The sequence below is a fragment of the Corvus cornix genome, chromosome Z, assembly GCF_000738735.6.
Source record: "Corvus cornix cornix isolate S_Up_H32 chromosome Z, ASM73873v5, whole genome shotgun sequence".
Classification (NCBI taxonomy): domain Eukaryota; kingdom Metazoa; phylum Chordata; class Aves; order Passeriformes; family Corvidae; genus Corvus; species Corvus cornix.
This window is the reverse complement of record NC_046357.1, coordinates 75411670-75519565: the sequence shown is the minus strand read 5'-3', so window position 1 is coordinate 75519565 and position 107896 is coordinate 75411670. Positions and strand designations below refer to the sequence as shown.

The 107896-nt window shown below is 54.8% G+C and overlaps 9 protein-coding genes and 2 long non-coding RNA genes across 30 annotated transcripts in view; 7 read left to right on the top strand and 4 right to left on the bottom strand.

Moving 5' to 3' along the window:
* ZCCHC7 (zinc finger CCHC-type containing 7) overlaps positions 1-5441 on the top strand; it is an 86839-nt gene extending 81398 nt beyond the window's left edge. For all 5 annotated transcript variants that reach the window (XM_039567377.1, XM_039567374.1, XM_039567375.1 and 2 more), the window contains 3 exons: positions 766-861; positions 3560-3677; positions 4115-5441. In XM_039567377.1, coding sequence (XP_039423311.1) covers positions 766-861; positions 3560-3677; positions 4115-4566 — 666 coding nt within the window. In that variant the 3' untranslated portion in view covers positions 4567-5441. The remainder of the gene's footprint in view (positions 1-765; positions 862-3559; positions 3678-4114) is intronic.
* A 12590-nt stretch (positions 5442-18031) lies between these two features.
* GRHPR (glyoxylate and hydroxypyruvate reductase) lies at positions 18032-23308 on the top strand. Of its 2 annotated transcripts, XM_039567388.1 has the most exons (9): positions 18032-18239; positions 18978-19108; positions 19191-19263; positions 19698-19814; positions 19968-20056; positions 20710-20814; positions 21381-21516; positions 21868-21998; positions 23078-23308. In XM_039567388.1, exons 1-9 carry the CDS (start codon positions 18175-18177, stop codon positions 23197-23199), a joined length of 969 nt encoding a protein of 322 aa, XP_039423322.1. In that variant the 5' UTR covers positions 18032-18174; the 3' UTR covers positions 23200-23308. The 2 variants fall into 2 exon arrangements, with proteins under 2 accessions (XP_039423322.1, XP_039423321.1); XM_039567387.1 differs by lacking the exon at positions 21868-21998 and having other exon boundaries at positions 18079-18239.
* Positions 23309-25756: 2448 nt separating this feature from the next.
* ZBTB5 (zinc finger and BTB domain containing 5) lies at positions 25757-32657 on the bottom strand. The gene is given in 3 exon segments (XM_039567378.1): positions 25757-30400; positions 30402-30638; positions 32555-32657. Coding segments are annotated over 2 exon segments (2022 nt in total). The 5' UTR covers positions 30635-30638; positions 32555-32657; the 3' UTR covers positions 25757-28611.
* On the top strand, positions 32607-40597 carry POLR1E (RNA polymerase I subunit E). The gene is given in 13 exon segments (XM_039567381.1): positions 32607-32724; positions 32727-32759; positions 32854-32957; positions 34256-34332; positions 35342-35427; positions 36028-36083; positions 36445-36589; positions 37506-37613; positions 38012-38108; positions 38310-38443; positions 39164-39245; positions 39372-39503; positions 40248-40597. Coding segments are annotated over 13 exon segments (1242 nt in total). The 5' UTR covers positions 32607-32696; the 3' UTR covers positions 40408-40597.
* LOC120411522 lies at positions 34601-36495 on the bottom strand. 2 transcript variants are annotated; one of them, XR_005603877.1, is made up of 3 exons: positions 35613-36495; positions 34957-35076; positions 34601-34867 (listed from the first exon to the last, which is right to left on the bottom strand). It is a non-coding gene; the product is annotated as an uncharacterized LOC120411522 (long non-coding RNA). The 2 variants fall into 2 exon arrangements; XR_005603878.1 differs by having other exon boundaries at positions 34601-34835.
* Positions 40598-47009: 6412 nt separating the features above from the next.
* SLC25A51 (solute carrier family 25 member 51) lies at positions 47010-51191 on the top strand. Of its 5 annotated transcripts, none has more exons than XM_039567386.1 (3): positions 47010-47125; positions 47922-47931; positions 48625-51191. In XM_039567386.1, exon 3 carries the CDS (start codon positions 48642-48644, stop codon positions 49536-49538), a length of 897 nt encoding a protein of 298 aa, XP_039423320.1. In that variant the 5' UTR covers positions 47010-47125; positions 47922-47931; positions 48625-48641; the 3' UTR covers positions 49539-51191. The 5 variants fall into 5 exon arrangements, with proteins under 5 accessions (XP_039423320.1, XP_039423317.1, XP_039423319.1 ...); XM_039567383.1 differs by having other exon boundaries at positions 47922-48122; XM_039567385.1 differs by having other exon boundaries at positions 47922-48122; positions 48547-51191.
* A 3981-nt stretch (positions 51192-55172) lies between these two features.
* Positions 55173-61877, bottom strand: DCAF10 (DDB1 and CUL4 associated factor 10). 2 transcript variants are annotated; one of them, XM_039567379.1, is made up of 7 exons: positions 61552-61877; positions 60848-60961; positions 59208-59405; positions 58572-58774; positions 58339-58449; positions 57288-57433; positions 55173-56049 (listed from the first exon to the last, which is right to left on the bottom strand). In XM_039567379.1, exons 1-7 carry the CDS (start codon positions 61839-61841, stop codon positions 55681-55683), a joined length of 1431 nt encoding a protein of 476 aa, XP_039423313.1. In that variant the 5' UTR covers positions 61842-61877; the 3' UTR covers positions 55173-55680. The 2 variants fall into 2 exon arrangements, with proteins under 2 accessions (XP_039423313.1, XP_039423314.1); XM_039567380.1 differs by having other exon boundaries at positions 55173-56025.
* Positions 61878-61884: 7 nt separating this feature from the next.
* LOC120411521 lies at positions 61885-64810 on the top strand. The gene is made up of 3 exons (XR_005603876.1): positions 61885-62538; positions 63030-63202; positions 63395-64810. It is a non-coding gene; the product is annotated as an uncharacterized LOC120411521 (long non-coding RNA).
* Positions 64811-64902: 92 nt separating this feature from the next.
* On the top strand, positions 64903-68498 carry TRMT10B (tRNA methyltransferase 10B). 2 transcript variants are annotated; one of them, XM_039567491.1, is made up of 7 exons: positions 64903-65041; positions 65312-65554; positions 65740-65892; positions 66252-66330; positions 66645-66712; positions 66937-67057; positions 67837-68498. In XM_039567491.1, exons 1-7 carry the CDS (start codon positions 64907-64909, stop codon positions 68028-68030), a joined length of 993 nt encoding a protein of 330 aa, XP_039423425.1. In that variant the 5' UTR covers positions 64903-64906; the 3' UTR covers positions 68031-68498. The 2 variants fall into 2 exon arrangements, with proteins under 2 accessions (XP_039423425.1, XP_039423424.1); XM_039567490.1 differs by having other exon boundaries at positions 66934-67057.
* FRMPD1 (FERM and PDZ domain containing 1) lies at positions 67967-95173 on the bottom strand. Of its 8 annotated transcripts, XM_039567484.1 has the most exons (20): positions 95108-95173; positions 94288-94344; positions 91637-91776; positions 88625-88774; positions 87887-87991; positions 86964-87121; positions 85650-85752; positions 85519-85564; positions 84338-84445; positions 80701-80784; positions 80409-80504; positions 78505-78630; positions 77226-77345; positions 76823-76959; positions 75584-75710; positions 75157-75252; positions 74881-75063; positions 74325-74472; positions 73269-73937; positions 67967-72278 (listed from the first exon to the last, which is right to left on the bottom strand). In XM_039567484.1, exons 5-20 carry the CDS (start codon positions 87985-87987, stop codon positions 69964-69966), a joined length of 4617 nt encoding a protein of 1538 aa, XP_039423418.1. In that variant the 5' UTR covers positions 87988-87991; positions 88625-88774; positions 91637-91776; positions 94288-94344; positions 95108-95173; the 3' UTR covers positions 67967-69963. The 8 variants fall into 8 exon arrangements, with proteins under 8 accessions (XP_039423418.1, XP_039423417.1, XP_039423421.1 ...); XM_039567483.1 differs by lacking the exon at positions 91637-91776; XM_039567487.1 differs by lacking the exons at positions 80701-80784; positions 91637-91776.
* Positions 95174-105384: 10211 nt separating this feature from the next.
* TOMM5 (translocase of outer mitochondrial membrane 5) lies at positions 105385-106151 on the top strand. The gene is made up of 2 exons (XM_039567153.1): positions 105385-105565; positions 105739-106151. The coding sequence occupies exons 1-2, from the start codon at positions 105445-105447 to the stop codon at positions 105771-105773; spliced, it is 156 nt and encodes a 51-aa protein (XP_039423087.1). The 5' UTR covers positions 105385-105444; the 3' UTR covers positions 105774-106151.
* The last annotated feature ends 1745 nt before the right edge of the window (positions 106152-107896 follow it).

Genomic DNA, 107896 nt, shown 5'->3' with positions numbered 1-107896 from the left:
GATCAGATTCATAAAGAACAGCATTGGAAGGTTCCTCTTGTTCCTTCCTATTTTACAAACACTGCTGTCATTCTTCTGGAGGCTCCGACGGAGAGCACAGCGGCTCCCACAGCAGAAGAGCATGGCAATACGCGTTTAAAGAAAAACGGCATTCCTGCAATGAGCTTTGCCAAGAATTACTATTTCCTTTGAAATCTGGGCCACTCTTCCATGCTCCTTTAGCCCCAGAGAGAAGGAAACACGCCAAATGCAGTAAGGTCGCTCTTTAGCCCCACTGCTTTTGGGCCAGGATTCCTTCATCACTTGTTAGTCCTGCCCATTGGTGGCTGCCCATGCCAGTGGACTGTGGCATCACATCTGTGCCGTGGAGTATGGGACTGGTCTCCCATTCTCTCTGTGGGCCATGGCATTGTGCCTCTCCAGCTGTATGTGACGGCCCCTGTCAGAGAGGAGGGGCTGGGACACAAGGAGGAGGGGGAGAGATAAATCAGCAGCTTGCATTCAGAGCTGAAAGAACATGGCCTGGTGGAAAAGATGCCAAAAATGCCTCTTCCCACCTCATTTGTGATGCTCAGCCTGAGCCTCTCTCTACAAAATTACAGTAACGTGAGCCAGTTGCTGCTTTTTCAAACTCAATATTCCAACAGCAAGCAGGAGTGTATTGATCTAAGCTTAATAAAATTATATTTATGTAATTTTAACTTATTTTTAATTCAGCATTCAGAATACTGCCAGACCTAATTCTTGCCCGTTTCCATCTTCCAGACAAAGCCAGGACCCATCAAGGCAGCTGGTTCCCAGTCGGAGCGCTCTGTGGCCGTGTACTGCTACAACTGTTCCCGCAAAGGACACTTCGGATACGTAAGTCTTGGCACTCTGCCGTGGGGTGGAACTCCATCCCTGCCACGCTGTGTGCGTGTGGCTGGAGGAAAGAGCTGTAAGAGCCAAGCTGGCATGTGACACAAGAGGAGTGTGACCACCACCAGTGCTGCCGTGGTCGGTGGAGGCCGATGTATAAAGGGATCTCACCCATCTAATTTAAAGATAGGAAGGAAAGTAAAAGTTGCTATCTCTCCTTGGCAGGTTCATTGGTTTGAGACTGCCTGGGAGAGAGAATATTCATTGGAAAACAGTTACTGAATACAGCTTTTTTTCCTTTCTTTTTTTTCCATTTGTGCCTCACTGCCATGTTCAACATCACATCAGGTTTTTCACCACAATCAGCCCAACTATTTGAGTGCTGTTTCAGGAATTTTCCATTTCTGCCTGCTTGTGATGATCCTTATTTGTAGTTTCCTAGTTTAGTTCAACATCTGAACTGAGTTTGGCATCGTCCTTCTGTAAGGTGCAGCCTGGTAAAGGAGACATCATGAGCCTTAAGTGGCTTCAGTAAAAACAGGAGATGTGCTTTGGTGCTATTTATCGCCTTTTTTGGTGCCTATCATTATAAGTTCAGCTCTGTACCTGCAAATACCAACAGAAAACAAATAATGGGTTTTTCCTGTCATGGAATAAATGCAGGAGCCACAAATATTCTAGTAAATGAATGTTAATCATGCACTGGATGGGTTTAGCTTATTTTTTCCTGTGGCTTAGAAACAGCAAATTGCCAGCAAATTCCTCCCTTCCCTTCTGCCTGCTCTTGTGTGTCAGCCCCTTCAACTATCCAGTAGGTTTTGTTAAAAGCTCAGGCCTTTAGATTAGTTTACTTTTATTAAACTGTCCGAAAAATGGCACTGGAGGAAGACAGTCGTATGTGGATACAAGTAAAGCTGCTGTGAAAATAATGAGTAATTATTAGGGATGCTGTAGATTGATTATTTAGGTCATTATTAAGGCTCCTGTAAAAATAATTAGAAATTATGTGTGAGGAGCTGATAGTAAATACTTAGATAGAAAATGGTAGAAACTACAAAATCAGAAAGGGAGGAAAGCAAGTGGTGGGCATTTTATGGCTCTCAAAGTTAAGGTAAGAAAGTGTTTGTAATAGTGTGCAAGGAGCAGAAACAGCCTGAGCAATGACAGAATGAAAGGGGATAAGCCGATAGTGACACAAGAGGGAAGAGATACCAGATCTTCCCATGTGCCTGCCATTCCCAAAAACAGGCAAAAAACTTCAGAAAAACTGATTCTTCACTAAATTTCAGCCAAGCAAATGCCAAAAAGAAAATGCAAAATATATCCAAAATGCATCTCTGATCTGCTGTGCCTCTGGGAGAGAGGAGCAGGCAAGGAGAGGGATTGCTGGGGTGGCACTGAGTGGTAGCAGTAGCACATACAGGAAAGCTGCTGGTCCCATGGTGCAGACATCAGGTGAGTGAAAGCTCCTGACAGCTCCTGGAGATTGGTAAGGCCAAGACATCAGTAGAATGGCTTCAAACTGAAAGAGAGTAGAAAGAGAGTAGCTAATCTAGAATTAGCTTAGCTGTCAGGAAGAAATTCCTCCCTGTGAGGGAGGTTAGGCCCTGGCACAGGTTACTCAGAGAAGCTGTGGCTGCCCCTAGATCCCTGGCAGTGTCCGAGGCCAGGCTGGACAGTACTTGGAGCAACCTGGGATAGTGGAAGGTGTCCCTGCCATGGCAGGGGTGGCATTGGATGATCTTTAACGTCCCTTCCAAGCCAAGCCATTGTGGCATTCTGTGTTTCTATGATTTCAGCGGTATCCAAGAAGAGAAAGATGATGAAGCAAAGCATAGCAGATAACAAGCAATTTACAAGGAAGGTAAAGGAGAATAAAGCACCTCTCAATACCACATGGTACCCAGAAAAAAGGCAGAATCACAGAAAGTGTTCCTGTTAGCCTAGCTCTCAAGACATGGATAAAACTGTGCGTACAGCAGTGAAAAAACACACATTCCTGTTCCAAGTGTTTGGGAAATAGGCTGGCATGCACATGATGCCAGTCAGCCTCTTCCTCACCTCAGCTGTCTGTTCAGGGCTCTGCTCCTCTTCTTTTTCCTCTTCCCTGCACTCTACGTGTGCAGCAGCAGCTGCTGCAGGATTTGCCTTTGGTTTGTCGCTGTGAGGGAATGGCACACAGTGACACCATCCATCCTGGCTATTGGCAGGCTCTAGCTCCCATTGCTGCTCCCCTCTTTTCCTAGCCCACCCACCCCTTTGGCCTGCCACACCTCTGCAGGGACCCTCACCCAAAACAGGCCAGGTGCCAGGGCTGCCCTGCCATGGCACTGTTTGTCTCTGGGGTGCTGAGAATGTGCAGAGCAAGTGTTGGGGTCCTGCCTGGCAGCAGGACAGCCCTGTCCCTGTGTCCAATAGCTCCATCAGCAACTTGCCTGGTGTTTACCTGTCATCACCTGGTCTTCATGATCTGTTCTGTGGGTGCTACAGATGTGTGGCAACTGCAGGAAGATGGGGGATTCCTTCTGGGTGCTCAAACAGTGTTCCAGTGTGTGAGGAGGGATTATGAGCTGGTAATGAAAATGTCAGTGCTGACCACATCCCCCCACAGGTACAGACCAGGACCTGGAGAACCTGGCCCATTTCACTTCCAGGAAATCACCACTCAGCCACCTCTAGTGACCTGAAATGTGTTTTGCAGGAGTGCTCAGAGAAGCGGATGCAGGGAAACATGTTCCCCAGCTCTCCCTTCGTCTACTACTACGATGATGAATGCGATATCAAGAGGAGAGCAAACAGGTTAAAAAGGAAGGTGGCAGGTACAGTGTGTTTTGGGAGATCCCTCCCACCTTTCAGTTCTGTGTTTGTGCTTTTTAGAAACATTGTGGAATTATTTTCATGTGTTGGGAAAAGCTGCATGGATTTGAACAGGTAGCCTGGTGGTAGTAAGAGATTTGTGATTTTACTCACCCATGTCTATCATGGAAATTGACTGTGTCAAAGTAATTCAGTGGGCATTGTCAGATGTTTTAATTCTGAAAAATCTGCTGACATTAAAAATGCCTTGAAATAGCAGGAAGTGGATTAAATCATGATTTGTTAAGATTCTAGTGTGATGACAGGAAAAACCCACAGTGAAAAAATCTGCCAGAGATTAATTTTTGTCTAACTTCATATGTACCTAAGGAGAGCTGTGATGGCTCAGGTGCCAGGTTTTAAGGTTTTTAGGTATTGAAATAATGCCCTCTGCTTCCAGACCTGCAGGAAGCTGGCCTTCTGCCGGAACAGTCTGAAACACCGTTGCAGGAAGAACAGCCTGAGGTGCACAGCCACAAGAAAAAGAGCAAACTTTGGAAAGAACAACGTGGGAAGAACAGCAAGAACAGTGAACAGCAAAAGAAGATGAAGGTGTCCCGGGCAAAGAAACCCCAAGAGGAGAAGCACAGGAGGGGTGTTGAAATCCTCTGCGAACCGAAGGAGGACTTCCCTCGGGGGTACAAGCAGCAGGTGTGCAAGGGCAGCAGGGTCCGCCACAAGTCCCTTTTCCAGGCATTCTCAGGCAGCAAAGCCATGTGTGTGCAGCAGCCTCTGGAAGGTGCCAAAAGGAAGAAGAAATGGAAAAAGCAGAAAAATGCTAGTCCTGACAGCAGGGACAATCTATTCCTTATAAAACAGCGGAAGAAGAAGTCCAAACAGAAGTCCTGGTGACGGGAAGGTAGGCAGGTACTGGCACTTGCTGGCTCTGGCTCTGCCTTCTCTTTATTCCTGTCGCTCTCTTAGCACATGAATTTGAGTCTGTCCCTGACCCAGCATGCTGGGCACCATCACCCACCCCATCCATCTCCACAGCCGCAGGGGACCACTCCATCTCTGTGAGCTGTCCCCAAGGCAAGCAGGACCCAGTGCTCCTGCCTGGGCTGGTCCTGGAATAGGCTGTATGTTTATTTTCTTTGCTTAGGTGTGTGGGGGGCAAGCTGGGTTTGGCAGGGGTTGTTTCTTCGCCTGTGAGGTGGGACTGTGCTGTTGGAGCACAGTGCCTTTGGGGCCAATGCCAGGGAGACTTGGGTCAGGAGGGGTTGGGGTGGAAAGCGGGAACACGGGTATAAAGCACATCCCCTCAGCCACTGGTCCTCTCCAGAGCACAGAAGGGCATTTGGCAGTTCCCTCCCCGCTGGAAGGGGCAGCCACGTCTCTGCTTTATGCTCTGGGAAGAAGCAGTCGCCCACCTCGCTCTCCAGTGCGGCACCATCGACCCACTGCCCTCGGGGCTCAGCTTTCAGGGCTCCATCCTCCTGGTCCTTACCAGCTGTCAGCAGAGCAGGACTGAGCAGTTGGGCATGGAACAGAGTTTACATCTCACACTAAATCTGTCCTTGTTCCTTTTGATGTGGAAGCTGTTTCTGGAGAAAAAAGAGCAGAGTATGAAGAACATACTTGGTTCCAGTCACACTGTGCTAAAATTTAATTTTTTTTAATACAGTTATTTTTGTACACTGGAATTCAGCATGTTGTTTTAAGGTTTGTAAGAATAAAATGCTTTATCAAAGGACTAACACAAATAAAACTTCACATGAAAAATATGAAAAAAATGGGTTTGTTCCTCATTTCCTTGCATTCCAAACATAATTGAAAACAGCGTCATGTTCTCTTTCCTGAGCTGCAAGTACATCACCTCTGGCAAGAGTAAAGGAAAAAAAGTAAGGTATTTATACTTTACTGTTTTGAAAAGGAAATTATCTATACCCTGCTGCTCTCTACTGTACCACTTCTTAGAGAGCAGGTGATGGTAACAGGACAGGGTCACTGAGGTGCAAGTCCTCTCCTCATGCAGCAGTCCTGTGTTAAAATTAGAGACTATTTGTACCCTGCAAGGGTATCTGGAAAGGGAAATGGGCACCCAAGAAAAAATGGAGGACTCTCATTTTGCCACTGTTATCCCATGCCAGTAGTCCCTAAATTCATTGGGTTTCTGTTTGGCAAACTCAACAGTGAGAACACAGGTGTTCTGGTGACCATGTCATCCTGTTTCAAAGGTATTTGAGGTAGAGATACTCTTGCATAGCATTTGGGAACCTAATGCCCAGCTTTGCTTCAGTATGTCCAACAAAAAATAAGTTTTGCTTAACTTCATTTCTTGCTTTATTGAAAAATTCCTGATGATACTGAAAAGAAAATCAGTTCTAGACCTACTGAAAAATGTTAATTCCTTCTGTGAAAAGACTTGCTTTTAACATGGAGACCGCTCTTTTCCTAGATGCTGTGTTGTACATCCCTTTTTGGTTTTGAATTCCATGTTTCATTTGAGCAAAAGCCACCACTGGCCTTTAGCCAAACCAGCACAAACCTGGCAGACAGGGAGGAGGGTGGTTTTCAGTGATTGTTTTGGTCATCTGGCCAGCTAAGTTGTCTGGAGGTGAGTGCATTTCCTGCACCTAAGAGAGGTGCCTTTACATCATCCATGTGCAGTGCCAGAGGGTGGAGCAAGTCAGAGTTCTTCCTAACTCTTCCCCTGAGGACCAGGTCCAGGGCCAGCATGGCAAGTCAGAAAGCCAGGAAACCCAACCTCTTTCTCTGATGTTCAGTGGCTTCAGACAAGACTATTTCACCCTGGACACTGCAGAGGAGTTGTTCAAACCCTGTTGTGCGCAGGTGGGCAGACCCTGCCTGGCCTTGGGAAGGTCATGGCAGGGAGTTTAGGCAAAGTGGCTTACACAGGTGCTTGGGTAAGACCCACAGAAGCCTGGCTGCCGATTGTGGCTCCTGCCTTTTACTGGCAGCAGCTGCTGACAGCACCAGACAATGTGTTTGTGGTGGACCTGCCTCTGGATGTCACTCCGAATCCTGCAGGTACCCAGCCCTGCGGAGCCTTTGCTCTGCTAGATGTCTGCTGCTTGTGATTACAGGACAGCGAGTAAAAGATGGAGGAAGCATGTTTTTCAGGACCATGGGAAGGGAAAACATTGAGGCAGTGACCCTTGGAAGCAGACAGGAGCTGGGTGAGGGAATATCCTCCAGCCACAGGCCAGGACCTGGCAGGCGGGTGGCAGCATTGCCACTGTGGGAAAAGAAACAAGATCCTGCAGGAGCACATCCAACCTGGGGCATGAACCACGGGCATGTTTGGGTCCTGGCAGGTAACAACATCAGCTCCAGCACTGACCAGTGCCAGGCTTTGCAGAAATCTGCACCCACCAGGGCTTTCAGGGGAGAACTGGCAAGTCTGGATAATGCCACCAGTGAGGAAGGAGGGACATAGACAAGGCTGGCTTGTTGCTGGAAAGCACCTGGGTAAATCAGGTGCAACAGAAACTGGTGCCTGCGGCTCTGTCTGGCACCACTTGGAACAAAGCGGGTTGTGTCTGGCACCAGCTGTCACCAGTAACCAGTGCCACCCAGCACTCCCTGTAAGGCTTCTGTCAGGCAGCTGATGGATCTTAGGGAGTTCAGCATGAGAATAAAGCAGCAGGAGATTGTTTACGTTCAGTGAGGAGAGGACAAGGAAAATGGCAAAAAGGGGTGGATTTTCCAGCACCATCAATATCAGCACGTCAGGTGCTGTGAAAGGGCAGTGCTGTGTTAGAATCCTGCACCAGGCCTGGCAACTGGGGGACTGAGCTGCTTCCATCGAGCTCTGCTTTATCCTATTAAACCACAATGTACTTCAGCCTGTCACTCCTCCCGCCTGCTTTCCCCCCTCCTTTAAAGAACTGTCAGTCCTTACTCCAGAGATGCCTGGGACTGAAAAACATGCTCATCCCAGGAGAGGATGGTGTCTCGAGGTCACAGTTGATGTGCACTGGTGAGGCAGCATGAGGAAACCTACATTGCGTGAATAAATAAAGGACCGCAGCTCAGACCCAGCACTGCAGAGGAGACAAGATGGATGGATCAGCAGGTCAGAGTCTTGTTGGGTAATGGGGGCAGGTGTCCCAGGAGTGAAGAGGGGAGAAGGGAGTATTGGGTCCATCATTTGTTGCAGCCACTACACAGAGAGGTTGAGGAAGGAAGGAGTGCTGTGATTTGAGGTGTCTGTGTCCATGGCACACCTGTGGGAGGGAACTGGATGTGTCTTTGTGACATTGCACAGGTCTCTCTCCTCCTTGAAGTGTTCCTTTCCCTGAAGTCCGTCTCAAAATATCAATCTCTCCAACTGTTGTACAATCTGCAGGGACCATCACTTAACTATGTGTGTACAGGGCCATGCCATACCCAACACCAGCAGTCCACAGTGACCACACAGACCCATGTGCCTCAGGGTGGCCCCAGTCTCACTGGCAGACCTTGTTTCACCCCACATGTCACTGAGCAGCTACTCAAGGGCACCAAGCAAACCTGAGGTTCAGTTCACCCGAGTAGGTGGACACTGACAAATGAGCACCCAGCAAGGATGGGCACTCCCATGCTGCACCTTCTAGATGGGACTGTGGGTGACAGTGGCAGACCAGGGTCAGTGACAACCAACCGTGGCACCACGTGGCACAGCAGCCAGTAATTGCACTTTTTTTGCATTGCAAAATGATTATTAGCACCTCAGTTCATTATTAGAGCAAATTTAATTTTTCAATGTAAAGGAGCCAGTTCTATTTATAAAGGAAACAGTGTTGATACAGCTGGAAAAAATTAATTCATGACAAATGTAAGGAAAATTAATAGTCTTTAACCAGGGCAATATTTGACTGTGTCTAATTGTGCTTTGCAGGGTTTGAAAAGTCCTGGCAGAAATTCTTGCAGAAGCATCTTGCACTTCTGATGAAACTGCATTTAAACATTGGGGGTTTTTTTAATTAACCTTGTGCCAGTCTGGTCAAATCATAGAAAAACTGTTGTGGAAACCTGGTGTATTTGTGCACTGGCAGGGCCATTGTGTGCATTTGGGAAGGTCTTGTCTAATCCAAATCCATTCAGGCAGAAAACAAGGAAGAGGGAGCAGAGACAACGCCATGGGCAGAGCGGCCGCCGGGAGCCGCCAGGCAGGAGATGCTCACGCTGACCACGGCCCATGGGGCCTGCAGGCAGGAGTGGCCACACCCAGAAGAGGAAGGTTTAGCAGGCACCAAGGGATTTGGGATGGGGGAAATTTCACAGAGACACATTCTCCTTTATTGACTGGCAAGAACACACAGTTGCAGGTAACGTTTGGAATGATGGGCTGATTGCACGTGGCCAGAGCAGGTCCAGCAGAAGAGGAACAAGCCCAGCCGAGGCTTCAGTGCCTGGTCAGGTTCGGGTCAGAGCTCCAGGGGGCTGTGCCTGCTGGGCTCTCCAGAGGGTTCCACATCCCAGTTGTGCCCCAACCCCGCTACGGCACCAGCCGTCTCCTTTATGTGGGCAGACTGCAGCTCTTCCAGTGGACAGCAGCGGGAGAGATGCATCCTTCATGTGATGAAATCCGAGGTGCAAACAGCCCCAGGTGGGGCAGAGCCTTGTGAGCACTCTCACGTCTGAGCAGAGGTCTCCTAAGCAGCTGGTTCCAGCACCTACACTCTGCTGTCGCGGTGGCTGCTTTGGGAAGGCAAACCAGAAGGTCCCGGTTTATGAAAGCACTGGGGGTAGGACGGCCCCCGCTGTTCTTCTTGAGGGGTGCAGGTGTTGCAAAGGGGACATCTGACCCTGCAATGTCCTCCCCCTTCAGCCCTGCGGACAGTCCCAGCCTCTCGCCCTCCCACCGCACTCGGCTCTCCTCAGGACAGCTTGGAAACGCACCATCCCCTCAACTCAGCTGCCAACTTGAAGCCAATTTGCATTGGATAATTATTTTCAATTAAGTGATAACAATCGTGTTCTGAACAGAAATAATCTTGTCCAAAGGCCAAACAGTTTAGCCCGTCTCGGAGATGAGGCTGCCGCTTTGTTCGCGCCCATCGGCGCCAGCGCCGTTATCGGCCCCGCGGTGCCGGGGCTTCGGCTGGCCGCCAGGGACGGCTGCGTGCGGCCGCTCCTGCTGGGACCCCGCTGGCTGCACCCCCGGGCCCCCGCAGCCTTCTGCCTCCCCGCCAGCGGACGCGTCTCTGCACATGCTCCCCTGAGGAGCCAGGAGGTTTTGCCACGCCTGTGGCGTTATCCCGGTGTCTGGATGGAAACGAGCCGCTTTCACACGCAGACCTCACCCCAACACCTCTCTCCTCCTCCGGCAGTCCCACACAGAGTGGGCACGCACTCTGCACAGCAAGGGGCAGCCACCACAGCTGGAATTGGCCTTGGCTCCTGCCAGCCACCCCAAGAGGAGACTCGAGGGTACTGCCCAGCAGGCTGACACCTCTGCTCAGCATCCTCCCTGGCAAGGAACCCGGTCTCCGGAGGAGCTGCCCCGGTGTCCGCAGACATCCCTCGGCTCTGGCTGTTCTGTGACAGTGTCCGTCAGTGCTGGCTGTTCTGTGCGGGCCAGTGTTCCTTGCTCTCCAAAGTAGTACCAGCCTCATGTACAGCCAGGGCTGGTGACAGTCCCTGCAGAGTTGTGCCTGTCAGCTGTCAATCTCTAACTCTGCTGTCACTGGAAAGAACAAGTGGGGCTGCTACTGCCAAAGCACAGCATCAGCCAGACCCTTTCCTGCCCTAGAGGGAGAAAAGGACCACCTCAACCAAGGCACCTGCCAATCTGACGGGAACCACATTGGCTTGGCACTGGAATTGGGAGGCTCTGGCCAGCTCCAACACAAGAAGGAGGAACAATGGTGGAGGCAGCTGCCGTCCTTAGAGGCTCCAGCCCAGCTGCACCAGGATCTGTGCAGGGCCTGGAGCAGAACCCAGGACTCTACCATGGCCCATCCCGGGTGGCTGCCCCATGGCCTCGCACCCCTCATCCCTCCACAGCCGGTGCAAGGCAGAGCTGGTGCTGGTGGCTGCGGCTCAGAGCCTGCTGGGGGCCAGCGCAGGCCGGCAGTGGGGGTGGCTGGACTCATGCGGATCTCTGTACTGCACTTTCCTGGAAGGAAGTTGGGGTGGGGGATTGTAGGGCCTTTTCAATCTGCCAAAGCCCAGTCAGTTGGGAAGATTGGACTCTGGAGCTCCAGCAAGTGAAAAATAGCAAATCCAATATCTTTTTAGTGGTGTTTTTATATTCAAATTAGACATAATCTCCATGAATAAAATTACTGTTCCCAAAGGGATCATGCCCAATTTAAATGTATAAAATGTCATTAAAAGGGCGCTGGCTTGCTATTAAAATTTAACTCCAGCAAACCCCCAATGTCATTTGTATTATAGTTTTACAATTAAGCCAGAGATGTTGGAAATAATAGTTTTGATGTACAATCTGGTACCATACAGTAGGAGCACATTGTTCCTCAGAAGCTGCAGCCGGACCTATCGCTGGCAACACGGCCACCAGCCGTGGCTCCTGGGGACAGGGCGCAGCCGTGGCGCTGCTGAGTGGCAGCCGGCTGGGAACAGGTCCGTGCCCTCCTTCCCACTCACAGAGCCACCTGAGAGAGACAGCTGCAGAGGAGATGTGGGCCTGCTGGAAGGACCCACACATCAGTCTGTAACCTCCTCTGTTTTGGGACCATGCCAGGCAAGGGATGTGGATCCCTTTCCCCTTTCCCGGCTCTGCTCTGGGTTTTCTCCAGCTCGGCCACACCAGTGCTGTGTGCCGTGGCCTGCTTCTGTGGGGAGCTCAGCACTGTTCACAAGGGCATGTCATCCCCACAGGGACCATCCTGAGGGCTGGTGGAGCTCCAGAAGTAGCTGGGAGCAGCAGCAGGACGAAGGAATGCAGCAGAAAAATGTCTCCTTGGGGCCATGATTCCCTGTGCCAGGTAGTTACTTCATCTTTAACCCAGCACCAGTGTAGCTGGTGGGAGCTGCTGGCTGTTTTCCACACGGCAGGGGAGGGAGATGAGGGAGATCAGGGAGATCAGATTTACTGGGTGTTCTGATCACAGCTTGTGAGCTTTCAGACATGCTGGATGTCCCTCAGTCATCAAGAGACCTGACAAAGTCTGTCCCCACTCTCCCTGAGGGCTGGAGACTCTGCTGATCCCTCACTGTCATGTGCCACAGTCCCAGGGCAGAACCGGGTGATCCTAGGAGGTGACAGCCACCAGAGGAATGGCTTGGCCTGTCTGCTCCAAACCCTCATGGTTCTGCCCCAAACACTGGTGGTCCTGCTCCCCTCCTCTAGACATGCTTCAGCTTTTACGGTTGAGACGATGCGAGCAAAATTTCCTAAAAAGTTTGAGAACACAGAGCCCCAGTGAAGGCTGGCAGGAGCTGACTCTTTGGCCACAGAGTCTGGAGCCTGCACTGACTATGGACACCTGAAACTGGGCCTCTTCGGCTGGGATCTGCAGGGGAAAAAGAAATCTGAGTGACCTCCCTGGACTTTGCCCAGCTGGTACTGGCAGTCACCCTGCATGCACATGGTCCCCCTGGAGAAGAGCTGCTGCCTGGTCCCATGACCCCCACACCTGGCACCAAGCACCCCCTGGAGCCAAAACAAAAACCTACTCCCTGGGAAGGGGTGGCTCAGGAAGAATCTATAATAATGTACCAAATAATTACTGCGCATTAAAGGGTATAATGCATATTCAAACATGCATTTAGCTTTCAGAGCAAGCAGGTGGGTGAATACGCATGTTATAAAATACACTTATTTAACTAATGTGCAATTAATGGGGCAAAACAGTCAAAACTATTTATTACTTCTGGGAACAGAACACCTTTCCAAGCATTTTAATTACTGCAGCATTATTTTGAAAACAAAGATCCCATTCAGTCTTTCACATTCTCTCTCTTTTTCCCTAAAGAACAGAAAAGCTGTGTTAAAACCTATCACTCCTGTGTGTAGAAGGGAAATGCTGAGCAAAAAAGCATGCAGAACTCTGGGAAGGTTGTGATGGAACAAACTACTGCAGCAGGGGAGAAGTAAATAACCCTAGAAAATAGATCTTACATATGCAATATCTATTGTATTATATTATATATATATATTATACAGAATTTGCAAAAACCAATCCAGCTTCTAGACCCACTCTGGCAAGCTGGAGGTGCACCCTGAGGGATGTGCAGTGGAGAGCAGCACCATGGGGAGCAGTGCCACAAGGACTCTGCCCAGCACTGGCACAGGGACACAGTGAGTGTGGCACTGACAAAACTTGCCCTCCTGGCCAGGCTGTTGGCCACCCCCCGGCAGTAAGAGGTCCCAGGCACATGCCTTTGGTGGCTTCTGTGGTGGCACCACAGCATCATCCCCTGCCAGCCTCTTCTCCTGTCGCCCATGTGTCCTTGTCCCAGGTCCTTCCTGGAGCTGCAGGAGCACACCCATCAGCCTGCAGAATGGGGAGCACTCATCCAGGACGTGCAGGCCAGCCACCCCACGGCTGCAGATGGGCAGTCTTCCCCGTGTCCCCATGTCTGTGAGGGTGAAGGAGTTCCCCAGCACCACAGTGTTCTTCCATTACTTGTTACATGGAGAGGCTGCTGGAGCAAACAAGGAAAAAGCTTCTCCTCTGCATGACTGAGCTGCACAGGCCAAACCAAAGGGTGTGCCCTGGGCAATTCTTACCTGGATTTCCATGTTGAAGCACAATTAGCCATGTAATAAACTTCATGTTGTCACTCCTGGACCCTTTCTGGACACAACCCCACAGCCATGAGCACCCTGGGGACCCATATCCCACTGGAGACAGTGGGGAGCATCCCATGCCGTGCTGTTCTGCCCCTCACTGCTCTTCCCCTTCTGCAGAGGGACACAAGGCCCAACCAGCTCGCTGACACCCGCAGCAGGGCCAGCAGCATCTGAAGCCCAGGTAGGGCAGCCACAGGGCACAGCCTGTATTTCCCCAGGGTTCTCCTTGTGTGCAGAGCTGCTCCAAACTGCCTCTGCCTGCACCCAGAGACCCAAATCCACCCGGGCACCCCAGAGGTCCCTGCTCGCACTGCGCCGCCCCGAGCACCTTCTGCACATCCCACCCACAAAGAGAGCTTGGCTTCCACCAACAGGGAAAAGCAGCCACTTAATTAAATACATTTCTTTTCATTTTCAAGGAGCTTTCTAAATTTATGCTAATAGCTGAGTGCTTCTGAGTCATAGGCTGACAACACACTGGGTCATATTTTGCATTAAAATACATGAATCCAAAATGGAAATATTGGCAGATTTGGCATCCAGCAGTCTGATGGGGAAATGCCCTACCCGGGTACTTCCAACAGTATATTGCATCTAGAGCAGGTCAGAGTGTGGGCCTGGCTGCTCACACAGCACATGACCACATGGAGAAGGTCCCTTTTAATTTTTAAAAGAAAAGCAGTTTAATCATTGTGAGGAACTATACCTTCAGGGTATCATTTCAAAAATACAGGCAGAGATTAGGAGGGATTTGTGAGATTGTGTTTATTCCCAATTTAAGTGCTTTCCATAAATTAATTATAAAAGCAAGCCCAAACCAGTCAGAAGTACACTGGGAAATTCTCAGAGTGCTAGTCATTTTCATGCACTAATATTCATGCCATCTGCCTGCCTTTTTTCTGCATTTTGTCTAAATACTCTGTGGTTATCCTCGTCCTGCTTTCCTCTGGTGCGCCTTGTCCCTCTCCCCCTTGCCCTGCCGCAGGTACTGCCCCAAGCACACTGCTAGGCTTTCACTGAGAGCATTAAAAAGAGGAAGTTGTGTTTTGGCAATTGGGTTTATTCCCATTTATAGGATTCACCAGTTGTCCCGGACAAGCTCTCATCCCACAGGCTGCATGGGGCAATAAGTTTGATATATGGCCACTGTGAATTCACTCCAGGCAGAGCTTTGAGCCTTCTTTTAAAGGCCTCTTTTAGGAGAGCATTAAAATATCACTCCTTAAAATAGCATCATTTCAGTTGCTCCCAGATACAAAATCCCAGCTATCCCTTATGGAGCATTAAAGAAACCAGTGTGGTTGAAATCCCTAATGGGAACAATATGTTTTTCCTGCCTACAGGAAACCTCTGCAACTGCTTTAAATGTAACCTTGTGGCAACAGTCTGACAGCCCAAGCACTCTCCTGCCCTGTAGTGAAGGTGGGATTTCACCTGGCTGGTGGAATGCTGAGCATGTCAGGGCCTGAGGTGGCAGCAAGACACACGGGGACGTGGGCACAGAGGGGCACGGGCGGAGCAGGGACACAGGGTCCAGCAGGGGCAGGGGAGCACAGGCACACTGGGGATGTGGGCACAGTAAGGGCGACAGGGGACACAGGTGCAGCAAGGACACAGGGATGTGGGCACAGCAAGGCAAGTGGGAGCAGCACCAAGAAGGATGCTCCAAGGAGGACAGGGTGGGAAAAGCCTCTGTGGTTTCGGGCCCCAGCCGGGTGGGCAGCGTCACTCACGTACTGCTCTGGTCCCTCTGCCCGAGGAACTGGTGGGGGTGGCAGGATTACACCAGCCCTGCCAATGCAGGCCCTGTGGCACAGCAGTGGGGCCAGCCGGGCACTGGGGGCTCTCCCAGCCTCATGGGGAAGAACGATAGTCCGCCAGCGATTCATCTCACGCCAGGACAGTGGGTGATGGTGAGGCAGTGATAAGGCTGATGAGTGAGGTCCCACACTGCTGGGGATGCACTGTGGTGCTGCCAGGCTGGCTGGTTCCAGCTCAGAGTGGCCCCTTCCTGCCAAAGATTGCTGGTTTTGTCAGGAATAAACCCAGGCAGCGGCCATACACCCTTCCCCAGCCAGCACTCCTGGCATCCCTCTCACAGTGCCAGGAACCCCATCTGGGAGCAGGTAGGGAGGAGGGACACAGACACCCCTGCTTGGGTGGTGAAGAGGAGAAAGGTGCTGGAGGGAGCAGCAGCACATCCCGCCCCTGCCCTGTGGCATGAGAGGATGGCTGAAGGGCGCTGGGGGGGAACACCAGCATGGACCCACTCGCTGGGGTGAGGGGCACATGGAGCCACTGGCATGGCCCTGCTGGTCCCCAGCTCCCCCTCCCCAGCACCACTGCTCGCACACAGCTTTGTCCCTGGGAACCCACAGCACATTCTGGAATGGGAGTGCAGTCCTGCCCCCGAGCAGATTACCGATTAACCGGGTGGATCCCAGCAAACAGGCTCTGGGAAGGGGACGACAGACTGTGGGCATGAGTCCGGCCGGATTTGGTCCCATCACCAGTCCTGAGGGCTTCTCCCATCCAGTCTGCATAGATCCCCAGGAAATCAGCCTCCATCACTGCACACCCTAGAGAGCCACAGCTCCTCCTCAAAACCCAGGGTGGGTGGGACAGGGTGCGATTGCATGGGTTAAAGTGGGATGGAATGGGATGGGATGGGATGGGATGGGATGGGATGGGATGGGATGGGATGGGATGGATGGGATGGGATGGCTGGGCAGAGACCAAACCATTCTCTGGCTTTTTGCAAGGGGCTGTCACACCTCCACACTCCCATATCCTCTGGAGAGCTGCCATCTCTGCCTGGGGTGGCTGGTGTTGCCCTTCATAGAGGGAAAGCTGGTGGTTTTTTCTGTCCCACCCTGACATCAGTCAAACTCCAGCTGTACCAGAGAGGGTGGCATTTCCAACTCTGCCGGTGTCCTTCCCACTTGGCAGCAAGAGGGGGAAAGGGAGTGTAGGGGTGTGGCAGCCACACCTGGGTGGTGGAGAGGTGTGGGAGGGTAATGGGTGTCCCATTACCCATTCCTCTCCCTCCCTTCCAGCTCTCTTTGAAAGAATTTCAGTTTCTCGGAGCTGGAACGGTCAGGTCTGCCTGGAACAAATCACAAGGTGCAAATGGAATTAGGCATTTACATATGTGTGTGGGTTTTATCCAGAAAACACCAAAAAGGGAAACAAGGGGTGGTTGTCCAGAGCCAGGGGGACCCTGTGGCTCTGCTGCCAAGGGCCCCTGAGAGATGCAGTGCAGGAGCACAGAACCATGACCTCACCTTCAGAGGGACTGAAGGGCTGGGGGCTGAAGCCACGGTGAAGGAGATGGTTTACAGGTGCTTTTAAGTGATAAAATCATGCTGTGGCCAGAACTGCACACTTTGTTTTGTAAATAAACCCTCTCTGGGGGTCTCCATCTCCCTTGTGCCACTGGGGGCACTGGCCCACAGCTTGGAGGTTGCTGAAGTGTCTGAGGGAGTGACTCCACCACATCCACTGGGACTGGGAAGCAGGAATTGGAAAACCCCAGCAGGATGAGCCTGGAGGTGTCACACTGGAGAGCAGGTACTCCCGACACTAATCCCTACCTGATCAGGGAGGGAGATAAGGTGTCGGCTCGGATGATACCCAGCTCAGCAGCATAAAATAAACTTTCAAGCAATTATTAAAAAATAAAACCAATTCTGCTGGCATAATCTGACAGCCTGCTGATGGTACATCATGATAAAGGGAAATCCCATCCAGAGCAGCAGAACAAATCCCACATGGAGCAATATTCTGGTATATATACTTCCAACTCCATGTTCCCTCTGCCCACAAATGTGTTGTCTTTACCTGTCTGTCTCTGTGCTCATTCCAAGAGGCAACATGGGTGTGTTAACTATGGAGTTCCCTTGGGTTCCCTGCCCTGTACCTGCAGTCACAGAACGTGTACGAATCAGGTCTCCAGACAATTTAAATCTGGGTTAATTAATGAGCAGATTCTGTTCAGCATAGTGAGAGGCAGCAGTTGACCCATCTGTAGCCTCTGGGACACCCCAAAGCTGCCACCAGAGGCTGTGTGGGGGAATTCATGCCAAAACAGCACCTGACGTGTGTACACACTCATATATGCAGGTGTGTACTTACGCACACAGGTGTGTGTGTGTGTGTAAGAGTGCGTGCACGGGTGTGTGTGCATGCATGCGGACAGCACAGCACTGAATCCATTAGGCTGGAAAAGAACTCTGACATCACTGATCCTCACCCTGTCCTCAGCCCGGAGCACCGAGTGCCACCTCCAGCCCTTCCTTGGACACCTCCAGGGATGGGCACTCCAAACCTCCCTGGGCAGCCCCTGCCAAGGCCTGAGCACCCTTTCCATGGGGAAATTCCTGCTGCTGTCCACCCTGAGCCTCCCCTGGCCCAGCCTGAGGCCGTTCCCTCTCCTCCTGTCCCTGTTCCCTGCGAGCAGAGCCCGACCCCCCCGGCTGCCCCCTCCTGTCAGGGACTTGTGCAGAGACACAAGGTCCCCCCGAGCCTCATTTTCCGGTGCAGGGACGACCACAGCTCCGTGCGCGACCCCGCGGGGCCGGGGCGGGGCGGGGCTCCGCGGTGCGGTGGGCGGACTGCTCCGGGCTGTTCCGGGCTCTGCTGGTCTGTCGCGGTCTGTCCCAGGTGTCCCGCTCTGTCCCGGCTGTCCCGGTCTGTCCCGGCTGTCCCGGGCGGTGGCGGGGGCGCGGTGGGGCCCGGCGGTCGGAGCGGCCATGTCGGTGTTCGTGACGCGGCGGATCCCGGCCGAAGGGCTGCGGGTGCTGACGCAGGCGAGCGGGTGAGCGCGGGGCCGCCGCAAGTCCCGGTGCGGGTCCCGGTGCCGGTCGGTAGCAGTGCTGGTTCGGGTTCCGGTGCCGGTGGTGGTGCGGGTCCCGGTGCGGGTTCCGGTGCCGGCCCCGGTGCGGGTCCCGCTGCCGTTTAGTAGCAGCGCCAGTTCGGGTCCCGGTCCCGGTGCGGGTCCCGGTGCTGGTCCCGGTGCTGGTCCCGGTGTGGGTCCCGGTGCCGGTCCCGGTGCCGGTCCCGGTGCTGGTCCCGGTGCGGGTCCCGGTGCCGGTGCGGGTCCCTGTGCCGGTCCCGGTGGGGGTCCCGGTGCCGGTGGGGGTCCCGGTGCCGGTCCCGGTGCGGGTCCCTGTGCCGTTCGGTAGCAGCACCAGTGCGGGTCCCGGTGCCGGTCCCGGTGCCGGTGCGGGTCCCGGTGCGGGTCCCGGTGCTGGTGCCGGTGCCGGTGCCGGTGCCGGTGCTGGTCCCGGTGCGGGTCCCGCTGCCGTTCGGTAGCAGCGCCAGTTCGGGTCCCGGTGCCGGTGCGGGTCCCTGTGCCGGTCCCGGTGCCGGTGCCGGTGCCGGTCCCGGTGCGGGTCCCGGTGCCGGTGCGGGTTCCGGTGCTGGTCCCGGTGCCGGTGCCGGTGCCGGTGCGGGTCCCGGTGCCGGTCCCGGTGCGGGTCCCTGTGCCGGTCCCGGTGCCGGTGCTGGTCCCGGTCCCGGTGCCGGTCCTGGTGACGGCGCGGTGCCGCCGCAGGTGCCGCGTGCAGCAGTGGGACTCGGAGGAGCCGGTGCCGCGGGCCGAGCTGCTGGCGGGCGTGGCGGGGACCCGCGGGCTGCTCTGCCTCCTCTCCGACCGCATCGACCGCGAGGTGCTGGACGCGGCCGGTGCGTGCGGGACCCCCTTCTTCCCCACCCCCCTCCCCTGGGCCCCCGGGACAGGCACGGCAGCGCCGATCGTGTCTTACAGGGCCCGACCTGAAGGTCATCAGCACTTTGTCTGTGGGCTTCGACCACCTTGCCCTGGACGAGATCAAGAAGCGGTAATGCTGCCCCTCTCCTCCCCTGCTCTGTCCCCCGCCACCTCTGACACCTCCTGCTCCAACCTTCCGCCTGCTCTGACCCCCCCCATATTTCATACCCTCTCCCTACTTCTGCACCCCTTCCCCAACACACCCCACATCCCGCTAGTCCCTTTTGGCAGGTGGGCTTTCACAGAGCGTGGGGCTGGACAGGGTCAGCTACCTGCACCCCCCTACGGCTGGATCATGGCTGGGGTCACCCCAACCCTGCCAGGGCTGGAGGAGCATTTGTGTACTGGGGTGAGGCAAGGACAACCTGGGGAAAGGGTGTTGCAGGAGGGCTGAAAGCCGAAAGGATGTCCCTGGATACCTGGGACAGGCATAGTGCTGGCAGCCAGCCTGCAGATGCTGGGGAGCACCCCGAGGCTGCCCCAGAGCCCCGTCTGGCCTGGCAGGGGGATCCGCGTGGGGTACACCCCCGACGTGCTGACCGACGCCACCGCAGAGCTGTCTGTGGCCTTGCTGCTGTCCGTGTGCCGCCGTCTGCCAGAGGCAGCAGAGCAGGTGAAGAGGTGAGTGCCCACTGTGGGTGGCCCCAGAGCTGTGCCACATGGGCTGGTGACAAGGGGCCGAGGCCAGGGCTTCATGCAGCTCACACCGAGCACCTGGGCTGGGCTCTGAACAGCTTTCCATGACACCTGTTCCTGTCCCACTCTCTCTGCCAGTGGTGGCTGGACAACGTGGAAGCCCCTATGGATGTGTGGATATGGCCTGTCCGACAGCACAGTGGGCATCATCGGGCTGGGCAGGATAGGTAAGTGCAGTTCAGAGAGCAGGTTTCTGTGTCTCCAGCAGTGGCAGGATGGGTTTGGAGCCTCACCTTCAACCAGGGCTACTGGAAGGTGTTCCTGCTGGAGGTGGGAGGGTTGGAATGAGATGGTGTTTGCAGTCTTTTCCAACCCAGACTGCTCTGGGACTCCGTGACTCAGCCAAGGTGGTGTCTTGGTGCTCACCTGGTTAAACTCCATGAGCACAGCGAGGGGAGCTGTGCAGAGCCTTTCCCAGCTGCTGTACTGGTGCCTCAGCCTTAAAGCCTCAAGTGCTTATGTGCTTCCACCACCTCCAATCCCTGCAGCAACCTGTACCTCCTGCAGGCCTGCAGTTAAACAAATGCAGTGGCAAAGTCCACGCGACACTCAGCACCATCCAGCTATGGACTTTGCCAGCAGGCAGCCATTCCTGTCCTTGCTCCCCAGTTTGCTCCCAAGGGCAGTCAAGGGTTCAGTGTCCATGGGCCCCTTTCCAAAGCACAACATCTCCGCCCCCCCCCCCCCCCCCCCCAGTCTGGGCTGGGAGCAGCCAGGAAGGAATGATCCCACTGCAGCAGCCCTTCAGTGGCTTTGGGTGCTGGTCCTCCGACATGTCGTGGAGTCACAGCAGCCCAACACCCTTCTCCCTCACTCCTAGGACAGGCAGTTGCCCGGCGCCTGAAGCCATTTGGGGTCAGGAAGTTTCTGTACACTGGCAGTGGCCCGAAACCAGAGAGTGCTGCGGAGTTTGGGGCTGAGTTCGGTAAGGACAGCACCAGGGCGGGGCAGTGTCGGTCGTCAGTCACAGGACACCATGGCTGGGACGGCTCCAGGGACGTGTTGCTCTCAGGGTTGTCACCTGCAGGGTGGGCCAGTGGAGGGACAGCACAAGCTGGGGGATCTGGGGGGCTCCTGGGCGTACCCAGTGTGAGGGGGCAGCAGGAGAGGAAATGCCGTGTCCCAGACATGCCCCACAAGGCAGTGGGGGGTGACAGGGAGGACCCTGCCTCCTCCGAGCCAAGCAAAGGCTGGACATGCAGGGGTTCATCAGACCACTGTGAGACCTGTAGGCTGCAATTGATCCTGCCATGGTTCCCCTTCCCTGTGTCCACGCGTTGGTGATTTTCTGTCAGTTTCATTTCCACAAGAAAGTGAACAAGGGCAAAATGTAACAGCTGCTCCTAGGAGGAGGGGAGGGTCTTGTGGACTGTCCCCACGGGATGAGTACCAAGGTGTCCTGCTGGCAGGACAGGAGGACTGCAGCTGCCCCTGGAGTTTTGCTGAGGGAAGGTGTTGGCTGCAGTGGGATGTTTCTGTTTCTTCTCTCAGTCCCGCTCACCAGGCTGGCCGAGGAGTCAGACTTTGTGGTGGTGACTTGTGCCCTGACACCAGCCACCCAGGGGATGTGCAACAAGGACTTCTTCAGCAGGATGAAGAAGACTTCTGTGTTCATCAACACAAGCAGGTACTGGCAGCCCAGTCCCGTGCCTGGGAGAGCGGCTGTCGCCCTTCAAGGCTGTGAGTGTCGGGGGATCTGCTGGGCTGTGAGTCCAGACAGCGCATACAGCCTTCATGGCTGCAGCTGCAGGGAACATTTGTCCAAGGCCCCTTGGGACTGAGCCAAAGGCAAGATAAATATTCAGGGAGCACCCAGCTCTTCCCCCCACCGTGGGCAGCTGGAGCAGGAGCAGCTCACTGTGCTGGGAGGTTCCGGCACATCCAGAGAGGGTCTGACCTCTGCTTAGGCAGCCCTGGGGACCCTGTACCCCTGGGAGACTGCGGGACCCCCAGCAGTGACACCAGTCACGTTTGCCAGGGGGGCTGTGGTGAACCAGGAGGACCTGTACGATGCGTTGGCCAATGGCCAGATTGCAGCCGCTGGCCTGGACGTCACGACACCAGAGCCGCTGCCTACTGACCACCCCCTGCTCTCCCTCAAGAACTGCGGTAAGCGTCCGGGGGGTGGTCAGACCCCTCCCCCAGCAGGTACTGCCTTGGGGGCCCAGTGAGAGGTGTGACAGGGACCTCTGGTCCCCATTTGTGCGCTGGTGCCAGTGCACAGAAGGACAGGCAGGTCAGGTTTGTGTAGGTGGGCTACTTTACAATGCAGGGAGCTGCTGTGGGCTAAACACTCCTCAACATGATGTCAAACAAGTGTTTTAATTTTCCAGAAAGCCATTGAGATAAGCTCAGTTTTAGTACCTTTGTGATAGCTCTTCATTGGATATGTGAAATTCACGGAGGATCCGATATCAGCAGGTGCATGAATGAGAAACCAATTCCCAGCTCAGGCCCTGCCCAGCTCTGGTATTCTGTGGGCTTCTGGGCACATACTGTGCTAGAAAAGTTTCCCCCTGGCTAAAAGTGGGCTGCTGAGTTTGCCTGGAGGAGTCTTGGTCTTGAGAGCACTGCTAGGCTGGCAGCCTGTTACCTGGACAGTTCCAGGCTTTGGGAAGGTGGGACATTGGGCAGGTGGGGAGGTGCAGATCCAGGATTGAGACTTGTCTTCTCTGGAGGAGGGTGATGCAGGTGAGGAAGGATGGCTAGGAAGGAGTTTGCTTGGCTGGTATCTCGCAGGATGTGCTCCCTCCAGGGAGTGGGTGTTTTCCAGAGCAGGAAAAGTATGTTCCACAAAGAAACCATAGGGACAGCCATGAAAATTTGGAATTGCCCGTGACTGAGTGTCTCTTTCTGAAATGCAAACCTGTAGCTGTTCTTTTATCTTTTTGCTAAAACTCACTTCTTAATGGTTTGCATTGGCTCTCAAAGTGGACAGTGTGAGGAGTGATAAAAGTAGAGACTTTCTGGAAATATTTGCAGGACTTGGAGATTTGGGAGCTCTGAAACAAGACCTGGCAGGACATAATTCATGCACGTGTATTTATTGAATACATTACTTTTAACAGTCGTATTACATATTTATTGATACACAAATAACATCTACACAGATCCTGTACCTCTGACAGCCCTGGAAGAGGCTGCTGGGGGTGCGAGAGGTGAGCAGTGTCTCTCCCTTGCCCCTGCAGTGATCCTGCCGCACATCGGGAGCGCTACCTACGCCACAAGGAGCACCATGGCAGTGCTGGCAGCCAACAACCTGCTGGCCGGGCTGCAAGGGGAGCCCATGCCCCATGAGCTGAAGCTGTGATGGCCTGACCCTGCTCCAGCAGCGCGGTGGGACAGATGCCGTGTCGAGGGCCAGCCTGTGCCCCCTCCCCTCAGCCTGAGGAGGAGCCATTAAAGAGCAGCAGAGAATGTGTCTGCTCATGTTATTTGAGAACAGGGCATGTGGTGAGCACACTGCAGGTGCCAGCAGGCCGGGGAGAGGGGTTGGCCCTGGTTTGGGGAATGCTTGCCATGCTGGAACCACTGTAAAGGAGCTGCTGCAGCAGCATCTGTCCTCAAAACCTGGCTCCTGGGCAGAGTGAGAGGCCAGGAGTGCCTTACCTGGGCTTGTAGCCAGGAAGGGAGGAGAGGTGACAGCTTTGTCCATGCAGGCTGCTGCTGCCACAGGAGCTGCTGCCAGCCCACACATTAAATGGTCCTATGGAATCAGTGCCACTGCATGATCCTCTGCTTGAGGTGTCTAAAGAAAAGCACAAAACAGGCTTGTGCAGCTCCCCAGGAACCTCCACCTCTGCCTTTTGTATCCATAACCTATTCCAGGCATGGCTCCGAAGTGGATGGCAAGCTGGAATTCACTGGAAGGTTCTGCTACCCCTTCGTAGGTTCTGGCTGCAGCTGCCCTCGTTTTTCTCAGATGGCAGTGAGCTGTGTTGATGCAGAGGAGACCCTGAGCGGGACCCAAGCCTCCAGGTGCCAGGAGAGGCCTGATGGGCACATCTCAAGGGCTTTGGGGACTTATGGATCCTGCAGCCACTGTTCCACTTCCATAAATGGGGGCTGGAGCCTGGAGCCCATCTCTCTGTGCCGTTGATCACAGAATCATGGAATGGGTTGGGTTGGAAGGCACCTTAAGGATCATCTCATTCCACCCCACGTGCCAGGGGCAGGGACACCTTCCATTCTCCCAGGTTGCTCCAAGTCCCATCCAGCCTGGCCTTGGGCACTTCCAGGGCTTGGGCAGCCACAGCTTTGACGAGCCTGGGGTCCAGCTGGCCCATCCTGCGGGACGGGGGTGGATCTGCCCCCAGCGGTGCGCACTGGCCTTGCCTGGCCCCTCCCCATGTGCCCTCCCACCATCTGTGACTGTGTGGCAGACAGACAGCCCTGTCACAGACCGGTCACAGCCATGCAGTGCCACCCACCCCAGCCACCCCACAGGTGTCCCCACAGTGTGATGTGGAGGTCACTCTCACCAGTCTTAAACCAGCCTCCTTCCAGCTCCGAGTGCTCCCAGGCCTCACGCCAGGGAACATGCTGAAGAGCATGCCTGGACTCAGGTTCCTTTTGAGCAGTGGCTCTCTATCGGCTATCCTCCTCCTCCCTCCTCTTCCTCCCAGTCCCAGCGCACTGCTCCATGGTGTCTGGGCCCACACAGGAGTCCCTTTGGCATGTCCAGGTTGAACAGTGATGCCAGTGGCTGATCCACCCCGCCGAGGTGGGTTTGTACAGGTTTTCCCATCCTTTCACCCCAGGACAAGCCCCATTGCCTCACAGCCACTCGTGCCTTCTCCCCAGTGCCTTCACCCTGGCAGGGGACAGACAGGGAACCGGTGCTTTTTGGGGACAGCAGCAGAAGGGAAGGAGCAAGGAGGTTGCAATGGGCAGGAGGGAAGTGTCCCAGAGTGAGCAGCTGGCAGCACAATCCCGGTGTGGGGAGGGAGCCAGAACGCAGCACAAAGCCTGTGACCGGAGTTACAGTTCACCCAGCACACTCTGTGTGCCTCTTCCTGTCCCACAGCAAGTGTCCCTTGTGCTGGGCTCTGCTGGAATTTCTTGGATGCTAAATTAAGCACTCTCTGATAGCAGCAATGGCTGTTGGACGTTGCCCTGCATCACACCTGGGTGGGATTCTGATGCATTTATCAGTAAGTTCTGATTCAGGAGCACGGTTGATTGCCTTGTGCTGACCTGTCAGAAATAGTTCTGGAGGTTTGTAATCTGGACTGAGCAGGAAAGACTTGTGGCTGTGGTGGTGGGGAGGAAGGGAGTGTGCTCTGGGCATCCCAACTGGCTGGGGAGTTTCTGAACGACCCAGTGGAAATCAGGATTGACTTTGCTATGAACACCCAGGGCATGAGTCCAGTGGGGGATCTCACTAGTCTCCAAGACTTCTTAGTGTTGACACTGAAGATTCTGCTGTTGGTGAAGCTACTGTGATGCTGAGGGATGCTGACTGAGCATCCAAGAGGTTACTGTGATCCCTGATGGTGACAGTGACTGAGAACGACCCGGTGTCTGAGCAGCTGTGTCAGATTCCCTGGGTACATCAAGAAATAGACATGAGCTGGTGAACCAGCTGCTGCAGGGACTGGAGCACTGGACTCAGGTGTCCATCTCAGAACTCCTTCAAGACAAGCACCTCCTGCACCTGCGACATCTTCCCACAAGGAATTCAGAGAGCAGCAGTGACCATGGATCATGAATGTTACAGGTGCTGTGTAGGTATTATTTCATTAACAAAAGTAAGTTCTAACAAAGGACATAATTATTACCAAGGTCAGGTTTTTACGATCACTTTTGCAATCACAAGTATTTCTGTACAGGCTGGTGTGAAGAGCACCAAACAGTGAAGCCAGGCAGACACAGCAACACAAAAACGTAGGGTTTATTTCCAGGTGTTTTGGAACAGACACCCCAACACCTCCATGCAAGATCCCACCTGCAAAGTTCAATTCTAAGCGGAATTCAGTGGCATAAGCTCTCCAGGCTGTGGGGTGAGACACCCTTCATGCAGAGCGGGCAGCTCAGGTCCCAGATATGTATTTAGGCTATTCCCAGGAATTTATTGCTTCATTCAGGAAGACTCGGAAAGCCGCGAGGCAGCTGCAGGCTCCGGGCCTGCAACTGCCCCTCTGCACATCAATTGCTAATGGAATTTAAAGCTGCTGCTTCCAAAAACGCTCCAGACAAACTTTTTCTCACTGAAAGAATACAGAAGTCCTCCTGCACTGATATTCCAGATTAAAATTTTTATAAAAACAGTTGAAAAGTCCAGTTTAGTGTTTTCTGCTCATATTAGTTGCTAATTAGTCTCCTTGCTCAAAGAGATGCTTTATTCCCAAACATTGTAACAATTCAACAAATTTGGATTTAGGAATGCTACAGGAAACAGAAAATGAAACACCAAGCTTTGTTTTTAAAAAGCAAAACACTATAAATGCAATGAAGATGAAACAGTGTTACCTAATAGAGCAACACAAGGAAATATTAAAGTACAAAATACTGCATTTTATTGATGTCTGGGAGAGTGTTTATGCAGCTCAATGCTTTTAGTCCCCAATACTGAAATTATTTCAAACACAACACAGCATATCGCACTGCTTTAAAAAAAAATGTTATTTTAATGCTTAAAAAAAAAAGAGCCAGAAATATGATCACTAAGTAAACCCTATAACAAAATATTAACATTTTAAAGGAATTAATCCAACCATCTCCTGTGTTTCTGCATTCCTCAGATGGTCAAGGTGCAAACAACACGTTGACAGGGCAGGTGCAAGGAATCCTCTGCCTCACCTGAGCAGGACACTCTGCAGCCCTGACCCAGCCCCTGCTTGGCTGAACAGCATTTATCATCAGCAGAAGTGCTGGGAAATTTTACTTTAAAACCTAAGAATGCTGAGCACCAGGTCATGTGCACCTCTGACAAGGAAGAAAGGAGACTGCAGGCAGTGTTAACTTAGAGTGGCATTAAAGAAGAGGAAATGAGATTTACATGACTCACATGGAGAACGTCAGATTTCTGCTATGCGTGTACAGTGCCATTTTTTAAAATTAAATTTACATTACCTTTTTTTAAAATGTATGGGGAAAAGTACTTTCATGACACTACTTTAAGTGGAAGGCCTGGATTTGACAACGACATTTTACAGAGTATGAGCCAGCAGTGACCTGGCAGCCAGGAAGGCCCATCACGTCACCAGCCAGGTGAGGGAGGGGATTGTCCCGCTCTGCTCTGCACTGGGGCGGCCTCACCTCAAGAGCTGGAAGCAATCATGTCAAAGACATTAAGCTGTTAGAGAATGTCCAAAGGAGGCCATGAGGATGGTGAGGGGTCTGGAGAGGAAGTCTTACAAGAAGTAGCTGAGGGCACTTGGTTTGCTCAGCCTGGAGGAGACTGAGGTCAGACCTCACTGGGGCCTTCAACATCCTCCTGAGGGGCAGCAGAAGGGCAGCTACACATCTCTTCACTCTCATGACCAGTGACAGAACTTGAGAAAACCGCTGGAGCTGAGTCAGGGGAAGTTTAGGTTGGATATCAGGAAAAGGTTTTTCACCCAGAGGGTGGTCTGGCACTGAACAAGCTCCCGAGGGATGGGGTCACAACCCCCAGCCTGCCTGAAGTAAAGAAGTGTTTGCACATCGCTCTCAGGCACAGGATGGGATTGTTGGGGTATCCTCTGCAAGGCCAGGAGCTGGACACAATGATCCTCATGGCTCCTTTCCAACTCAGCATACTCTGATCCTGTGAAATATGGCAAACAAGGATTGCTCCTGACTGAGGAGCAATTTGATCTCAGGACAGATCCACAGCTGCGAAGGGAATTCACTAAGTGCGCAGGGCAGGAAAGTAAAGCCTGCAGATAAAAGACATCGTGCTCACACTGTAACAGGGACCAGATGGACTGTGGGCAACTGGGAACAGCAAGATACTGTCTTACATGGCAAAAAAAGCCATCACAAATTACCTCTCCTTCAAAACAACAAAGACAAGCTCTGTTCAAACTTCTGCATATATAGAATTGTAACATAGGAGATACAAACTGGTTAAAATACTGCTAGGAATAGCACAAACAAGAGACAGTACTTCACTTACCACTTAATACTTGTTTCTACAGAAAAAAAAAACCAGCCAAACATCCAGATCTTGCTGTATTAAAGTTATATGTACACCTGGCAGTCCAAAAGTTACTTGTCTGGGATTTAATTTAAGCACCTTGATTACACAGTGTCCTTTACTACAAAACAGCCAAACATACATTCATAATCCTAGAACTATTGTTATAAGTAGCGTATTTTAAAGCATTATGTCAGACGGGTGCAGCCAAAGCTGTTTTTTTCTCTTTTAAAGGTAAGTGGTCTGCACTACTGTCCTAACATAATGCAGCAACTCATGTTACAGTAATTATTTAAATGCTTTCACTGTTACAAAATGCTTTAGAGAAAAAGAAAAAGAAATTTGCACGTCAGTTTCTTGTTCTCAAAACGTGCTATTTCAGGAGACCCCCATGCTGTCACCCCTCTGCCCTGCAAAGGGGCTGCTTTGCTGTGGGGGTCACATCCCCATCCCCGCCGCACGGCTCCCGGCGGCGACACCCTGCGAGGTAGGTACCGGATATCCCCAATGGCAGAGCCAAGACTTTGTGTGTGGCACCGTGGCACGCCGATGTCCGCCAGCCCGCCGGCAGCGAGGCTCCTCCAGGCCCGGGGCAGCAGGTTACAGCAAACTGCTGGGCAGGTTGCTGCTCTGCCACCTAAGGCAGGTGGTCTTAGAGTGTTTGTAGAGGTGGCTGGACTGGCTGAAGCGCTTGCCACACTTGAGGCAGGCGTAGGGCTTCTCCCCCGTGTGCACACGGATGTGCTTCTTGCAGTCCGTGAGCGTCAGGAAGGTCTTGCAGCAGATCTTGCAGGCGTACTTGCGTGCACCCTCCACCACCAGCACGTTGTGCTCTGACAGAGCCTTCTTGCACTTGGACAGGACATCCGCAGACGCCCTGGTCAGCTGCGGCGGGCCAGGCTGCGACAGGTGCCCGCTCTCAAAGGAAGTGCTCCCGTTCATCATCAGCTGGGACCCGGATGAGCTCTCCTGCAGCTGCGAGCCCCGCACAGAGGTCACCACGGGCATTTTGGGGGCAATGCGGCGGTAGCCAGGAAAGCCACCAGCTCCACCTCTCACTGAGCCCATCATGGCCCGAGACAGCGAGTGCAAGCCCAGGCCTGAGCGTGGGAAATCCATGCCGAACTGCTCCGCTGCTCGGTACCCGGAGGTCTGCACGCACGGCAGACCCATCACATCCTGCATGGGCCTCACGAAGTGCGAGTCCGTGGGCTCACTGAATGGGTTCTCGACGTGGGAAACGGCAGCAGATGAGTGGCCACCGGCGGGCCCCGACTCCGGGCTCATCAGGTAAGAGGCGTCACTGTCCATCCTGCAGTCGCTGGTGGTGTTGGGAATGTTGTCATCGTTGTTTTGGCTGGCACCAAAGCCACCTCCTCTACTTTTATTCAAAAAATTTGAAATGCTGAAAGAAGACTTGTGTTCCAGGTTGTTGGACACCTCCATAATGTGGATGTCTCCCACCCTGTCGGTACTGGACTGAGGGTCAGAGAAGCTGCGGTCGCTGCTCTCGGGACTCAACTCTATCTTCTCTGCGCTCACCACTCCTCCTTCCACCTCCACAGACTCACTGCCCTCCGCCTGGGAGGTGACATCGCTCACCTCATCCTGAGGCTCTGGGGAGCTCAGGGGCTCAGACTTCACCACCACCCTCATGTGCTCCTTCTCATTCAGGCTGACCTCTGGATTTTCACATGGGAAATTGCTCTTCTCAGCAGCAGCCTCCTGGTCAAAGCTGGTTTCCACTTGTGTGGTCTGTGACGCCATGGACATCTGGGAAATGTTTCCCCCGCCGTTGTCTGACTGGCTGGGCACTTGAGCATCCTCCTGAGCACCAAAGGACTGGTCAAACATGATCGTGTTGTCCTCCTGGTTATCAGCAACCGTGTCAGCCTTGGAGTTGTCCACAATCTTCAGCGAGTCCGGAGAGAAGAAATCTTCACGCGAGTGGACGACGGGCTGCCCGCTCTCTGCGGCCACGTCCGACACGGGCTCGTCCATGGCAGGCCGGATGCGCTGGCGGGTACGGTCCTCGGAGGACTGCTTCCGCTTGTGGAGGCGGCGGATGGGGAAGGCGGCGCGCTGCTCCAGGCTGCTCCGCATGGAGGAGCCCATGGCGCCGGGCGGCTCTTCAGCGCCCTGCGAGGAGCCCAGCGCCGAGCTGACGATGCTGAGCCCCAGCTGCTGCAGCATGAAGGAGCGCTGCAGGCGCGCGCTCTGCTCCTGTGCGCGCTCGCTCGGCGGGGACAGCGGCAGCGTCCGGGTTGTCAGGTAGTGCTTGCAGGCCTTCACCACAGAGTTGAGGTGCAGGTGGGACGCGGCCAGCAGCACGTCCATCACATTGCTCTCCCCCAGCATGAGCGTGGATGTGTACATCATGTCTATGAGCGGCAAAGGCCTCCGCCGTCACCACCTCGCTGTCCAGCTGGATCATGTTCATGGTCTGGTCCCCCTCGGCCACGGTGAAGAGCGCTCGGAAGTGCGTGCTGCAGGCGGCCAGCACGGAGCGGTGCGCTTTGAAGTGCCTGTTTCCCACCACGATGACGCAGTCGCACAGCTGCCCATGGAGCCTCTGGTAGTTGAGCTGCTGGAAGACTTGTTCAAAGTGTCCTGGAAAATCCATGATCCTGCAAAACAGAAGAAACCACGATATGGGCCACCAAGTTGATCAGAGGGATGGAGCAGCTCTGCTGTGAGGAAGAGGTGAGTGAACTGGGATTATTCAGCCTGGAGAAAAGGCAGCTTTAGGGTGACCTAACTGTGGCCTTCCAGCTCTGAAGGGGTCTACACTAAAGGTGGGGCAAGACTATTTCTGAGAGTCTGCAGTGAAGGAGAAGGGAGAGTGGGCTCAAATTGAAAGAGGCTAGCAGAAGATGGGATACAAGGAAAAAATTCTTCCCTGTGAGGGTGGTGAGGCCCTGGCACAGGTTGCTCAGAGAAGCTGTGGATGCCCTGGAAGCATTCAAGGCCAGGCTGGACAGGGCTTGGAGCAGCCTGGGATAGTGGAAAGTGTCCCAGCCCATGGCAGGGAGTGGAAGAAGACAAGGTGCCCTTCAGACCCAAATCACTGTGTGATTCTATGGCTGAAGTCCTAGTAGGGCTGCAGTGACGCTGGCTGTGAAGAGGAAAGGTGACAGCTGAAAGACAGACAAACAATAACACATGGGCACAGGATCAAAGGCAACAGTCTGGAGGACAAGGAAAAGGAGTAAAAATCCAGGTTCTGTCACAGAGCTGACCTCCGCACCAGCCACCTCGCAGGCAGCTGTGCTGGAAACTGGATAACGCAAATCACTCACACCTGCTGGTAAAACATTTTGTCCTGGTTTCTGAAAAAATCTGATTGTAATAGCCTGGTGCCCCCTTTGATACACTGCTCACACAACTGGGAAACCTTCCACAGAAACACCGGCGCTGTTGACAAAACGATGCACTGCTCAACAAGACAAGCAGACAAGAGCCAGTGGTGGTTTCCTCTTAAATTTTCATTAACTGAGCATGACTCATATCTTGGTTGATTCATTTCAAGGCTACACAGGCGACCTTCAGCGATATCTCGACTGTTCTTCATGAAAAAAACAACAGAGTGTAAGATTTGGTGAGCGGAAAGGCTGCATGTGCAAGGCACACACACACATAAGTTCCTGTGCTCACGTTTATGTTCCAACAGCAGCACGACAGCATCAGTGGACACAAGACCAAAAAGCAGCTGAAATAAAAGGTCACATGGATAGAATTGTACTTTTGAGAAGGCATCAAATGTAAGTCTGCTGACTCAGAAAGTTCCTCCTCAAACATGGACGTGTTTGCTGCTTTTTCTTTCCTAATCATGACTGTCTTTGCTGGCAAGCTCGTCACCCTGCACAGGATATCCCAAGACATCCTGTTAGAGACCACCGTGTGTCCTTGGACGGAGTCAGGACAGGGAGATCATTCAATGGTTATCACCTGAAATACTCAGCACGGAGAAAATTAAGTAATTTAAAGCCTTTGAAAACTCCAGCACATTAACCGACTGTTGGATAACTAGGGGTCTCCTGCTGGAAGGTGCTCTTCTCAAGACAGTGCCTTTTTTCCCCTGTTTTTTCTTCCTTTACGCATCAGCTGGAACACCCAAGATTTGTGCCCCTCCCAGAGAAGCACCTGCACCCCAGCGCTGCATCAGCACCGGTAAAGACACACCCAGAGGCTCCGTTTTGTGCCACACAAGGGACATAAAGGGGAGTCCGGAGAGCCCTGGTCCCGCCCCGACGCTGGGGTCACTGGCCTCTGCCTGGCCGCCGCCCCCCCGCCCCGCTCACCTGCGGTGTCCGTGCGGGAAGGGCCGTGCGAGGATCAGGATGGGGACGGGGACAGGGACAGGGACTGGGACTGGGATTGGGATTGGGATTGGGATCAGCCCCGGCCCCGCTCCCGCCGCTCCGGCCCCGCCGCGCCCGCCCGCCGCGCTGCGCGTATACGTCACTTCCGGCCGCTGCAGGCGCGGGCCAGGCTACCAGCCAATCGGCGCCCTCGTTAGTTAGACGCGGTGGCAGAGTCTCACCTCGCCCAATCGGGGCTGAGCTTATTGACACGACCGGAGGCGGTGGCGGAAGAGGCGGAGGAACGGGAGCGGGATCCGCATTGGAACGCGCATCCCAACCGCAACCCCAACCTCAACCACCCCTCTCATACAGCCCCTCGCCATGGCCGCCGCCGCCACCTGGCGCTACCGCGGGACCCCGAGGCGGAGCAACCGGCAGCGCTCGGTGAGCGGGACTGGGCCGGGGGCGCGGGGCGGGTCACGGTTCCCCCTCAGGGATCGCGGCCGGTGTCGGATCTCACGGGCTTCCTCTCCCGCAGTGCGGTTCGCGAACGGGAAGCTGCGGCACCCCGACTCCCTGCGCTTCACCGTGTACCGGAACCGGGACACGGCGCATCCCCGGAAAAGGCACCGCAGGATCCTGGTAAGGGCCCGCCCTGAGGCGGGCGGGGGCGGATGCGGATCGTCAGGTCGCAGTAATATTAAGATATTATGATAATAATGTACAGTGAGGTAACAGGCGGATAAAAGCCACAGATGTTGTTAATTAACCCCACGGGCTGCGGGGCCCCATGGAGACCACGGCGGGAGCGGCAGCTGGGCCCCAGCCCAGGGAATTCCCACGTGTAATTCCCACCGCGAGCAATTCCTGCTGCGGGCTGTGCAGGGGTTTGACCCTGTGTTGCCCTCTGGGCTGTGGCCTCAGCAGCTCCCGCCGGTTCGAGTGGGAAACTCTTCCCTGTGAGGGTGGGCAGGCCCTGGCACAGGGTGCCCGGAGCAGCTGTGGCTGCCCCTGGATCCCTGGCAGTGCCCAAGGCCAGGCTGGACACTGGGGCTGGGAGCAGCCTGGGACAGTGGGAGGTGTCCCTGCCCATGGCAGGGGGTGGGATGGGATGGGATGGGATTTAAGGTCTCCTATCACCCAAACCACTCTGGGATTCTGTGAAAATCTGTGCTGAGCTTTGTAGCAGATTTTTAAAAAAAACAATCAAAAGTTTAGCCCAGTGTGTTCCACAGAGATGTGTTCCAAGGGCCGGGATGTCTCTGGGTTTCAGAGGAGGTTCTGGCACTGACGTGGCTGACGGAGCCTGCTGGGTGGAGGTGGCAGAACAGGGACAAGCTGAACCATCAGGGAGTTGCTTCCCAGCTAGTCGGGTGCATTTGATCATGAGATCCATTGTGTTCTGTTCACACTGGGAAATCTTCACCAAAGGTGAATGGTTCAGCTAAATTACATCAAAGGAGATGAACTTCCCTCAATGAAGAGGGAACTGAGGGTACCATCAGAATGTGCTTCCTGCTGCTGTTATTAATCTTTACAGCTGCTCCGCTCAAGGAATAAATGACTTTTCAGCTCAAATTCTTGAAGGAAATTCTCTGCAGCAGAGCAGAAAAACCAACACATCCTCATAATGCATTGAAAATATGTTGGGGTGGCTGAGACACTCCTGGTGGTGCTGGCTGTGGCCAGCTGAAAAGTTGGTGAATTGGAGGCACTGGACAATACTGGAGCTTAAATGAATCATTGGAAACCACATTTTTAACTGAAGTATTGAGGGGCGATCGCTGTGAGGCGTTGTGCAAGTTTGCTTTGGTGATACACTCTGCCTTTAAATTACAATGCCTGGGAATGCAGCAGTTGGTGGCACCAGGAGAAGCAGAGCAGGGGCAATGCAGGTCACTCACAGCCCTCTGTTGCAGTAACTCTCTGTGGTTTCCCAGGTCTCAGAGACAGAGCGGCTCTGCTACGTGGGACACAACTTTGGCAGCGAGGTCTTGAAGTGCAACTCCCTGTGCAGGTATGGAAAAAGGAGCTAGGAGCAGAGGGGCTGGTCAGACACAGAGCTCCTGGTCCCTTCCATGGACTTGTCTTAGAGGTTTCCACGGGGCCCGTGGTGGGGCTCAGAGGATTTGGACAGGAAGCTCCAGCTGTTTGTGCACATCTTGTGGAAGCTGTGACGTGTAAATCACAGAGCAGTTTGAAAATGTCTTGTGAGGTCTGGGGGGACGATATGGGTTAGTGTAGCAGCAGGACAGAGTAACAGCTTTGTTACTAAGAAATCAGGATGAAGAAATTGCCTTTATCAGCAGTTGGTCAGCGCTGAAGGGGTTGGGCAGCTGGTCCGGGTGATCGCTGTGAGGCCCTTCCAGCTGAGATGCTCTCTAATTCTGTACAAGGAACTGGCTTCACTTCTGCAGAGTCTGTCCAAACATGCCAATACCAACCTCCGTTCTGTCTGAGCAGTGAAACTGGGAGGGCTGGATCCTCAGACAGAGCGGTGTCCAGTTTGAGATGCTGCAGCTGAAAAAAGAGCGCCAAGGGGTTGTTTGTTCCTGAGTTTGGAGAAATAAATGCAGTTTAACAAACGTGTATGGTATAGCTGTTAATTCAGTATTGTTTGTGGGCAGATTTAAGTGCTCACCTCTGAACACTGGTGGAGAGGTGGTTCCAGGGGCTAAAGTGGTGCTTGCCACTCTGGAGGTCCTGAGCTGTGGGAGCCACAAGGAGATTTGGCTCTTGTTCAAGCTATGGCCATCAAGTCCTGGCACAGCAAAAAAAAGGCAAAGGACAATAGCAGAACTCTGGCACCTACACTTCACCTAATTCTGTTGTTTTAAGACTTCTGCATTTACGTAGAGCAGCAAGTCTTTCTGTTTTTATTCGTACACATGCCTTGGAGGTAACTTGGTTTATCATAGCACTGTATGTGCAAAGCAGGAGAGCTGCCAGGATGTGAGAAGACCACATAATTTAAATCATTTCCACTGCTCTGCCTCTGACTAATCAACTGCCCCTGTTCTCCCCAGGTACTTTGTTGGTGTGTTAGACAAGAACTCTGGGCAGATGGAGGTCTACGATGCCGAAATATTCAACATGCAGCCCCTGCTCTCAGGTGGGAGGTGCTGGGGGTCAGAGCTGCTCAGTTGCTTTGTGCTTCTCATTCCTGCCTTGTTCCCCTGGCATGGAGTAAGAACGATTCCTTCACTCCTGCATGCTGAGAGGGACAGCGGGAGAGGGAAGCACAGTGAGTCTGGGGTGGAGGTTAAGCAGGGACTGTGGAGGATGGGAGTCACTCACAGAGAGTCACGGCACAAGCGCATCGTTGTCCGGGTGTGTTCTGCTGAGGGAGGCCTGAGACTCATCAGGTCAAGGAACTAGATCCCTGAAAAACAAAAAAAACCAGGTTTTATCCAGCTGGACTGTTTTTTGTCACTGAATCCTGGATAAGAACCCAAAAGATCACATCTTTTGGTAGCTGATTTTTACCCTGTGCAGGAGGGCCTGGGTTTGGCCATAGTCCGTGTATTGCACCCATAGGCTTTGTAGCAAAAGCTTTTTTCTTGTAGGTTCCCATATTTGGTGTGTCCTTTAATTAGCCAAGTCACGTGGAGGGGATCCTGATGTGCTGTGCCAAGTCTGTTAGTCACAGAGCTAAAGGAATTCCTGTCCTGGCTGCTTCTGTCCAAGCACACTAACTGTTGTTGTTTTATAGATAACTTGATACCTGACGACACAAGGGATTACCAGAACAAATCCTACAGGGAGAAGGTAAAGTTGAAAGCCGTGTCATGTTCTGCTGTGATTATCCAGCTGACAGGGGCAGATGCTTGTCTTGAGGCTGGGAGGTTTGGTGTCCTAGAGGGTTAACCTGTGCAGGACCAGGATTCTCACTGTGTCCAGGAGTCAGCACAGTTATTGCCTAGCTTGGGAGTATTTTCCTGGTTATTTTAGGCTGGATCACCATCCCAGTGACCTCCTGCCCCTCGCAGACCAGCACATCCTGCACCTGCGGGTTTTGCCACGTGAAGAGCTAAAGGTTTCTTAGAGGCTGTGGCTGTGGAACGAGCAGTGGGTTTTGTGTTCTGTTGGGTGCACAGGGTGTTTGAATGTGTGCTTCTCTCTTGTGCAGATGGATTTGTGCATTGAGGCCTTTGGAACCAGCAAGCAGAAGCGAGCACTGAGCTCTCGCCGCATGAATGCCGTGGGCAGCGACATCGTGAGCACAGCTGTGACAAAAGCAGCAGCAAATGTTATCGATGCAAAGGGAGTGACAAGTGAGAGGATTCTGTCTTGGGGTGTAATCAAGACAACCTGAAGTGCCTTTTTCTGTCTGTCCTTGCCAAGTGTGGCAGGAACAAGAGGGGTTTTCTTTAAGTGATGGGGAGGCAGCTGGTCTAAGAGCTGAGATGGGTAGATGTAGAGGAACTGCTTCTTTCTGGTCCTGCAGGGCTTGGTGTGGGAGTTGCCTGAATAAGGGAAGGTCCCGGTGACATCAGTGTCCATTCTGGCTGCTTTGGAAGCTCCCGGGGTAGTCCATGGAGATGACTTCACTGGGATAAAAGCAGTGCCTTTACCTGGTCTGATCTCTGTGGCATGGCTGTGGAAAAGGCACCTTCTTACCTCAGAGAGTGGTGCAGCCTTGGGACAGGTCACAGCACAGTGTGGTGTCACCAACCCTGGGGGTTTCCAAGCTGTGGCAGGAGAGAGCTGGGGCTGCCCTGACTCTGGACATCCAAGCAGGAGGGCAGACAAGAGCCCTCCAGAGCACTTCTGGTATCCTGAGAGTGTCATTGGCATGAACAGAAGAGATGTCTGTTGACTGTAGACCCCACCAACTTTCATCCCTTATGTTCCAGGGTGGATATTGACTGTGCTCTCAGAGCTGCTTTGTGCCAAGTCGGTATCCACTGGAGCTCAGGTGCCAAAACTGTGCTCTGCCCACCTGCAGCAGAGGCATCTTGGTGCCCTTCTTTCCTAGATATTTCTCTAGTCTGGACTGGCCTTTCTAAATTTTTATGGCCAGAAGGTTCTTGATAGAAGTTGTAAATGTTTAAAACTCCAGCTGTGACTAAAATGGTGTTTACCCATTGATCAAACTTGCATCTAAAGGAAGGGTTTAGGTTGTGTTCCTGTTCTCTGCATTTTGGTTTGCATGATCCAAATACTCTCCTGTCCTGCTTCCCTCCCAAGCTCTGATGCAGGACATGGCCCAGGACGACGTGCAGAACATCTCTGCCTTCCTCCCACCATGCCATGAGGATGCTGACAGGCCGGAGCACATTTACAAGTTTGAGGACAGTATCTTTTCTGTGTCACAGTGGTTTCTCATGCCTTTAAGTCTTGATGAAGCCATCTGGCATGTGGGAGCAAGTTGAGCCTTTTCCCCTCACAAGGCAAGAGCTGGGAGCAAGGTAATGCTGCCTTGAGGTTTTGGGGCCTGCAAGTCCCATACCCTGCCTCTTTCCTTTGGAGAGCAGGATGCTCTGCCTCCCGGTGAGCAGCATTCCACAGGGAATATTGGTGAGGTCGGCCTTGCAGAAGTGAGCTGTGGCTGTGCTACAGTCTCTTAGAGGCCTTAGTTCCTGGCCAGGTTCCATCCCCCTGCCCTGCCCGCTTCTCCTCAAGTGAGTGTGGACAGAACTGCCCTACCTGGAAGGGAGAGCGCAGGCTTGTTCTGTTCCTTAACATCCTGCCAGTCCTGTCTCCTGCCGAGTATGAGGCGCTGCGGGTGCCAGCAGCCACCCTCGCCAGCACCAGCGCAGAGGAGATGGCCAAGAGGACGGAAGAGAGGAGGTAACGCTGCTGCCCATGGCTGCGGCCTGGCCGAGGGGCAGTGGAGCTGCTGCTGCTGCCGTCCCCCGGCTCGGGGGCAGAGGGAGGACATTCGGTCCTGGGGTGGCAGAGCAACACCTGCCTTGGGGAATGTGGGGGCAGGTGCGTACACAACAGCAAGGGGCCCTTTGGGGAGCTGAACTCCCCCTCTCTTTCTTGCAGCCATTGCTCCTTCATTTTGGAGGAGCTGAAGTTCCTGCCCACCGATGAGAGGAGTAGAGACCACAAAGCCCGATGCCTCTGGTTCCTGGACACCCTCATCAGGTTCAGTCACCTGAAAGTGATCAAGAAGAAGCGTAAGAGACTTTTCAGCTCATAAACACATGCTTTTGGGAATGTCTTCATCATCCTTTACTCATCAGCTGAGTGTGTGGAACATATCTCAGCCACACTCAGGGTCCTGCTTTTGAAACAGCACCACACAAAACATTTTGGTTGAGATTTTCCAGACTTGCCATCTTCCTTAGAACTTGTATATCCGAGTGTCCTTGTCAGTCCTTGGCAGAGCTGAGGGAGGAGGAAGGGGCAAGCCTGGCTTTAAATATCCTCCTGTGTTGCTGGAGACACAGGAGTCACCACAGGACTTGTCTAAGGAGGATGTGGGAATGTCTAGACTTGGTGATAGTAGGGACTTGTTAGTGTGGTCTCAGCTTTAACAGTATTTTGTGGTAGAAGAAAAACATGCATAGGGGTGTGTGTGTTTTAGATTGTGTAGTATGGAAGTGGGAGATGCTTTTTGAAAAGAAAATAAGAGCTGCTTGGATTCTCTCAGAGCTGAGAAGTTGAGAGACCTAGAAATCAAGCACTAAGGTTCCTTTCAGGTTTGTGTTCCTGGGAAGAGGCAATAAATGGTGGGATTCTTGGGGTTGGACTCAGTAATCCTGGTGGGTCCTTTTCCACATGGAAAAATATTCCATGATGGGTTTCAGGATGATCTATGTGCTGCTGTGCTGGGTGGGCAGTGCAAGACAGAGTGTGTGTTCCTCACTCCACTGCAAAGCCCCTTTCTGCCCTAGATCCAATGGGTCCTGAATGCCCACACATCATCAGCAGGAAACTCATGAAAAATTTCACCTCGCTGACCTACAACAATGGCAGGTAAGGGATGTTGTGTGAGGCTCTGGAGGCACAGATATGGCAGAGCTCAGGTTGAGGGGCCACAGACACACCATTAGGAACCCCTCTACACTCCACATCTCACAAGTTCTCCCTCTTGCCACGCAGCATCCAGAATTTCATCTCTGCATCCATGAAGGCTAAACTCACCGCGTATGTCATTGTCTTGGCTTTGCACATCAACAACTTCCAGACTGACCTCACCGTCCTGCAGAACGACATGAAGCTCCCAGAGAGCAGGTGAGTCATCCTGTTTGTTCACACCTGCCCAGATCCTCCTACAGAAAGACCCTGAGAAGAGCTCTGAAGCATCTCTGGACCTGGGTAGGGCTTTAACTTTCATGGGAAAGATGGGCAGTTTCTGGGTTCATGACCTGCGTTTCCCAGGAGCCACCTGGCAGCTGCACCTGTGCTCCAGCTGGGCTCCTGTCCTTGGCCCCACAGCATTCACTGGATCAGGCTTCCAGGCAGAACTGCAGTTATTACTGGATCTTACCAAAGCTCTTGGTCACAACTTGGTTTTCAAGTTCCCTCATTGGTTTTGATGCCGTCACTTATTTTCCCCACAGTTATGCTCTTTATTCTTTGATCAGTAGTAATGGGGTTAGTGGGTTTAAGAGCAGTGTTTGCTCTTGGTTTCCATCCATTTTTCCTTTTTGTTTTTCTTTCTGGAACTAAACTTTTCAGGAATCCATGTTGGTTTTGGCAGTTGATGCCTGGGTTTAGTTTGTGCTGCCCTGCAGCTGTGAACAGGGTGCCTAGGATGCTGTGGGGAGAAGCGTGGAGGAGGCTTGGACCTGCTGGAAAAGTCAGTAGTGTTCTGTCCCCAGGAGGGCTCTGCCTTTCAGCCCTGCTGCTCCCAGCTGCTGCCTCATGGCATCCCTGTGCTGCAGACACCTCCGGGCCTCTCCCAGACAGGTCATGCAAGGTCATGACACGGGGGCTCAACAGCCCCACTGACGGTATTAATCCCGTGTTTTCCAGGATACTGGACATCGCCAAGGCCCTGCGGCTGAGGGTGTCCAAGGCCAAGGGGGGGCCGGGGCTAGAGAGTGACCAGAACCACAAGCTGGGCACTCTGTCTCTGCCCTTGCCCATGCAGAAGGCACCAGAGGGACAGCGGAAGCGCAGGAAAAGGAACTGAGAAGCCCAGGAGGTCTGAGGGGAGACGCAGCCCCTCCCTCAGAATGTCACGGGGATGCCTTCATCTGCTGGGTTTGGGTCCAGCATCAGCCCTGACCCTCCTGAAACCCGGGCTGAAGGTTTCACCTCATTAAAATGCTGCTTTTTTTCTATGTATATAGAAAAAGCTATAAAAAAACCTCTTCTTTTTTTCCAGTTTGTCTGGGGCAGGGGGTGAAATGGAGGTTGTACTGGAGCAAATGGGACCTGTTTGAACTGGCAGGTTCTGGCCGGACACCTTTGTGGCGGATGCTGATTCATGGCCCCTCTCAGGTTCCCTATCCTGGCTCCTTGCCTGGGGAGGGAGAGTTTTGTGATTCAGAGCTGGTATCACCTTCAGGGAGAGCAGTGAGTATGAGGCCACAGCTGTGGATTCCCAGTCCTTTGGAGAGATACTTCAGTCTGGTTTCTCTGAATTTTCACTCTCCTGGGTGATCAGCCTCATGGGAGGTGTTTACTTAGTAAGGCTGTAGGAGTCAGGAGGGCTTGTGAGAAGCAGGATCACCTCCAAACCAGTGTGTGAAACAAGAGCGTGGAACGTCAGAAGAAATCATCTCTGAGATGTCTCTGCTTTGGATAGTAATTTGGGTTTGGAACATCCTTTGGGATTTATGGTTATCTCCTCACACAGCTTAGAGCCCCACTGTTCACACCTGTCATTAGCAGTGACACAAACATCCTATGTTCTGGGGAGAGAATAATTACTGCTGTAGGAATTCCAGGCTCCAAGTAATCAATAGGAGAGGTTGAGGTTGGAAGGGACTTCTGGAGGTCTCTTTGTCCAGACCCCTCCCTGCTCAAGCAGGGCCACCAGAGCCAGGTGCCCAGGACTGTGTCCAGCTGACTTTGAAGTGTCTTTGGTTACAGGAACTCCACAAATTCGAAGTGAAGCAGTGTTTCACAATGCTCAGAGGGAGCCTCCTGTGATCCCTGTGTGCTCGTGGCCTCTGGCCTGTCCCTGGGCACCTTCCCTGCAGGTCTTTACAGACACAGACAAGGTCCCCCTGAGTCTTCCCTGCTCCAGGTGGTTGCCCTGGTTCCCTCCACTGTTCCTTGTAGGAGTGATGCTCCAGTCCCTTCAGCATCTTCACTGGACTCCCCAGTGTGTCCATGTCTCTGGAACTGAGGAGCCTGGAGCTGAACATGGCACCCCAGGCTGAGCAGAGGAGGAGGATTACTTCAGTTCTAATTCTGCCCAGACACTGGTGGCTGCTGCCATAGGGGCGTTTCTGGCTTGCTGCTGGAGAGGCACACATGGGACAGTGTCTGTCCCTGACCCTTCCAGCACGAACATGGACAGTCACTGACAGAGCAGCTCCAAAGTGAGCAATTCCCAGGTAAATGGTGCTGCAGGCCTCCAGGATGAGGGGTTTGCCCAGAGCTCAGGCTGGGGCCCAGCCAGGTGTGCTGTGGGTCCTGCCAGGAGCACGTTTCGTCTGTGGACCTGCTTGCTTGTAAATTACCCCAGCAGCTGCCTCAGTGGGAAAGAGGGAGACATAAACAGCTATTTCACAGAATTTTTTTTAGTGAGGTGCCACTGACGTTGGTCTGATGACGGTCCCCATCCCTGAGTTGTCAGCTTCCCTGCATGGCTCTGGAGAAACGCCGTCAGAGCAGCCGGTAAGAACCGCCCCACTCCGGGCCAGAGAGTGGCACAGAAGATGCTCCCATGTCTGCGGCAGGCCCTACCCACCCTGCTGGTGGAGCTGGAGCCCACTGGGCACTGGCCACCACTTGGGGCCCCAGGGTCCCCTCTTAGTGTGAGGCCGTGCTGGAGTTGGTCAGAACCCACACTGGGTCACACCTGGACCCCCACGCACTGGGGCACTGCGGTGGTGCCAGAGCAGCCACGGAAATGCTCCCAGCGTTCACCCTCCAGGGAGGAATGGGGCAGAGCAGGGCAGGCACACAACACCATGCCAGGCTGTTCCAAAACCCAGGTGGGACAGAACCCATTGGAGAATTGAGACTGAACATCCCGCTTTTCGAAGAAACTAATTCCTCTGATTTCACAGCCAACACCTCTAAGGGACTGCAAGTTCTGGGCAATGCAGCGTGAGGAGAGTGAATAGTGGGAGTGCCCAAAAACTGCTTTTAAAGGGAGCTGGGTTTGGAATCCTGATTGCGGAGCTGTGAGACTGAGGTGCTCAGAGTGCTCTCTATTTAGCACACCTGACTTTCCTGCTCTGGGGGTCTGGAAGACCAGATGGGAGCATCATTACCAATCTGGGGACCCACATGTCCTGACCTCATTTCAGCTGTGTGAGTCTTAGAGTGTCACTGTGTTCTCTCCCACACCCTGCACCAAGACTTACTTGATTACTCCACTCTGGAGAGAAGAGTTGAGGTCAAGGTTCTAACCAAAAAGAAAAATCCACCGTACACCCAGCCCCTGTTTCAGAGCACAACCCTGGAGGAGAAACGTGGCCCCTGAAGCCACTGGAAAAACCGGATGGCTTGGTGAAATAGAAACATGCCTGTGGCTGTCATGACTGAGACTGCCAGCTCTGGTGGTCTGGCAGCTGCAGGGCTGCATGTGCAGAGCAGCGAGGCGCTGGATGTGATGGCTTAAGGACAAAAACATGGCCCACTCAGGTCACACCATCTCTCAGCACCCTCATGGTCCAGGGACAGCTGAGGAAGACCAGATGAGCTGGCTCAGGTCAACATAGTGATCCACACGCCACCACCTCACCTGGAGCCCTGGAGGAGCGCCATGGGGCCCTTGAGCTCAGCTCTGTTGTGGGTGATTCTGTTCAGCTCTGGGGGGCTCAGTCCTCCTCTTTGCTGTCGGGGTTGTTCTCCCCACCAGCGTCATCCAGCTCCTCCTGGCAGCTTGTTGCTACCCCCCTGGCCAGAAGAGGGGTCGGCTGTGCCATCCTTGTGGCAGAACACTGTCAGCCCACGGGTGCTGTTGTGGCTGCTCTGGTTGTTGAGGTGCAGAAGGCTGGAGGGCATCATTACCACACTGCAGCCCCTGCCCCTGCTGCCTGCAGCGAGGGCTGGTTTACACGAGTTCACTCACTGCACACAGGAGTTTCTTTGATGGGGGAACATCCCCTCCCCTCTGTGTGCACTGATTTTAAGGCAGGCACCATCAAACAGAGCAGGACACTGCCAGCACCGCCAGGCAGCACCGTGCTGTACCCGGCACTCAGGGTTAGCTGTAGTCTGATTCGTCTGCAGCAGCCTAAGGAACAGGCTGAGGAACAAAGCGCACAGACAGGAGGGCGTTACCTGTCCTGGGAGGCGGATCCCTTGGGGTTGGTGTGAGAGCGGGAGGGGTATACGCCAGGACAAGGGGCTTGGCTCCCTTGCGGTGTCCAGCCTGGCCTCGCAGCTGGAGTGGACGTTGCTGTCCGTGATCAGGCTGCCCGAGGACAGGCACAAGAGCACCCCGAACCTTGCAGTGGGGGATGTTGTTCCTCAGCACGAGGACCTGCAGGCAGCAGGGGAAGCACCTGTGGCTGCAGGATGTGACCAAAGCTCTCCCTTCTGTAGCCCCCGTGCACCTGCAACCTCCCCGGCCGGCAAACTGGAGTCACTGGCACTGCTCCTCACAACCTGCTCTCCTCAAAGAAAGCAGTTAAATATTTACACAGCAGAGGTGTTCAATATTTTCCAGACAAACAAAACCACCTCTTAAATCCACATCTTTCAAGTGTTAAGAAATAATTACAGATTGCCTTTGCATAGCCCACTTCGACAAACAACACAGATCAGAAGGTAATTAAATTATACCTCCTTTTATTTGCCCATTCCCGACCGGTTCCTCATTTGGTCTCTCAGCTAACATGGAGCCCAGCGGGATGTGACCATGGCCCATCTCCTCCGGGCCCACTCAGCTGCCTGGAGGTGGCTGTGGGCAGCGAGGCTGAGCCATGTCCCACACAGCTGACCCTGGCCCAGGCCTGGGCTGTGCCAGGACCCCCAGCTCTGACCAGCTCTGCCACACTCCTGCCTCAGACAGCTCCAAGCCCATGCCTCACAGCCAGTAATTCCTGCTGATACATATTCCTGCTTCCTACTCCAGATGACATCTCCTACCTGAGCAAATTCCCACTGAGAGCTGGCCTGGGAATGCTCCCCTTCCTCCCCACCTCCAAAACGTCTATGTACAGTCTTTTAGAGCCATAGACTGAAAAACGGGCCCAAACCCTGGGCTGCCCCAATCCTTGAGGATAGTCCTGCTCTGGCCAGGTGGCTGCAGAGGAACCCCCAAGCCCCCTGACTGTGGATTTTGGCAGTGATGGTACCCCATTCCTCACCACCACCATTCTGTCTGGCACAGGCACAGAGTTGAGAGCTGTGGGCAACTGCAAGGTGAGATGATGCTGAGGGAAAACCTCAGTTCAGCATCCAGTGTGTGTCCCCAGCCAAAATCCCCTCCTCTTGGCTGATCTCTGACTGAAGCAGGCACCAGCCAGGACTGGCCGCAGTGAGGGGCATGGCCAGGGGTCGATACTGCAGTCCCCCATCTCTGCAGCTGTGCTTCTACAGGGTCCAGTGGGCCTGACTAGGTGACCCCAACCTGCCCCCACATTAATACTTCCACTTGTGGTTGTACCACCGTGTGCAGCTGCCAGCAACCTGCCTTTCATGTGAGCTGGTTAACCACAGGAAAGCAGCTGGTGGAGCAGCAGGGAGAGGGAAGGGGGCTCACAGCAGCCTCACAGCACCTTGCTGTTCTGTATGCAGTGCCTGGCGTAGGTCAGGTCCCTAAAGGTGCTTTCTTCCCATCTCACCTGCCCTCATGAGTAAATGAATGCTCTCCCTTCACATCCTTGAAAGGCATTGCCGGACGATGCAGCCCTGTGGAGAGCTGGCCAAAGGCTGGGCTCCCTTGTCCTGCTGCAGCTCCTGCTGCAGAGACCTGAGCTCCAGGTCGGTGTGCGGGGTGTGCAGCTGGCTGCTCTGTGGCCGGCAGTCCCCAGCGTCCCCACGCAGGACCCAGGCTCGGGGTTCCCCAGGACACCCTGCACGCAGCATCAGAGCAGCAGGGTGGGGTGGGCAGGCAGGGCCACCAGGCGGCTGCGGGGCAGTGCTGGCCAGTCCTGACCCCAGCGCCGCGTCCCCCGGCCCACCCTGCCCCACTACCTCCACCAGCACCTGCGGAGGGAAGGACAGGGACACAGAACCACAGAACCACTGAGATGGGAAAACACCTCCGAGATCATCAAGACCAACCTTTGCCCCATCATCACCTTGTCAACCAGAACACAGCACAAAGTGCCACATCCAGTCCTCCCTCACGCACCTCCAGGGACACTAACTCCACCACCTCTCTGGGCAGCCCATTCCAGTGTCTCATCACCCTGTGATGAAATTCTTCCTGATATCCAACCTGAACCTCCCCTAACACAGCTTGAGAGTATGGCCTCTCATCAGTGGTTGTCCTGCCAGCACAGGAAGGGCAAACCTTGACCAGGGAAGAACCCCATGGTGATAGGGACATGCAAATCCAGGCTGGACATCCCTGTCCAGGGCAGAGCTAACCAGTGCTGCTCAGACACATGGGGTCTGGCCACGGTCACCCCTACCTAGCCCCCCTCACACTCACAGGCCCGCAAGGCCACAGGAGCTGCTCCGGGCTTTCGGCTCTCTCAGGGCAATCAGAATTACACCACTTAACCTGGGGCTTTTGGGCCATGCACAAAAAAGCACATGTATGCCGCAGCCTGAGCGTCCTGCCAAGGACACGGGGCTCACTGGGAAAGGTGTGACCCATGCTGTACCCCAGCGACCAGCAGGACCCCCAAGCAGGAGAGGGATCAATCAGAAAGCATTCACGAGCAACCCGGCATCCACCGAGCTGAACGCAGACCTGCTGGCCCGGCCCTGCCAGGGACAGGGTTTGGCGGCAGCAGTGCCACGTTCCTCACCATCGCAGCGCCGCTGCCCCGGCACGGCCCCGCCGCTCGGGCCCGGCCGTGGGGAGGGACAGAGCTCGGGGCACACGGAGCCCTGCGCCCTCGGCGGGTCTCGGCCGCTCGCAGGGCCCTGCGTTAAAGCGTGACGGGGCGCTGAACGGGCAGGCCTCGGGCAGCGACGAAGCACCGCAACGAACACGAGCCCGTACGATCTGCTCCCGAACGAACAGAACTAACTGAACTCCGCAGCCGGACACAGACACCGCCGGCGCTCTCCATCCTCTGCGAGAGGCAGTGCGGGCACGGCGGATCCGCCTCTCCCGGGGAGCCGCAGGGATCGAGCTCCCTGGGGCCGCGGGACCGGGGGGCAGCACGGGGCCGGGCGGGGGGTCCCACCAGGAAGCACCTGCGGCCGCAGGAGGGACAACGAGCCCCAGCCGGCCCAGCCCGGCCCGGCCCCCTGCGAAGCCGAGCGGAGCTTAGCTGAACTCGCCGCCTCCCGGTCCCGCCCGCGCTCCCGCCGCCGCCCCGCCCCCGGCGGCGTGGCCATGCGGACGGCGTGTTTGATTGGCTGACACGCGCGGAGGCGCGGCGGCTTTTGTCACGTGGATGCGTGACGCCACCAGGTCCCGGCACCCTCCGCCGGCCCCGCCCCGTGCGGCGGCGCGGTGACGCCAGACGGCGGCGCGGTGACGTCAGAGAGCGGCGCGAGGCCGCGCCGGGCCGGGTGCTTGGGGCGCCGCGATCGCGCTCCGGCTCCGCTCCGGCTCCGCTCCCGCCCCGCTCCCGCCATGGCAGCACCGCCCGCAGGTGCGTCCCGCCCTCCCGCCGCCGGCTCGGTGGCTGCCGCGGCCGCGGGGGCTGCGGGGAAGCAGGAAGTCGCGGTTCCCTGGGCCCGGCCGGGCCGCAGCCGCTGCCGCCGGACTGACCTTGGGCCCCGGTGCAGGGGCTGAAATCGCACCGGGAAGCGCGGTGTGCCGGTGTGGGCGCAGCGGGGCACGGCACAGTGTCGGGAGGGATCGGGCGTGCGCGGGGAGCGGCCCGGCCCCGGCCTGTGCGCGGGCAGCGCCGGGCTCTGGCTCCCGCGGCCGAGAGCGGGGAGGGCCCGCCGGGAGCCGCTCGGAGCGCTCCTCCTGGAGCCAGGAGCAGGAGCGCGGGGGTTCCCCGGGCACAAAGGCAGTGCTCACATCAAACGCAGCGGGAGCTTTGGAAAACAAACGGCCTTCCCGTTCTTTCCCCCATCCTTTCTCTTTCTTCTCCGCCTTTCTCTCTACCCCGCCCTTTTCTTCCCTCCCTTTTCTCCTCCCTGTTTTCCCCCGCTCCTTTCTCTCTCGCCCCTCCTTTTCCCGCCTCCTTTCTTTCTTCCTTCCTCGTTGCAGTAGCTCCTCAGGCAGGCAGGGCTGTTGTCCCCAAGCACCCTTTCAAGTCCTGGCAATGTCGTGTGTGTTGCTGGTGCTGGGGAGGATTTCAGGCTCACAAACCACCTGCAGCCTCACGTGGCTGTCACTGACCTTTCTCAGGCTGAGCTGTGGGGTGCGATGCGGGCACCTGCAGAAACATCTTTTTGTAACTGTTAAATAAATAATCCCATTCTTCTGTCAAACAGGGTTTGCCAGGTAAAGGTCCCTGCTGTCCTCCCCAGACTGTCGGGTCAAGCTGTCTCTGTCCACATGTCCTTCAGGACCCTGGGCCTAGCCAAATTTGACTTCTGAAGCTTCTCAGCAGAACGTGGATGCCGAGCGTGGGGGCTGATGCAGAGGAGGCTGCATGGCAGTGACCTGGGACTCGTAAAGAATTTCTCCACCGTGTCAGTGAGATCACACCTGCGTGACACCTGTGCAGCCGGGGGGGGTGGTGGTGCTCAGCTGCTGGCTGAGGTGAACCACGACGAAGTGTTATCTGGTGTTTTCTGCCCCAGGAAGAGGCAGAGTGTAAGGATCAGGTTTTGTAATGCTGCTGCGCGTATTTGATTTAATTTGGGGGTTTTTCAGGTTTTCTGGCAGATTCTCTGTTGTTCACACAGTTTTATTGGTGTGAGGATCAACCTTTCACTGTTGGAATTTGTAATTCCAGGGGAGTTCCTCCTGATTTATTTCTGTTTTAGTTTGAAAGAGCACAGAAGGGAAGAACTGCTGCTCTTTACTGTTTCCTAGACCTGAGCAGAGATGGCAAAGCATCCATCAGATCTGCCATTTGTTGCTTTTCCCCTTATATGGGCTTTTCTTTAACAGGATGTTTGAGTGATGCCCTGAGCCGGAAGAGCTGCAGGGTCAGCCGCAGCTCTCTCACGCTGGTTTTTTCTGGCGCAGGGAGGAGGCGCTGAGCCATGCTGCACGGGAAGCCCGGAGACGCGGGTCCAGGAGGCTCTGCTGTGGCAGCCCCCGAGGAGTCTGCGAGCCGGGACACGGCGGCTGCCTCGGGCAAGCACTACCTGTGCGGCTACTGCGCGGCCTTCACCAACATCGCAGTGACGTTCCCCATCCAGAAGGTGCTGTTCCGGCAGCAGCTGTACGGGCTGCGCACGCAGGACGCCGTGCGCCAGCTGCGCCGCGACGGGCTGCGCACGCTGTACCGCGGCATCCTGCCCCCGCTCATGCAGAAAACCACCACACTGGCGCTCATGTTCGGCCTCTACGAGGATTTCTCGGCGCTGCTGCTCAGCCACGCGCGTGCGCCCGAGCTCCTCACGCGCAGCGCGGCGGCCGCCCTGGCCGGCACCACCGAGGCCGTGCTCACGCCCTTCGAGCGCGTCCAGACGCTGCTCCAGGACTACAAACACCACGATAAGTTCACAAACACTTACCAGGCTTTCAAGGTGCTGAAAGCATACGGGATGCGGGAGTATTACCGGGGATTGGTACCTATTCTGCTCCGAAATGGGCCCAGTAACGTGCTCTTCTTTGGCCTGCGGGGGCCCATCAAGCAGTGTCTGCCTGAAGCCACCTCGTACAGTGCTCACATGGTCAACGACTTCATCTGCGGGGGGCTGCTGGGCGCTGTGCTGGGCTTCTTGTTCTTCCCTGTGAATGTCGTAAAAACTCGCATGCAAGCTCAGATTGGTGGCGAATTTCAGTCCTTCTCCAAAGTGTTAGTGAAGATCTGGCTGGAACGCGACAGGAAGCTGATGCACCTCTTTAGAGGAGCCCACCTGAACTACCACCGCTCTGTGCTGTCCTGGGGGATCATCAACGCCACCTACGAGTTCCTGCTGAAGCTGCTGTGACCCCCGTCCTGCTCGTGGTGTGTTGGCACTCAATGTCCTCAGTCCCAGGGAACAGTGCCTGTGCATGTGACAGGTAATTCCTTCCAGCCTTCAGTATTTATGGGGTGAATGGTGATACATTTAAACCTTGGTGCAATTATGATGAACTTTTTAAAGTATTCCTTTGCTGGCAGGTGAGTTTACCCCTTACAGAGCTACTTGACAAGGTCTAAAAGAGAAAACAAAAATACTTGTATTACTGTGTATCACTCCCAAAATTCCTTAACGCTCTGTGATGGGATGTGCTCCACTGCCCATGTTTAGAACATGAGAATCAAGGAGGGGCTGAAGAAAAACAATTCCATTGCCTGATCATCTTCCAAGTCTCGATTTTGGAACTGCATTTTCAGATGTTTTGGGGTCCTCATTGTGTAAAGCTCAAAGGACTGATCCAGAAGGGGATGACTGAAGTGCAGACCTCCCAGCTGCACCTCATCTTGCTGCAGCCACTGCAAAGTGTGGCCTGTGGTGACCTTGTCCTCCAGCCATGGCACTGAACATGTGACCTCAGCCCAGGCTGGATTTCTGTGTGTGTGTGTGTACGTGTGTACGTGTGCCTTCCTGTGAAAAGGGAAAAGTGGAAGGAATGGAACAGCAAACTCACTAAAGCTTTAAAGTGTCCTTCCTCATTAAAAAACACGGAGTCTGTTCTGCTTTTTGAGAGGATTTTTTTTTTTTCTGCATTGCTGCTTTTTCTGTTGCCTCCAGCTACAGGATCAGGGAGATGTCCCTGTCTGTAACGCTCATGGGACACTCCAGCTCTTGCAGCTGCTCAAGCACTTCACACATGGCTTTTTGCACTGCAGCGTCTTTTCTCAGTTCCCTCTGTGGAATTACAGATCACGAGATGGTTTTACCCAAAACTCGGGGTTCTGCCTGCTTGGTGTGTACTGTTAACAGTTCTGCAAGACAGAGTGGCACAGACAAGGTGAGATTCCTGGGTTACCTGCTTCAGTGGAGGTCTGTAGGTATAGCAGAGACAAAAAGCCAAAGATGACCTTGGAAGCAGGGAGGCAGGAAAGGTGGAGTGTTTGGAGACATGTTTCAGGACTTCTGTAGGCAAATATTGAAAAGGACTGACAGAAATAGAACTGTGTCTTACAGACGTGGGAGTTGAGAGAGAGGAGACTTCAGGCTTTAGATACAGGGACAGAAGAGCAAGCACAACTCTGAGCTAGATGAGGGTCCCAACAAAAAGCGTTTGAATCTCCCTGAGGGCTTCCTCTTTTAGTTAAATTATACACTCATGTATAAACCAAAACACTTTGGATGATGGGGAGCAGCAGAGCTTCCAGAAACTGGTTTGAATTTAGTCTTTTTTTAAGTCTTGGAGGGGATATTGCTTTTCTGAATTTGAGTTTTCCATTTGCTGAAACTGTCTTCCGAAATTGATGCTAATCAGTGTGTTGTAATCATAAACACAGTCCTGAGCTTCACAGCCGGCAGTGGGTGGGCACAAGCACGAGTTCCTGTATCCCAGTGGTGATTATCTGCTTCTAAATAAAATGTTTACTGGATGTTTGTTACTGGCAGAATCTGATTTTTACCAGTGTACCATTTTTTTTCTTTTTGTAATCACTCCTTGATGGAATAAAAACAAATCTGCATCCTGTTTCTCTGTGGAAGGTGTTGTGTGCTCCTGTAATGTCAGGGAAGCCGAAGTGTTGAGGGTGAGAGTTTGGCACAAGCCCAGAGATGGTCAGTGCCCAACTACCCCAGCAAAAATGAAATAGTGGAGCCCTGGGTCTGAGGTTCAGAGTCAGTTTGGACTCTTCTATGAGGTCACTTTCAGAAAAACTTTATGGAAAAGCTCTACTGTGACACACACACTTGAGAATGGCAACATCGAAGCACTAGAAGGTGATTTTCCTCTTAACTTTGGGGGGCAGGCAAGAGCCAGTGAGCATGGCTCCTTTTAACATAAATAAAATACATTTCAATTCAGTGAATTATTAAATGTTTATTATGCAAGCAAGAGAAACTGTCCACAAATAGTAAGTTACTGTACGGCTGTAAGTACAATACTTCCAAAGCAGTTCTGATACTTCATATACGGTATTAAAAGGCTACAGTTTTTACTATGAAATCTCAGGTATTTCAAAATACTCTACATGCACAATTTGTTTCTGTATTAAAAACCTTATACTTAACTGAGGATATTTAGTGCTTTAGAAAATGCACCTTTGACTAAGATCAGCCAGTGAGAAGTTTCTGTTTCCTGCAGGTCAAAAACATGATGGGTCGTTGACTTCTTCCTTTCTCTGCAACTTTTTACAATCTGTAAAGTAGATTTTTTTAAAAAGTTTTCATTTGGCAAGCGTAGTTCTTTTTTTCTAGGAGTTTGTATGTCCTAGAGCAACAGACCCATGTTTACGATGTCAGAACCTTCTCCACATCAGTGCTACCAAAATCAAAATCACAACACAAACAAAACAAACCCCACTAAATTAACCACACACCCCCCCGAAAAAACTGATGTTTACATTCTAATTCTGGTAGTAGGCATCGAACTGTCCTTACCCCAAGACTCCAAGAGTGCAAACAAACGTGTGAGTGTCTGTCTATCGCTGTGCTTTTCTTCCTATCCCCATGGTGTGGCGATGACATTGCTCCCCGGACTGTCCCTGTCTGACGCGTGGACGGCGGCACCCCCGGGCTCACCGGAACGGCCTCTGCCCTCCCGGGAGCGAGCACTGGGAACGCACGTGCTCCCAGCACACGGACACGGACTGGGACACACGGAAAACCAGCTCCGACACGGGCTTTTGGCTCCTGCGGGCCGCCGCCGCTGTGACCGCCCCGCCGGATCCGTGGCTACCGCACGCCGGGCGCTCCCCCAGGAGCAGGAAACCACCAGCAGCGACGGCGTGCTGTGCGCTCCGACAGAGCTCCGGCCCCCGAGAAACGCTGTGGAATTATCGAGTGCTGCAACACCAGTCTGCAGACACCCCTGGTGCGAGCCACGCCCTCCCCGTCTGTCAGCGCCGTCCTTCACCTCCCGTGGAAATGTTTCCTTGCAGTTGTTTCACAGTTTTACACACTTCTCGAGGCTGAGCATTCAACTTTTGAAACACAACTAGAAGATAAACTTTTTTTTTTTTTGACTACCTAGAAATAACCCAAAGCTCACCAACACATAAATTCATTGTTTCAGTAATGTTACTGAGAGAGAACTGAAAACCCTTACACCACCACATGACTGTGAGGCATGTCAGCTGTAAGCCACTGAGCAGTGAACTTCACAGGTAAAACGTGGTAAAGCCTTCATGGAAAACTTCCAAGTGTTGTTGGAAAGGAGTAATCAATCAAATGACCAAAATCTAAGATTACCTACTTACTCTAATTCAAACTTATTACAAATGTCATCAGAACTAAGTAACAATTCTACAGCATACATGTACAGATTCTGTCATTTTATGCATCTGCTGGACACGCTACGAAAGCATCAGGGTGACCAAACCCCTTCACCGGGTAAGCTGTCGGTCCCGGAGCTGGGCAGGGCCTGTCAGCCAACCACAGGTGGTATCAAGGAGTGGTGACACATCTGTCACTTTGGGGTAACGGTCCTTTATACAGAAAGGTGAGTGTCCAAAGCTCAGCACAATACTGGTGTAAAACACAGCGTATCATGAGGTAGAATTAAAAAGGTAACACTCAGTGCATATTCACAGGCATAGGGTTACAGTCACTAGGGATCCACCAGTCTGAGGAAGTTCTGACAGGAAAACCAAAAACAGCCTTGAAAACAGACAGACAGACCCACCCAAGAACCTCTTTGATCCTGTGGGTGCTCCTTCACCTCCAAAACAAACACTGTGCAAGCCCATGAGAACTGTAAGATTCCCTCAAACATCCCTGCAGTCCCTTCCATGATGTGTAATAAAACATTAAATAAGGTGAGAAAACAGCAGCCTGGCAGTGGGACAGCAAATGCTTGGGGAAAAGCTGCTGTAGTCCAGGGCAGGACATGTTTTTTTCCCCAAACAGCTTGGCCCATTACAAACTCCTTGTAGCTCTTCCTTTGCATAAAAATCTCATATCCCACACTTGTCCCCAAGCTTCCTGCACACTTCACTTCCAGGGCGTTGAACCACAGCTGAGGGAAGTGCCCTGAGCTGCTTTAACAACCCAGCAGACCCGCCTGCCCCACATGCAGGCTCAGGCCAGCAAAAGGAATGTTTGCCCTCAGATTACCAAACACACAAAATTGGAGGCTTCATATTACCAAAGAAATTCTCCAGAAGAGGAAACTTGGGATTTTTTTTCTCATAATGCAGAGGAGCATTAAGTTTCAATGATTTCTGCACCAGGGTATACTACCCACATAAATACAAAGCTACAGGAGGATCCCCAGGCTTCTCTTTCCAGCTCTCTCACGTCCATAAATGTTGTCTTTATCCCCAAATACGTTTTGCAAAAGGCTTTGTAAGAGTCAGCTTTGAACAAGTGTGCTCCATCGAGCCAGAGAGAGTGAACCTGAACACCAGCAGGTGACAGTCCTTTCAGGTCAAGTTCCCTGCTGAACTGTGTGACTGGTCTGCAAAACTACAGTGAAATACTAAAAAAAACCCTATATTGGAACATGTAAGCGGATGAGAATGTTATAAACTGATACGGATGTACAAGACTGAAATACCTGTGCATTTACAAGGTTAGCTCTACTAACTCAAGGGCTGAAATCTGGCATTCATACTTTGGGTGTGACCATTGAATCATAGAATACACTGAGCTGGAAGGGACCCCCAGGATCATCAAGTCCAAGCCCTGGCCCTGCACAGGTGTCCAAATGCTCCTGGAGCTCTGGCAGCCTCAGGGCCATGCCCATTCCCTGGGGAGCCTGGGCAGTGCCCAGCACCCTCTGGGGGAAGAACCTTTCCCTGATCTCCAGCCTGAGCCTGCCTTGGTACAGCTCCAGCCATTCCCTGGCTCCTGTCCCTGTCACAGAAGTGATCGGTACCTGCCTCTCCACTGCCGCACAGGAGAATGTTCGAGAGCACAACGAGGTCTCATCTCAGATTCCTCCAAGCTGAACAAACCAAGTGATCTCAGCTGCTCCTCCTATGGCTTCCCCTCCAGACCCTTCACCAGGGTGAACATTACAGTGTTTCACTGTACTGTTTGCACTGATGATAAGCCTGATTAGATCCAGGCAGATCTCATAGTGACAGGTTTGCTTTTAATCCCCTCCCCGACAGCACAGGTGAAGAAAGGCTCATCTGGCAATACTAGGGACACATCCAAATTAATTTCTCCCACAGCAAGAGTGCAGGCAAGGTGTGTGTGGAAAAACAGCCAGGTGGGAAATACCCAAACATCAGCAGAAAGCCACCGTGTTTCAGATGTGGGATGATGTGGAAAGCTCCCTGCAACAGAAACCTGGCAGAGGAGAGGCCAGAGCTGCCCCGCTGCACCAACATACAGAGATCCTCTGGGGCAGGGTCTTCCCTAGTGCTCAGTGGTGGGCTCAAGGGAGCCTGCCCGTGCAGGGGCTGGGCCTGGGTGATCTCCAGTGGTCCCTGCCAGCCTATGCCACACTGTGATTCATCTTCCTAGCCAATGACAACCACATTAACATAGAAATGAAAGCAAAATTCCTTTTTTTTTTTTTTTTTTTTTTTTTTTTTTTTTTTTTTTTGTAAGAGTAACTAACCGTGTTGCTTACGTAGACAAGCACTCATCTACTAATCACCACAGAGTTGCTTCAGCGACAGAAGAGGAAGCAGAGGTGAGGCAGTCCAGCTCCTCTGGGACACGAGGTACCTGGGCACCCTGCCCCTCTGCGTGGTTCCAAACAGCCCATTCAAGTTGCGCTGAAGGAAACAATCAAGTATCAAGGTACAAACACAGCAGGACAGCAGCCTGATGGCACAGGAGCAGCAGGAGCAGAGGTCTGCTGGTGGGGCCGGAACACGGCGTGTGGCCGCGGGCTCAGGGACGCAGGACCAAGATCCATATGGTGCTGGCCTGAAAAAGCCTTCCACTGTCACGTCTCAGATCACGGTAACTGTGACCTCCTCTGGATTCACAGATTTTGGAGACAGCACACTTCCACTCAGCTGAACTAAAACCCACAAACATCCATCCACAGGTCCCACTGGTGTGCCTAGAACTTTGGCTGGTAGAGGGAGACACGTCCGCTAAGGCACCCCGAGGCGATCTGACAGTGCGTGGGTGAGAACTTGGTGGTCAGCACCACGTCGTTGTGGGAGTAGAGAGAGCGGATCTCGCGCAGGGGGCTGGCCTCCCGCGGCAGGCAGTCCACCAGCTCGCTGCAGTGCGCGTCGAAGCCCAGCAGGCGGATGCCGAAGCCGTGCGGGGACGAGATCATGCGGCCGTCGGGGCTGAAGCAGAGCTCCTTGATGTAGCCCCGGCCCACGTTGGCCTCCTCGATGCAGTGCGTCAGGCGCAGGGAGCAGCGCGGAGAGACGGGGCGCACCGGGGCTCCTTCCTGGAATTCATAGACACAAGTCCACTAAAGGGAGAGGCAGAGAAAGGGACACTGAAAGAGAAGTAAAACACTGCAAACACACATTCCCTCCCCCTGCACCTGAACAGGTAATGAGCAGTTCACATGAACAGGTAGTGGCATAGGAGAGTGATGCTCCTGCTGACCTGCTCTTCAGTGAGCACCCAGAGCAGGCCACTGCCTCAGCACCTCCCTCCCTATGAACTATCCAAGCAAAGCAGCTGCCCAGCATTAAAAGCTGCTATTTTAATTAAATGGATGCTAGATATAATCTTTCCAATCTAGGTTTCATCTGCAGAGAGCAAAGCCTAATCCTTTGGCCAGGCACCTGCTCTAATTTAGTAAATATTTAAATTAAATCTATAAAGTCAAATTCATCTGACTGTAACTTAGAGCAGATCACTGGCATTTTATGCCTTTGACTTCAAAAGGAATGGAATCTTGACATGAGGGGGTGACAGAGTTTTGAAGGAAGGTTATGAACAGCTCTACAGCCAGTTTGTTATTTGTGAGACACATTAAGATCCCTGTCTGTCATCTCATTATTTACTCTCAAAACAAATGCAAAAAACCAAATCAATGACAAAGTTTATATCATGTTGATTCCACCTCTGCCCCACGACAAGCATCCCTAGCTCTGTTTCATGCATCCTACTAAAATAACCACAAAACAAACAATGCCAATGAATATTAATAAAAGAGAGTAAGGCTAAGAGAACTAGGACTAAGAGAAGTTATAACTCAGTCATCAGTACCAACTGACCCAATGTAACATTCTGCATTTTACAGAAATTCTGTGTTGTACAGTGGTTTGATTATTACAGAACCAGCATTAGAATTTGTAGCCAATCTGTTAAGCTTCCACTCAGTCCCCTACACTTCTGTGAAGGGTTACCATTACAAAGAGTGGCTTTCTTCAACCAAAAAAAAAAAAAAATCCCAAACGAATACACAGAGAGACAAAAAAAAATCCCACCCCAAACAAAACCAAAGCAACCTAAATTTACATCAGCAATCAAAGTAACTGAACTGTTTATTATTGGTCCAGTATTATTGTCTATTGTTGGTCAAGACAGAGGAGCAGAATCCACAGCTTGCAGCTGAACTGTAGCTGGTCTTATGACTTCCTACATCAAGTAAAAGGCTTGAAGCAGGTTCTACCAGGAAGATCACTTAAAGAGAACAACAAAAGAGATACATCTGACTGTACGTATTTTAAAGAAGAACACAAGGTAATGTGTTACCTCCTGGTCATCTGTGTTGCTGGAGCACCGGAGCAACGTGGCCCACCCCTTGGGGTGCAGCTGCAGCGATGTGATGCAGTTTCCGCGATCTCTTTCTCCAGGAACCTCTGGTGTTAGCACCTCAAGGCTATTTCTAGGTGATCCCCCTGGAAGAGGAATTAACTGTGAGTCCCAGAGAAATGCATACATTGACCTTCACCTCTCTCACCCATCCTGCTGCTGAAGTGGGGTCACACCTGTGGCAGCTGCACATGGCTGCCAGGACAGACCACACACTGTCAGGACACAGAAACTCCTGCAGCCAACACCAGACTGGGCTCAGTCCTCTCTTCAAACAGCTCCTTTTGTGGAAATCTGAATGCCAAGACCTGTATTGAACCAGCCCACGCTGACAACTACATTAACCTTCCACACTTACGCTCTACATTAGCACTACAGCAAAATCTAAAGAGTGCAGTTTTTATAAGAACTGTTGATTCTCAAACTTATATGATGTCCTCTCCAAATTCCTTCCAAAACTTGTGCAGCTTGCAGCTTTTCTCCCTTCTTCCCCTCACCCCCAGGTAAATCACTCCCTGGCATCCAGGTAAGCCTCCTCTCATCAGAATACTTCAGCATCTCACAACCACGAGTAGCTAAAAATTAACATTACATTTATTTGAAATTGCAAGGGATGCACCAAGTATTCACCCATTTGCCAAGTTCACGCTGATTCTCTGGAAGTGTATCCTCTTTTTTTCCCTTACAGATCATTCACACAAACTTTTGTCAAGGAAAACAGAGCACCTCTACATAACAACAACATATTGAAGTAAAATAAAGATCTTGTTACTTTTACCAGATTTCTCAGAAATAAAACCAGATTAGATCCCCAGGCTTTGGTGTGCAATGAGATTTTATTGGTTAAGTAGAAGTCTCAGCAACACCATTCTTTAAAAACCACAGGACAAAAATGCAATTTTTCACTATCGTACTCTGGCCTCTTTTGAATACAGTAAATCAAAGTCCAGGATTTCTCTTCATTTATCTTTCTTGTAGTGATCTTTCCTACCTTCTCGCTGGGAAGGCCGTGACAAGGTTTTCTCCGAGAGCGGCCCCGAGTTGTTCTGGTGACAGGGTGAGCCCACAGCTCGAGGGCCAGAGGAGCCTGATGACGTTATGTCTGCAAACAGCACCAGACAGATGAGCCCACAGGTACCCCAGCACACGTGGGCTGCTGGCCAAGAGCAGCCCACAAAATACCCCTAGCACAGAACTGCCACAGACCGCCTCACCAGCATTCACCTGAGCTCGATGTGGTCCTCCTGGCTCTTAAAATCGGGTAGCTGCCAACCTCTAAAGACTTGTTTAGGTCAAGGTCGTGCAAAATCAGAAGGTAACCAGAGGAGGTGGAGATCAGCATTTTGGAACAGTCTGGTGTCAGCCTCATTCGCATCAGAAAACGGGTGTGAAAAAACTTCTTGTGGGGACATCCATCCTCTGTGCACCTGGATAGCAAGGAAAGCACAGGAGGGGCCTGTGGTCAGCTCCAGCTCAAGCTCCTGATCGTGTCCACAAGAGTCCAGGATGTGCCCAGCATCACTCATTTTGCTCACCCCACAACCTTTTTCTCGAGCACTTTATTTATGTCTTTCTCCTACTTTTTAATGAAATGGGAGAAGTCACACATTCATACAACTACAACGATGAGGACAGAACCTTCTTGGGAAGAAAGAAACCACGTGTTGGCACGTCATCAAGAGAAGCTCCTTTCTAGCCATTTACTATTACCAGAGAGGTGATGCATGCTCTTGGTAAGGGCTATGAACTACTCCCAGTGTTTCAGAACACATGGCAGCCCCACTCAAGGAGGCAGGCCTTGCATCTTGTACCTGTCCTGGTGTGCTGCAGAAAGGCCAAGGGGTGAGCACAGCCACATACCTGTTGGTGTCCCAGATGATGACGTTTCCATCAAAGCCCGACGTCACCAGTAACCTCGTGTTGGTGTCGTACTCAATATTCTTGACCCAGCTGGTGTGGCCATGCAGAGTACATACTTTGGTGTTCAGCTTCCTCAGGTCCCAGAGCGCTATCGTCGTGTCATCAGAGCACGTTGCGAACAGCCGGTTATCCAGGAACCTGGGAGCAGGAGGGAGACATGGCAGCTGCTCAAGGCCATCTCCAAGGCAAATGTTCTTAGGCAGGAATGTAAGCTAATGCAGAGATAAGCAGAGCAGCCACAAACAAAACCCCTCCAACTTACAGCAGAGTGTGTGCCAGTGGAAGTTCCACTGAACTGCTGGGATATGAACCAGCAGTGCCCCTGTAGCAGCAAACAAGCAAACACACAGAGGGACAGCAGAGGTTTGATTTGGTTTGGGGGTTTTTAGGGGGTTTGTGCGTTAATGAATTGTGTTCAAATCACACAAGAGCCAAACCACCACTGGAACACGTGCTCAGACAGACCCCCCACAGTAACTCAGTCTGTTCCCCCTCTGGACAACGTTCAGCTCAGTGGGGTTGAAAGCAGCACAGCTAGGAAATAAACTGAATAAACGGAGTCCAGAGTTTACTGAAGCAAATTCAAGGCTTTTCAAAACCACCGAGTGAAGACGAGACCTTGTTTGAGAACATACCAATATAAGTTACTTGGTTCACTGAGAAAATCAACAGATTAAATCACTGAGTTTGCACTATGCAGATCAAAGGCAAGCACCACTGGAATTCAGGCAAGCCTTGACTTTCAGAAGGACAAAGCATGCTGGTTTATGTTTGGAAGTCATTCGATGAAGGCACTCAATTAAGAAAAGCCCTAACTGAGGTAAAAGGAACAAGACACCCATCCAAAAAACACCCACTAAAAATCCTTCAAGCCTAGAGCTACACCAAGCAAAAGCACCAACAACTTTGAAAAATGAATACCCAACTACCATCGGAAAAATCCCAAACTTTGGTAAATAGTAGGCATCTTTGGTGCTTACTACAAGGGACTTCTGCAGTGCTGCAGAATCCTGCTCATCAACCTGAGCAAGGCTCCAGGTTACGCTGTAGTAACTGTGTGCAGAACAGAGTTCAGTTCCTTTGTGTCAGACAGACACACATTTTAATCCAGCTTTCCTGACAGACATCCAGCTAACGTAAAACTTCAGTCTTTTGTAACAAGGACAACCATGACGAACATGGCACCCCACATCATATTGGGCTCTTTTGAGTGAAAACACTCAGAATATTCTAAAGTTTTCCTGGGTTGTTTTGTTTCGGTTTAGTTCTTGGTTGAGGTTTTTTGTTGGTGTGCAGTTGGTTGGTGTGCGGTTGGTTTTGGAGTGGTTTTTTTTCCTTTGAGAATCTGAATGAAGAGCAGCTGCAATACTGTTAGAATTAAATTCACACCTCAAAATCTATTCCCAGAACAGCTTAAAACCCCTGAATTAAAAAGCAAAAATATTACATGGTAAAAATAGTGATGGATTTAGACTCCTGCTCTTGCTATTTGCAGCTCTATCCCAAGAAAGTGGCAGAGGATTTAAACTATAAAGCCTAAGTACAGGCTGAGTTGTGTTAAAATGTCCCTCCTGACCTACCTGATGTTATTTACACAGTCTTCATGAGCTTCGGAGAGAGTCTTGATGTGCTTTGAAGATATTGGGTCAAAGAGCAGGACTTCAGTCTGTTCACAGGCAACGGTCAGCACCGACCTGCAGGGAGCGGAACAGAAAACTCTGTGTTTGTGCTGGGTTTTGCCCTCCAGCAGGTGCCTGTCATGCCACAGACTCCCTGTGTCATCGGGTCCATCTGCCCACACCTTCCAGGGGTTCTGAGACAGAAGAAGTAACACTGATTCAAAGGTTTATATGGAATATCTATTTGCCCTTCTGCAAACCAGTCGGATTTTTTGCACTAAAACCTTGCAAAATACAAATTTGGCAGTAGCGGGGGGACCCCCAGCACCAGCCTGAGCTGGACACTCGTTAGCAGGATTGTCACCCCTGGCCCCTCTCCTCCTGGAGAGAGTCCCTGCTCCACCCAGGTGAGGTGGGAGGAGCACAGGATGACACCGCACGCCAGGAACTTGCCCCAGTTGTTTAAACCACAGCCCAGGGGTGCTGCTGATGTAAGCAGCGCTGACACCTGGCCACCAGAACGGACCCTGCGCCTCGGGATGCACGGGCACAGCTGGACGGGGATGTGGGGCACACCTGAAGCGCCGGGCATACCTACGCGGAGCCCCCGCACACCGTGATGGGGAGCGCGGGGCACACCTGGGAGGGATCCCGAGCACACCTACCCGTCGGGCGAGTACTCGAGGTTGAAGACGGCGCCGTGGGTGCGGGTGCTGAGGGACACGGAGTCCGCGGGCTGGATGGCGCCGTACAGCCCGGTCATGGCGCCGAACGTGTCCCGCGCCGGGTCCACGGCGGCCCCGCGGCCCAGGCAGCGCCCGCGCAGCCACGCGAAGAGCCCGCCCGGGGCGCTGGGCCCCGGGTCCGCGGGGTCGCTGTGGCGGGGGGGCTCCGGGTCCGGCCCCGGGTCCAGCCCCGGCCCCGGCCCCGGCTCCGGCCCCGGGCCCTTGCTCATGGCGGCGGCAGCGCCGGCCCGCGTCCGCCCCCTGCCGGCCGCCCCGCGCCACTGCGCCTGCGCGGACCCGCCCCCGAGACCCCGCCCACACCGATCACGTGTTCGCCACTGCACGTGACCGTGGGGCCGGCGGGCGCGGGGCCCTCAGAGCCGGCGCCCCTCAGAGCCCGGGCGCCTCAGAGCCCGGGCCCCTCAGAGCCCGGCGCCTCAGAGCCCGGGCCCCTCAGAGCGCGGGCCCCTCAGAGCCGGGGCCCCTCAGAGCCCGGGCGCCTCAGAGCCCGGGCCCCTCAGAACTCGGGGCCCCTCAGAGCTCGGGCCCCTCAGAGCCGGGGCCCCTCAGAGCTCGGGCCCTCAGAGCCGGGGCCCTTCGGGGCGCGGGCCCCTCAGAGCGCCGGCCCTCAGAGCTCGGGCTCTGGCGCCGGGCGCTCAGGGGCGGCTGCAGCCGGGCCGTTGTCATCCAGTGGCTGCACTGGGGCCGTCCTGTGCTCACCTCCTCTTCTCTTCTGACGAACAGGGAAGACCATCCTAAGAGGAATTTGCTGTCTGGGCGAGGGCCACGGGCGTGAGGCGGGCGGGGCCGTGCCGGCCCTGGGGATCGCCAGCACCGACCCAAAACGGACCGCAGGCGCAAACGGAGGGATGAACTGTGCCTCGGACTGCTCAGCGCGAGAAGGGAGATATAACCAGCAAACGGAGGGTTGAGTACTAATTAACAGAAAAGAGATGTAATTTGTAACCAATTACTGCTGATGTCTTTGTACTATGTATAAACAGTGTAAAGTTTTGATGGTCGGCGAGCAGCTTTTGTGTGCACCCAGCTCCTGCCTTGTGCAAACTAGGATGAAAATCCAGGGTGAACCAGCAGTGCCTGAGCTCAGTGTGTGACCTGGGGCTGCGCCCCTGGGAACGAGCCCACGTTTGGGACAGCACCTCCCTCCCCGGGCCTGCGCCTCCCTGAGCCTGGTGCCCCCCACCCAGTCCTGGTCCAGCACTCTTTGCCCTCTTTAAGACAATTAGCAGCAGGTTTTTTCCAAAACTACCCAGGGTGATGCTTTACGGTCAGGGTCCCTCCTCCCCACAAAAGCCACTGCTCTAGTGGACTGTGAATATTTTTCCTTGCGTTTTTACAAACATACTGACATAATATTTTTATAAATATATTAAATGTCAATACGTTTTTTCAAACAGCGTGTTCTGAGAGCACGAAAGACGCTACTAAAACCTTGTTGGCGAAGTGGAGTCTGGAGAGGCCTCATTCGTCTGGTCTGGTGCTGGAAGGTGCAGGACAGGTGTCAGTGAGGATGGGATCCATAACAGTCCCAGGCTTCGAGTCCAGCGGCCGGACCACCCCCTCCTTTGGGGTCTGTTTCATGCTGGGAGTGTCACTGTGACCTCTATCTTATCTCCAAATGTTCATTCTGTCCCCTACAGAGGAACTCAGCTTTCCTCCAAAACATTCCTTGTCCCTTGCACGTTATCTCAAGTCTTACCCCCAAAGTTTTCTCTACCCATCTACTGCTGACTCTACTTCACTTTGGCCTCAAAATTCACAGCTCAGTCTTGGATCTCCCTCATTCCTGGGGACCTGCTAGAACGTTTGGAGTCCTGCCCCTGGTCACCACAGAGAGACCTGCCCCAGTCACAGAGCATCAAGAGATGGCACAGTGAGGCCACGCCGGGGTCTGGGACCAGGAGGAGACAGAGTGTGTTCGGTGGGCTGGGGAGACATGCTTGGAACACCTTGGGCAGAACCCCAGTCTGTTCATGGAGAAACAGGTCAAGAGCTGTAGCAACACCCAGCGCAGAGGGTGATATTAACGCACCAGGCCTCGAGAAGAGTTTCTTGGCAGAGCAGTGCTGGGAAATGTAAAATGTACTCCTGATAGTGCCTCAGGGAAACACAGATGCTCTCCCAGGAAACAAAATACAAGTCAGTGTTGTTGCAGCTGACCCTGTGTGTGAGACACAGCCCCCTGGCCTCATGGAACCAGTCCCTCCCCCATCCCTGCGCACACACCACAGGATTTCAGTAAAGCCCTATCCTGTGGGCTGGAAGGGGTTTCCAAGAAGTGTTGCTTGCCTCCCTCACTGCCCAGTCAGGTTTGTGCTGGACCTGACTGGACATCCTGCTTTGCGCTGGGGTTGAGTTCATTTCTTCCCGAGAGCAGGCGTAGTGCCCTGCTCTGCATTCAGGGTGAGGAGAATGCTGATCATACGCGGATGTTATGGCTTTGCCGGGCAGTGCTGGCCCTGCCAGGGGTGTTCCAGCTGCTTCTGCCCTGACAGCAGGCTGGCAGGGGGGCTACAAGCAAGACAGTTGATGCCAGCTGGGTCAGCTGTTATTTGTATCCCCTCCCTTTACGTTCCCCCAGTTTACATACTGAGCATGCCATATGGTGTGGGATGCAGATTTCCAGGTGGTCAGAGCTTTTGGGGGAGCCTCCTGCGCATGACCTGGCCAGGCATCAGTCAGCTGGCTTCCTGCAATTCCAGCCAGAAGGATGTGCTGGTCATGCAATTCTTCCACCTTTTCCAAATCATAAGTAATTTTTGGGGATTCATTGGCTATCCAAATTCTATCTCTGAATTCCATCTGCTTATGCTTATCTCCATAGAGACAGTATAATGGGACAGAAAAGGAAGAATAATGATAAAATAATTAGAATATACAAGACAGGTGGTGCACGATGGAGGAGGATCCCTGGGAAGTTGCCCCAGGCTGACCAGGCCTGTGGCATCTGTGGTGCGAACCGTTGGTTCAACACGGCGACAAACAGGGAAACCACCTCAGGACGAAACTTTTGGGGGAGCGCGTGAAACACTTTGTACCGCTGATAGCCGAGACCCCCGTCACGGACCGGCACCGGAGCCGACCTGCTCGGCGGGAGAACGGGCACCAGGAGTACGGGGCTCCGCGGGGGAACTCTCGGTTCGGCCGGACGGTGCCGCACCACGGAGGAACGGCCGGACCCGCCCCGGACCCGCCCCGGACCCGCCCCGGACCCGCCCCGGACCCGCCCCTTCCGTCCCAGCGGCGCGATGGAGGCAGCAGGGCCGGCGGCGGGATGGAGGCGGCGGCGAGCGAGGCGGAGGCGGAGGCCGCGGTGGCGGCCGAGGCGCTGCGGCTGCTGCGGATCGAGCCTTCGGCCGCGTGCGGTCCCAGCGCGGGGCGGGCGGACGGCGCGGAGGAGCCGTGCTCGGTGCGGGCGGCGGGGCCGCTGTCGGTGCTCGGTGCGGGCGGAGGGGCCGCGCTCGGTGCTCGGTGCGTGCGGCGGGGCGGTGCTCGGTGCGGGCGGCGGGGCCGCGCTCGGTGCTCGGTGCGTGCGGAGGGGCCGCTATCGGTGCTCGGTGCGGGCGGCGGGGCCGCGCTCGGTGCTCGGTGCGTGCGGAGGGGCCGTGCTCGGTGCGGGCGGCGGGGCCGCTATCGGCGCCGGGCCCCGCTGAGCGCCGTGCCCGCTTCCCTCCCGCAGAGGAACGCGCTGCGGAAGCGGCGGCGCTGGCAGCGGGTTCTCGCCGCCCGGCGCGGGAAGCGGCGGCAGGAGCGGCAGCGCCGCCGGGCACGGCGGGCACCAGCGGACGGAATCGGCCCGGGACCGGCGCTCGGCAGCGGAAGGGTCCCGGCCGCCCTCGCCACGGAGCGGCTGCTGGAGGCGCGGGCGGTGGGGCCGCGGATCTGCGTGGACCTCGGCGTGGGCGGCAGCATGACCGAGAAGGTGCGGGGGTCCCGGGGGCTGCTCGGGGTCCTGGACATGCTGCCCTCCGCGTGTGCCCGTCCCTGCCGCGGGCGGGGCACCGGGGGCTCGGCAGGACCCGCCCTGGGCTCCCAGCCGGCGTGTGACCGAGCTCGGCGGGACCGCCAGCCCCGGGCTCGGGGTCACCGTCCCGCTCTGTCCCCAAGGAGAGTGGCCGCCTCGCCTCCCAGATCCGCAGGCTTTACGGGGCGAACCGCCGCGCCGCTCGGCCCTTCTGGCTGTGCCTGACGGGGTTCGCGGCGGGGACGCCGATTTACGAGCAGTGCTTCCGCATGAACGACGGCTTCGCCGGATACCTGGTGAGGGTCTGGCTACGGGATCAGGGAGAGCTCAGCCCTGTGCTCTGCATCTTATTTAAAATTAGACAGTTGTTGCTGCTCTCCCTTCCTCAGAGCGCACTGAGAACTTCTGATGAGGAGAGAATTTAATGGAGTTTTTAGAAGTGTGTCTGTCAGTGCCTAGAACAGAAAACGTTTTCCAATTGAGAAAGAAAAACCCTGGGTCACTGGAGATCTGTAGGATCTACAAGATCTTTAGGAGTTTGTGTGTCCAAAGCAGTAGTGTCAGTCCCAGGATATCTCTGTGTCTGGGAGGGGGCTTTGTTCTGTCAGATGCACCTTGGGCTAACTGGCTGCTTCACTCTGTCTGGTGTTTTCAGATGGATACAACTCCACAGAGTTACCTGGACCTGTTTCCTTTGGATGCCATTGTTTATCTCACTCCTGACTCTGAGAACGGTAAATATTTCACATGCTTTAGGCAAAGGAGAAACAGAGCCAAAGGCTGGCTTTTAGAAATTTCTTTTTGAGGCTATTCCATGCTTCAGGCAAGTCGTTCCTACATAGGCTGTCTCACATTCGCCAGGGTGTGCTGTGTGCTCACATCTGGTGCTAAATTTGTGCTGGTGGGACCCATCTGCCCCCAGGCCTCAGCCCCTGGGGCGAGGGCGCTCTGCCCACTGCTGTCCTTGGACGTGGGGTCTGCTGGCAGAGCAGTGTCCTGCAGGATTTACTGCTGTGTGGTGGTGAGCCAGTGCATGTCCTATTTCTAGTCCTTGAAGACATCGATCCGGACAAGGTGTACGTGCTGGGAGGGCTGGTGGATGAGAGCATTCACAAGGTGGGTGATGCCTGCCCCATTCCTTCACAAGACCAGAGACATCCCAGTGCTGCGGCTGCCTCCCCATCCCTTTTTCTTCAAATTCTGCCTGGGCCCAGCAGCAAGCTGGGAGAGGCTGCAGCAGTGCGGGTGCCACGAGCCCCAGGGCGGGTTTTGGCTCTGTGGCTGCTCATGCCACACATGGGACGCTGTGTGTCAGCGTGTCCGTGTGTCCCCTGCAGCAGCTGACCCTGCGGCGGGCACGGGAGCAGTCCCTGCAGACAGCCCGACTCCCCATCCGCGAGTACATGGTGAAAGCCCCCAATGCCAGGAACTACCACTCCGAGACGCTGGCCATCAACCAGGGTGAGGGGCTGCAGCGGGGCTGCAGGGTCCCGGGGGACACCCTGGGGTCTGGTGTGATCCAAAGGCCGGGCGCAATCCCATGCTCCCCGGGAAGCTGTGCACAAGGCAGGGGACAGTGGGCTGGAGGGCTGCTGGAGGGACAGGCTGCAGAGGGATGGGAGTTTTGAGGTCTGTGCCATGCTCAGCCAAGTCTGACAATGGTGGGGAGGGGTGTTGGTGTCCTGTACCCCGATGGGCTGGCACACCTGCTCACAGCAGAGGATGAGCTCGTGCTCCTTCACCTCTGCAAGGCGAATGTCTCTCTGCTGGTGACTGCGGAGGGGCTCATGACCCAGGCCAGTTCCTCAAAGCTTTTACCCCTAATGTGAGGACTGTGTTGCCCCTCCATCCATCGACACAAGGCAGTGGAAGTGGCTGGGGGCTCTGTGCCCATGGGGTGGGGTGTAAGTGCCTGGGAGTGATGGTGGGAGCACAGCAGGTGTGGCTCTCTACAGGGGGGACACCAACAGGTGGTACATGTCAGCCGAAACAGTGACGGGTGGCACCTTGCTCTAGTTGACACAGTCACTTTTGCTTTGCCCAGAGCTCCCTAAAGTCCTCTCCAAAATAGCTGTCTGCCCCTAGGTAAGCTGCCTCAAGCACCAGCTCATCAGGTGGTACATGGGGACCCTCTTTGGGTCAGCTGTTATCACCTCCCTCGTGTTCAGTGGGTGTCTGTAGAGCTGCTGCCACCATCCTCACAGCACGTGTGTGACTCAATATCTCTCTGCTCCTGACAGTCTTTGATGTCCTGTCCACCTACTACAACACACGGAGCTGGCCGGCAGCCCTGAGGGCTGGAGTTTCCTCTGGAAAAGGCTATGTGCTGCCGGATACAGTGGAACAGGTGGAGACAGCCCAGTGCACCACTGCTGCCCAAGAAAATGCTTTATTTTGTGGTGAGGAGCTGCAGAGGCAGGAAGCACCAGCGTGACTGTGCACAGCAGACAGCTTGGTTTCCAGCAGTGTGAGGACCTTCTTGGAGTGACACCTTCTACCTCAGGAGTGTGGTGCTGGACATCCCCATCCCCTTGAGCAGGAAACAAAAGCTGGTGGAGCCTGCGATCAAGTGAAAACTGACAGGAATTCAGTTTTGCTTCTTTGCAGCTGTTTGTGACTCCTGTACCTACACTTGCTCTGGGATGGGGAGGAGAGCCTTAAGGTGTTTTCTTCATTTTATTGAAACAGAGAAAGGTGAAGTTAGGATTGCAAAGCTTATGGGCAAGGAAAACCCCCTACCATGGGACAGGACAGTGCTGCTCCTGCAGGAGAGTGTGGGACAGGGAGCAGCTCCCAAGGGCACTATGTCCCAACAACTTAAACACAGTGAAGACTAGGTGAGTTGTTGAAGCCTTTGGCTAGTAGTATGCATCTAATACAAAATAAAATGTTTAGATCCCCATTGTGTTTCTACAGTTACTGATGAGCAATACCTCGTCACACCTGACACACACAGGTCCCTGACCCCCACATCCCTGCTGGGAGGTACCTGGGCTCGGCCGTGCCCTGCACAAGCAGTGACACGTGCCACAGCCACAGAAGGAAGTGTGTTGGGTGCAGCTGAGTTGATACATTACCTCAGCCATTGCTGCCGAAAGCCCTAAAACCTCGTGGCCAGTGGCAGCAGGACCTGAAGGTCATCTGAGGTAAGTTTGGTTATGTGTTTTCATTCCTCTCTCACAGCAAGACCCTTTCACAGCCTTGGGGCTTGTGCCCAAGTGCATGTGACAGCGGGGTCCGCAGGAGTTGTTGGGGGGCTGTCGTGGTTTAACCCAAGCCAGGGTTAGCCCAAGGTAAGGTTAAGCCACAACAGGGACTCAGGGTGTTGTGGTGTCAGTGTTGGCAAATGCCTGTCGCTGTGCCCTGGGGGCTCTTGGCAAGCTGGATATGGAGATGGTCCCCTTTGGTGTCCCAGAGCCAGGGGACACTCCTGTCCCTACGGTGCCTGGGGAGAGGTGGTGCCATCACTCCAGCCCACCCCTGCCCCTCAGCTGCTGGTGCAGACCCCTGTCACCCTAAGCACGCTCAGCTGCAGCAACAGCGCCCTGGGGAAAGGCAGCCGCCCCTCAACACCCCCAGGCTTGACCTCAGCAGTGAGGGACCGGCCTCTGCCCCCTCCCCCAAGGGCACTGCAGTGCTGCCCCGCGGGGATGCACAGCAAAACCCCTTCCAGCTCACACCTGGCCAGGTGCGGTGCGCCGGGTGGGAGGGGGACCGGGCTGGTCCTCGCCGAGGCAGCGACTGACAGCCCCTGCACAGCTCCGACCACAGCGTTACGGTGTCGGGGCTTGCCCCTGCCTTCTGGCAGACACCGAGCCGTGAGCAGCTCCGAGGGTGGGGTGAAGCTGATCAGGGCCTGTCTCGCTCATCAGCACACGGCAGCAGAGGAGCTGCCCTGGCTGGGACAGCCCTCTCCTGCTAAGGAAAAGCAGCTGATACAGGATCACTGTGTTCCCTCAGCCGCAGAAGGTGGAAAAAGCCACCTGGGGTCCTTAACGTTAGGCCAGGGTGGGTTCGATGTGCCTTTAGTCCGGAGCCTGCCTGGAGAGCAGAGTGGATGAAAGGCAGGCTGAAAGGCTCCCACCCTTCCCCATGGGTGACAAAGGCAGCTGAGACAACACCGTGAGACTGATCACCTGCACAGCCTGTGGGAGGCAAGGGATGAGCCCTGGGCAAGACACACACTGAAGTGCTCCAAGAGCACCCCAGGGCACGGCTGCTCTTGGGGAGCCCAGCCAACAGGTGTGGGCACATCCTCCCATGGCCATCCTGGGCTAAACATCGCCTGGGAGAGAGCCTGAGGTGGAAAGAGGGCACACGTCTGGGCTCTGTCGCCCTCAGTGCCCTCGTGTACCCCACCCAGCCTGTCACATCCACGGCGATGCCCTGAACTGCTGCAGCAGACAGAAGACAGCAGCTGCTAGGGCCGTGTGCTGGCGGGCAAGGAGCTTGGTGCCCAGCTCAGGGCAGACCTGCCGATGGAGCTGCTGGTGCAGAGCCTGCACCAGCTGCTGGTAGGTGCCCACCACATCCCCCAGCGCAGCTCCCAGCTCCTGCTGCCTCTGCCTGCAGCGCCGGCAGTGTGTCACCTGGAAGCAGGTCACTGCCAGGTGAACCAGGCGGTCGAATGTGGCCCTCAGCGCACGCTGCATCTCTGTGAGAGGCTGCTCTGTGCTCAGGAGCGCCTGGCAGCTGGACAGCAGGTCCTGGGAAGCCCAGCCCAGGGCACCCTTGCTCTCTGCACCCTGCTCTGCACATTGGTCATGCAGGTGGGTTGCCTGGTTCCCACAGAGCTTCCCTACAACCTCCTGGAGCTCCGCAGTGTAGGCCAGGAAGCGGGAGAAATCCGCAGGGCTCATCCATGCCTGGTCCTTCAGCTGCCCAAGCACTCGGATGTGGGGGTCCTGCCCTGCTCCGTCCCCAGCAATGGAGACTGGGAAACTACTCCCAGGGGTCCTGGGAAGGCTGCAGCTGCCAGAGGGTGGGGTGGTGAGGGGCCCTGGAAACTGGGGGGGGCTGGTGTCACGCTCCCCCTGGTTGTGAGGCTGGGGGAAGCAGCTGATGTAGGGCAGCCGGCAGCCACAGCTCTCCAGCCCACGTGGTGCCAGGGAACAGCCCAAGGGCCCGGCTGGGATTCGGGGTGAAGGGGTCTGCTCACCATCCTCGGGGTTAAGACAGAGGAAGGAGTGTTTTGCAGCCCCGTGGGCTCCTGCTCCTTTCCCCAAGGGAACTGGGACTGAGGAGAGGGAAAGCGCTGCAGATGGAGCCAGGCAGGAGTCCTTCCCCAGCCCCGCAGCCTGTTCTCTGGGAAGAGAAGCCCATCTAGGCTCTGGCTGAGTCATATCTGCATCTCTCGTGGGCTGCCCTTCACCCAGCCCAGAGCTGCTCACCAGCTCCCTGCTGCAGCCTGCTCCAGCAGGGGCTGTTGGCATCTTCCTTCCAACAGCACTGGCCCCCACGCACCCGCTGGTCCTCAGACAGGCCAAAGGCTCGCATGGGTCATCCACCCTGTCCTGCAGTGAGCTGGGTGACACAGGGTCTGTCCTCACCCCGAACGAGAGCCAGGAGGGCCCCGAGGCACTGCTGCCATCTGCCAGGAGCTGGGCTGCCTCTGGGAACCCCACGTGGCCTTCGTGCACTTTCCACAGGGTCTCCCCACTCACCACCTGTGGGCTCCTCGCCCAGGACACGGCCCCATCACTGCTGCTGTTGGCATGGCACTGACCATCGGCACAACACTGACCATCAGCAGAGTGCTGACCATCAGCACGGCCCTCGCTCTCAGCACAGTGCTGACCATCGGCACAGTGATCACCATCAGCGCTGCCCTTGCCAGTGATACAGCTCTGACCATTGGCTTGGCTCTCCTGACAGGGAGCGGGGGAAGGCTCCACACTCGCAGGGAGCGGTCCGTGGTCCTGGGCCTGCTCCCAGGGAGGGGCCATGCTGGGGCCAGGAGCTGGTGGCAGTAGCAGGAGTTTGTCAGGGGGGCAGGTCCCCTCTGGATCCCAGGATGAGGGCACAACACTAACCTTGTGCTGGGTGGCCACCACCCCACACCCCCCCTCCTGCGCCCCTTTGGTCTGCCAGCCTCCCGTGGGCACACGGCTCTCCTCGGTCAGACACCTGGGATCTGCCTCCTTTGGGGAGCTTTCCTGAGCAGCTCCACTCTGACCTCTGGGAAGGGGCTCAGCTTCCTCCAGGGACAGCAAAGGGGGGTGTGCTGGCTGGAGGTCCACCTCCCCACGCTGGTCACCAGGATGGTGAATGTCCGAAACGGATGAAACCACCCATTCCCTCACTGACTTTGTCTCCATGGTGTCAGGCTCCATGTCCATCAGGTCAGAGCAAGGGTCTGAGCCAGCAGGGTCCCTCTGGGCCTGGGTGGCCAGAGGAAGCCCCATGTCCATGTCCTTCCCTGTGTCCTCTGTAGAGGGTTGAGTGGGTGGCCAGGAGCAGCAGCGCTGTGGAGAGCCTGGGAGAGCTGCAGGGAAACTGACCTGAGAGGTGTAGTCAGTTTTCAGGAAAGACCTTCTCTTCCTCAGGTTCTTGGTGTAGGTCAGCTCCTTCTCCTGCCCGTGCTTCTCCCTCCTCGATGGGGTCTCCCCCAGGCTGTAGCACCTCAGCCTCTTTGGGATGCAGGAGGAGCTCTCCGTACCCTCCCAGGATGCCATATCATAACCTGATGGCAAGAAAAAACATGGAAATCATGAAGCCGTCCTGGGCAGCAGTATATCCACCTGCCTACACAGTTGGCCAAAAAGCTCTTGGCACAGGACTTGGAATCACAGACACAAATGCCCAGCAGCAATGCCTGGCTCCCAAGGGCAAAAGGAAATGGTCTCTCGTGATCAAGTACCTACTGGAGGCTGGACGCCACGAAAAAGGCAGAGCCTGGGTGTGTGGCTACAAGGACTGAAGGCCAGGGGTAGTGATGAGGGCTCTGGAGTCGCCTCACCAGAAGGCAGGTACGGCTGTAAGTCCCCAGTTACACCTGGGGACAGCAGCAGCACTACAAGAGCACTGCCCACAGCTGTGGGCTTGTCATCAAATAGAAACGCAGTCAGAGGTTCCCAGCTGGATATTTAGATGATAAAAATTTCCAGAGAAGACAGGTTTTTCCTGAACACAGTACAGTGACTGTGCAATAATATGAAAGCCAAAACTGTTCTAATGGCACAAATCAAATTCTTAAGAGGTTCAGTTAATACTGAAAGAGCTGATTACTCCAGAAACAAGGATCATCTCATTTCTGAGAAAATACAATGGCCAGGGAGCTGCCAGCCCTGGGAATCCTTGACCCATCTATGTAACAAGCCTCTGACCTGAACACGACCTTTGATCTTGGGGGTTCACGGAACAATGTTTTTCAGGTTTGGGGTCTCCTTAGCTGAGAGGAAGAGAGCAGAGATTCCAGAATGCCACTCCTCCGAAAACTGACTTTTCCCAACACACAGCGCTTGCATGTGGTAACAAATCCCCCTGCAATGTCACTGTAACAGTGCTGAGGAGTGGCCTGGGAAGAACGGGCGTTCAAAGGTCCTTCAGAAGTCCTGGAGAAACCACTACGAGCTGGAAGGCGAGCCCGCGGGAGGACTGGGGGGGGGGAAGAGGCAGCACCCCAGCCCCGGCAGCGGGAGGCAGGACCTGCAGCACGGGGGTGTGTGTTTACCTGCCAGCGCGTCCGGAGGGCTGAGCCTGTCCGCAGCATCGTAGAACTCCTCCTCGGAGCTGGAGTCCCCGAAGCCCGGGGGTGGCTTGAGGACGAGGTCGCCGGGCCCTGCGTGCCCCGGGCCGGCGCCGCCGCCCTGCGCGCTGCCCGCGGGGGACGCGCTGTAGCCCGGGCTGCAGCAGCCGCCGGGGTCCGCCTCGGACAGCCCGGCCGCGCCCGGCTCCGAGGGGCTGTCCCCGGGCACCTGCAGGAAGCAGAAGAAGTCGGCGCTCCCGGCGGCACGCACCGGCACGAAGCTCCGGTCCGCGCTGCTCATCTCCTGCACGGTCGGCGCGTAGAAGTGGAAGAGCTCTGGCCTGGAGGAAGAGCACGCTTCCAACTCATCTTCCTCCAGCGCATCCACGGAGTCGCTGGAGCCGCTCGTCTTGACCCCTCGGCTCTCGGTGTTGGCCGAGTCGGACGCCTCGGATGTGCTGTCCGTGGCGTTGTCACCCCCGGCCCGCGGGTCACCCCCTCCAGCCTGGGGCTCTGCGCTGCTCCCGCCGGGGCTGCGGGGCTCCCCCCGCCCCTCCTCACTGCCGCACGCCACAGCCGTGTCCGTGCGACACTCCGAGGAGGAATCCGGGTCCCAGGAATCTTCAGAGTCGCTGCAGGCTCGGGATTCATACCCTGGGATTTAAACGCACTCGTCAGCCCATCCGGGGCGTGGGGAGGGGGATCAGACACTGCCCCGGGCACTCGGGGGGCTCAGCCGTTGCCAGCTCACCAGCCAGCAAGGGAAGACCTGTGGGGTGTTTTTGCCCCGGAGCAGCACCCCTGGAGCTGCAGGGCAGCTGCCGGGTGGCCCCACGCCCCAAGCCTCGGTCTGCGACACCCAAGAGCCTGCAGATATCACAGAATCTTGGAACCATGAATGCTGGGAAAGCCCTCCAAGATCATCAGGTCCAGCTTTAATCATATGCAGGTGCCACCACCCAGGCCCACATAGTGCTTTTCCCAGGGTCATCCACCCACTCCCTCCCCATGCTTTGTCAAAAAAAGGCTGTTTTGTTAAACCTTCTTCAGCTGAGACACGGTGCAGTTGCTGTTTTTTCTCTCCCCACGTGAATATGGAGACGTTTGCATCCACAAAGAGTCTGTAGTAACCAACGATGAGGCAAACCAGATCCTTTGCACTGTTTGATTCCAGCAGCAGAGTGAGCAGCTTTTTTTTGTTAGTTTTATTTTTTGGAGGTGTAGGGGAGAAAAGGGTAAAAAAAGATTAGAATAAATAAATACTGTTTGTACCACAGTCTGCACGAACAGGCTGCACAAGGACAAGGCACCCCCTCCATCTCATACCTCCCTCATTCTGTTTCTGCAGGAGGCACAAAGAGGAGTAATTTATTTTTCCTGTGTTTTGTGCCTTTGGTGTGTCTCACTGATGGAGGAAGAATCCCTTTTCCTCAGCAGGAAGAATCACTTCTCTCTAGTAATTTTTTTGGTTCTTCCTATGAACTTTCCCTCCCAAGTCTGTTCTAAGCCTTTGATACTGGTGACACCCTCAGCCTCTGAGAAGAGCTGATGGTGCAAGTGACTGCCCCTGTGCTTCTGTCCCCACACAGCTGCTCACCTTCAGGTCCTGCAAGTAGATCTTGACCGTGCTCACTCGCTCGGACTCCTCGCTGAGCTCCACCCTGCTGATGCTGGGGAACTCGGCCAGGCTCGTGATGATGTTGAGCTTGCTGTTGATGATCTGGCTCACTCCATGCTTGGCGCCCACCAGCAATGCCACATACGACTCCCTGTCCTGCTGCTGTAGGGGCAGAGGTTAAACCTGTCAATAAAACCTGGCCACGTGTGACCAGCAGGACAGCACACCAAAATCAATCACACAAACAGCTCATACCATCAGGGTGGCATTGAAGATCTTCCCACTGTACATCTTCAGCTCTCCCAGGATCTGCAGGTAGCTCAGGCGCACCTGGGCTGCTGTGAGCGTGTGCTTTGTTTGGCAAGAGAGGAAACACAGTTTAGACACAGGCAGCTGCAGGACAGGAGACATTCTTTGATGCAGGACTGGGTATCTGACCAACACATCAAGCTCAGCCTGGACAGGCAACAGAGGTGTCTGTGGAGTGTCCCATGTGGCCCAGCGGGCATCTGGCACCCCAGAGCAAAGTGCAGCAAGACACATGATGCAGGGAGGTCAGGGAGCATGGGCACAGAGCATGAGAAGCAGGAGAGAAGCCCCAAGCAGCACACAGGGAGGGGACCCACGGAGGGAGGACGCTGCCACCAGCCTGGAGGCTCTGTGAGCCGGGGCTGCACGCTACCTTCTGCCGAGGGTCCAGCAGCACCTGGTTCCGCTTCAGGTGGTAGCTGATGGCTTTCTTGATGTCTTTCCCTCTCATGTTTCGAAGCAAGGTGGGTGAGATGAAGTTTTCGATTCCCCAGTCCCTCCTGGCAGAGAGAGGGGAGGGAACACAGGGGGTCCCAGCCACGCCGAGCCCCAGCAGCACAGGACAGGGCAGAAGCAGCAGGCAGCCTTGGGGCTGTAACACACCCACTGGCCTCACTCGCTCAAATTCTCCGCTACCTGCACCTGCCACCGGGTCAGGAGCGGGATGGACAATGTGCACTTTGATGCAGAATGGCCCTTTTCACGTGGTTTTACAGGAGGTAATTCACAGCCTTCATAAGCAGGACAGCCCCAATCTCCTCTCATCATCCAGAGGATGGAGATACTGTCCTTGCATGCACCTTGCTTTGGTGACAAGGTCATGACATTTCAGCACATTCAGTTTCCTGGACCCAAAATGAGGGCCATGGGTGCTGCTGGTGAGTTTATTCAGCCCAAGCATTAAACACCCCTGAGGGGAGAGCACTGCCCCTCTCCCCCGCTCCCGGCACACAGCTGGGCACATCTGGCTGCACAGGAGTGCACAGCACTGCCCGTCACCACACCAGGGCCTGGTAATTAACAAAGAGCTTGTCACTGCTTCGTGGAGCAGCGCTTGTCTAGGGCAGGTGCAGTGTCAGAGCACCAAGGTGCAGCATGGCATGGGTTACACCTGCTCCTCCTGAAAGTATTTCTTGGTCATTTCCCCACAGACCCCAATACTTCACAGGATCTATCACTGCCCAAAGTAGGTATACCTGGCATGCTTCTGGTGGATGGAGAGATGTCCTGCCTGTGCAAAGCTGATGATTATACCCCCTCTCTCCAGGTACTGCAATCAATACTGGCAGGAGTAGCCTGGGTAACCGTCACTGTGTGAGAGAGCTGCAGTTTCAAGTCCCTGCCCCTGTGACAGGTAAGAACCTCCCTCTCCCTGGGGACACACCCAGTGGTTCACTGTCTGTACTACTCTGGCAGTTCAGCAGGTTAGGGACAGGGAGACCCACGAGGCCACCCTGCCCTAAAACGAGCAGCACAGCCAAGAGGCTGCAGTCCCTGCTGGAGTCCTGTGCAGAGCTAAACACCAGGCAAGCAGCGAGCTGATGCCGCTTGTGGCTGGCTCCTTCTTCTGCCAGGCTTAGTCACAAGAGAACACAGAAACCTGTGCACTTACTCGATGTATTTCAAGGACACTTTCTGTGGCTGAGCACACGCATAGATCCTCTCCTGTATGTGCAAAGCAGCCAGACGTAACGCCACGCTGCACTTCATTTCCACAGCAAACCTCTCCTGGAGCACATCGCTGCAGCTCTGCAGCAAACACAGCACAGTTGGGTCAGGGAGAAGACCGAACGAGACCGCCAACATGACACCACACATCCAGTTAAGGGTTCCACCAGCCAAGCATACAAGCCGATGTAAGAATTTCAAGGCAGATCGAATTGAAATGCTCTGATTTTAAGTGCTCTGCATTTCACATCCACACAGCTGAGCCAGTCTGAGGCTCGCTCTGGTTTAAAGCAAAAATAAGAATGGGGTGAGAAGGGATTCCTAAGCATGGAATGCTCCAGTGTCACCTGCAGGTACAGATATTCAAAGGCCACTGGGTCTTCCTGCAGGAGGTCCAAGGGGTCCTTGGGGACAAAGCACACTCTGAAGAGGCACCTGTAGTCATGAGAGTCTCTTTTCTGGACCACCTGCAACAGACAGAGGGCATCACACCACAAGCCCTCCCTCCACGAGCGCACAATGAGCCTTTGCTCCTGCAAACCCACGGGAATCGTTTAAAGCCCCTGGTGAGGGATGGTGCAGATTGTCCTTAATGAACACGAGGAGACTTTGCTAGGGCTTGTAATTTTATCTCTGATTCTTCATCTGTTTTTTTCTTCTCCCTGCAGTAGCCCAGAAGCCTTTTGACAGCAACACTTCATTTAAATACCCACTGATCCCATAGGCTTGCAGTGTGACCAGGACAGAGGCCTTGGGGCTGCGTGATAACAGCAGGGAAAGGGGCAGGCTGCTCTGCTTTGGAGCTCAGTCACAAGACACAGCAGCCCTAAACAGACCCCTGCATCATCACTGTAATGTCAATACAATGTCAAGACTGAGTTATACATCAGCATATTTTATTCTGGGCAAATCCTGCCCAGCGGAAATCCTCTGACCCATGTGCTGAGTGGTCTGACAGCATCAGCCACTGAGGGACCTGAACTCAGTGATCCTTGTGTGCACCTTCCAGTTCAGGATGTTCTATATAAGATTCCATGAACCCCTCTGCAGGGGACTGCCAACCAACAAACCCATCAGCACGGAGCTGAGACACCTGAGCAGGCACTTCCTCACAAACTGAACGAGCCCAGGACCACTGTTGGAGCAGCAGGGCTACACGAGCTCACCTCATGTTTACAGGACACAAGGTCCTGGCTCAGAACTTAATCCAAGTGGCACCTGCCTGGATGAATGCTCTGACCACCCAGGGAACTGTGAACAGCAAGGTCATGCACAGCTGTTCTCAAGCTGTTGTAAGGCTCAAACAGTCCTCTGTGGATGGGCCAATGTGAAAGGAGGCACAAAGGATGTCACCCACAACTGCTCTACGTGGTCCAGGCAACACCAGCCCCTGGGTACTGCTCTGTGTGTGGGCACTCCAGCCGGGGCAGGGTGCTCCCCAAGTGCCACTTCCCCAGGGATGTGGGTGAACACCATGGCAGAGGTGGATGGCATCACAGGGGGCTGGGCTGAGCTCCCTGCTCTGGTGACTCCTGCAGCTCTTGGCTGCCTCTGCCCCTCGCTGGCCTCTGTTCCTGGGGGACAGTGCCCCTGCAGGGCCATGGGGCGCAGGGGGGCCCGGCTCACCTGCGCAATGAGCTCCTCCTCGTGCAGCAGGTGGATCTTGGCCAGGCTGTACTGCTCCTCCAGCACCAGCGCGAAGTGGGCGATGCTGCGGATGGACAGCTTCTCCTGCAGCGTCAGTACAATGTCCTGGGGGCACAGGGGTCACACAGAGCTCAGGTGTGGCACCAGTATGGCTCACACCACCCTGTGTGACTCCAGCCTGCAGACCTGTGGAGCAGGGGACAGGTACAATGCATCCTGGCAGGGCAGCAGGACAAGGTGGGGAAGCTGCAGCTTGCCATGGTAAGAGTTCAGCAACATGCAAACTCCAAGGTGTGATAGGCATCAAATCCACCTCCTGGAGCTGCCTGTCCTGAGCTGCTCACACTCAATGTTTTACAGGTTTCAGCTGAGTGGTTTTGAGCACATTCTGTGACCCTTGACCCAAGTGTTTGCTGTGTTTGTTCTTCCAGCTTTCTAGAACTCTACAACACTTGGGATGTGGATGCCCCATCCCTGGAAGTGTCCAAGGCCAGGCTGGACAGGACTTGAAGCAACCTGGTCTAGTGAAAGTTGTCCCTGCCCATGGTAGGAGGCTGGAACTGGATGGTCTCTAAGGTGCCCTCCAACCCAAATCAGTTTGTGATTCTGTGATTTGTGAAGAAACTACAAAGAACTGGTGAAAAACACTTCTCTCCAACAAAAAAAAAAAAAAAGAATTTGAGAGCATAATTGTAAAAGTCTTGCCAATCTGACTGAAACTGGTGTTTCACTTGTAATAGAGAATTCTGTCAATATACTAACTGTTATGGAAGTAACAAGGTTTACTTTAGGCAAAAAGAAAGTATCACCACAGGCTTGACTGAGCACAAAGTGAAACAGAAGCCTATGGAGTCACTCAAGCTTCTTGAGGTAAGCGTAAATGTTTAACTCATCTCAGTTTTAAGCCAGGATATCTCAAACCACAGAGGAATTTCTAGAAACACCTAATTTAGGAAGCATTTTATTCATTTAGGTGTTTCTGGAGGGCACTAATGAGGGCTGGTCTCAAAAACTGGGAAAACTTATTCCATGTCAGAGCTGAGAAACTCAAGTCAAAGACGAAGAGCTAATGCATCCTTTAGAAATCAAACCCTTGGAGACAGGCACTCAAATCTCTCTTTACCACTCACCTCCCCTTTCCCTACCTCCTCCTTGCTTTATTGCACTATTTTGCTTTTCCAGACCCTGCAAGTCAAAATACTTGCAGACACTTGCCTGAGAGACCACAATGGTTTTGTGAAGCTTCAATGAACCAGACAAACTCCTCCTTTTCTGAGGAAAGTTTTCACTGCATGATAAATGAAGTCCCTTTGCGTTTCCCCTTAATTTACTTTCAGCCTGATAACCCCTGAATGTCTGTCCATTGTGAATCTCTCCCACAGCATCTGCACTGGTGCAGGACACCATGTATCCTTTAAGTTATGACCTCCAACCACTGGGCATGGCCAAATCTTACTCAGTAAACTCTGAGCAGCTGCTGCAACAATCAGGCCAGAAGCACTGGAAGTGTGTCAGCCTGTGTCCAAGCAGAGCAGTGATGGGAAGGGGTGGATCAATGGCTCTGCAGAGGAACAATGCTCCAGGGGAACAATGGCAACCTGCCTGTGATGCCCCCAGCAGAAGTGATCTGAGGGAGAATCGCTCTTCACTCAGGAGGATCACTCCCTCACATGCTGCTCTTTCACCTGAGGGGGTTAATCAGTGCTCATGTCTCCAGAGGAGGGGAACATCCTTAACACAGACAACCCAGCGTGCCCAGCAGCAGCCAACAATCCCCTTCAGACCAGCTGGCCACTGCACCCCGGAGGCTGTGAGCGCCCTGCCCGCACCTTTGCTGACGGGTTGGATTGGGGTAGTGGGAACAGCCTGCTGAGCATCCTTACCTTCACAGTGGTGCTCCTCTCAAACCTGAATGCCTTCGTCTGTCCGTTCTCCAGGTACACCTTGAGAACATTGGGCATGAACAGGAGGGAGCTCCCCTGCAGAACAGAAGCAGCAGCTGGACCCTCGAGCATCCGGCCTGCAGGCACCAGCTGCTCTGCCTGGCACTGCAAGCCCTGGCATCCAGGAAAATCCTTCTCTACCTTGGCAACCCTCTTCCATGGCACCAAGCTTTATTCCTGATTATGCTTCTGGCACAGAATGACACAAAGAGAGCACAACAAATGCCTTTACCGTAACACTGCGGGCAGTGCAGCAGCTGCATGTGGCCTGGGAGCACCGTTCCGTTCCCAGCGGCACAGGAGGATCCGGCAGGCACTGAAAGCAGAAAGCCATCCTCCCTGCTCATCACCAAAACCCAGCAGTGCCTCCAGAAAACATCACCCATCACGGAGCAGCACAGAGCCCACACTGACACCATCCCACCGGCAGCAGTCACAGCTTCGCCCCAGGCGCTGCCCACACCCTCCACGCTGCCAGCACCGTGGGGAGCCTGTCAAACACACAGTGCTGCTTTCACTGCATGTTCCCCTGAGATTTGTAACCCTGGGGCTTCCTAAGCAGGAGATGATGCTACCAGAGTGTCCTGAGATAGGTCCCAAATGTGGGCCAAGATGAGGACACACTCAGCAAGAACGTCTCTGTTGGGTGCTTTGAGAAGGGTCTGGGGACTTGGCCTCTGTCCTGCTGGGGCAGCCCAGAGCATCACTTTTCAGCCCTCCACCTCACTCATCAGTAGAGAATACCTCCACCTTTCCTCCCAGTTTCACCACTGCTCCTCTGGTTGCTCAGTGCTGGGGAGGTTTACTCCTCCACTCTGGGACTTCCTATTCAGCATGTGTTTTTCATGTTCTTGGACCAGCACATGACTCCCATCACTTAAAGGGTTCATCTCGTCAACAGAGTCTCAGGGTTAAGAATGGTGTTTCTAAGACGATCTCTCCTGTGTTTCACTCACTGTGCCACACATTACAAACCTCACAGCCTTGGTCCCTCTAGACAGAGAGCCCATACACCCTGGAAGTACTGCCAGAGCAAACATAAAACCCTCCTGAATCCCTTCCTTGTTCCTCTCATACCCATTTTGTGGGGTTCAAGCTGCCTACGGTCACCACTGGGAAAGAAGAAGAGAACACTGCAGCTCTTCCCAGCCCCAGGATCTAACTCCTCTGTGCTAACTGGCCCAAACATGTAACATCTTTGACAGGTGTGGGATCCTCCATCAGCTCCAGGACAGCAGTGCCATTTTACACCAGCTGCACATCTCCTCTGGTAGCTCCCATGGCCACAGTTACCGTGTGAGGGGGCCTTGCACAGCCAGCACACAACTTAACATCTGCACAAATTATCACCACTCTCCTGGTCAGATCCAATTATCCAGCCAGAACACCCAGAGAGGTTTCTCTCTTTCCATGAAGGCTATCAGAAGCTACTATGAATTAACCCTGAAAGCCTCAACAGCCATACCCCTCCTGTCCTGCCTGGGGTGAGGCTGATGCACCCCAAGTTACAGCAGCTAACAACACACTGCCTGGCGCTGGCCCGAGGGTCCCCAGGCGCCTGTCCCTTGCATATTGCTCAGTGGTACAGAAATACATCATCAGTCTGCGGAAAGCGGAGGCAGGACAGCAGCGAGCCTCATTAATAATTGATGCTCCCAGCCCGGAGTTTCGGGTTTCAGCTGCAGGACGCAGCCGCTGGGATCCTTCCCGTCGCCACAAGGATCACTTAGCCGTGCTCCATTAGGATGACAAGAGCAGTATATTTACTGAAACAGGAGGCTGTACAGTTTTTCAGGGCCATAATGCCCATTTTGGCTGCCTTAGTACGTCAGTCCATGGAAAGGCGAGCAGCCGTTAAGCACTCAGGGCTGCTGAGGTGCATAGTGCTTTTCCAGAAAGAAATTATAAATATGCAACAAATCTATTTACTCTTCCTTTGTGCTAATCCTTCACTGCTCAAAGCAGGTTGCACGTCCAGATGGTGAAGAGGTAAGCTAACACCAGTGGGGCCCCAGCACCCGAATTAATTTGCCCTACCTTTCCGCTCTCATTAAATGAATAGCAATCTAAACACTGATTGTGTCCCTCTGCACTGGCAGAGGTATGATTAGCTCAGCACAGTGTTGACAGAGGCTTTAGGGAGGCACAGAGTGCAACATTCCCTCCAGAAGTACCTTCTTCACACCTCTCAAGAGCTCCTTTTCCAGACTCATTGAGACCACCCCTGTGATCAGTGGCTGGCACAGATCTGAGACCTCATGGGCTGCGACACCAGGGCCCAGCCTCTGGCTGACACAGCTCCACAGAACCTCCAGGCAGACACTTCTGTCAGCTCCCAGCTACAAGAAAAGCAGGGTCTGCTGGTGATTTCGAATCTGCCTGTATCCCACGATCAGTCCTACCCAAAGCTCTCATGCATCTCTGCCTGGGACCACTTCCTGGGCACATCCTCCCCTTCCCCATTCCTTGCCTGGTGATCTGGGTGTCACATCTCCCAACAGCACGAGGCATCTGTCCCAGGGAGGGCCCTGCTGCCACACTGCCCAGGCAGGGTCCCAGACACCCGAGGGATGTGAGCACAGCCCTTGGGAGGGCAGGGACAAGCCTTGCAGCAGCACTGGCACACCTGGCAGCAGCATGGCAGGAAGGGCAGGATCCCAGGGTCCAGAGAGACAGACTGGCAAACGTTGGGAGGCATAGCTGACCCATGCCCATCCTGCAGGGATGGCCAAAGGCGAGGGGGCTCCATGTGCATTCACACTGTGGGCAAGTGACGCCCATGGCACCTCTGGCTGCATCTCTGCCCATGTACAAGGGAAAGAGAGGAAACATCTGCCTTGGGAAGGCTCTGAGCTGTACCAGGAGAGTTCCACCAGCGACAGGGAACAAGGGACAGACAGGAAGGGAAAAGGAAAAGGGCCCAGTGGGCAGTTCATCGTTGATGCGAAGCAGAAAGGCCTGGTCAGACCTGGACGGCAGAACAGCACTAATGAGCAGGGGAGGAGAGAGGGGGATTTGACCACAGAGTTCTCTCATTCTGGAAGACAAAAGGAAAGCTCGGCAGAGCTAATGACTCCCAGCTGACCCCAGTTCACCCCACTGAGCTTAGAAAGTTACACAGAAAGAAAAGAAGATGCTCACAAGCTGTTCACACTTCAGGGAAGATACAAGTGTTCTCACCTTTGCTCCAGGGAGACCAGCACAGGCAGACCCATATCGGCTGCTACCAGCACTAGGAACCCGGTGCTGGGTCTGCAGCACCTCCAGCAAGCTGTGACCCAGCTCACCTCGCAGAGGGTCAGGTACAGAGGCAGCCGTGGGTGCTCTGTGGAAACCCTCTGCAAGGATATGACACCAGGCTGCCACCCTGCCAGCTCGGGAAGACTGTCACACCTACCAGCAAGGTGAAGTGACCAGTGACACACCCTCTGAGCATGGTGTGACCTGTCCCCAGGAGGGGACAGCCCAACAGCACATAAACCTGGCACACACACCAGCGTTCACCTCTCATCTCTGGGCCAGGATTTGTCATGCCCACAGCTCAGTGTGGGGTCACCATGGATGGATTAGCACTTCGAGAGATGACAGCTGCCTCCTGCAGTGGTGAGGGGACGGTTTAAGGTCTGACAGGGGAACAGGACAGAAGCAGCGCATGTGGGCATTTTCCATCAGTCCAAGAAAGCACATCAGAGACAAAACCCTCCAGAGCCGCCGGTGCTTCCCCCCCGGCCCCGATCACCTCAGGCAGCAGCAGGGAGCATCTGCCTGGATCGTGTCCAGAGCAGCGAGCCCCGACCGCAGTGCCCCAGCCCCGGGGGAGCCCGCACCGCCTCCCTCCCGCAGCCGCGGCCGCAGCCGCGCTCCCCGACCTGGGAGTGTCCGTTCAGCAGCACCTCCTCCGCAAACCGCACTTTGACGGGGTTTGTTTTCAGCCTCGCCCTCTTCTCTGCGGTGAGGAACGACGACTTGGGGCCACCCTGAAAGGACAGCGGAGTTTGGTCAGGGCAGCAGCCGCGGGCGGAGCAGAGCCCGCAGCGAGGGCAGGGGCACAGGCGGGGGCTGCTCCCACTGTGCTGCCTCGCACCCCACGGAGAGGGGTTCTGGGGAGCCTCTCAGCTCCCAGCCTTGCCACAGGCCCTTCTGACCTGCCTGAGCAGCTGCTGAACCCAGCCCTGGCTGCCCAGGACGCGTGTGTGGCATGTGGCACACTGTCCCAGTGCCACTGCACGGTGCCAGCTGCTGCGCTCAGGCGTCTCCCCACATGGCACAACGCAGCTGGACCCCGCGGAACAGCGGGGCTCTGCCAGCAGCTGGCCTGCACTGCGGCTGTACCTGAACCAACACACTCAGAGCTGGGCAGTGATGGGCAGACCCACGTGGGCAGCACCTCCCCGCTCTGCTGGGCTTCCCAGAGTGTCCCGCAAACTGGAAACCATTCGGAAAACTGCCCACGGTGACACAGGCAACTTGACCACATTGCACAGTTGTCACATAACTTTGCTGTCACCATGACAGGGTCCTATCAAGCTCACAAGACACCAGATGTGTTCAGGAACTGTGCACAAATGCCACCAAATCCCTGTGCACACGTGGCCTGTAAGGTATGATGGTCCCCAAGAACAGTAGCAGAATCCCTCAGCTTCTCCTACGCAGCTTCCAGGCAGAGCCAATCCTTCACCTGTCAGAAGTGCCCGTGCCTCCTGGCCTGCCACAGCCCCATCCTGCCCTGAGGACACGTGGTAGGGAGAGTGGATGGGATTTGGGAGGAGCCCCTGTGCACGTCCAGACCTTCCAGAGCCCACCGGGGTGCACGGATCTCAGAGTCTCTCCCTGCAGCCCATGGCAGGGCCGGCCTGGCCCCGCACCAGGGGCGGTGAGGAGTCACTGCCCACTCTTCCCAGGCCCCTCCAAGGGTGCGTGTGACAGTAGAGGATGCTCAGGGCACCCTCATGGCTTTGGCCAGCCCCTCACAGCCTGCACATCAGTCCAGCCACCCCTCGACTGTGGCCATACCAAAGGGTGCCATGAGAGCCAAGGAAGGGCCACTTACAGACGCGCAGCGCAGGACGGTCAGGAGCAGCTCATCGCCGGCCTCCCTGCAACAGAGACACGCGGTCAGCCAGGGCCCATGCCCCTCCCCAGCCCCTCTGGCCACAGCCAGGCATGGGGGACAGTCCACACCTGATGATGCTGGCTGCCCGCTCGACAGACACATCGTCCACTGCGGTGGAGTTGATCATGAGGAGCTGGTCACCCGGCTGCAGCTTCCCTTCGGCCGTGCTCCCTGAGGGCAACCAACACAGCCTGAGTCACAGCCAGACCCCTCCCACCAGGGGATCACAGGGTCATTTAGATTGGAAAAGCCCTCTAAGACTACAGAGTCCATCCATTAATCCAGCACTGCCAGGTCCACCACTGACCCAGATGCCACATCAGCACTAGGGATGTCCAGAGGCACTCCCTGTGAGCTCCTCCTCTCTCCCAGCACCTGCTTCCCTCAGCAACCACCTCTGGATGGCAAAATAAAAGGGGTTGAAGGACACTAGGTGGTAACACAGGCCAGTGTGTCCCTGCCTGTGTCCTTGCCCCCACCTGAGTTTCCCTCTGCCTCATGGAAAACCACTCCAGCATGTGCCTGTCCCCTTGTCACAGCCCACCACACAATCCACTGGGAACCAAACATGGCCTGTGTAGCCATGGGCTCCCATCAGCAAAGGACAGGGTCAGAAGGGCAGGCTTCTTTGTGCCTCAGCTTTAGGAAAATGTTGATTCTTTCTGATTAGGAAAAAACAAAAGCACAGCAGAAAACCCCCCCACTTACACACCACAACTCTCAGATCATTTCACCATGTTTCACACAGGAAGGGGCACAAAGAGGGGTGGGAGGTGACAGAGGGTACATGCCCCAGCCTAGAGCCCCACCAACCCCCAAACAGAGGGCTGCCACACTCACATCAACGAGTGAAAACCACATGGTTTTGTGTAGCCATTAAAAAATATATATAAATAAGAAACAGATTCACAGTTTTTGACTTACACCCCTCCCTTCTATAGCTAGAGGAGCTGATCTGCTTGATTTCAGCACTGCCAGCACCCAGCACCAAACTTCTCCATGTTACAGGGCTGAAAGCCCAGGGTATGTTCAGCAACAGATCACTGTGGCCACAGTGGAATAAGATTAAATTCTCTAAGATAAGATTAAATTCTTCCTCTGCATTTCAGATAAAACACCAGGACGAACTTTCCTTTGAGCAGCCCTCTGCATCATGAAGGTCAGCAGCGAGCAAGCACAGGCAAGGATCCACAGCATACTGACTCTGGCTCCACGCTGTCAGAACTGGGAGATGCCACAGGCACCCCGGCTTCCACCGGCAGCACTCAGGGGTCACACACCAACCTCAGAAGCCACAAACCCCTGCCAGGAGTTTATCACTAGGCCCCCTGGGACCATGCTGGGCTCTCACACCCGGCCTCCAGGGAGGACAGGATGCTCACCTGCAGTGACAGAGGCGATAGTCAGGGGAAGGCTCGGACAGATCTCAAAGCCGTAGTGCTGCAGGACGAGGTCCTTGTACACGGTGACGGTGACTTTGACCCGGCTGGGGGGCTGGGCTGCGCTGTCCCCGGTGCTGTCCATCACCGGCACGTTTTCCCTGTGAGGTCACGAGATACAATCAAACACGATATAATCAGAGACTCTTTTTCAGAAGGACCTGGACCCACACACTTCCCTGCTCTCAGTGGGCTGCCGTGCTGCACTGAGGCTGGTGTTTCCTGGATACCCGGCTCTGCAGCCAGCAGCAACTCCCTGGCCTCCACAGGAAGTTGAGGACATCAGACTGGTTGTAACCACAACTTTCCAGTCATCCCAGCCCAGTGGTCACACAGAAGAGAGGCCCAGGTGTGCCCCACAGCAAGCCATGACCTCCATCCACAGGAAACAGCAGCACCTTCACCCAGCAAGGCAGCGAGAGAATGCACAGCTCTCGGCTTCTGCTGGGACCCACTCCAGTTTACGTGTGTTCACTCCACCCTAATGCCGACTCTCAGACCTCAGGGAAGGAAAGCAGCCATGGGCCAGGATCCCTGGTAAATACAGCCTAGTCTTGCCCAAAAATGTGGGCCCACAAAGAGAACCATGACCCCACCTTTGAGAAGAGCAAGTTTCACATGGAGCAGTGCTGTATTTCTTCCTCACAAAACCACAGCAGAGCAAGGCAGGAACATCAGTCCCTGGAAGCCAAGGGGGTTGCTTAAAAACGCTGTTGATTTCTTTTTCTGTGTGCATATTTCCCAAGAACAGCGGAAACAGTGAGTGAGATCTGCAGGCTGTGCCAGCCCCTGTTCATTGGAACAGCCTTGTGCTGTCTCTGATCGAAGGTGATCATAGATATTCCTCCCACAAAAACCACACTTACCTGGGTGTGCTGTCCCGAGAGCGATGAAGCCATTTTGCTACCATTTGCTCTATTCTACATGTTTTTCGTGTATGGATTAAGCTAGTCTCCAAATCTCCCATTTACCTGGAAGTGACAGAAATCACAAGGAAACAGAATGACAAGTGACTGAGAAACTCTTCTGGACGGCTCTCAGAGTTACCAACACTAATTCACGATTAATTTGTAATACAAAGATCTGTTGGCACCTTGTGAAGACCAGAGCTTTAACAGAAGGTTAACACCTGTGGTGACAGTCACAGAACCCCCCTGCCCACCCAGCCTCTCCTTCCTGGTGCTCTTGGTCATCCGTGTCATGGTCATACTGCATTACCCTCCCATGGCAGACAGTGACATCTGTGCTCCTTTTCCACAGATTTCATGGATCCATGGGCTTCTTTTGGAGGTGCAAAGGCTGGGTCAGCTTTCCACCCCTAAACAGAGCCCACCAGACCATGAATCTTCAGCCAAAGCAGGTAACTGGTTTGATATTTGTGACTGCAAACATCAGTGGTAACTGCACACCCTAGCAGTGTGCCTTGCAAGGCACAGGAAGCCTGCAGCCATGTACCCCTGCCAACACTCTGAGCTCTAACCCTGGGAAGAACTGTGGGCTGTCAGTGGGCCTAACACAAAATGAAACAAAATATGTCTGTATCTGCCAGAAGTAGTGAAGAATATCAGCTCTTTGTATTTCAAACCCAAAACTGTTATATCCACCTTTCACAGCGTGTCTTCTGCTCAGCCTAGGCGTTCTGTACGTCCTGACCTCCTCCCTCGTGTCTTCTGCTGGGACAGGGAGCTCTGTGCCTCAGGGACATGCTCTGTCATACTGGGACAGCGGGCTGCTGGTCCATGGTAGAAATGGTGCTGTAACAGAAATATCACTAAGTTAACCTATGAACAGCAGAGATGGCTGGAAGCTCACACAACTGAGCCACGAAAGGTTTGTCTCAACAAAAACTGGACCTGTTCCACTCAGCAGCTTCCCAGCCCATTGTCCTCCCCCAGCTAACATTTCCTAACCAAGAGGGAGGGCAGGACCCACATGTGCTGGTACGCTCCTCACAGGGAGCCACTCCAGCCTGTTTTGCTTCCTGCCTGTTCAGCCATGGGCAGAAAATGGAGGAAATTCAGCCCTTCAGCAGTTCTTACACTGGGCACTCTCTGGGCTTTCTTTCTTACACAACACAATTCACCTTGCTCCTTCAGCCACACTGCTCCTACATCCGCTCCTGAGAAGCATCTCTGAACCACAAATGGGGACCTTTTGATCCAGCTGTTTCCAGAAATTACAGCTGACAGGATGGGAAATCTGACCCCTTTTCAGAGGGTGACCAGGAAGTGCCCACAGAAGGAGCAGAAGCCTGGAACACACACGCAGGATCTCTCCAGGGAGCCTGGGCAGACGGGTCCTGCTTGGCACGTCCCCTGTCAGCCCCAGCATTCTGTGCCTGTAACGCTCGTGTGGCAGCGGCCGCAGCCTTGGCCTCTTTGACTTCACCTCTCTGCTCAGCAGCACAAAGTGCTCTGGCTTTCCCACTCCCCTCCAAAGACCTGAACGTTCCTTCTGAGCCACAGGAAGGCTGTGCCTGCAGGGGCTCCTTCCTGCCCCGGGCTCCGTGTCTGGGTGCCTGGAAGCCAACCATGTGCCGGTGCTTCCTCACCACCTCCATCTGCACCTCCACCCCTCACCCCCTCCCCTTCACTGCTCTGCAAAAAGGAAAGATTCCTCTCTCTGGGCTTCACAAAACAGAATTTCCAGAAAAAGTCTCTTAACCTGTAGGATAAGGAGGACAAGCCTGAAGAACAAACACGAATATTTAAAAACCCCAGATGGAATACTAATAAAAAAACACCATGTCGTCCTTTCAGGAAACTGGAGTGTTTGGGCCAAACAACAGGTGTCTTGGAGGAGACAGCTTGGCAGGTATTTCCCTAAAACAACGCACAGCACCAGGAGCAGCCTCTGTCCCCACGGCATCCTCGGGGCACCCCACGAGCCACGCATGCGGAGCAGGACAGGGTCACCAGGATCACCCACCCTGCACACACAGCTGCACCTCTCCCCACCCTGCAATGTCCCACAGCAGCTCCAACCCAGGCCCTGCTCCCACCTGTCCTTCTGCAGCTATTTCTGAGCCAAGCCCCTGAGCACACCACTAAGCAGCTTGAGCTGGGATCCTGATACACAGAGATCCTTCAACTCAGCCAGAGTGAACTGACTCGACGGGGATTGTCATCACCACCTGACCCTTCTGGAGAGCCACAGCTCAGTGTCTGGAAGGAAACCCGGGTGGGTGCCCCTGGGTCTTCAGGAGCAAAGCAGACCTGAAGGTCAGAGCCCACACCAGAGCTGCCAGCAGTGTCAGGACGTGCACAGCACAGATCTGACCAGCACGGAAAAAAAACCATACCCACTTTCATGGAGAATACTTCCTATTTCATGGGAAGTATTAATTCATCAAACTGAAATGTTCTGATGGGCAAAAGTTTTTCTGGTAATTTGGATGTTACACCTTTGTTTTAAGGCACTGCCTCCCACCAGAGCGTGGCAGCAGGAGCGGCGGTGGGCACAGCAGCTCTGCTGCCCATGCTGACAGAGAAAGGCCAGACCAGATGTTGCCATAAGCTGCTGTAAAACCCTGGATGCTGTCCACCTGTAACTTCACTCATAGGGGCTCCTGGAAGCCTGCTTCCAAGTACTTGTTGTAATGGATGCCCATCAGCAGTGAATTGGATGGTCTCTGGCTGAGGGATGAACGGATCAAGAGCCTCCCTGGGAGAAGGACTTGGGCTGCTGGTGGGTGAGAGCTGGCCCTGCCCTGGCCGTGTGTGCTGGGACCCAGAAACCCCCCTGTGCTGGGATGACCCCCAATCGGGGGGGGCAGCAGGGGAGGGGGGATTCTGCTCCTCTGCCCCTCTCAGGTGAGATCCCACCTGCTTCCAGCCCTGAGGCCCAGCACATGAAGGATGTGGAGCTGCTGGAGCCAGTCCAGAGCAGGATCACAAAAATAACCACAGGTCTGCAACACCTCTGCTACAAGGAAAGCTGACAGAGCTGGAGTTGTTCCGCCTGGAGAAGAGAAGGCTTTGGGGAGACCTTAGAGCGCCTTCCAGTGCCTCAAGGCAGCTTATAAGAAAGACAGGGACAGACTTTTGAGCAGGACCTGCAATTATAGGACAAGGGATGATGGGTTTAAAGTAAAAGAGGCAGATTCAGACTACATATAAGCAAAAAACAGTACAGAGTGAGGGTGGGAGGCACTGGCACAGGCTGCCCAAAGCAGCTGTGGCTGTCCCACTCCTGGAAGTCTCCAAGGTCAGGCTAGACAGGGCCTGGAGCAACCTGGGATAGTGGAAGGTGTCCCTGCCCATGGCAGGGGGTTGGATTAGATGGCCTTTAAAGGTCCCTACCATCTCAAACCATGCTGTGGTTCATGACTGCACCTCTTGATCTGGTGATACATCCTCGCACAGAGCAGCTCCAAGATGAAGCAGGGCTGATCCCTGCCCAGGCCACCCCAGCTCACCAGGTATGGTCTGCTCCTGCCCAGAGGGTCAGCACATCCCTGTCCTCCCAGACAGGGAGAAGGAAACTGAGCTCCTTCTTGACAAACGTGGCTCTGAGCTGCACCAGAAGACTCCTCTGGCACGACTGAGCGTCTCTGCAGCAAAGCTTTTGAAGGTCAGCCAGTTCTGATGAGACATGAGGACAGAACTGTAACTCACCTATTTTCCACAGAGCAGCTTCTGAAGATGTTCTTGGAGATACAGAGGGGGAGACAGCTGAGCCCAAGGACCAGGGTTAAAGCTCCCATGGCACTCTGCACTCCCACCACACTGGCTGTGCATATACAGGGAACATAATTCTTGCAAAAAGAAAATTAAGAAGTAAAACAGGAAAAAAAACCCCAAACAGTATGGCCATCCTGTCCCTAAGCCTGTGATATCTGCCTGGGTTTTGAGGAGATGAGCTGCACTCATAGGGGGCTTGCCCAGAATGAAGGCCAGCCCAAACTGCCACACACACACGGTGCTGCTCTACGAGGGTCTCAGGCACAGCTGGGGACACTGCTGCCCAGGGAGGGTCTGGAACAGAGTCCTCGCCCTGGCCACGAGCAACCCTGTGTGCCACGGGCAGTCCCCTCGCCCATTACAGCAGCACACAGGAAACACTCCCACAGCACTGTGTGACGCTGCCAGACGTCACTAATGGGATTGAGCTCCCTGCAGACCAGTTTATCTCCCCCACCCTCAGGTCAGCTGCCATCTGATCACTCCCAGGGCCAGAGGCACAACTACTTCTGCCCTGCAGGGTGGCCAGGCTGGTCCTCTGGCCTTCCCTGGTTCAGGAACAGAACCTGTGCTGTGCCAGAAACCTGTGAGGTTCAGTACTTCTGTGTCATACCAGGCAAAGATTAACCACCAGCACACATCCCCCTGAAAAAAAATAATGAAAAAACAGCACTGTTGCTTTTTAATACTATTGCAGACCCAGGTTTTTGCATATAGACAGATGCTACCAGAAAAAAAAAAACAAAAAAAACAAAACACCATAACAAGCAAACAAACCCCACTTTTAAAAAAAACCCCAAGAAACCAACAACCACCCCCACGCTCCATCCAGCTGCTGTAAATCAAGAACAGTCAGCAAGAGAATGTAGCCCTTGTCAGCCCAGGGAAGGCAGGAGAGATTCTGCACCTGCGTGTCCCCACTCTCCTCTCTGAGCTGACAATGGTGAGGTTTTACACAGACACACTCTGGCTCCCAAAGAGCAGAATTAGTTTTAAATTATGAGTTTCTGGGTACGCAAAGACTTCAGGCGCCAAATAAAAATGGTTTCAGCAAAGGCCGTACATCCTCGACTGGTTGGGGGCACGAGGGGAGAAGCAAGAATAGCTTTGTGCATGGTGCATTACACACAAACTGAAGGAAACAATAAACAGAATGTTCAAGGTGGAAAGGAGGAAAATCAATACTTCCCTCTTGAATAGCTTTCACTCCTAAAAATAGACTGGTGTGGAAGTGTGTGAGGACTTTCCTCCCTTCAGCTCCATCTCCCTGGACAAGAACTGCCGGCACAGAAGGAATGTTTCCTCCTGCTTCCCTGACTTACAACTCCTTTTCATGGTGAGGAAAAGAGCTGCCTCCAAGAACGTGGATGGATCCTCCTCCCCAGCCCCTGCACACACAGTGCCACAGAGTCAAGCAGCTCGCCCTCTGAGAAGCACTGTCATGTCACTGGCAAATTGCACAACAGGGGAAAACACACCAACAAAAGAACCCTCCCCCCCAAAAAAAAGGTTCTGTGCAGAACTCCACATCTTGTCACTGATCTCTGTGTCCTGCTGCACGTCTGGAACCAACCAAAGTGCTGTGGAGTTCAGCACTCTGGAGTATTTTCATGGCCTTCCTGGGACTCTCCACAGAGGAAAAACCTCAAGTTCAGGGCAGGCACCTCAGCAGGTGACACCTGTCAGTAAAGGTGATCTCGACATGTGCTGGGAAGCAAATTTGGCATGGCCTTTTGGCAAATGTCAAGAAAGGAAGAACAAGACAAAAGGGAAAATACCTGTACTTAAGCAATATTGATTCAGGAATGTCATGCCACATACAGAGCCATTTCAGAAGAGACCAGAGCTTCTCTCCAGCTTTAGAAAGACATGCTTTCCACAAAGAGAGAGAGCCCAGAGCACTGAACAGCATTAAGCAACTGTTAGACAGCAGATTACTCAGGAAGAGTTTAGAGGGTAATTTACTAAACCTTATGGGAGCAAAACCCAGGATAAATTACACAGCAACACACGTGGAAATGTGTGCCATTTGCCTGCTCCTGATGGCTGAACTGGGGAGGCAGAGAGGACACAGGCTGGGCAGAGGGTTTGCCATGTGCTCACTATCACTCACGCATGCCCTTGCCTCGGCCTGGCCTGTCACCCAGTCTGGCCCAGAGGTTTCTCACCAGTCTGGCCAGGTCAATTCACAGATGGGGGAATGAGGCAAGTGCCTCGCTAGCCAGTGTCAGCTGGAATTTAAGCAGGCAGAAAGAACAGACTTTCAGAGTTCTTTTATTTTCTAGCTTGTTTTTTCTCAAGTTGTACAACAGCTCTCCAAACATCTGCCTCTCTGCCTGGCCCCACATGGGAACAAGAACAGAATCACAGAAAGAGATAAAGTGAAGGAAATGGTTCACTGAGGGCTTCCTAGCCTACATGATTGTAATTTCCATCTCTAAATCTGCAGAATCTCCTGGGCCAGCAAGTCTGCTCCTCTGGAACAAGAACTCCATGTCCACTGGGGTTCTAACATTTCCCATGTTACAGCCCCTTTAGACCACTCAGACTTAGCTCACACATCCCACTGGCACATTAAGTCTCACCCAAATCTGCCTGGAAGGAGAAACTTCAGGAGCTTCCCAGGACTGCAGCAAACACACCTGCAACAAGGAGCCACGAGAAGCTGTGAGATTGTCAGTAAAAACACACGATGCTTGGGAGATGGAGAGCAGCAAACACACCCAGAACAGGTTACACGGGCGGGAGCTGGCAGGTGAGTTTCCAGTATTTGGAGAGCCATGCGAGTGCAAATGGAGCAAACCTGAGCGCTTTGGGCAGTGGTAAAACCCTCTAACACCCACCAGAGAGCATGCACTGCCTGTCTGCCGTCCTTTGGAGCCCTGTGCCCCAGCTGCCCTGCGGGGACCACCACCCTCGGGGACGGAGATGCTCACACCGATGCCTCTGACATCCCCATGTTAAAGTCACTCTGTCTCCTGCTCCCCCCAGCTCAGGCGAAATCTCTCTCACAATAATTTCCCCATTATGGTTAAGAAGTCAAAATCACTGTCTGTGAATCCAACAGCTGAGAACTGTGGGGAGTTTTTTTGTTCTCTTGTTTTGTTGTTAGAGACAGCGGGGCGCACGGGTATGGATGGCTTCCTCGCACCGAAAAGAGAACCAGCCCACGGCGTCTGGGGCAAGATCGGGCAGAAATCGCAAAACCATCAGCCCAACGCGAAGAGAGGGGGACGGAGCCCGCGGCCCCGAACGAGAGACACCCGGGGGAGCGGAAACAGCGGCGGCAGCGGCACCGTCCCGGCTCCGCCCCGGTGGGACCCGACCCGCCCGGAGAAGCCCCGCGCCCACCCCGCTCCCCGGAGGGTCGCGGAGCTCCGCGCCGCCCCGAGCGATCCCCGTTACCTGCCGCCGGGAGCGCAGCGCTGCCGCGCCGGCGGGGCACGGGCGGCATCTCAATGACAACCCCCGGGGCCCGCCCCCGGGACCCGCCCCGGATCCCGCCCCGCATCCCGCCCCGCATCCCTCCCCCGCATCCCGCCCCCGGATCCCGCATCCCGCCCCCCGGGTGGTCTCGGCCCTGGAGCCCGGCACCCCCGGCTCCGTGTCCGGCTGGACGGGCACCGGCGCTCCTGCAGGTGCTGCCCCACGGGCACAGACGAGCACGCCGGGCAGAGAGCCTCCCCCACTCGGGACAGCGCTGGAAGCGGGGCTGGGGCGGGGCAGGACGACAGCACCGACCCAGCGCAGCGCATCCCGACCGGAACGCTGGCCCTGTGCCCCCGGCCCTGTGCCCGCCTCAGCCCTCAGTCTCCGCACGTTTGCTCTCCCCAAACCCCATCGATGCCCGCATTTCCCTGCGGTCAGTTCCTCCCCGGGCGTCCTGCAACGAGCCCCGTGCAATGCTCAGTGTTTTTCCCCTGTGCCCCAGGGCTTGTTGATGGCCCTAAGGGTGCGCAGGTGTTGACCTCCACTGACAGGCGTCACCTCTGGAATACGGGGCTGAGTGTCTCCAGGACAGCTGCGCACGGGATGTCCCTTCCTGCGAGTCCCTAATTTGTGTTCCCAGCTGCCTCTGTGCCCCTGGGCTCCCCTGGGCAGGGCTGGTGGGAGCAGACAGAGCAGGGGGTTATTTGGGTTTCCCACTCCGTGTCCCCGGGTGTGCGGAGCCCCGCTCACCCCACGCCCCGCACGGGGCTCCGCTCCCGGCGCTCGGGGCTCGGCGGTGCCAAGGACACGCACGGCAGGAGACGGCCCGGCTCGGCGTGCCCCGCGGGCAGGGAACCCACATCCCCCACGTCCGCTCTTCCTTCCTCCCCTGGCACCTGCCCTGGCCGCGAAGGTGCCCTGCTCGGTGCGTGACCGCGCTGCCGCCGCCGCAGCGCTGCATTTAGCGCGGTGCTGCTCGAGACATGCGGAGAGGCATCGATCAGCTCCGGTTTGTGCCTCCCTGCCTTCGCCCCTCCGGCCCCTCGCAGCATTTCTGCACTGCGAGTTCTCCACTGCCTGACCTGCTCCCTCTGCCCCTTTTCCAGGAACTGTTCCTCTCCCAAAACAGCTTGCCCGCAGAAAATAGTGTTATTTTTCTCTTCTGCTGACGTAGGAACTAAGTTTGGCACCTTTCACTAACAGTACTACCCTGTGGTCACTGAAATTGACAAAAAAATGATGTTGGGGCCTGACATCTGAAATTAATGTAACATTAAACAGTGCCCAGAAAAAGGCTTTGCATCATTTGCTGATTCATGCAGCTTCCCTGGGCAACGTGCATCACATCTCCCTTCCCACGTGGCCCTGGGTGATGTTTTCAAAGCAATCAACACAGGAAGCAGATGCTTAATTAAAAAAGAAATAAAGCCCTGGTTGTTTATCGTGGAAGTGAATAGTGGTATCCACTAGACACATCTGAAGGCCATGCTGACCTATGAAACGTGACATTTAGGCCTGTGTGGGGTGGAGCTGAGCACATGGTTTTCTTCTCTCTGAGTAGTTACAGTTCCAGAGGCGTGGGGAACAATAATCCAAAAAGTTACGGGACATTTTGTCTCTAAGCAGCATTCATCATCACTCAGGTTTGGATCCTGTCACAGCTGACCTGTGAAAGAAAGCCTTCTGTCCTGGGAAACATTTTGGAACTACTTGGAAAGCTACAGCTTGTGGCTGCTTGCACACCAAGCTATGTCTGTGAAGGATGAAGGCTCTGGGAGCTCGCCCATTCGTGAGCTTGCCCTGTGAGCCCACTTAGTTCCTTGTCCTGTGATCCGGATGACACCTCTGGAATGATGGGGATTAAGGGTCTGCAAAGCTCTGAAGAAGTATAGCTAAGATCTTGTGAAGGAGGAAATCCCTTCACATTTCACAGCAGAAAACCAGAACCTTTAGAGGGTCAGTCAGCCCCTCTGGGAGCCCCTCATGCACATGTGTTGGGGCTCCCTGGCCATGTTCCTGGGTTTTGCTTGCAGGGCCCTTCAGGACCAGCTCCAGTTCCCAGGTGCTCTGCCTGTGCCTCCACAGGGTGAGGCTGCAGACAAGGAGCACCTTCACCCTCCTCCTCTCTGCCACATGCTTGAATGATTCTGGTTCTCTTCATCACAAAGGTCAGCACTCTGAATCAGCTGAAGACTGATCCAGAAGTCATGTTCAACCTTGCTGCTGGTTCAGAAGGTGCTGTGGTTCTAGGCCGCAGTTTTTGTGGGCTCACATTTCCTCTTACCTCTGTCCCTCCCTGTCCTGGATCACAGGTAAATGGGTGACAAGTCTGAAATATTTGCCTTGAGGCTTTGACATGGCTTTCCAGCATCTTCTGTTCCCTTCCTGCTGAAGCTTCTGGGGGTGGTTTTGCCACCTGAGAGTCTGCAGAAGTGCAGGGGGTCCATAGCAGTGGGTGCAGCTCCACAAGTGGCAGGGCCACATTCGCCTCTCCCAGGACAAGAGGAGATTGCAGGAATAGAAGCCTTCCCTTGGAGCGCCAGGAGTGCTGAGGCACCCTGCTTCCTTGGGATGACATAGCCCCCATGCCCCAGGCCACAGCAGGACAGGACTGTCTGAGGGGTGACAAAACCCACCTGGGGTGCAGAAAACACCCCTGGGGTGCCCCAGCTGAGCACTTATGGGTGAATTCAAACTATCTGGCCTCAGGTGAGCTGGCTGGGGCACATTCCAATGTGGCTGGTCCAGTGACACCGCTTTCACTCCTGGCCTTCTCATACATGAGAGAACAGAGAGAACAGAACACTGGTGATGAAGAGTTCATCTGTACACACCAGGAGAGCCCCAAGCCTTGGGAGGCACCCCCAGAGCCCCCATCCAGCACCTCCAGTCCCAAGGCAGCTGAGCCTGGGGGACAGGGCTGGGGGACATCACCCTCTCTGAGCACCTCACAGATGCAGTGCCGTGGGGCACAGGGGAAGAACACTGAGGATTGCACGGGGCTCGTTGCAGGACGCCCGGGGAGGAACTGACCGCAGGGAAACACGGGCATCGATGGGGTTTGGGGAGAGCAAACGTGCAGAGACTGAGGGCTGAGGCACAGGGCCGGGGGCACAGGGCCAGCGTTCCGGTCAGGATGCTCGTCCAGCAGTGCCCTGCGCTGCGTCAGTGCTGTCGTCCTGCCCCCATCCAGCCCCAGTTCCCGAGTGGGCTCTCTGCAATGTGTTTCCATGGTGGTCTCAGGCCAGAAAGCAGAGCAGGCGCTGTCTGTGTGAGCGCTCAGGGTGTCTGTGCTGGTGTGTGTGGCCACACATGGACAAACCTGGGTACTGGGCTGGGTTTGTGAGACCAGGTTTGGGGAGCAGGGGGGCTACAGGGGTGGCTTCTGTGAGAAGCTGCTGGAAGCTTCCCTCATGTCCCATGGGGCCAGTGCCACCGGCTCCAGGACAGAGGCACTGCTGGCCAAGGCTGTGTGCCACTTCAGTGGCAGCAGCACCCTTGGGATAACAGAGTTAAGAACGAAGAAGTTAATTCACAGGGGCTGCTGGAACCAGAGGAGAGAGGTGTGAGAAGACATGAGAGGAACAGCCCTGCAGAGCCCAGGTCCATGTGGAAGGACGGGAGGTGCTCCAGGTGCTGGAGCTGAGATTTGCTGGCAGCCTGGGGAGGTCCACGGGGGGCACAGACCCACCTGCAGTCCTGGCAGACCCCACAGTGGAGCAGGGGGATGCCCAGAGGAGGCTGTGACCCTGATGAGTCTGCTTTGCCCGTGACAGTCATTGCTGAGCGATCTCTGCCTGACCCTATCCCAACCCACCAGCCTTTTGTTGTATTTCCTCTCCATCCGAGGTGGGGAGTGACAGAGTGGCTTTGGGGACACACGGCACCCAGCCGGGGGCAGCCCCTGTGTGCAGGGCCCCTGTGTGCCGGGGCTCTCTGGCCATACGTGCTCAGCCTGGCTCCTCGCCCCTCCCAGGCTGCTGGATCTCACACCCTGGGCAGGGAGCAGCCCAGGTGCAGTCCCAGCAGCCCGGCAGGAGCAGGGCAGGAGGCAGGAGCACTGCTACAGCCCCTCCACACTGCACCTTGCGGTGCTGTGCTGGCCTCCTTCCAGCCGTGGGGAGCAGCTGCCACAGCTACTGCCCAGGCTGTCCCCACAGGGCCTGAGTGTGGCACATGGCAGGGACAGGAGGAGCAGGAGAGCTCCTCGCAGGAGGTGTGATCCTGAGGAGTCGGGGTGGGCTCGAGCCAGTCGGTCACACATGGAGCTTCATCGCTGAGACAGGGCGGCAGGGGCTGTCTGGGAATGCCTGGTGGGACAGAGACCTCTGAGGGTAAAGGAACCCCCTCCCCACGACCCAGCCCATGGTTTCCCGTGTCACACACGGGTGGTGCCCACCCCCATGCCCACATGGAGAGGCCGTGGGCAGAGCCACAGCAGCAGCGTCGTCAGCGAGCCCTGTCCCGCTGCTCCTTGTCCTCTGCCAGCACCAGGGACGGTCCTGAGCCCAGCAGGGACACCAGTGCCCCGACACCATCCTGGGAGGCTGGGAGGCCCTGCAGGCTGGCAGGAGCCGCTCCGTGTCTGGTGTGACAGGCCCGGAGTGCGGCCCTGGCTGGTGGAGGTGGGAGGAGGACGAGCTGAACTTCACGGGGCAGACACGGAGAAGCCTTTCCGTGGGCACAAAGCCAAGAGCTGCCATTAGAGCTGTACCAATATCGATTCCTTGGGTGGGGGGAAAGGGCTGACGTGGCAGCAGCACCAAGGCTCCAGCGTTACCTGCTGTGCCTCTCAGTGGTGCTTCTGCCCCAGGGCCTCTGGAAAACCTTTGCTCTGCATCTCTGATAAACATCCTGGGCCAGCCCCAGGAGTGGAGGTCCCTGGTGCTCCTCTGCATCTTACCAACAGGTGCAGAGGGGCCAGGCCAGGCTAATGCTGCCTTTTCCAGGAGGAAGGCATGCTGTCCTGCCAGTTGGGGATGAGCCATCCCCATGATGCAGGAGCAGCCTGGAGAAACACGCCAGGACAGCACCTGAAGGGCCACTCCACAGAACGTTTTTATCAAGGAGAATCAGTCCACTGTGGTGGATTCCTTGCTCCTAGAAACCCAACTGAGGTCTCGAAAAGAATTACCAGGGCAGTTTTCATTTCTGTGGGCTACTTCTTTCCTGCCAGCTGCACGAGCTGTATCTTGCCATAGTTCCACGGCTTCATGGGAGCAGGGGAACTCATGGGGAGAGAAGCCTGAGCTTCAGCTGGAGTGTCTGGGCTCTGCCAGATTCCCAGGCAGCTCTGCCCAGCCATCCTCTCTCGTCTGCATCCCACTCAGCATGCAGCCCTGCCCCTGTCATCTGCAGGCTCCATTCCTTGGCCAGTGGTGCTTGCTTCCACCCAGATCCCACAGTTTTCCAGAAAGATTACCAACAGCAGTGGCAAGAAGAAACCAGAACCAAAGCTGCCTGCTGGCTTTGCCCTTGGGGTGAGGAGGCAGCCAGACTGTGCCAGTGCTTCGTACCTGAAACACACCTTGACTGACGTGGTCCTGAACAGGCTGGTGTGTGGAGTGAACTTGCGAGGTTGGTCTGTAGCCCAATGGAAATTCATGTTCTCTGTCACCTTCCCAGTCTGTTCTCAGCTAGAAAAAGGCAAACCTGTTTCTCTCCAATGACAGGAAGCGACAGGGAGCTGCCAAAGCCCTCACACGCAGAAGATGCACCCACACTGCTCTGCTGGGAGCTCAGCCTGTTCACCTGGGTGTCTTCAGGCCTGCCGGGGACAGCGGTGCACCCTCCTCTCCATGCTCCCCACCAGGACAGCAGGCTTGGTGTGCATCCTGTTGGTGCCAGTGAAGAGCTGTTTGCACACCCAGTGGGCTCACACAATACTTATTCTTCAAAACCTGCTGTCCTATGGAACCGCACAATGCTCATTCTGTGGGATCGTGTCAATCATTAACCAAGAGGAACAGGAGAGTGACCGGCCCAGTGGTGCCAGCTCAGCTCCATACTGGGAAAGTAACACCAGCTCCTCACGTGCTCAGCTGTAACTCTGGGGTCTGCAACCACCAAGAGACCCCCAGGACAGAAGGATACACATGCAAAGGGAAGGGAACATAAGTAAATTACTTTGGGGAAGTGACTATCCTATGCATGCTTATTCCAGGAAAATCAATGAATATGTATGTAAAATATAGAATCTAAACAGCAGTTTTTTCTCTGCTCAACATGCACGGTACTTCAGAGGAGATGTCCCCTCATGCATCTGGCCAAATGAAGAATGGCAGGTTCTTAATGCTCCATTGTTGTCAGGGGTTCGATCAACTGATTTCAGTACCACCATGGCCAAAACAGCTGTGGCGTGATGCTCCAGCAGAGGCTGGAGCTCTGCGCTGCTGGGCTGCTTCCTCCTCACAGCACTGGCACAACATCTGCACACCTCTGCAATCCCTCTTCACAATCCTTTACCCTTCTTCTCCCAATCCTTGCACTTCCTTTGTCTGCTCAGTCTCCTCCCAGAGGAACAACCAGCCTATAACTATTTTTCCCCCTTGCTACCATGTGGGGATTTTTAAAGATCTGTGTCTAATTCAGTATCTGTGACACCTTTACCTTGGTATTATCTGGGCATTATGTGCTCCACCTGACACAGCTGCTGACCAGTTCTGGCCTTGCCCCTGGAAGCCTGCAGTGCTTCTCTCCAGCTGCCTGCGAGCCTGGCCTTTCCTCACACCACTGTTCCATAGCCACGTGGGAGGCCCAGCTGTCCCTGTGGCAATGTCTGCACCTTTTGTCAGCTTCTCATGCTGTTACCTACCACACACAGGTCGTGCCATGTTCTGATCAGAGACCTCAAGGCAGTGCCCAGTCAGGGTCATAATCCTCCTGTAGCTCCAGAGGATGGAAGGTAATACTCCCCTGTAATTATGGGACTGGCTGCGACTAAACACAGGGGATGAACGGTCCAAGCTTTGGAGTTTGGAGGTTTGAGGGAATTCTGGAAAGCTGCCACAAACATTTCAAGGACAGCTCCGGACAGCGTCAAACCCCAAAGCCAAGGCCTTCTCTCCCTTGCCAGTCACTTCACACCTGAAGTCTCCAGTCTATCCCATGGGAACATCTCCCACAGGAAATGTTCCTCATCCCTCCATCCCACAAAGGGATGAGGAGAATGGGGTGGCTCCAGTGGAACAGCTTGTGGCAAGAACTTCCCAGTCTGTGTCCCGGCAGACCTGTACTGCTCCTTAGCAGCACTTCTGTCCCCTCCTTGCTCCAGTCCCTTCTCAACACTGTGCTGTGTTTCACTTGGCTTTGCCCAGATTTGCTCACATTCCTCCATTTCCTCCAGAGCAATGCTTGGGAAAACAGCCCCTCTCCTGCTTTTCCAACAGAAAGTGAGACTGGGAGGAACAGCAGTCACAAAATGCAGGATGAGACTCCTTGCTCCTCTGCCAAAATGGACTCGGGACCTGCCAGTGTGCTCCTGCTAGCAAAGACTGGACAGAGCCACCTGCCAGAGTAAATAATGAGGTTTCCTGGAGCTGGCACAGCCAGGAGTTTGTGTCAGCGGGGGATCCGGGCAGCTGTGTTGTGTATTGCCCTGGGACTCTGCTGGAAAGCTCTCGGGAGGGCAGCGTTCCATCTTCCGTGACCAGGACAGGTTACCCCTCGTTGGCAGCAGGCACGGGGATTGAATGTCCTGTGACTGTGTTGGTTGTGAGGTGGTTTGGGAATGCTCCTCCTTGGCCACCTGGCTCAGGCTCGAAGCCAGGAAAGCTCAATTAGCCCTGTAATCACTGGCACAGTGGGAGCAGCTGCTCTGTAATTGCCTTTGCCTCGGGTCACAGGCAGCTTAGCTGAGAGAAATCCCTTTTTTAAACTAACTGGCTGGCCCTGGAGCCCTGCGGGCGTCTTGTGGGGATGCTGGGGGAGCCACAAGGCTCTGCCTGCTCATCTGCCCCTCTCTGGCATCCCTAGAGCCGTGTCCACCTCAGGCAGCATTCCTGGTGCTCCAAGTGCTGCCAGCATGTGGGACTGCACAATGGTGGAGTGTGTCACAGCTCCCCTAGGAAAGGGCTTCCTTTGGTGCTCGAGCTTTGTGCACTTCCCAGCCTCAAAAAAGGAGATTTAATCCCTGAAACGGAGCGGCCAACGAGCTCTCAGCAGTGTCCAGGCGTTGGAAAGACACATTCCCGACGGATGGAACTGCCTTGTTAAGGGTTAGGGCTGGGCGGGCATCAATGGTCTCGGCCTGGGGGAGGTTAACAAAGCCCGGCGAGAAGCATTTCCCTGCTAGGGGACACGGGCAGGGCAGAATTCATGGGCCCCAAGGACGTTTGGCAGAACTGCCAGGAGAAGGGAGAAACTGCTGAAGAGAGCTCAGCAGCTGTGCTGGAATCAGCTGCGGGGGGAACGGGGGATTCCGGCAGGGGCAGCTCCTGGCACGCGACCCGAGGAACCCCCGGCCCAAAGCAGAGGAAGACTGAGCGTGGCACTAATTAGCGTGAGAGAGGGAGGGAACCATTGCCCAACAGAGCGTAGAACAGTAATTAATGAGAGAACGATGTAACTTGTAGCAAATGAACGCAAGTGCCTCTGTTTGCTAAAGTGTGTAAATCGTGAAGGGGTTTGGTTGTGCTGCATTTGTGAATTTGCCACCCAGCAAAATGTAACTAAAGAACAGTAAATAAACCAAATACCTCGACTGTGGCGCTCTGGGGAAAAGAACCTGTTTGTGGGCAAGGGAAGGCCTGGCTGTGTGTGTGAGAGTCTGAGCAACAGATCCCAGTTTATTTGGGGTTGGAAGGGACCTCTGGAGCTCACCCAGCCCAAGCCCCTGCCCAGCCCCAGGCAGGGCCCCCTGGAGCAGTGGCACAGGAACGTGTCCAGCTGGGCTGGGGATGTCTCCAGAGAGGGACACTCCAGGCCCTCCCTGGGCAGCTGTTCCAGGCCTCTGCCCCTCCATGGACAGAAGCTCTTCCTCCTGCTGGGCTGGAACTCGGTGTGGTTTATTTTATGGCCACTGCTCCCCATCCTGTCCCTGGCAGCACGGAACAGAGCCTGGCACCATCCTCTGGCACCCTCGGAGGTGTTTGTATGGATTGATGGGATCCCCTCTCAGCCTTCCCTTCTCCGGCCTGGCCAGGCCCAGCTCCCGCAGTCTCTGCTCATCACAGAGCTGCTCCAGACTTCAGACCATCAGACACCAAGTGCTGACATTAGCTGTGCTTTTTTTTAGGAGTTGGAGCTGGATTAAGCCTGAAGCTAACCCAGAGAACTGCACCAGGAGCCCACAGTTGAACCCAAACATCAGATTTGTTGCCCAACATGCAACAAGCCAATAATTACAGACTGGAGTGAAACATTGAATATTTATGTCAGAGTTGTGTAAACCGGGGTGCTCAGTGTATTCACAAATGCAGCACAACCAAACCCCTTCACGATTTACACACTTTAGCAAACAGAGGCACTTGTGTTCATTTGCTACAAGTTACATCGTTCTCTCATTAATTACTGTTCTACGCTCTGTTGGGCAATGGTTCCCTCCCTCTCTCACGCTAATTAGTGCCACGCTCAGTCTTCCTCTGCTTTGGGCCGGGGGTTCCTCGGGTCGCGTGCCAGGAGCTGCCCCTGCCGGAATCCCCCGTTCCCCCCGCAGCTGATTCCAGCACAGCTGCTGAGCTCTCTTCAGCAGTTTCTCCCTTCTCCTGGCAGTTCTGCCAAACGTCCTTGGGGCCCATGAATTCTGCCCTGCCCGTGTCCCCTAGCAGGGAAATGCTTCTCGCCGGGCTTTGTTAACCTCCCCCAGGCCGAGACCATTGATGCCCGCCCAGCCCTAACCCTTAACAAGGCAGTTCCATCCGTCGGGAATGTGTCTTTCCAACGCCTGGACACTGCTGAGAGCTCGTTGGCTGCTCCGTTTCAGGGATTAAATCTCCTTTTTTGAGGCTGGGAAGTGCACAAAGCTCGAGCACCAAAGGAAACCCTTTCCTAGGGGAGCTGTGACACACCCCGGCCGTGCAGCCCCGGCCGTGCCCGCGGAGGGCTCGCGACACGCTGGGACGGGGCTGTGGCCGTGGCTGTGGCTGTGGCCGGGGCCATGGCTGTGCCGGTGCCTGTCCCTGTCCTGGTCCCCGTCCCTGTCCCCATCCCTGCCCCGCTCCCGCTCCCCACACGCGGAGCGCGGCCGGGCGGAAGCGGCGCCGCCACGGCGCTCCGTGCGCATGCGCCCGCCCCGGCCACGTGAGAAGGCGGCGCGTCCGGTCAGGCGGTTCCGGGCGGGGCCGGGAACGGAGCGGGAGCGGGCCGGGTCCGGGATGTTCCGCATCGAGGGGCTGGGGCCCAAGATGGACCCGGAGGAGCTGAGGCGGAAGATGCGCCGCGATGTGCTCGCCTCCGTCCGCAACTTTCTCATCTACGTCGCCCTGCTCCGGATCAGTGAGTGACCGTGTCCGGCCCCGGGGCGCGCCGGGCCCGCGTTCCCGCATGTGTCGGGGCGGGGGCACAGCGTGGCGGTGTCCCCGCCGGGGTCGCGGTGTCTGCGGTGCTGCACAGACCCGCGGCAGCGTCGCCGCTGCCTCCGTTCGAGCCCGCGTTGTTTTCTTTGCCAGCTCCGTTCATCCTGAAGAAGCTGGACAGTATATGAGCCGTCCGCAGCCGGCGCACGGAGCCGTGGCACGACCTGGAGCTGCTCTCTCCCGGGCGCCGCATGGCTCCGGAGCGCCTCAGCTCAGCGTGGGCGGCGGGGAGCGAGCGCCGGGCGGGCGGCACGGGCAGGGCCTGCGGGCCCCGCAGGTGAATGCTGGCCGTGCAGCGCTCCGGTGCGATGGAGCGGTGACCCGAGACAGAACATTGCCTGTGCTGTGTCAACAGAGCCCGTCTCCAGCCCGCACACGCCTGGCGCTGGCAGCTGCGCTGTGGCTGCCCGCCCCACCCCCGTCTGTGTGCGACACCCAGCCTCCTCTGCATCCAGATCACAAGCAGCTTGATTTGAAATAAACGGGAGAGCAGTTGTGTCACCGGGCCCTGGTCATGCTTCGTTTGTAAGAATCATTGGGTGAGAGGGAGGTTGGCTGGGATCAGTTCCCTGGCTGCTGCCTTGAGGTTATCACTCTTCTTTTGAACCACCTCGAATGGAGAGGAGGCAGAGGAGAGGAGTGCCCGGTGCAGGTGGGAATGTGTTTTCCAGGTGCTCCAGGTGGGACACGGAGTCACAACACAGAGCACAAGGGCAGGACAGCTCAGTGTCCCGCAGCCAGCCCGTGCCAGCTCTGCCTGGCCCAGGAGTCAGCTGCATCTGTCCTTGGCTCACAGTGTGGTAGCTCAGCCCCTGGGGCAGCGGGGCCTTGGGAGTGCAGCTCAGCTTTGGGCACAGGGTGTTAATATGGGAGGGTGACCAAGTCACTTGGAGACTTCCTGCCTGGAGCCTCGGGTGCCTGCTGCATCCAGGGAAATAATCCACCCATATGTGGCTCTGGATTCCCCTGGGAGAGGGAATCCAGGGCATTCCTGAGCTTTCGTGACCTATGGCCACCGGGAGAAAGATGCTTTTCCCCCTCTTGGCTCTCAGAAGGGGAGTTTTCCTTCTGGTGTGGCCCAGGGGACAGTGCTGGGGACAGTGCTGACAGCAGGGTCAGGCCCCGAGGGTGTGGCTGTGGTGGGTGCGGTGCGAGCGTTTCACGCTGACCTTGGGGAAGGGACACAACACAACACAAAGGTGTCCCCAGGTCCAGCACGGAGCCACTTGAGATGCACATGAGATCCCCAGGCACTGAGCAGCTGTTCCTGTGCCTTGGCATCCTCACAAACGGTCCAGCCCTGCCAGTTCTGTGCACCTGCCGACAGGGAAGCTCTGTATGGTTTTCCAGCACTAGCCAGCCATCTCTTCACAAATTCTTCCCACTTGTAACCCACATTTGTGCCCTCTTGCCTTACAGGCCATGGGTTTTACTAGCAGGGGTCCCTTCCCAGGGCAGGCTCTGTCATTCCCAGACACTCTGTGCCACACGGTCCCGCTCACCCGCTCTGTGACTCGCCCGCTGCCGTGCCAGGATGATCCATGGTGTCTGAGCTCCAAGGGGAGCGGTATGGCCATGACAAAGCTTTAGGGAATGGGGCATACACAGGCGGAAGGGGACCCTCTCGCTGGCATTGGTGTGCAGTGTCCCATGGGAGACACGGCTGGACCAGGCAGCCTCCGCAGCTGGAGAGAGAGGGAAAGCTGCCAGCTAGGACCAGAGCAGGGGATCATGGACACGGTTCCAGGTGGGCAAGAGGCCAATGGCACCTGGGCTGTGTCAGGAATAGTGTGGCCAGCAGGAACAGGGCAGTGATTGTCCCTCTGTGCTGGGCACTGGTGAGGCTCCATCTCGAGGGCTGTGCCCAGTTCTGGGCCCCTCAATCCAGGCAGGACCCTGAGGGGCCGCAGCGTGTCCAGGGAAGGGCAGGGAACGGAGTTGGGGAGGGGCTGGAGCCCCAGGAGCGGCTGAGGGAGCTGGGAAAGGGGCTCAGGCTGGAGCAAAGGAGGCTCCGGGGGGACCTTGTGGCTCTGCACAACTCCCTGACAGTGTTGCAAGATGAAGAATTGATTGCACCTGGTGGGTTAATACAATGATCATTTAGCAAAATCATTAGACTATGGAAGTGCACAATCAAAAGTACAGTAAACATTAACCAAGGAAAGGAGTAAGAAACTACACTCCACTGGTTCAAAGCCTCACAAATAGCAAGCTAGGCCAGCTATGCCAGCCTTCCTCCTAACTGGGCACA

Excerpts from the sequence above, each read along its gene's own strand:
- GRHPR (XM_039567388.1), top strand. The coding sequence starts at position 18,175 with ATGTCGGTGTTCGTGACGCGGCGGATCCCGGCCGAAGGGCTGCGGGTG. Across the intron at positions 19,815-19,967 it reads GCAGCAGAGCAGGTGAAGAG|TGGTGGCTGGACAACGTGGA; the intron begins GTGAGTGCCCAC and ends TCTCTCTGCCAG. Across the intron at positions 20,815-21,380 it reads GGAGTTTGGGGCTGAGTTCG|TCCCGCTCACCAGGCTGGCC; the intron begins GTAAGGACAGCA and ends TTCTTCTCTCAG.
- FRMPD1 (XM_039567482.1), bottom strand. The coding sequence starts at position 87,756 with ATGCACACAGAAAAAGAAATCAACAGCGTTTTTAAGCAACCCCCTTGG. Across the intron at positions 78,631-80,408 it reads AGAGGAGCACCACTGTGAAG|GACATTGTACTGACGCTGCA; the intron begins GTAAGGATGCTC and ends CTGTGCCCCCAG. Across the intron at positions 77,346-78,504 it reads AGGAGGAGCTCATTGCGCAG|GTGGTCCAGAAAAGAGACTC; the intron begins GTGAGCCGGGCC and ends TGTCTGTTGCAG.
- DCAF10 (XM_039567379.1), bottom strand. The coding sequence starts at position 61,841 with ATGAGCAAGGGCCCGGGGCCGGAGCCGGGGCCGGGGCCGGGGCTGGAC. Across the intron at positions 58,775-59,207 it reads ATCATCTGGGACACCAACAG|GTGCACAGAGGATGGATGTC; the intron begins GTATGTGGCTGT and ends CTTGCTATCCAG. Across the intron at positions 57,434-58,338 it reads ACGGCCTTCCCAGCGAGAAG|GGGGATCACCTAGAAATAGC; the intron begins GTAGGAAAGATC and ends TTCCTCTTCCAG.
- TOMM5 (XM_039567153.1), top strand. The coding sequence starts at position 105,445 with ATGTTCCGCATCGAGGGGCTGGGGCCCAAGATGGACCCGGAGGAGCTG. Across the intron at positions 105,566-105,738 it reads CGTCGCCCTGCTCCGGATCA|CTCCGTTCATCCTGAAGAAG; the intron begins GTGAGTGACCGT and ends TTTCTTTGCCAG.
- SLC25A51 (XM_039567386.1), top strand. The coding sequence starts at position 48,642 with ATGCTGCACGGGAAGCCCGGAGACGCGGGTCCAGGAGGCTCTGCTGTG.
- TRMT10B (XM_039567490.1), top strand. The coding sequence starts at position 64,907 with ATGGAGGCGGCGGCGAGCGAGGCGGAGGCGGAGGCCGCGGTGGCGGCC. Across the intron at positions 65,042-65,311 it reads GCGCGGAGGAGCCGTGCTCG|AGGAACGCGCTGCGGAAGCG; the intron begins GTGCGGGCGGCG and ends TCCCTCCCGCAG. Across the intron at positions 65,555-65,739 it reads GCGGCAGCATGACCGAGAAG|GAGAGTGGCCGCCTCGCCTC; the intron begins GTGCGGGGGTCC and ends TCTGTCCCCAAG.